The sequence below is a fragment of the Arvicola amphibius genome, chromosome 9 (assembly GCF_903992535.2).
Source record: "Arvicola amphibius chromosome 9, mArvAmp1.2, whole genome shotgun sequence".
In the NCBI taxonomy this organism is placed as follows: domain Eukaryota; kingdom Metazoa; phylum Chordata; class Mammalia; order Rodentia; family Cricetidae; genus Arvicola; species Arvicola amphibius.
This window is the reverse complement of record NC_052055.2, coordinates 32,332,866-32,454,447: the sequence shown is the minus strand read 5'-3', so window position 1 is coordinate 32,454,447 and position 121,582 is coordinate 32,332,866. Positions and strand designations below refer to the sequence as shown.

Genomic DNA, 121,582 nt, shown 5'->3' with positions numbered 1-121,582 from the left:
AAGCCTGGCAACCTGAGTTCAGTTCCTGGAGCCCATGCAAAGGTAGAGGGAGACAATAGCTCCAAAGTTCTCCTCCTGACTTGCACACTTTGTACCATAGAACATGCATGTTGCATGCACATAAAAGACTTAGGTCTTTAGTTATTAGGGGTATTACTTATTTTATATCCAGAATTTAGCAAATTATTGACAGAATATGGACAATTCTGTAAAATCCATGCCAGCAAATATTTAGGGATTGATCATTATGCAAACATTCCTGTTCCCATTCTCTTTATTTCAGGTTTGAAGAAGAGTGACTACATGCTCGAAATAGCTGATCAAGTTAGACCAAGAAATAGCTTTGAAGTTGGGTTGTCTGGAAATTAGGTAGGTGGTAACACTACATTGATTCTGCATTTGTTTTACTTTTTAGGTACTTTCCTCTTTATTTAATTACCAATAGAATCATAATTAAATGAGAGAGGATTCCATATTACTTAACTTTATTTGGATCTGTCTTTCTCAATTGTTTATTATCAATAACCTAAATATTCCTTATATACACATGTCAGCTTATGTGTTCCCTGATTTCAGGCGATCTACTGGAGAAGATGCGGGGGCAACGCCTAGAGAAGAGAGAAGTCTAACTATGAAGTGTCTAGAGTAAGTACTGCACTCCTGAGCGTCCATTCAGACTTTGAATGCACCCCTCCTAGCTCATCTCGATTTAGAAATTGCCTGAAATGATGGCTTCTCCGTCTTTATTTGAATGAGGAAAAGGCTTTTAAGAAAAAAAATTCTGATGTGACCTTAGTTTTATTCACAAACAACTAACTGTATTGATAACTGTCATAAGACTAAAATGTATATCCCCTTGCATACATACATGTATTTTTTTTAAAGGTTCTTACAATAATTTCCACTGAAAGTAAAAAATTGCCCATGAAGCCTGGCGAAGTGGTGGCACATGCCTTTCTTCCCAATACTTGGGAGGCAGAGGCAGGCAGATGGACTGTGTGCTCAAGGCTAGCCTAGTCTACAAGTGAATTCCAGAGCAGCCAGAGTTGTTACACAGAGAAACCCTGTCTCGAACCTCCTCCCCCACCCCCCAAAAAGAATTGCCAACTAACTTGGTTATTAATTATTCACTTTCTCCTGCAGTCAATTAAGATTCTTTTTTAACAGATAGAGAAGTGTTAGTTATTTGTTACTCATGTATTTTAAAATGTAGAATATAAAAAATATAAGTATAAAATAAATTTTATATAAATTTTTGTTATAAAATAAAAAATTTGGGGGATGTTATTGTATGTTTGTATATTATATTTGGTTGTTTTAAATATATGTCAGAGATACTGAAGTTTGAGTCTTGATAGAAATTATTTATACTATCTTATGATAATTAATTCAGCAAGACAGTTGATATTTATTGTATCTGAGTGAAGCTGCATTTTACTATCATTTATCACTATTGTTTCTATCTGTATTTGACTGAAGTTTTTTTGTGGTATTTTGTGAGATGTGTAAAATTACACCAAAGGTCATCGAGAGCTCCGCTGTTGTAATGATTTTAAATTTTATTTATACTTTCTAGGTCAGAACAGTACTTTCATAGCGTTAGAATTTAATTCCCCCATCTTGAAAACAGCGCTTACAATGCAGATTTGACCACAGAAAAAGAAAAGTAGAAGTATTTTGCAAAGCAGTCACAGTTAATAGTAGATAGAACAGGGTAGTTTGGGCTATTGGTAAGCCTTCTCAGGTTCAAGCTGTCTGTCATGTTTTCAAAGTGCCCAAAGCTCATGCCATGTACCCTTCCACTTTCTGAGCTTAAGATATCTTTGATTAGGTTCATGATAGTGTATGCATAGCAGACAGTAAATGAGTTTATGTCTTACGCATTGCATTCTCTAACTGAGGAGTACCAAGGAAGTCATTTTCATTTTACTGTCCTTCATTGGATAGTTTGGGCTAGTGTTCTCCGTAATATACAGGGTGGTCATGCTGGTTGTCTCCCTGTTGGTATCAGCAAGGAAATTGAATGTCATGATCCCAGCACTGAGTGTTAGTTGACTGTCACCACTCTGTGCAGAGGAGAGGTGATCAGCAGCTAAAACCAAACTGTGTAGAGCTCTTTCAAATAGCAACTAGCAAAATGAGTAAACAGAGTGTAGGGCTCATCAGTTGAGTTAATTTTGGAGCACAAGAAAAATTTAAATACATTGTCACATGGTTGAAAAAAAACCAAATCCTTTATATCCAGGACTTTTCATAACACCTCTCAGTCTTTATAGAGAGACTTAATTCTTTCAAATTAGTATTGCATTGCCTGTTTCTAATGTAATGAAATGAGGTTAGATGTGAACCCTGCCATTCATACCAACTTTATGCTGAAAGTGTCTTCTTAAACTTGTTCCTCTCTTCCTCCTTTTCTCGCTTTATCACCCCTCTTCTTGACCAATCCCTTAATTAACCTTATCACTAATTATATAAAAATTACGACCCTTTATAGACTCTGTGTTGCCAAGTGGAGATGTGTTAGTCAGGACTCGTCAGGCTGATACGTGTTTTCCATTCTGGTCACACTCTAGTTCTGATCAGTAACATATAATGCCTACCAAGGTATTTGGCTATTCATTATTTTCTGTAGGACAGCAAACATCTGCAACAATAGCTTGTTTTATATACATTACTTTGATTGCTGGCGAAATTAAATACTTCTCATTTGTATCCATTTTATATTCCTCTTGCATGGTGAACATGTCTTTTGCTTTCTTTTTGGGTGATCTGGGTCTTGTTTGTAGTTTGGACTGACCTTCAATACTCTATCCTTTTGCCTGGCCTCTCAAGTGCTGGCATTTCTAATACATCGGTGTTTTTCTTTATTAATCTTGACATCTCTGCCACTTTAGCTTCATGTCTGTGGTGTCATTTGTGCATGTCCCCTGTCACCTTTGTGTATGTGACACTCATCATACAGATGCTTGCCTTTTTTTTTTAATAGTTTTTTGAGACAGGGTTGCTTTGTAGCCCTGACTGTCCTGAATCTTACTAAACCAGTTGGCTTTTCCTGCTTGTGCCTCCATTGCTGTGCTTGTGTTTCTTAATCTAGTAGTCTGTTGTTTTGTATAGTTTTTTCCCCCTTCTCATCTTGGGACCTCTCTCCTGTTGTGGTTTTTGTGGCAAGGGATGGAAAAGAGGTAGACTTGCTTGCTTGTTGGTTTTTTAAGAGGTTTAATGACATAAGAATGTTCAATGTGGAGGCTAGAAAGATGGCTCAGCTGTTAAATTTTTGCTCTTCTAGAGGACTCAAGTTGGGTTTCCAGTATCCATGTGGTAGAAGGCCTCACAACTACTTAATAACTCCAGTGTATCTGACACCCTCTGGCTTCCATGAATACAAACTTACATGTGGCACACACTCAGATACCCACACAGATATACATACATACATACATACATACATACATACATACATACACACACACTTAAATAAAAAAATATAAATCTTTAAAGAAAATATTGTTAAATGTTTGTTTTAAAACCTTTGTAAATTGGTACTGAAGAGTTGGCATGGTGGTTAAAAGACACCTTCTGGGCTTCAAGGGTATCAGGCACACACGTGATGCATAGAAATACATGCACGCAAAACACCTATACACGTAAAATTTTAAAAAACATTCTTAAAGAAAAATTAAATTAGCATATTGAGTTCTGTTCTTACCTTTTCAATGTTTGTGTTTGCTTACTTTGTATTTATGTTTAGTTTTTTGAATAAAGTTCTTACTATATAGCCCAGACTGGCTCATGTTCCTCTTGCCTTGGTCTCATGAGTTACAGGTTACAGACATATGCACCAGGTTTGTCTTTTTTTTTTTTAAATTAATTTATTTTTTAAAGGTTCCTTGTTATCCTAGTGGTATATGGTCTGAGAAGTGCCCTTTATGTGGTGAATGTGTCTTAGTAGATGAGTTAAGACCACTCCTACCACCATATTTTCTTATCTAAATGCATGAAATACATGACAGAGTGGAGAGAATTGTACAGTGATTGCTTGCAGCCTCAGGCCCACTCTCTCCCTGTCCCCTCTCTCAGAGAGGCAGTCTCTTCCCTGCTCCTCTCTCTCTCCCCCTTTTCCCCTTTTCCTTCCCCTCCATAACACCAAATAAATGTCCAATTCCATTCTGTATGGTGTACCTATCTCTGTGTCTCCCACCCACGGTCTATTCGTTTGTCATCGCCAGGGACCAGCCACCTTCCCTGCTGCGTGGTCTCTGGGACTGGCTGCTTTCAGGTCCCCAGCAGTCCCGGAGATTCGCAGCATCTGCTTCCCACCTGCCGCCTGCCCATACTGCTCGCTGGGGACCAGCCAGCACCACATGGCCAGCCACCTTCATTTGTGGACCTGCCGTGTAGTCTCAACCCTGCAGCAAGCAACCTGCAGGGGACCCGCAGCAAATCCATTCCAATGTGTCTCCACCCAGTCTCCACTTAACATGTTATAGTTGCTTCTTGTCATCAGCTTTTATTAGTTTTTAAATCTGGATTTAAAAGTTTGTTTTTGACCGGGGATCTATTTCAGAGCCCAATAATCTCCAAGGCACAGTACTTACTGCACACCTGTACATGTGTATGTTTGTTTTCTATTCAGCCTTCCTTCCTTCCTTCCTTCTTTCTTTCTTTTTCTTTCGGTGATTCTGTTAGTGTCGTGCTTTCTTTCGTTTCTTGGTTCTGTTTCTTTCCCTCCCCTTCATTCCACTCCCTCCCTCCCTCCCTCCTCCCTCCACTCACCTCACCCTCCTCCCTTCCTCCTACCCTTTCTTTCTTTCTTTCTTTCTTTCTTTCTTTCTTTCTTTCTTTCTTTCTTTCTTTCTTTTGTTTTTGTTGTTGTTGTTTGTTTGTTTGTTTTGTTTTTTCAAGATACGGACCTGTGCTGGAACTAGAACTAGCAGACCAGGCTCTCCTTGAACTCAGAGATCTGCCTCTGCTGGGATTAAAGGTGTGTGCTTCCACCACCCAGCTTGTTTTTTTGTTTTTTGAGACAGGGTTTTTCTGTAGCTTTGGAGCCTATACTGGTACTAGCTCCTGTAGACCATACTGGCCTCGAACTCACAGAGATCTGCCTGCCTCTACCTCCCGAGTGCTGGGATTAAAGATGTGCGCCACCATTGCCTGGCTTCTACTCAGCCTTCTTACTTGCATGTACTATGTATTGTATCTTTACAGAACATTAAAAGAAGCACAGTAAAACACAATTGTCATAATGGCCTTGTTGGTTTATTGTCATGGGTCTGAATGTTTGCTTTCTGTTTGAAGTCTCTGTGTTGAGTCATATAGACATAATGTGTAAATCTTCTTGTTAAATTCTATTTAGTAATCTCTCTAATACTTTAGTTTTGATTTTTGTCTTGATCTATTTTATCCTCTTTTTAGATTTTAAAGGAAATTTATGTGCATGAATGCTTTCCCTTTATGGATGTGTGTATACCATATGCATACTTGGTGCCTGAGGAAATCAAAAGAAGGTGTCAGATCCTTTGAAGCGGCAGTTACAGATGGTTGTGAGCCTTCCCACTGCAAGTCCAGGCTCTGTGGTGCTAGCTATTCCTTTATTCTCAGTAACCTCTATGTCCATATGTGCGTGTTCAGTTTTATTTCCTCACACCCACCCCCTTTTTTCTGGCATAGCTATCTTAGGTTTTAATGTTAGTGTGATCTTACAATGCTGGGGTTGTTTAAGTCTTCTGCTAACTCTTCACTTCCACTTAGGCCCCCCAATAATCCTAGACGGTGAGGTTTGACTGCAGGGCTTTATTTCTGAAAACTACAGACTGTGTTGGTGACTTCTGAGGAGGGCCAGGGATGGCACCACTTCTGCCTCCCTTAGTTCCCAGCTCAGTGTCCAAATATCAGGCTTATTCATCTCAATACACATAGTTACAACTATGACTCTCAGGAAACGTTCCCATGGGGCTTTATATAATATAGTCAGGATATCCTGCAGATGTGCACTTTGTATCAGTTCTACAACCATACCATCTTTACAGTATCTCAATCTGTAGATATTATTCATTACTTGTGTGTGTATCCCCATGTGTGTGTTGTGTTCATGCGTGCATGTGCACACATACCTGCCTGTTTGTATGTTTAAGTCAGGGTTTCACTTATAGATCAGACAGACCTTGAACTTGGGATCTTCCTGCTTCAGCTTTGAAGAAGCCATGGGAGATTATAGACATGTTCTACCATTCCTGTTTATTTTAATTTGTTTATTTGTTAATTTTGGCTTTTTGAGCTAGTTCTAAGCTGATTTTGGTGTGTGTAGCCTAGAATGATCTTGTTCCCCTACATCTCCCTGGTTCTGGTTTTACAAGATCCTTGTGCCCTTCCTTAGAAGTTATATGTAGTTTTTGGCGGCAAAATTATTTCTGTCATCTTGGAATCCCCCCCATTTCTTGAAAGTTAGATTTATTGTTAATATTTCTATATTAATAGTTAATTTTCTCAGTGTTTCACAAATATTTACAGGCACCACATTTAGTTATTATCTTCTGTTGTATATATGTGTTACAAAGACTGGTCTGTGCCCTAGGAATGGTGTTGGCTAAGGGGATACTTGTGACTTCTATTTGCCCTGCCTGGCTTTGCACAGTACCCAGAAATCGACTTCCCTTTAAGTATCCAGGGCAGGCTCATCATTGCTTTCTCTTACTTTTTTTGCTGGTTGGTACCTTAGAACGATTTACAATTTATATACTTTTTCCCCCACAAAAAAAGACCTGCAGATTTGGAATATTACCTGTTTATTACCAGCTTCAAGATCCTCACTTTCTTTTTTCCATAAGAAAAGTCATTAAAATGTCCATATACTTTATCAGATACTACTGGAAGAAAATTTAAAGATAAGTGTTATAATTTACAGCCGTATATAGACTACCCCTCAGTTTTTCCACATTTCAAAAGAATGGTTTTGATTATGTTTAAAATAATAAAATGATCCTCTTATTATAGGAACACACCATTTGGATACTTCTGATTTTTGCCTTCCACAAGCAAACTAAAGATTCCACTGCTTCCTCTTTGTCATCTAAACATGACAGAATGGGGTGCCTTTTCTTTTGGCAGTGGACAGTAACTGTGGCAGTGAGGGTCTAGCCCTCACTGCTTGCTCCTTCACATTCCTGGGAGCAGACTTGATAGAAGTTAGATGAGATTTCTATGTACATCTGAAAATGAGAGCCTAGAAGTAGAAGGTGGCTGCTGCAGGAGGTCCCAGGCGTAGAGGAAAGAGTCAAACACTGCAAGTGAAGATGCACTGATAAATTACAGGCTTCTAAGGTGGTATTACTGAGGGTGGACTCCTATCAGCTGAAAACCTTTAACTTCTCACTTTTCTGTTTTTGATGAGAGGAGAATTTAACTAGTCGGGGATATTACAAGCACCTGGGTAAGGAGTTACTATAGAAAGAACAGGGGCAACTTCCCAGTGACTGCACCACTGAGGAAAATGTCTCTTCCCTCAGCCAAACATTTTACTTCTTCCTTTTAAACCATTTTAATCATCTTTGCGAATGTCTTTTTTGCTTTGTTGTATTTGTTGATTGACTTCTTCCCTAGGAGAATATGAACAGCATCAAATAGGGATCTGCCTGGATTCCCTTATACTTGAAAGAGCATCTCGACTCTTAAAGATATTCTGTATCCCTTGAATAGTTTGTGACTTAAAGTTAGCTGAGGTAAGGGTTTGGAGGATGGGGTACTCAATACTTCACAAGTATTGAGGTCACCAGACCAGGTTAGATTTCTCAGAAACACTGCCTGAAAGAGGAGTGGGTTTTACTTACACACTAGCTCCTCTTTAATATGTAAGTAGTGCTTAGTCTAATCTGAGGTTACCAAAGGTTCTGTGCTCTGTGGTTTGTGAACATGAGCACATATGTGTAGAATGAGAACTCAGGCTTCAAATAGCTTGCATTAGTTTGGAGCAACTGTGAGCCGTGTGACTGGAGAGGAGTCCTCCTGCATTTACTACTTCCTGTCTGTTTTATCTGAATGCCAGTGTATTATCAGTGAGGAAGGCAAGGCATGAGTTGATGAGTATGGATTACAACTTTCCAAGCTTAAGCACACTTGCTGAATAGCCAGGCAATTAGTGCAGAGGTGAAAGGGGGTTCCAAGGTTAACAGCAGCAGGGAGAGCAGAATCATTTAGTCTATCTGAATAGACAGTGAGACATTAAGAGAATTGTGAAGGAAGCCTCACTGGATGTGGATCCCAAATGCTAAATAGTTTGATTTGGAGCAATACTAGTAAGCTTAGGACTTTTCATGCTATAGCAGGCTAGTTTATCTTAGTGACACTAGCCTTTGCTACATAACAAGTCTATCTTTAAAAAAAAGAAAGAGAAAGAAAAGCCAAGAAATCCTTTAAAAAGACCAACATCCAAAATGAGGGCATCTGTCAGGAGAAACCAGATGTGTACAGGTTCCCTGTATCTTAGGTGAAAATAATGTGAATGTAGAACTCATGACATAGGAACCCTTTTTTGCTGCTGGGGTCAAACACTTATGAGTGCTTCCCAGAAAAGACTCTGGACTGAGAACAGTTCTGTGGACTCTCTGTCTTGATGCTGTTTTAGCATTGAGGGCCCGATCACCACATCCCTTTATACTTGTCCCCCTGTTTGAGGAACCCTGACACTTATGTGGTTGTTCCTGTGGTAACTGTCTCCATTCCCAGTATTATTTTTACTCATCTCTACCCTTACTGAAAAGCCCTTAGGTTTACGGGGCAGGAAGGGTGCTGCAAATTCTTTAGTCACCACTTTGACAGCCATGCGAGGCACTCTGTGCTGAGGGTAGTGGAAACATTCTGTCCAGTCAGTAGGTATTATCTACATGTGGGCCTCTAGAACCAGGAACAGAACTTTCAGTTTAGCTAATTTACATGTAGCTTTTTGCTGCAGTATTGAGCAGCTCTACTCTAACCTGATATTTTTGGCCTGTCATCTGTGTGTGCCCTCCATAGTCACACTGAAGCCAAGAAGGATCTGTTTAGCACTGTCCTAGTGCTTATCCTAGTGCTTGGCCTCGAGAATTGGAGTTCGGCAGTATCTTCAAATTGTTGTTTTAGTTAGGTTGTTTTTTTGTTTTTGCTATGGTTTTGTTTTTACTCCAATAGGTTTAGATGCCTTCAGGATATACTTTTTGGTAGCTACTAATATAGTTGACTCATAGTAAAAACCAGTGCACTGTTCTCTTTATGTTGTATATATTTATATTTATGTTGTATATATTTATATTTATGTTGTATATATGTATATAGGGTTTGGGCATAAGACATGAAGTGAAGCTGTTGCAGAGCAGTTTGTTACTTCTAAGCCAGGGTCAAACACAGCTCAGAGAGAGCAAGTTTTTTATTGAAGTTGGATGATATACACATCCCTGCCTGGTTTGCGAGAGAGAGTTAAATTTAGAAAACTGTGATAGTGTCTCTTTGCCTTTGGTGCTTCTCAGACTGGGAGTTGCAGACCAGAGGCTGGCACCTGAAGTATGCTGCAGCTAGTGCTCTTGAGGCTTTCCCACAACTTTTTAGGCTCATTTTCATTTATTTATTTATTTATTGACAGGATTTCCCTGTATAGCCCTGGATGTTTTGGAACTAGCACTGTTGACCAGGCTGGCCTTGAACACACAGAGATCCACCTGCTTCTTGTTCCTGAGTGCTGGGGTTAAAGGCATGAGCCACCACTGCACAGCTTGTTTTTCATTTTATTGCCAAATATTTAAGCGACTTCTAACATACAAATAAGTGTTACAAATTCATTATTACTCAAAACTAGTTGGACAAAAAAACTGCATACCGCCTAAGCATTGTTTTTATACTTCAAAATTTAAAGAGGGTGATGGTGGTGAGTGGCTCACGGGGTGAAGGGCCTTGCCACCAGGCCTAGGCTTAAGGTCACTCACTGATACTCACCTGGTGGAAGGCAAGAACTGCAAGTTTATACACATGCTTGGGAGCGCTTATGTGCATACACATGCACATACACAGTGTCCTTAAAAAGGGATATTTAAACAAATAATGAAGTTGTCTTTATGATGGGCATAAACAGTAACTCATTAACAGTGATTTTATTTTTACACAAAAAAATGCTCTCAACGTTTTTCTTGAAACATATATACCTTTTTATTCTCTTTAACTCTTCCTATTTTGGTGAGTTCTTAATGAATGTAATTGGATGGAGGGTCTACCATACAAACTGACATGATTACTGGAGTTTTGATTATAAAGTGATTGTGAAACATATTCATATTCAGTTAGCCCCCCCTCATGTGACTCTGAAAAAGATACCTGTACATTACTTGAACTTCATTTTTTTTCTCCCTGATCCCTTTCTTTTTTTCCATGAACTCCTGACTCCTTGTCTTCAGAGGTACATTTCATCTTCCCGGAACACAGTGCCATCTAGTGGACAAACTGCTAGTTAGTACTTAAAGTAGGTGATTTCAAAAAGCAAGTCCCACTGTTCTTTTCTAGTTTTTTCTTAACCAAATGTTCTGAGGTTTTTAATAATAATGGCAGGCCTTAGTTTATAGCCCAACTTAGCAAATTGTTGGAATCTATGACATTTCTTCACACTTAGCTTTTGAACCAGGACAAATCACTTGATCCTCCTGCCCCCAACCTTTCCTCCCATTTTGTGAAATAGAGAAGATGAAATGTGGCTAGGGAATGACTTCCTAAGTTTAAAAAAGTCAAGGAAAAGAAGTAATCATTATTTCGGGTTAAATTTGAAGGGTCTGTTGTTCACTGCTCTAGATGTGTGGATGTAGGGGAGTGAAGCCAAAAAATGAGGTAGACTAAAGTCTCCACCTTTATTTAGAGCATCAGACAGTTTATGCCCTGAGGGTTAAGAGTCACATGAGTAAAGTGTCCAACACAAGGATAAGCTCTCTGTGGTGGGTAAGGTATATGTGGCAAAACATGTTTGTTGTTTTTTTCAACCATAGGAGAATGAGAAAAAAAAATTTTATAGATGCATAGAAACAAGTAAAATAGTCATTTGTCATGAGTAATCTAAAGTAAACTTACTACTGTCTGCTCCACCTGGGAGGGGCACAAAAGCACTTTTCAAGAACAGTTGCCTATTTTGGTTTTTTGTTTTTTTAAATAAACTGAAGTCCCAACACTTGTCTTATTTGCTTGGAGTTTTCTCAAAAGCACTCAGAATTCCCCTTGTACAATTCCACTCTTGGACTGTGTTCTGAGAGTTTGTCTTAATTAGGCCAGTTGGTATCTCTAAAATATAGTTACCCAGGAGGAATTAATGTGTCTAAGGATAACTTCTGTGCCATACCTGAGAGAGAACTGTTTTATTACATGCAGACATTTGCAATGTGGCAGTGTTTTAGAGGGACTTCAGTAATAAAAGAGAAAGAGATTTTCATTGAAATGGATTGTAAGCATATTTTTATTCATAGTTACAAAATAGTTTATCCTCTCCAGTTAATATGCTGGTCAGTTGGAGCTTGATTATAGTTGGTTCTTTCCTGAACAAACAGAAGAATAAATAAACTACTTTGTGTTCTTTCAATTATGTTATGATTGATGGTTGTTGTTAATATGCTTCTTTTTATATTTCAGAAAGATGTTGGTTTTTTAAAGCGATTTTTTTCCTAAGAGTTACTGGGATTCTGTCAATGGTAATTAGAGTCTCCTTTATCATAATCAAATATGAAACTGCCTGTATCCCCTTTCTACAGAAACTTTCCTTCAAGAAAGTTAAAACGGGCATTTCCCTTACATGCCTAAACCCACCATGGCCAAAGATGGCTGTTGTGAGTAATGTTAATGTTAGGCAAGTAAATTTTCCCAGGTTCAGCCTTTCTGCATAGAACCACAGCTTTACTTGATGATGTGAGTAATAACTGTACGTAAGTGCAAAACTAGAACTGTTCATGCTGCAGCCCCTACAGCAAGGTTATTAAACCTGGAATATTTTGATACATGGAAGAAAAGGAGTACTGCCTTAAAGGATTATGGTGAATTATAAACACTGTGTACGTGCATTTACACTGCTGGGTACCCGATTTATCACTGCTTCCAGTGTCTGTGTGTGGATACAAACATCACAGGGGTGGTGGTGTGTGTGGGTGTGTGTGTGTGTTCACATGCTGGGTCTGGTCTGTGTATATATTACCGCATTGTCTATGTCACTGTCTCCTGTGTGCACAGATTATATCACTGAACTCTGCTTGTATACATCTAATGGTCAGTCTCTTTTTCTATTATGATTTTCCTGATGGCAACTTTGGAAGTAGCTTCCTTGAAGTCCAACTTTAGCAGGACTATCATTGGAGACAGAGAGGACCTATGAGTCCTATTTCCTGTACAACACAGAGCATACCTCCAAACATCCAGTTACATGGGAAAACACAGTTTGGTCAAGAGGGGTCCCATTTTCCAGCCTCATAGTGTGAAGCATGACCGCTACTGCCACCGTGAAGGGTGTGTGTAGATAGGGATGGCACTAACATGTAATAGATCAATACCAGTATATATCAACACAATACCTGTCTATAAACAACATTATTGCTGTTATTTTATTATTACAAAAATATTTTTTACATCCTCTTACCTGAGGCCCACACAGTACTAAGGCATGCATATGAAACAATGTCATATTCTGGTTCAGAAAATTGACCCCCACAGCCAAACTGCCACATAAGAGCCCTGGCTTCAGTGTACATCACCCATAACTTTGGATAAGTGAACTGAATCTTTCTGTTTTCACATCTGTAATATCAAATCACTTTCTAACACATAATGTCTATGTGAAGAGCCAGTTAGTCAATGTGTGCATTCTCAGAAGGTGATCTGTATAGATGTGTCTAGCATGAGAGGACTGGTAGCACCCTGCTTCCAAGCATGGTGAAAGAACAGTGCCTTCATCTGTTAGTGCATGGCTGGACTTACTGGCACAAGCTTTTTGTCAGTAGAGCTGGACTCTTTGAATGTGGTCAGTTACTGTGTTGGTGCTGTTTGTTAAGTGCAGTCTGTGACAAAGCCCTATGGCTGGTCTATACCTGGGTGCTGCCCAATTTCAGGCCCATCACTGGTGCCTTGAGGTCTGTCCACCTCCCCCTTTCTGGGGGTTGATAACATGTTTCATTCTACACACAGCTTCTGTGTGATATCACAGGGAAAATAAATCCAGAGGGTTCTACAAAGTAGCAGGTCTTAATGAGAGCCTTAACAAAATGTATTCTTTGTAGTGTTTTGGGCTCTGTTTTGGGATGCTACTGTACTTTTGAACTCTCCATTGAGTTTTTGCTCTGTTAGTGAAGCACTAGAACAAATTGTTGGGCATCCAACTCTGTTACAGAACCAATTCCTGTAAGTATGGCAGAGATTGGGAGTACAGTATAGAAGATGCAGTTTTCTCTAAAAGTTGGAGTAGATTTGGCAGATAGAGGAAAGAACTTTAAATCAGGGTTGGTAACTTTATGTATGGGAACTGGAGAATGGCAATTGTGTTCCTTGGGAGTGTTGGCAGTCTCTTGGATTAGGAAGAACCTCGGTTTATCTGGATTGTCAAATGTGAAGACCATAAAGGCATGGGACAGAGGTTCCCTCTACTCCAGTCAGAGATAGCCCAGCAATAGGACTGGAGACATTGAAACAGGGTAAGCCTTAGCACCTACAAATTGACATTGCTATTGATTGGAAGATATTCTAGCCAGCATTCACTTATGGCTGTGTTTCATGTGTCAGTGATTCTCAAATGATGAGGCCTTTGGTGGCCTCTGAAAAATGCTGTCTCTGCAGATTTTTATGTGTAAAAAACATCATGAGTGTCATTGTTGTCTTTAGGAGTTTGGGACACTGTTTCAGATTTACAGACAGTCATTATACTCAAAACAGGAACTTGGGTACAGACCATGGGTGAGTACCTCTGTTAGGCAGATGCTGATACAAGCTCAGTGGAGGATTCTCCTGCTCTGGCCTCCCTCTTCACCATGTCCTTGCAAAGATGGAAAACATTTCTTCTATCTTAGACCCTACTCAGCCTCTAACGGGCTTGTTTTTTTTCTTCTGAATTTGTAATTTTGCAGTTACTGACTAGTTTGCATTTGTCTTCATATACTATATTTTCACACAATGATTTTGACTTGCAACAGGTACATAGCTTATTTGATAGATCTTATTTAGATGAAAGAATGAAAAATAAACAATAATCTGAAAAACAAAAAAAGTGGAGAAGAATCCAGAGAGAGGGACATGTGACAAGAGCATGAACACATGAGAAGATAACAGGATTGCGTGCCACCCCAATAATAACTGCTGTCTGCTGCCACACTCTGCAGGCCTTTCCCGGCCTCACCTGTCTTGGCCTCTCTTGTCGTGGTGTACTCCATAATACTTTTCTCTGGGATCTTGAGCTGCATCTGGTAGTATGATCTGGCTCAGCCCTGTTTACAGTTTGAGTTAAGTCAATGTAAGGCCACTATGGGGAGTGCTCTCTGTGGGCTTAAGTAAGTGCTGAGGTAAGAGACCTTCAGCTTTTACAGTGGGGAATAAGAAAGACCAGACAGCACTCTTAAGACATATTGAAAGCCAAGAAACAGAAGCAGAAATAGTGATCAAGGGCTGTTTGAGGGGTAGTGATCATGTTTAGATGGCTAAAAGACTTAAGAAAGGTATAGGAGGCTGAGTCAGAGCAGTTGTGGTTTTCTGCTGCTGGATATTTGGATGTAAGGAGAGGTAATTTTTAGCTATTGTTAGCCTAAAGATGCTCCAGACTCACGTATGAAAAAGGTTTTGAGAACCATTTTCTTAATATGTTCGCTTCAAAAATTCTTTTACATTTATTAGTGTTTGAATGTGCATACATAATTTGTATATATGTGCATCCACACACACATGCTTATGTATACTTGGGCATGCCACAGAATACACATGGAAATAACCATACAGCTTGTGGGATTGGCTTTCTCCTTTTACCATCGGAGACCTGGGCATCAAACTCAAGTTGTCAAGTTGTAAGACTTGTTGATGTCTTAGAGTTATTGTTGTAATTAAACACCACAACCAAAAGCAACTTGGAAAGGAAAGGGTTTATTTTGCTTACTGATCCTGACAGAATCCTCTGAGAGAAGCCAAGGCAGCAACTCAAATTGGGAAGGAACCTGGAAACAGAAGCTAATACTGAGGCTATGGAGGGGTGCTGCTTTACTTCCTTATTTCTCATGGTTTGCTTAGCCTGCTTTCTTATAGAGTCCAGTGCAGGCTGGCAATACCCAAATGGGCTGGGTCTTCTACACCAATCACTGATTAAGAAGATGTTTTATAGCCTTGCCTATGCCTGAAAAATGGACACAATTTTTTCAGTTGAAATTCCCTCCTCTCAGATGACTTAGCTTGTGTCAGGTTGACGTAAAACTAGCCAGCACAGTACATGCCTTTACCAACTGAAACATCTCACATGCCCTTTTATTGAAAAGGAAATATCTTAATTTTTAAATTTAAATATTATTTGATTTTTTTCAATAGCTTAATCAGGAGAGATTTTAGCCTTAGGCCAAGATCTTTCCCCATGCTACATAAATTCCCTTGAGAGCTCCAGCAGACTTACCTAGACTGGTACTGCTATAAAGCCCCTTTTCACACATAGTAGCTGTAGCCAGTCCCACCTTCAGAAACAACCCCAAAAGAAATACAACCTGAGCTCCTGTTTGTTCTGGAGTTGGCCATATTGAGTGTCTGGGTTTATTAATGTTAGTTTTTCCATTAATAAGGTATGTAATTTTTTTTCTCAAAGTTGCTCTTTTTATTGACCTTAGATTTGAATTTCTAGAAGATTGTTTGTAGATAACATTCTCATTGAATGCTTAAGAGATTATCAAATCATGAGAACTTGACTGAGCTGTGATGGTGCTAAGAACAGAGAACAAACTGCACATGCCTTGAATGCTGAGAATAACAGGCAAGGTCCCTTACATTTCAGATACTTGATTAAAATCACTACTCCAGTAACACCAATAAAGCTCGGGGTACTATACCATTCTCATCATTCCTTCTCAAAGGTATCAAGGTCATTAGTGATGAATAGGCCAACAGGTTTTCAGTTAAGGAGACTAGCAATGTGAATGTCTATACAGTCTGGATAGAAGGGGGCAGGTAATGGATACTGGTGAATTCTGTGTCAAGTCAGGTTGAGTGAATTGTGTCACAGTGATATTTATTTCTTGACTGTACAAGGGGCAGAACTGAGGAAATTCTGCCTACCAACTTAACAGCTCTATGGTAGACCTAGGTGTAAATAACAGGTTAAAACAGTCAAACCTTAATATACGTACTTATTAGTCACATCAGAAATCAGTTTAAATCTACAAATGTTGAGAGGTCTTAAGGATCTGTTCAGTTCCTAAGTGTTATAATAAGATGGCTTCCTAGAACATCATTAAGAGACATGAGTTAGCATCAGGCATAGTGGTTCACACCAATGTCCCGGGTACCTGGGAGGTTGAGGAAGGAAGATCTCAAGTTCAAAGCCAGACAAGGCACATATATTAAGACTATCTCAAAACCATGCAAACAAGCAAATAATAAGTGAAAGCTGACCTGTGCTTGAGGCATTTGCCCTTGAATCCAGGCTCTGTAGAGTGAAGCGGCACTGTGTACACTACTGATGTGTCTGTACTGAGCCAGGGGGCTGCTATGTGATTCTTTGATATGTCTTCAACCTTTCATTGTTTTACAGCAATTTTTCTTTAGCCTAACATACACATTTATATGAGAAATTCTAGTCATCCATGCGGCTAACAGCTTCTGATAATCATCAGGTTGACTAATGAGAAATGATTTATTAGATTAATAAGGCTGAAGAGTATCAGTTCTTGGTGGTATAACTTAATGATTCATACATATTCATAGTCATTCTCTCTTCATGTGAACTAGTTTCATAATGAAGTGTTCTTAGGTAAATGACTTTCTAAGTCTGACAAGAATTGACCTTTGTCAGTATCTTAGTCAAGGCCAGTTTTTGGTGAGAATTCCCAGAACGACTTTTCTCTTAAAAGCACCGTAGGGGGGCTGGTGAGATGGCTCAGTGGTTAAGAGCACTGACTGCTCCTCCAGAGGACCCTGGTTCAATTCCCAGCATCCACATGGCAGCTTGCAGCTGTCTGTAGCTCCAATTCAAGAGAATCTGACATCATTATACCAATGCGCATGAAATAAAGTTAAATAAAGTTTAAAAAAAAAAGAAAAAGAAAAAAAAAAAGCACCGTAGGTTTGGAGTACAGTTCATTTTAAGTTGGGTCTTACTGACATTGCATACATTTAATTCTCTTTAGTAAAGGCCTGATCTAAAGCGAGAACTAATTCTGCTCAGATGAGCTGGAATTTTCTTGTTTCCCTTCTGCTTCACTTCCATCAGAATTCAAGTGTTATTAAACTAGCTAGCTGTCGACTCCTGGCTGTCTTCTCTTTGCTTCCTGTCCACCTAACTAGCAAATGTTGTGTCTGTAACCACCTGAGTCGTCCTACTCCTCTCCTTTAACCATTGCCATTCATAGTGTCATCCTTCTCACCATTCTGTTGGTTGCCTGCTTGGCCTGCTGTGGTGTGACCAGATGTAGTTTTTCTGCTGCTTCTTGTCCCACTCACCACCCCTTATGCACAAAAGCAGAGTGGGCATCTAAAACAAGTCACATGTGGTCTTTGACCTTCTAACAGCCTGTTCTCTCATCTATGGTCAGTTTTCTTCCTGGTATCTTCTTTGCTCTCCTCAGCCTCTGGTTTTCATTTCAATAACTGCACCCTTCATCATGTAACCACATCTCCTGTTGTCCTAGCTCATTGTCTGAAACACTTTCTCTGACTCCAGATCTTTGCAGTCACTTCAAAAGGCTTTACCTTTGTAACACTACTAGAGAAGGCTATGTCCTCCTGGTTTCCTTTACCTGCCTTAGCAGCCTCAGCTCTCTCTGGGCCTCAGCTGTTCGACTTCCTCTTCACTGTCAATATTCAGCAGATCACTTAGCCTACCTCTCTGACCTTGGTCCATCAGAATTCTGGGTTTCATTTCCTCTGTGGGCTGTGCTGGCCACTGCATGCTTACTTCCAGTTCCAACAGCTTGTATGATGGATCTACTTGGACTCCTGATAGCCCCTGATATTCTTCCAACCTTTGCCTGCCAAATTGTTCCTCCTATTTTTGCCTTGTCAGTTCAATATCAGTTCCTGCCTGTAGCATCTTACATTCCAAGATAAAATCAGAGTCTGACTGCCTCTGATTTCTTTTCTGCTCTCTTCCTATATAAACTGTTTCTTCTTGCCTGAGTTAGTAGGAAACCTCTAACTTAGTTTTCCCCCCCCTGCTGTTGGCATTCCTATCAAAAACTTACTTCAAAAAACATCACTTCTTCACTCAAGGTTACCCAAGGAAGTAGAATCAGTGTTAGCAGTATAGAAACTAAATTCATGCCTACATTTGTTCTCTCTCCTCAAACCTCAGTGTGGGGGTTACTGTTTCCTTGCCTTCTTTTTGTTTCTCATACTGAAGATCAGGAGCATACTACCCGGGAAGCTCCATTCCCAGGTACTCAAGTGTGAGGCCACATTGCTCAAATGAGTAAAAGAAACAGAACCCAGTGGTTGTCTTTGCAAGGTAAAGCGCTATAGATATTAGTTTTTCTCCCTTCCACACACATGCATATGAAGCATGTAAATGAGCTCTCTGAAAGTGTCTGTTTTGCACATACGGTTTGTTTTCTTTGTCATGTAACAGTAAGATAGGATTTCAACCTCTATAAAGCCGGGCGGTGGTGGCGCACGCCTTTAATCCCAGCACTCGGGAGGCAGAGGCAGGCGGATCTCTGTGAGTTCAAGACCAGCCTGGTCTACAAGAGCTAGTTCCAGGACAGGCTCCAAAGCCACAGAGAAACCCTGTCTCGAAAAAAAAAAAAAAAACCAAAAAAAAACCAAAACTAGTTCCATAAAATGTTTTATAGTCTGCATAGAATATTAGTATCAAAAGTACATACCACAGTTTGTAAAATTATTCCGTATTTTGAATTAATGGTTTTGAAGATCCTCCTTATTGCTAAATCTTACAAAGAATAGTGTTCTGAAATTTCACTTTTTAGATCCAAGAACAAGGGCCTTTTCAAGTTAAATATATGTGCACATTCAAAAATGGTATTGGAACATGTGAGTGCCTATGTGAATGTTTTCCCTTTCTACTCTGGGCCATGGTCCCCTGTGGTGCATGGTCTAATGACTCTGCCTCATGTTTGCTATGCACACTGTTGCCTTAAGCTTCTGTTGAAAGAATGGAGTCCTGTGTTCAACTATACCTTTCAAATTGGACGAAGATTGTTAATGTGGATTTTACAATAGTTACTAATTATTTGGCAAGTGAGTTTTTGTAGTAATGTAAATGGTATGACTATGATTGAAATTTTTTTCTTGGTTGATTTGAAACATATTTTTCTATAACTTCATCATTCAGGCCAAAACACTAAGAAAACTGATTCAGCAAACATTTAGGCAGTTTGCCAACCTTAATAGAGAAGAAAGCATCTTGAAATTCTTTGAGATTCTCTCTCCGGTGTACAGATTTGACAAAGAATGCTTCAAGTGTGCTCTTGGGGTAAGTGTGTGGGACCTTGGAAGATGGGGACTTAATTGATTTCTTCTGCTTTTTCTTATCCACGTGTATCTACACTTATGATTGAAGGGAAACTAATTTGTCATAGTTCTTGACAAACAAAAATACTGTTTTGACACAAAATCATAGGGAAAAACAGGAAGAAAATATATTAATTAGATAATAAAATCATCTTTTGAATAATGTGTCTGTATTCATAAGTATGTGTTTTTATTCTGGCCTTCAATTTGGTTAGCTGTTCTCCAAGGACTAGTTTGCCTGTTGAGATAATCTTCCCAGAGAAAACAATTGCTTTCCAGATTCAAAAGTGACCACAATTAGTCTTGTCCAAACTCAGTAGATCTTAGGTCAATGACATTATAAATATTTATCTTATTTGGTTAGATAGATTAACAGCAAACAATGTCCTCTCCCAGCCTAAGTCTTTTTGATATATTCATGACTCCAGATCTAAAATCATTTTTTCCTTCTGTCACCCCTGTTCCCACCTGTTTGATCTTCCAAAGTCAAGTTGGATTATTTCTGTGGAACTGGCGATCGGCCCAGAAGAAGGGATCAGTTACCTGACAGACAAGGGCTGCAATGTAAGTCTGCTCCTGGAAGGACTCGTGGGTTTGGTTGTGGGCTCAAAGGAGTGAAGTTAAGGACTGGACAGGGCACTCCCATGAAAGACTTCATTCTGCACAGAAACCTATTCATTCTTTACATGGTCTTCTTGCTGGGGGCGGGGTGTTGGAGACACTTAAGTTTATTGTTTTTGGAATTCCTTAGCTTTGAGTGGAAATGAATAAGACAAATAGGGGGTGAATGAAAACTGATGGGGCTATTCCAGATTACCTTGTGAGGTCTTTAACTTCTGGATGTGATTTTTGTTTTAAATAACCCTTCATGAGTTAGTTCTAGAAAAATACATAACTTTAAATTCTGAATTCATTGTTTCCCTTGCTACCTCACTGAGGTAAAAAACTGGAGAGAGAGAAATCCTCAGTTTGTCTCAGTGCTGTGTTTCCTGTTTTGTGCTTCAGCAAATGCTGCTGAGCACCTGCTTATGCCATGTTCTGGCCGGGCTTGCAAAGAAGACCAAACAGACTGCAGTTCTTTTTTTGGCTTCATAGTCAGGAATGCATGGAGTGTATGCATGTAGTCTGTGCCATATGATGTGTGCAAGTGGCAATGCCTAGTGTTGAGGGTGTGAGCCTGTTTGGACAGCTGGTCAGAATTTGGTTTTGAGCTCTTCCTTGTAGGCTCACACTAGCAGGTGTGCTTTTTCACTGGTATGGGTTTCTGATCATAAATTTGTATGTGTATTTGGTATGACTTTGTGCCTGTACTCCTTGCTGTTCGTGCCCACTCTGCTGTGCTTCTGCCCTACCGTCCTTTCTCTGTAGAAGTTTCGGTCCCCACTGTGCCCACATATAAATGACAGTAATTGTTCTGAGCTTTTCTCCTCACTCTTTTCTATTGGATGGAAATGGATCTTAGCAAGTACATATCCTGCCTGTTGTACATCTTGCTTGTGAACCTGCCTTCCAGTCTACCTGGCACTGATGGCCGCCTGGGATTGTTTCAATCACTTAACTTTCAGATTTCTGCCCCAAGACCATGTTGAAATAAGTATTCTTTATTTGCTTGCTCATTTGTTCATTCATTTTTTTTACGTCAGTAGGTAGGTACATGTGTCCATGTGTGTGCACGCAGAGGCCATCTTCCTCTATCATTTTTCTCCTTAGTCCTCTAGACAGGGTCTTTTACTGAACCTGAAGTTCATTGCCTAGGTTGACTGGCCTGTGTTCTCCTGGGATCATCCTGCCTTGTTCACTCCTCCTCCTTTGCAGCCCTGAGGTTGCAAGCATGCCTGGCCTTTCCCCATGGGTGGTAGGACTTTGAGGTCAGGTATTCATACTTACACAACAGTCTTAGTCACTGCACAGCCGCCTCAGAGCCCAGAAGTAAGTGTTCTTTTACATGTATTTTTAGAAACTACTGCTCTCTCTTTTGTGGAAGAGATTCCGAGTGAATCTTTTTTAACTTGAAAAGAACTTGACGGGTTACTTCTAAGAAAGGCTGGAAAACTTCTCTCACTGATAGTGTGGGCATGGAATTTTCCTACTTCTAGATTCCACCATTTTTATAGTTCTTGTCATTTTCCCCATTTCATTTGTTTTATTTTGTTTTTGTTTTGGCGCTATTGTTGCCGTTTTAAGACAGGGTCACACTTTGTATCCCTGGCTGGCTTTGACTGTGTGACCTTTGCCATTCACACTCAGTGGAAATCTTCTGCCTCTGACCACTCACATGCTGAAATTATAGGTGTGAGATACCGCATCTGGCTTAATTTTTACATTTGAGTTAGTTGGAAGCACTTTTTGTTCTTCTGTTAATCTGATGTAAAGCAAAACAAAACAAAAAAATCTCAGTGTGGAAGTTGTAGTGTAGTCCAGTGAGTTGCACAGTATATTCTTTAGACCATACATTGTTACTTGTAAGTATTCCTTGCTGTGAGTCATTGGTCTAGTTTGAGTCCTCTGGTTTCTGCTATACCCTTGATAATGGGTCCTCACTGGGACTCTTCTTGGATATCCTGTTGTTGCCTTGTGTCATGGAGATCCTGTAATTTTGAATCTTCAGATACAGCCCCTTAACATGCTTTAGCAGTTCATAGGTGGGTGTTGGTGTTGGCTACCTTTGGGCATGGGTGGTCAGCCTGCCAGCTTTTCCTCATCATCACCACCTAGGTGAGCTCTCTAGCACTGCCCCAGCTAGCTCACCCACTGTAGCAGACAGCAGGAAGCTGGGCCAGTTCTCCTGCTCTCACATCCTCTTGTCTCTTTAAATTGTTCAAAGTGTAACTTAATGCCATCACCCGAAAAGTATTTAAGGATGACAGTATATGTGGAATGCATAAACTTAAGGCCTACATAAGTTAATAAATTTTCCTGCTTAAGGGTGGTTTCCCCTTGGGTATTATCCAGAACCAGATATATACTATTATTAAAGAACTTTTCCTGAGTTCATATTATTTCCTGAGGCATATTATTTCTATAATAGTAGCACTTGGGAAATGAAGGCAGGTATGAAGACTGGTAGGTCGAGGCCAGGTTGGGCACTTAGAGGGAGTTCTAGGCCACCTTGACCTAGATGATGATTCCTTGTCTACAAACAAACAAAAAACCTTTGTTCTTCTGATTAGATTTTATTGTGAGTAGCTCCTGTTCTTCCATCCTCTGCTTATAGGTTCTATTATAGAGTATGTGAATGCATTCTTTATAGTACTTCATTGTTTTGAAAATGCAGTACTATATTTTTAACTTGTATAATTTTTTCAACTATTCCAATATCTGCTTCCATCGAGAATTAAAACGATGTTTTTGAAGTGGGCATGTAGTTTATTGCAATGGTTCATTCTGTTTTCTTCATTCCTTTCTCTGGAATGAGCTTTCTCTTTCTTATGCCTACATCATGAGCCCGCCAGAAATCACCATGAGTCCAAGTTTAATGCAAAAAGCAAAGAGCCTTTATTGTGAGCTCAGGCTTGGACTCTCCATCCTCTCTGACACAGCAGTTGAATCAGGAAGAACACTGAGCTCAGCTATGGCAGGGTTTTTAAGGGATAAAGGATGGGGGTAGGGTAGGGGAATTTGGATTCAGATGGGGATTGAACTCCTAATTGGGCAGGAGTGGGCCAACAGAAGTCTTGTCAAACGGATTAGTACCGGTGTTGCTGTAAAGAAATTGGCAACCTATGTACAAGTTAGGTAAGCTATTCCTAATGTTTTGGAGCATCTAGTACTTGTTTGTCTCAATTCTGATTGATCCCCCCAGGGTACAGTTTGTATCTTCTTCTGGTTATTATAAAGATGAGGCCTTGTCCCCATGTTGTTAGTCTGTGCCCTGTTATGGCTATACTAATATTAAGTTAGGCAACTTAATTCTTACCCCCTCATTTATCTGGGTCTCCTTAAGATGTTACCAGTCAGGCATGCCTAAACCTGGAAGGAAGACTGTTGCATGACTGTTGACCAGAGGAAAGAATCCCTGACTGGGAAGGCTGTCTTGAGGAGAATAGGTTTGTGGTTAGGTCCAGAAAGAATCACATAAGAACTGACTGACCCCAGGCACTGAGGTTTTTTCTGTGACCTAAGTGTTTTCCTTTTCCTTCCCAAAGCCCACACACCTAGCGGACTTCAACCAAGTGCAAACCATTCAGTATTCAAATAGTGAAGACAAAGACAGGAAAGGAATGCTGCAACTCAAAATTGCTGGTGCTCCTGAGGTAAGGGGTCCTTGCTCTTAAGAATCTGACCCAGAAGAGAAGTTGGATGGGCAGAAGTAAAGAGGGTCTGGGAGGGGTTGGAGAAGGGGGAAAATCATGACCAAAAATTATTTTCTTAATTTAAAAATAAAACAATTGATCCATGGGGTAGTATAGAAATGACTTCTCTGGGGTAAAGATAAAGTGTTCATGAGTAATCAGATTCACAATTTCTTCATGTATAAAGATTTTAAAAAGTGGTTAAATTTCTCCAAGATAGGAGAGGAGTAGATTTTAAAAATCAAGAATATTGGTATGAGTATAATCAGAGACCACTGTGAAGTGACAAGGAAGTCAATTAGAACTGTGTGCACTGTGAGTGTTGCTGTTCCTGGACAGTGTTGGAAGATTCTCTAGACAGTCATTGTGATAAAAGCATTTGCAGCAGTGTGGTAAAAATGGGTAGGCAGGATACAGTGGATCACTGCTATAATCCCAGCTCTCTGGTTCCAGGCCAGGTCTCAGCATGGACCACATAGCAAGACCCCACCTCAAAACACCAATAAAGAAAAAAAAAAAAGAAAAGAAAACAAAATAGGAACTAAGTTAATAAATGGTAGAAGAAAGAACTGTTCAGCTTGAGCTACACAAGACTGGGCTCCAGGCAGAGCATATTGAAAAGCAATTAGAGCTGTTGTGCACGCAGCTTTGCCTGTGCCTCAATTCTCCTCACTAAGCTACTTCCCCAGTGTTCTGCCCTTTGATCCCAAGTCACTGACATCTAAAGTTGACATCAAGAAATTGTTTATCAGATAAGCAGGTCCTAGCATAGAATATAGAAAACTTGTTGCAAGTCAGTTTCCTGCAGAGACTCAGTGTACTACTCTTGCTGCTCTCCAAAGCAGCCCATTTATTTAGAATGAGTGTAAGTGAACAACCATGTGAACCAGGACATACTTGGTTGTGAAAATAAAAACAGCTTTTGTTGTCTTCAGATAACACTTAGAAATTGTCCTTAGACAATTTATCCAATACAGCCTGCCTCATGTGAAAATGAGTTTTAAGCCTCTGGCCAAACATGTTACGAATTAGGAAAACTGAAATTTTACCAATTTCCTCTAATGATAGAGAATTAAAATATGGTTGATAAAGTTTTATTATATATAAGTCTCTAGAATAAGTTGTGCTTTAACTTGTTACCTGAATTCTTCTCATAGAGTATGCCCAAGAAGTCAGACATTCTAAAGAAAAATAATTTTTTCTGCCCCCCCCTTTTTTTTTTGTAAAAGTGATCCTCAGTTTCAGTACTTTTTTATCTTACATTTTCAGTGTGTCTTCCATTACACATCCCAGGAATAATGTCCTTTAATACCAAATTTTCTTTTTTCACTTAAATCTGGCAAATGTTTCATTCCTATTCCTCTGTATTCAAGTGTATTCAGACTTGTGATGTCATAGTGCAGCTGTCCCTTTGATTACTGGGAAGAACAATAATGTCTCTTTCTTGTTCTTTCTCGTTAGCCTCTGACAGTGACGGCACCATCCCTAACCATTGCGGAGAACATGGCTGACCTGATAGATGGATACTGCCGACTGGTAAACGGAGCCACACAGTCATTCATCATCAGACCACAGAAAGGTGAGGTTCTGTTTTCATTCCTGCTGCACTGGTAGACAAGTACACCCCAGCAGCCAGGTTTTCACTGCAAACGTGAAGGTCAGATGAGTTGTTGTAACCTAGATGCTTGTTTTTCTAGGGACAGTGGTCCAGCTCATAGCCGCAGACTTGAAGCTGAGCTGGAGTGCACTGTGACAGTGTAGGGCTCTGAGTAACCCTTAGAGTAACTCATGAGTTACCATTGGTTGTTTCAGTTCTGGAGATTGTCTTCCCAGTTCTTTTTCAAATGTCCCTTGTAATTCATGTTGAAGTTTCTATCCTGGTTTTGTTGTTTTTGTTTTGTTTTGTTTTTGTACATCTGAAAAACTTAGAGTAGGTGAAGAACAAAATAAATTCTATGTCAAGATGTGAAATCAAAGATGTCCTAGAAATGACACTCTATCACCTCAGAATGAAGGAGAGTTTTGTAAGTATAATGCAAAGAATGAGGGTGTCCTGTGGATGTGGATTTCTCTAAAGCAGTCTTTGAAAACAGTTCAGGTAGATGAGTGAAGTTTAACTAGAGCCTGTGTGTCCTGCCATGAGCTGTGTTTATTCTGTAGAATCCAGGTTAGTTGCCATACAACTCTCTGAGAGCTACCTCAGGGCCAGGTACCCTGGAGGTGATCAGGGAAGGGAGAACAGTCTGTGACAGTGTGCTCTGGGGGGTTCAGAAACATAAGGGAGCCAAATAGGGTGCAGGGTTCCCAGGAAGGTTCCTGTAAGGGATGAAGCTTGAACTGGATTATAAGGGAAAAGAGTTTCCGCTGTAGGCAGACCATCATTTAAGAGGACCATGGCACTCATGGGAGCTAGGCATCCAGTAGGGATAGATGGGAGAGTCTCAGCTGGCCATGTGGATGTGCTACTTCTGGTATCCTATAGTATAGGGTAATGGTTCTCCACCTGTGGATTTCAACTATTGGACAACATACATTTCCGATGGTCTTAGGAACTAAGACAATGCTCAGTTGTAAAATTATAGTTATGAAGTAGCAATGAAAATAAATTAATGGTTAGAGGTTCCTAAGACCATTGGAAATGTGTGTTTTCTGCTGCTGTAGGGCTTCCCTTCTCATCTCTGAATTCTTCTGCAGCTATCCACATTGTACTTCCTTCATAGATTCAAAGTGTTTGTAGTAAATCATTTTATGTAAGCAGAACGTTTGGACTTTTGGCAAGGCACCTAGTCTTTGATTTTAAGAGTTTCTTAATCCCTTAGTCATTTGAGAAAACTGTTTTATCAACTTGCCATATCTTTTTATTAGGACTGAATATATCATTAAACAATGTGACCCCAACACTTAGTTATGTTTGTTGTAAGTTTTGGGTGGAAATCCCTAAAGACCTAAAATAGAATCAGTGAAGTGGATTGACTGTAAAGGATTGTCACTAAACCCAGGATAAAGCTTCTTCCTAGACCTACCTGCATACTCACCTCTAAAGGATTTACTCATGTCTCTTTCCTTTTTCTTCCCAGAAGGTGAACGGGCATTGCCATCGATACCAAAGTAAGTGCTCATTTGCGTATTTCTTTACTTGGATTTGTGTGAAACGTTAAGAAAATCATTAGGCTTTAATATCTGGTTTCTGAAAAATTTAAATTTCTACATATATACAAGAACCCAGAAAACATATTTCCAAATGTGAGTAAGTTGTAAGTTATATGTATATAGAATGTAGATTTAATCAAGACATTTCAAGATTAGTTTAACCCTTATTTCAAGTTTAATAAGGGATCTAAAGATGGTTATGATAGGTAGGCTTAGGCACTCACTCCATGGTGTCATCACCTTTTAAAGCATGAAAATAGACAGCATCCTCTTTTACAGTTAGGAAAATTAAATAATTGATTTGCTGTTCATTACAAATTTCATAAGGTATGTTGATCTATACTATAATTAAAGAAATCAAATAGCAGTGCAAAAAAATTACATGGTTACTTCTGAATTCTTAGCATGCTAGGAACTGTTGCCAAGGTATGAAGGCAAAATAAAAATCTAGCTATTTAGACAAGTGACTTGAACAGTAGAAGCTGTTAATTCTCAGATTCTAAAGAAACAGTGGAGATGTAGAAGCCTGGGACAAGAAGGGTTAAACCTGGACTTGTCTTTGTTCTGTCCTGTGTTCTGTCCTGTGCCTTCTCTTTAACAGCATTCTCTGCCTCTCCTTGCTAAATGAATCTGATAATGTGCTCTACCTGATAGGTTGGCATTACCTATCAAGGCTATCCCTGTAGGTATTGGGGAACCCCAAGCCCACTCAAGCCCAGAGTTGTATTGGAGTCAGAAAAGCATGAGTTACTACTGATAAAAGGAAAGGGTCTAGGCAAATTCCAAGGAAGCCAAGGAAAATTTCCTAGAGTTCCACAAGACACACTGAGATCCTAAGCACTAAGTGGTGACAGCACGTGTGAAGGCTTGTGCATGAGGACTTGGTGCTAGGGTATTTAGGGGACTGGTCAAAGCTATACCTCTGGTCAGCTCTGGTCTATACACTCTGGCCCTCCCGTCTACTTCAGCATCTCACCAGATTGTCTTAAATAAAAACTCCTTTTCTGACATGCGGCCTTCCAGAGCCTACCTGACTTGTTGATACCTCTAGTCTTAGTTTTGCTGTTACTCACATTCTCATCTGCTAAATTGTACTTACCCAGTTCTTCTGCCAGCTGTTCCCCCAACTCCCTTTCAGCCTTTCTCAACATTCCTTCTGCATGACAACCTTATTCCCCGCCACAGCCCCACTCATCTTCTACCCTCTTCTACAGCACTTTTGGAAACATAGGCCTCTGAGCCAGGAGGGCATGCCATTGCATTTCCCTATAACATCTGGTCAGCTGTAGCCACACTTTAGAAAATAGCCTCTTGCCTTGTCCCCATCCTCCTGACAGTCAGCTCTCTGATAGATGCATCCTGTGGAGTCATAATTGTGAGGGTGAGCAGGAACAGGAGAAGCAGTTTTCTCTCAGCATGGGGCAGTGAGCTTCGGAGTCTGCTCAGTGTCTCTCTTAGGGGCAGCAGCTTGTGCTTTCTTAGAATGTCTACAGCTGGAAAAAACCTAAGGAATCATTTTGACCTGGACATATAGGAATGAATTATGAACATGAGTATAAATGTGAACAAAGGTGGCATGAGTTAAAAGTTATTAACACACAACACACAAACTGAATCAGTTCATCAGACATTAAGAGGATGGGGTTTCCACAGACCTGATAGCAGCCAGACTGTTACATGGTATTCAGCACAGTAATGACAGAAGGCAAGCAGGTGAGAGCTGATATGCAGGAAGGAAGCAGTGTAGTTTACTCAGCAACACTATTCCCTGCTTGCTGGTGAATGGAGTTGACACACAGTGTGGTAGCTGTGTAGCTGCAGTGGAAGAGAAACTTCTGGTTTGGTTTAGTAGCTTCATTTTTTATAATAAAGGTAGATTTTAAGTATTTGCAGAACTTAGTAAAAGATAATAAATTAGATGACTTTGATTATAGAAGTTATGTGATTTCATATAGAAATTTTATGGTTGCAAAAAAGATATGCTATGTCAAGTTCTGATATTTTTCTGGTATAAATCCTGCATTCTAAGAAAATTTTCCAGTGGTCTTTCCTTTGTGTAGTAAATGCTTAAGAGGAAGAAGAGACTTTTCTTATGAACAAAAATCAAGGAAATAGCTGACAAATGTAGAACTCCTATTTTTAAAAGATATATTATTATTTGTGTATGAGAGTATGTGCTCACATGATGTGTGTCTTAGCAAATGTTACACAACACCTGTGTGGAGAACAGAGAACTTTGTGAAGTCGGTTCTCTCTCCTTTTGCTTTACTTAGGTTCCAGGAACCAAACAAAACTGCCAGTCTTGCAACGCTAGCACCTTTACCTGCTGAGCCATTTCCCCAGCACGTGGGAGCCCTTTTATTCCTGTGTTTGTTGCTTTCTAAAACTTCTAAAATATGTTTATATTTTTTTAAATGTCATTAAAATTTTTATTTCAATTTTATTTAAATCTGTTAATAATAACAATGTATACATGTACTTCTTAACTTTATTATATGCTGTAAATTTCAAAAGGTTCAAATGCTACCATGTTTTAAAGTAGTATTTTTTTTACATTTGTGTGTGTGTGTGTACATACATACCTGTGAGCAAATGCATACCCCAGTGCACTTGTGTCGATCAGAGAACAACTTGTAAGAATCCATTCTGGCCTTCTACCGTGGGGCTCCTAGGGAGCAAATTCAGAGTGGCAAGAGCCTTTACCTGCTGAACTATCTTCCTGGCCCTCAATTTAGGTTTTAAAGAGCAAAATTCAGTACTTTTGCATGGTTCTTTATAACTTTTGGGCAGTTCTTCACAATCTAGCATTTAAGCAGAAAACTTACATAGCCTTTACGTTACATATTACATAGTATTATAGAGCTCTATGTCGCCTTTGTGAGCAGCTTTCTTGAAGCACTTCTGTGGTCTTCCTTCCTTTCTTTTTCTTTAATTTTTTGGATTAATTAATTAATTTACTTTTTTGCGATGTTGAAGATAGGCTCCAATTAACAAAACAAGCCAGGCGGTGGTGGCACACACCTTTAATCCCAGCACTTGGGAGGCAGAGGCAGGTGGATTTCTGTGAATTTGAGGCCAACCTGGTCTACAAGAGCTAGTTCAATGACAGATTTTAAAACTACAGAGAAACCCTGTCTCAAAACCAAACAACAACAAAAAAACCCAAACCATTTCTCTAGAACTTAATCTCTCAGGAATGGTGCTGGCCCTTCCTAATCTGAGGCAGATGCTGATGCTTGTTTGACAAGGACAGGTGTTTTGGTCCTGGGAAGAACAGCGCTTATACTTTGCTCTTTTGCAGATTGGCCAACAGTGAAAAACAAGGCATGCGGACACATGCGGTCTCTGTGTCAGGTAAGGATCTGCAGATAGAGACTTTGAAGACCAAGCTGCAGGGAGGATGGTGCAGATGACACTCTGTGTTCAGTTCATCTGCTTTGAGCATAAAGCACCTGTGTGGTTTTAGTATCATGAAGTAGCTGTTCATATAGACTTCATTGTAGATGCTGCATGGGACCCTACCATGTTACTCACCAGGGTATTTAGGGCTTCAGATTATTTCAGTGCCATGCTCTGTTTATAGTGAAAACCTTAACTTCTGAAATTGTCATTATAATTTATCTTTACAGTTCAGCAGGGTTAACAGAATATACTTTGTGTTGTATGTTTAAAGTTCAAAATTTGTGATTTTTAAATGGTTTTCATCTTTCACAGTTAACATAATGGTTATTTAATACAGTCAAGGTACTATATAAGGGTTATCTTAACTATTTGTTGTTGTGATGACCATTTTGTTAGTTTTCAAAGAGTTTTGCCCCTTTTCCCTCATCTAAAAAATGTGAACAGTAGAAGAATTTCAGGGAGGGGAAGAAAAGGACGCCTTTCAAGGGCCCTAACTGTGTATCTTAACATATATACACACATACATACACACATATACACACCGTACTGTCATACATGCATATAATGTTCACATGTGTATGTTACTACATATCATCTGTTCTCAGCTATGCCTGTGAACATAAAGGGAAGGGTATAGTTCTAAGATAATACTTCCTGGTATATTCAGTATATGCAAGATATGAAACTCAATTTTTGTTTGTTTTGGTTCAGTTTTTCTTGAAGTTTAGTTTTGTATTTTTACCCAGTTGTTTCTGAATCCTCTTTTGGTGCACAATGTATGAATGTATCTGTTTATTTTCTTCCTTGTCCATAAACATCCCACAAACCCTTACTCCACAGGTGTTTGCATTTATGATACAGTCCAGGCAGAGTTACTCTGTTAGTGCACAGCAATGTCATGCTTTGATGGCCTAGAGCCAACAGCTACTTCCTAGCAGAGTACAGAGAAGCTCTTGGTTCTGAATGTGGTCTCACTGGACAGTGTCGGGGCTACTGCATGTTCTCCGGGACATGTCAGTCATTTGAGAGTGTAAACTATGACGTGGGGAGAAACCCAGACTTATAGAAGGGTTACTGGATGTCATCAGACCGTTTTTCCAGTTCTTGTTCAGCTTGTGATGGACTTCTCAGGGCCTCATAGTTTTTAATGTGGTGGAATGGGAAAGCTTTCCATTCTGTAGTAAGGAGTCCAGAGGAAAGAAGCAACCCCTAAGCCTCTGAGACTGAGTCTTGAGTGTGGGCTGTAGGATAGGTGTATGAGATTTGAGTACCACTTAATTACTTAGGCACTGAAATGTGTATGAAATGTGTATGGCAAGGCAGCTACATGTGAAGCTCAGGTACTGATGACTATGTTTGCCACAATCCCCACAGTTGCCTAGACACAGGAGTGAGTTCAGACTTCCACTTGGGCTAGAGAACATCTGCTGTTTACCTTTGGGTGTGATATAGGTCCTAGGTCCTACTGCTCTTATGTCCTCATTCTTTGGGTTAGAGCCTCAGTTTCCTTCAACAGCTGGTCAGCATCGTAAGTCTGCATTTTATGTTCCAGCTAGCCCCTCTTTTTTTTGACAACCCCCCCCAACTGAAAAAGTTGGCCAATTTTTTTGTTGGTTTTTTTTTTTTTTTTTTTTTTTAAACCAAATCTCACTTTGTAACCCAGGCTGTCCTGAAGTTCTTGATGTTTCTACTGAGTCCCCTAAATGCTAGGATTATTGGTGTGTGTTGCCATCCTTGAGTGGCTGGGTTTTAATGAGCGCTATTGTGTTCTCCTTTTCTTTCTATTCTGTTTTTTTCTGTGAGTTAACTCATGAACAGACTGCTGAGATCATCTCCCTTAGTGCAGAGATGAGGGGACTTAAAGCCCAAGGGGTTACAAATTGTGCTGAAGTTGTACAATGAGCAAAAATAGAGTCACTATGCAAACTTGGGTATCTGCCTTAATCTTTATTGTAATTTCTAGGATTCTGCCTTTGTTTTATTCTCCTGGGGTGTCTAAGGAGAAGTTGTGTTCCCTTCTGGGAGTTCTTTCAGAAAAAAATTATCAGTAAAAGTTTTGTGCCTACCAGATGACACTCAGACCCTATCAGACTCTGTCTAGCTCAGCTATTCATGCCATCCTTTGGTCTCAGCCTGCTTTTCTACTCCCCACTTTTTCCCCAGCCATGTTGCTTCTTAGTCACATTATGCTACTAGGAATTGTGGTCACTCTTCTGTCAGTTTGCTAGAACTGTCCCATTATCTTGTCCTGTCCTTCCTTACCCAACAATCTTTCCATCTCTGGAAGCTGACAGGCAGTACTTTGGTGACCATCCCTACATAGTTCCCAGACAAAGACAGTGACCAGAGACAGAGCTGGTATTTTTAACCCTGTTGATCACACCATCTACTGCTTGCTCCTAGCAAATTCAGGTTCGTAAATCCTGTGTCATAGACTGTAAAGCTGTACCCACCTAGCCTGGAACCTGTACACAGACTCCCTGGGAATGTTTTTGTTAATGTGATTCCTAGCTGACAGTGCTGTGGTATAACCTGATCCCAAGGTCATTTCTTGACTTTTCTGTTTGTTTTCCATTCTACACTAAAATCCTATTGTTACCAGGCCTTTAACCTTCCATATCTGCTGGCACAGTGACCTTGCTTTGTGTAGGCCAATGGAGTGGGTTGTGGTCTGTGTGTTCACTTTTCTTTTACACCTTGCCTACTTGACCCATGATACGCCCTACTAAGGGCTGAATGCATTTAACAAGTGCTTGCTGTGTGAGGTGCCCTAGGTTGAGTGTTCTCCAGGATACATAAAAATGAGACTGACAGAGTTTTACAAAAATTCTTACTAGAAGAATAGTTTTCTCTAGGCATCTTATTTTTAGAAGAAGTAAACAGTTTTAAAAAAGACTAATCATTTGTTTGTATTCCTTTTGTAAGCTCTCAGGTAGAACATCAGCCCTGTCTATAAGATCAGTATCCCAGGCTATTCTCAGGGATTTATGAGTGTGCCCTGAGTGTATGTGACCCTTGGACCTGGGTTGCTGCTAGAACCATGCTAGTGTGAGGACATTTCCCAGATCACAGAGTAAAGCTAATTTCAAGTGTTTTGAAGACTTAACTGTGTTTGATGGGTTGTTGTTTTGTTTTTTTGAATATTCCAAGAATAAGTAGGCCCTTGATTGAGCCTCCAAACTCGAGTGTGAGTAGAATCCATGATGATTGCCATTCTGTTACTTTGTGGCCCTTGCTTGATATTTGGATCATGCAAAATCAGATCACAGATTATAATTTTTCTCTTACATATCTCTATGGAAGTCACTGCAGTGGTCTTTTTTATCTGGCAGAGGTATTTTTTTAATTTCTTTTAATTGAGCCTTCTTTACTACTTTATGATGACTTAAGTATTATTGCACATGTAAAATCGTAATAGATTATTATTTCATTATACATAATTGTATTTATATAGGATTACTTTTAGGCATATTGAGTTAGCAACTGAAACTTGTTCTAACTACCAAGAAAACATTTAGCAAAATAAATGTTTGTATAAGCCTGCTTCATTTCAAATCCTAGAACATCTCAAATGTTTCTGATCTATATAGATCTGAGAAGTGCCAGACTGGGAATCTATAATCATCCCTGCATCTCTCACACTATTGACTCTTATATATTGGGTCTATTATTCATTGCTTGCTGTGCTGCTGCTGAGCAAATACAAGTATGTATTTACATGCTAGGGGAATTTAAGCGACTTAGTCAGGTTCATGTAGTAATGAGTAATGGAGTCTGTTGGAAGCCCAAGAACTCATTCTCTTTTCATTAGATACCATTGATCATTGGAGAATCTTTATGAGTGCAGGGGAATAATATTTTAGCATGTGACTCTATTGTAGAAAATTTCCCCATTTAGCAGGAATAATAAAGTACTGACTTTTCAAATTCAAAAGTCTGCCCTTTGTTCAGTTTGAAAGATCTACTTATGCCTAACTTTACCGCGTAGTTTTTATTGTGACAATGCCATGCTTTCCAAAGTTGTCCATTCTGCTGCCAAATGATGTTCCCCCTGCACTTTGAGATGGGATCTCATTCAGAAGCCTAAGCTGGATAGAATTTACCATATAGCCCAGCCTGACTTGAAACTCACTGTTAAGCTTCCCAAAGGTTGGAATTACAGGCATGCACCACCATGGCTCTGATTCTTAATTTAAACCCTATCCAGAATTTAAAGGGGTAGGATGGAGAGCCCTCCCTAACTTTAGAGTATTGCTAATTAGTACATAAATTCATTTGGGCCGGGCCTCGTGGTGTACACCCTTTAATCCCAGTACTTTGGGGGCAAGGGAAGGTGGATCTCTGAGTTTGAGGCAAACCTCAAACAGAAATAAGTTCCAGGATAGCCAGGGCTACACAGAAAAACTCCATCTTGAAAAAAATGGAAGCAAGCAAGCAAACAAACAAAAAACGACAAGAAGAAAAAGTTTATTTGGGAGTCAGATGTGTGGCACACATCTACAGTCCCGGTTTCTCAGGGGGTTGAGGCAGAAGGATTACAAGTTTGAGGCCAGCCTCCAAGAAGCTTAAATGAGGCTGTATGTTTGCTTGTTTGTTTGGGCTGGATGTGTCACTTAGTAGAACACTTACCTGTCGTGTGCAAGGCCTTGGGTTTAATATCTGGTGTTGCCGGAGAAAAGTTCATTGTTGTAAATTTTGTGCTTTATTATGCATTATTGGTGATACGTGCAGAGTGATAAGCATTCACTATTATTACAGGTATACTCTGAGAACCTGGAAAACTAGGAATTATTCTATTCACAGTGTTCACAATAAAGTGTTCTGACCTGGCAGATTAATTTAGGAGGAACTCCATAATCTGTTGAGAAGCTTCTGTGTCTCTGTCATCGAGAACTGCTTTGGCTGGTGATAAGGGCAGGACTGATTAGAGTAGCCGACTCATGTTGCTTCTTGTTCATTCCACCATCTTGATGTCATTAGAGTTGGCTTGCTTCTAATGAAGTCTGAGGGTGGCTCTTAATCACATTGCTTTTCTCTGTGGTTCCTGAAGGGTCTCAAGCATTCAGAGGTCATAGAAGCAAAGAAATACCAACATCTTAGAAATAGTGTCCTGGGTGAGGGGCAGAGATGAGGACTCCTCATGCTTCACCTGGCATTGAACTCCATGATTTCGTATGTGGGAGGTGGTACAGAAGGACTGGTAGGCATGCATTGGATGGCTTGAGCCACTCTCCCTTTCAAAGCGCTAAGCAATGAGGACTTCAGTTTTTACAAGTGGTCCTTGCGGATCTGCCTCTTCAGCCTTGTGAAGTTTGTTTCTTGTCTTCCCCAACAGCTTTCATACCAGGAGAAATATGAATTACTATACCAGAGTATTTTAAACAAAAGTGCATTTCTGTCTCTACAGAAGTGTGTGTTTTAGAGTAGGCAGTGCTTACATGTTCTTGATTCACAAACCTTAACCTCCTGACTAAACCATTGAGAACAGTGATTAACAAACTTTAATATAGATTGCAAGTATCATCTCACTATCACACAAATACTGCTAACGTGGAAGAATAGGAGAAACCTCAAAGGAATCTTACCTGAGAGCTTCTCAGTTGATAGTGCAGTTAGTAACTGCATAGAATTATGGGTTAAATTCAGACTTTGTGTTTCAAGATAAGCCATAGCGGTAGATAGATACTATCAAATTCCAGTAGTGTGTTTTGCCTTTAAACAATTTCTTTAAATATTTTATCATGTTTCAAGTATATACAAAGAGAGAGGACAGAATTGTGAAATGATTTCCTACATACTCATCACTCACATTCAACAGCCAAAAGCTTGTCAGTGTTATTTCACCTGTGCCTCCATCTCTTACATATGCCTGTAATCCTGTTATTATTCCAAAGCAAATGGTTTTCAAGCTCATTCCCCTCTTAATATAAAAACATTATCAGGACCCAGTGTGTGTAAACCCCTTATCACCCATCTTTCTGCTTGGTTTTTATCCAGTCAAAAATGAAACAAAACATTCTTGTTCAGTTTTCTTTCCTGACTCTTCTGTCAGTCAGCCAGGCCCTCCTGTTGTTTGTTTGTAATGTTCTAGTTTTAATTCTATTATTGTAATAAAACACTGACTAAAAGCAGTTTAGGGAAAGAAAGGGTTTATGTGGCTTATACTTCTACGTTATAGCCCATCTCTGAGGGAAGTTAGGGCAGAAACCATGTAGGATGCTATCTGCTGGCTTGGTCATGTTCATGTTCACCTTACTACATAGCAAGTTATAGGTCAGCTGGTGCTACATATGCAGCCCTGTCACCAAAAATAAATAAATAAATGGAAACTGACCAGTGGATTGGGGCCTAGCCAGTCTCAAACATGTCCTTTGTAATGTTCTCTGTGCATGGCTCACCTGATATTGGAAGCTGTTGGCATGCATACCTTGGCCACAAAGGGACAGCATGTAAATTTTATTGCCACTCCTTCCTTTATTTGGTTGGAATACTTTACAAACTTAGTGAGTTTTCCTACTTGAGAGACAGGAAAACAGCTTTTAATACATGTGCAGTTTGACTTGTTTGTTTTTAGAGGCAGGTCTCACTTTGTAGTTCTGGCTGTCCTGTTGCTCACTAAGTAAAGTAGGCCGACCTTGAACTCACAAATACCCTCCTGACTTTGTCTCCAGAGTGCTGGAAGCACTCACCCTGGCTGTGATGGATGGTTTTGTCAACTTGGTATAATGTAGAATCACCTGGAAAGAAAGTCTTAAAGAAGCATTATCTGTGTCATGTTGGCCTGTGGCATTCCTGTGGAAAACTATCTGAATTATGTTCATTGAAGTAGGAAGGCATGTCTTTTGTAGGCAGCAACATTTCCTAAATTTGACTCTTGAATTGGATAGAAATAGAGAAAAGGAACTAAGCAGTATGAACATGTACAGATTCGTTGTATCTTTGCTCTTGACTGTGGATATGAGTATTGCTTCAAGTAGTTCCTGCCTTGACTTCCTACAGTGATGAACTGTAACCTGGCATTGTGAGATAAAATAACCTTTTCCCCTAAATTGCCTTTTATAGGGATATTTTATTTCATGTTTATGTTATTTATTTGAAAAACAGAAATGAAACTAGGACAGTATGATATCCCATTCAAACTCCTCCTTTCCTGAACCCCAGCAGGATTCTCCTCTGAACACCCAGTACGTCTTCACTGCTAGATGCCTTACTCACTAGCCACTCTTCATGGCAAGGGCCCAATGCTGAGTCTTTGGGCTACTTGCTGTTTGTCAGTCTTTGTACCTTTATTGTGAGATCTGTATCCTTTTATGGCTTAATTAAGCTTGTGCCTTTCTTTTCTCTTTTTCCCCCTTTCTCCTTCACCCCTCTATTGTTTTTGGGGGGTGTTTGTTTGTTTGTTTGTTTGTTTTTTGAGACAGGGTTTCTCTGTGTGACAGCCCTGGATGTCCTGGAACTTGCTCTATAGACCAGGCTGGCCTCTAACTCTCAGAGATCCACTGCCTCTGCCTTCTCGAAAGTGCTGGGATTAAAGGTGTGTGCCACCACCACTACTGGGCCTTTGCTGTTCTCTTAAGCCCAAATTCAGTATGTGGCCTGCCTGCTTGCCTACCAGCTAGTCTTAGGAGTTCAATGAGCTCTTCATGCCTAGCACATTGGAGTTGAATCCTGGTGCCCGTGCAGAGCTGTGCTTGGGCCTCCATAGTTACTTAGTGGCTTACCGCTCTCTGTTGGCCCTCTCCCTCTACTTCTAGTTCAGTGCATTGAAGATCCTGATTGTCTGTACTTTGCATACTTCCCCTGTTTACCGCCTCATTCTCCTTGATCCCTGCTCTCTTTGTCTGCTCCCAGGAAGCCTATAAAGTGAGATAGCTATGGCATAGTCTTTACCTCCATTCCTTACTTCCTTTATGTCACTCAAAGTAAAAGATGGAGCCTGAGCATTAACTATCAGATCTATACTCTCTAGTACTCACTGCCATCTCCCACATCCTCAAAAAAATTTTTAAATATTTATTTATTTATTATTATACAATATTCTGTCTGTGTGTATGCCTGAAAGCCAGAAGAGGGCACCAGACCTCATTACAGATGGTTGTGTCCCACCATGTGGTTGCCGGGAATTGAACTCAGGACCTTTGGAAGAGTAGGCAATGCTCTTAACAGCTAAGCCATCTCTCTAGCCCCCACACATCCTCAAAATTTGTCAACTTGTTCTGTCTGATTCTTTGCTCCTTGCCAGTGACCTCTTGGCCTCTGTAGAGATGTGGTCTGAATGTCTGCTCTGTACCCTGTCTGTGCCTGCTGCTATGGGCTTGCCCACTTCCTATTCTCTTAGATGTCTTTGCAAAATGATTGCTCTATTGAAAGTTTCAGATCTACACAAACACACCCCATATTTCTTCTGCTGTGTTTACCCTCATAGTGCTTGCATGTGTATTGATAGTTTACTTATCTTTCTCCTTTATAAAGACTGAAATCCATGCCTCTATTTTGCTTAACACTCTTATATTCTACACAGTATGTCTAATTCATGGTAGATGTTCAAAGCTGGTAACAAAAATTATTATCATTTGTAAGTTAAGAAACCTTACAACCCTGTGTTTTTATGAAGCAGGTTAATCTCAGTATTACTCAAGAAACACATTTTAAAAACTGCTTGTTTTAAGTCAAGGTAAAGAATATTAACTTTTTTAGAAATAAAGTAAGAGAGAACTGGAAATAATTAGACATGGGTAGTGGTCACATGGCCACCGCCTCTTCCCTCAGCTGGAGGGAACTTTGGCTCTTCTTTAAGATGTAGAAATTGTCAGTGTGAGAGCAGTGGAGCTGGTGTCTGAATGCAGGCTGCCAGGCTTCTTAGGTTTTTATTTTTCTTACCATATATTCTAGGAATTGTGAGTTGTAAACGTAGGTATTATTTATTCAAATCTAGTTTATTTCATGTTAGCTTTGTTTGTATTTTTTTATTTTTTTTGTTTTGATTTTTACTATAGCATCCTATATAGTCCTGATCCTTTTGCCTCCAGTACCTCCACCTCCAAAGCTGTGGGATTATAAACATGCACCACCATATCTGGCTTCAGACATTATCTTATGTAGTCAGAAAAGAATTCTTAAAACCAGGAAGTTAATACTAACAAATGTGTCGCCCACAGTCCATACTATTTCATTGCAGTAATATCCTGCAAAACTTTTTGTTTCTGACCCTCCCTGTCCCACCTCAGTCCATAAACCATGCAGCATCAAATGGTGCATTTTGTTGTCTAACCAGAGCCATCATGTAGGAAGTCTAGAAACTGAGAATGGCTTTTCAGACCATGTAATAAGATGAAGTAGTCGGTAACTGTCGCTGTAATCAAGTCATGACACTTGAAAATTACTGCTAGCTTGTGTATTTCAGTTGATGACCAAACTGTCTTTACCTTCATTCTCCATGGTCCCACACTTCAAATCAAGGCTGTTACTGATGGCACCCTGTGCCTCTGTACACTGTCTTAAAGGCTCGATTCTGATATGTGTGCTCTACTGCTGTTGCTATATTGTAGCTACTCTGTGTCTTCACTGTTTTACATAGAGGGTGAGTCCCTCCAGTAAGTTTTGAGCACTTGGATGGGTAAACGAGCAGATATATGGCGGTAGCTTTGCAGGTTCTGTAGTTGAGTATCCTCATTACCTGTTTATGTTAAAATACTTCAGATCATGAGTACTGACTGTATCTGCTCATAAAGCTGTTACAGTTTTCTAAGATAGATGTTAAATGTTAACAAACATATAGTTTGTTCTTTATCCTTAAATTATTAGTCTTTATTTTTTGTTATTGTTTTTTCCCCCTTTTTACTTTGCTTTATCTATGTTATTTGTTACTTGACTAGCCTGGAAGAGCTCCTAGCTGTTCATCATTTGTTCTTTCTGTAGCTAGTGTTAATCTTTAGTAAAAACAGAATTTTTTTAATCTACAAATCAATGATAGTAAGAAGTAAGGTATGCCAATGGTCTAATAAAAGCAATTTAATTTTGTATTTGTTCTTATAGATATAGCTTTAAAATTAACTGGTTGTTTTTTGTATTGAAATAATTTGTTTCTATTTTTCTCTTTCTTCTCTTGCCTCTTTGTAAAGGAGTCAATCACTGCCAACATAAAGTTAAGAAAGCTAGGCGCTTTCTCCCTTTGGTCTTCTGTTCCCTTGAACCTCCTCCAACCGGTACTGCACTGCACTGCACTGCACAGGCTTTCCTGTCAACCAAGGCACCGCACAAAACTAACTTTAGCTAGATGCTTTTAGATTGTCCCAAGCAGTTTATAGCCATACTGAATATCTGTGTATGTACTGTTCACTGTCCGGAAGTGATAACTTAGGGGACAGGTTTTATGTCCCATAATTGACACAATTTGGGCCACTGTCTTAACAAGATGGCCTTATATTGTCCCTTTGCTGGCTTTTATTTAAATGCATGACAGGGCAAGAAGTAGCTTCCTGGTGGTGTTTCTCTTGTCTTGGTTTCCTACAGGGGTTGTCAAGACCTGTTTCTGGCCTTGTGAATTTCCTAATGCAGCATGTGGGACATGGTCCATATGAGCCCTGGGTGTCTGCATTCTGTGTTCTGGGAGGCAGATGTTCAGGAATGCAGCATAGATGAGGCACTGCCTGTGCCATTTGGAGGGTTTCTAGTAAAGCAGTGGTTTTGTTGTTGTAATTATTAAAACAATATGTTTTTCAAAATGTCTGAAAAATTTGTAGTTTTGTATGAATTAAAATAGGAGGCTGAATTGTCATATAGCCTTGAGAACTACAGTTGCCCTTCATAGTAGTGTGGGCATGGCCTGCATCTATCACGGAAACTTAAATCCACTACCTTACCTTCTGGTGGCCCTTTTACTTACATGGTAATAATGAGTTTCATGTCACTTGTATCTAAAAGATACAAATGGTCCTTAAGGAAAGTAGAAGCCTATTTCGCATTTAACAATGAAAGGCAATCAAATTACTTTTGCCTAATATGGTAGAAAGTAATTGCTATTCTCCTGTGTAACTGTGTACAATATGTTGGCAGCTTAAAATTTGGCTTAATGGTCTTCAGCTTCAGTAAATACACTAGTACAATTTTTCTTATCTTGTGAATGAACCTTGGGGTGATTTTGTTATTTTCTTAAGCTTTGATTTACTTGTCATTTTAATAGTGTGTTTCCTTCTCTTCTCTCCTACCTTCCTGTCTCTCCTACCCTCTCTTCCCTACTTCTCCTTTCTTTGCATGCCACCTGGATCTGCAGATGAAATTAGTGGGGACGGTAATATTTATTTTCACATTCGTGTTAACTGCTGTGAGATAATCATGTGGTGCATGTATAACAACTTCATTATGAGTGAGGTGTTAAAAAGGAAAGCCAGTGATCTTTAACAATTGCTCAACAGAGATAATTAGGGAAGTACTAGCAATAGTAATGATTGCTGTTTTTCTCCACATTTGATGATATTTTAAAATTACATTTAGTGTCAGGGTTCTTATCTGCTTTGTGTTGTTCCTGAACAAAATGAGGTATATTCATTCCAGAAAATTAAGTTATATAAACTAAAATCGAGGGAAATTTGTACTTTTCGTTTTGGTTGAGTGACAAAATACCTTCAGTGGAAATTTTTACTCCTGTGTGTTTAGAGATGGAGATACAAACCTACAGAGAGTGAGCAAACATTCTGAAGATTCTGCAGAGTTTGTAATTAACATAATTCCAGAAAAGGTTGTGTTCCTTGTGGAATTTGAAGATATTGTGGAACTTCACTTTTGGGGTACTCTGTGATAGTCAGGTATCAGCTCCTGTTGCTCTGAGTGTTTCCTGTGGTTCTGGACCACCTGCCAGCCCTCCTGTACCTCGTCAACCCACATAGTTCACAGATGGAGACATTAACCAGCAGAGAGAGACCAGAGGTGGGCCTTGGGCTCTAAGCTAGGCTTTCTCCACTTTTCCATTCTGCTTCCTCTGCCTCCCCAAAAGAAAAGGCCCCTGTAGTCATTGGGAGGATTACTGCTAGGCACAGATGCAGATGACTATAGCCTAGCAGTGATTACCACAGATGGGTACATGGCAAGCATTTACATGAGCTTTCATCACACTTCAATTTCATGGTACTGTGTTAGCCAGAGCAAGGCTATGCCCCATCTTGCAGGGAGTAGCCGAGTTGTAGTCTTGGCTGGGGTCTATAAAACACTAAGGCCCACCTGTTCTAGTACTGCCACTTGAGGTAACAATGTTTTTATGCTTTTAATCGTTGAGGGGAAATTTTCAAAAGAAAATTAGCACTTACAGTATCAGAATTTTATGAAACTCAAACTAGAGTGTCCATAATTAAAGTTCTTATAGAACACAGCCTCTCCTTTTTTTTGGCATGGTACCTGTCTGCCCAAGGTATGATTTGAACAGCAAAAAACTGTACTTCTTACCACAGAAGTACAGTACTAAAACATTTCTTCTTCCTTGGCTTCTTACAGACAAAGTATTCCAATTCTTAGTGTAGTCACATAGTTGGTTAAGATTTTGAATAAAATGGCCTTGTTATGGCTCCTAGAAAAAGACCACTTTGTACTGTTACATGGTTTCTTCAGAGTTTGACATGTCTGTTAACTTGGCAAGATAAGACCCTAAGGTTGATTAGTCTTCCCAAATTTCCTAATTGAGCCAGCCTGTGGTGGTATTAGTACATGGGATTAATGGCTCAGCGTAGACACACACAGGCACATACACACATGCACAAGCCACCTCCCAAGGCCCAGGGGCATCAGGAAAGCCAGTCAAGAGAACAGTTCTTAGAGTTCTGGGTACCTGCCTGCTACAGCAGTCATTCCTGCTGGGGGTTAGAAAGAGATAGGACCAGAGCTATATGTCCTGCCACTCACCAGGAATCAGTTTTAGTTCTCCAGACCCAAGGACAGTATTCATGCTGCACCACTGCATCCCTTGTAAACACCAGGCAAGCCCAGTCATGGAGCTCCAGGGGTGTGTGTGCCAGGGTATGAGCCTATGATGCCACTGATGAATATTGTCAGTTTCAGTAGTGGCTTTGTCTCCTTTTATTGGGCTGTCACATGAGAACTTGTCTCTCATTTTCTGAACTGTGATCTTCTTATTTATATTTTGACACTGAAACATACGAATTATAATAATATTCCCAAATTTAGAAGTTCCTGTTTTTATAATACTTATTTTTATTTATTTTTCAAATTTATCTTATTTTATCTTATTTTTTAGGTAGGATTTTGTCCAGCCCATGCTGGTGTCCAACTTGCTCTGTAACCAAGGATAACATTAGCATTGAACATCTAATCCTTATGCCTTCATCTTCTAAATGCTAGAGTTACACATGTGTGCCACCCTGCCCAGTTTCATATGGTAATGGAGACTAAACTTGGGGCCTTATGTATGCTTGGTATACCAACTGAGCTCCGTCCCCAGCCCTCTTTTTATTTATTTATTTATTTGAGTCTTGCTGTGTTGCTCATGTTGGCCTTGAACTACTGGATTCAAATTATCCTCCCACCTCAGCCTCATGCATAGCTGGGATGACAAGTGTATATACCTGACTTTTGAACCTTGAACTTACAGCCTGATGATCCCAAAATTGTCTGCCAGTTCACGGGTCTGATGAACTTGAGTGTCCCTGGAGCAGAATTGTGCCCCAAAATATGTATTTTAATAGCCTTAAAGCACAGGATTGTCTGATCTCACAAGTATAAGTCCAAATACTTTTTTGTTGTTTTTGTGTTTTTGAAATAAGGTCTCTGTTTTATGCAGCTCTGGCTATCTTCGAACTTACTTTGTAGACCAAGCTGGCCTTAAATTCACAGAGGATCCACCTGCCTCTTCTTCCCAAATGCTGGAATTAGAGGTGTGTGTCACCATACCTGATTCCAAACCCTTTGAAAGATCAACATCTTAGAGCCAAAGCTTTGTGTCGCAGAGCCATGTTGAGACCCACCCACCTCCTGAGTTTGTGTGAGAACAAGGATTCTGATGAGAGCTCACAGCATTCAGCACTTGTCAGCCTTTCCCAATCAACTTGCATGGAAAATATGGATCCAGCTTCCTTTTTTTCCTCCTTTTCTTTACTTATTTTGGTGCTCAGATCTCCAAACCTTTCTTTTTGGTCTTTACTCCGTTATTCCTGTAATGCCGTTTTTGAGGGGCATTTTCTGGCTGGCCTCCACAGCTGCCCAGGGATCTTGAACATGTAAATCACCTGCATTACCAGTTACACTGTCCCACAGTCCCTAAAGATACAGACTTTCCCTGATTTCTACTTCTTCCACAGTATTCTCTGTATGAATCAATCCATAAAGCAACACACAACTCTCATAAGTCCTCAGATTTTGTGTAGAACTCAAATAACATTTTAGGAAATACACAAATCCTTTCTATTTTGATGGTTTTGAGATGAGGTCTCACTCAAACTCTTGAATGATCCTACTGCCTTTACCTTCCAAGTGAGCCACTACACCAGGCATATACAGGCTCTTGTGATTTTGTTGCTTAACTGAAATGTAGGCAATGCTATTTTCCCAAATCCATATTGATACTAGCCTGCTTTTTAAAAGCCATTTCAATTTCTTGCCTTCTGAATTGTTTCAAGGTTGGTATCTCCTGGGGGTTTATGAGCTTGTCTTGGAAGCACTTGAGTTGAATGAGGACTGACTGAAAGGGTTTTCGGGCAAGAACTCTTTACTTTGAGGTTCTTAGGTAGCCCTTGCGAACAGCAGCATCAGAAGTGCCTGCCTTTTCTCAATGCCTGTTACCATCGTCTCCTCCTGTCATCATAACCCCATAGGTGCATGCTGCTGTCTTGAACACATGAAGGCATGGCTGTGGCATAGGCAGGTAAACTGATAGGTACAGAATGCTCTGCTGCATGCTGTCTGTGCTTCCCTGAATAAGTTTCTCAGGTCCTGAGTGTGTACTGTCTCACTGTGTTGCCACCATGCAGTCATCCTTATTGCTTAGCACATAGCTCCTGAGCACCTGCTTTGTGCCAGGCACTGTGCTAGATGCTGAGGCACCGAGGAGAAAAGAACACGTGTCTAATAAGGCCCTGCTCTAGATAGGCGGGCAGATAAGTGTTGAGGAAGCGAACTAATGAGGTAGTTAAAGGATGACATTAGGGAATTAAAAACAAGGAATAGAAATAATTAATTTGAGGAAAATTTTGAAGCAAGAAACCAAAACTGACTGTGAGCCTATGTGAGCTTTAGGACATAGTAATACTCAGGTGAGGTCATTGCTGTTGGTGTCATTTTGTGTTTCACATCTTTCATTCAGACAGTAGACTCGAGTTACCTGAGAGGATTGGCTTTGGAATGAGCGTGCTGTGATCTTCTGCTACCTGAGAAGTTGTGCTGCAGTGACCTTGGTGCATTCAGTTTATAGGGTAGTGTGGTGATTAAGTCTGCTATATTTTGAGAAAAAAAAAATTGACAGAGACCCATCTGAGTGGAGTGTTATTTCTATAATCTCAGCTATTGCAGTAGAATCCTTTCCACCATGGTTATTAGAGATGCATGAGCAGCTCTCTCCACCCTCTTTTATAGACTGTCATACACAAATGCAAAGTGGAAAGCCTACAGGGGCAAATCTCTGAGAATTCAGTAAAGGAGACAAGAGGAGAAGGTAGAAGGTGACTTCAGATTCATTAAAACTTTGTATTAGGGACTGTAGACCCTGACTGCTCTTCGAGGACAGTTTCAGTTCCCAGCACTTACATGTATTTGGTACACAGACATACATGCAGGCAAAATATCCACATACATAACAGTTTCAAAAATTAAATTAAGCTGAGCGGTAGTGGCACATGTCTTTAATCCTAGTCTTCAGGAGGCAGAGGCATGTGTATTGTTAAAAACTCGAGGCCAACCTGATCTACAGAGCGAGTTCCAAGACAGCCAGGGCTATACAGAGAAACCCTGTCTGAAAAAAGCAAAAAAGAAAAAAGAAGTTTTTTTTAAAAAAAGCTGGGTGTGGTGGCACACACCTTTACTCCCAGCAGAGGCAGGTAGATCTACGTGAGTTTGAGGCCAGCCTGGTCTACTGCTTATAAACAAGTGAAAATAGTATTTTCATCTGTCATCTAGGACTTAGGAGAATGGATTTATTGATAGTGGGTTTTTTTTTAATCCCTAGTCAGACTTTTTTCTTTTAATTTTAACTTTTAATCCCTTTTAGTACTGACTACACATTCAGAACTGCATTCTTCCCTTTAGAGCAGTGGTTCTCAACCTTCCTAATACTGCAACCCTTTAATACAGTTACTCATGCTGTGGTGATCCCTCAACCATAAAATTATTTCATTGCTACTTCATAATTAATTTTGTTACTGTTATGACTTGTAATATAAATACCTGAACTATTACCCCTGTGGAGGTGGTGACCCACAGGTTGACAACCACTGCTTTAGAGGTTTGATGGCTGTGATTATTTTGTTTGCTGTAGTGCATGCAATGGCTAACATCCTCACCACCACTGGAAAGAACATGCTTTCTGACATTCCCTTGACTGGTGTGCTTTTGACCTCGGTGCATGAGAGTGGTGCACTTGCAGCCCCTGGGTTCAGTGCAGGTGTCAAGCCAGCACTGGGAGAGCCTTGTCAGCAGCTTGGCAGGTCTGTTTAGCTGCCTTCACAGCACTGGTGTTGCTCAGCAGTGGCAATTTTCTCTACATGAATGTTCTTTTAACTTTCCCAGTATGGTCATGGTACGTTAAGTTGCTGCATTTACCCAATGGAATTAGTGTAAGCATGCGCTTAATCACCTTATCTCAAAAATAACTCACTTTAATATGCTGTTTGTTTATTCTTATTCTTTTTATCAGATCTTTTGCCTGGGTAAAAAAGCACCAAAAGATAAATTGCTGGAATGTAGTTTCTTTAACCTAGAATAAATGCAATAAATCAGCCCAGTATAGTCTCCTCAGAAATTGGGTCACTGTATGTTCTCTGAGAAGAAACTGACTGTTGGCCTTGCAGGATAAATGGAGCAAAGTGGACTCTGAAGACACCTGTCTCACTTGTGAATTCACATCAGGCCACAGTGTGGTACATATGTACATTTGGTGCAGTTGAGGGAGAGCTCTAGGTTAAATAGACATCTTCTTTGAATTTTGTAGTGCTTAATTCACATATTCCTGGTCTCCACAAGGAGTATTAGCTTATTTACCTTCTGATATAAAAGTATGTTTGATGATATAAACAAATGTATGTGATGACATATTGGGCCACATTGACCCTTTTCTTTCCATAATTACATCTGAGCAAAATCTGAATCCTAGTTTTCTGAGGAGAACATTTGCACAGTGTGGGTTTGGGACACAGAATTCTGCTGCTTGAAATTATGTTAAAGGCCAAGTGGTCAAGCATTTGAGTTCGCCTAACCTGTCTGTTTTCTTCCAGAGACAGATGACTACGCTGAGATTATCGATGAGGAAGACACATACACCATGCCCTCAAGTGAGTAGGCTGCTTATCACAAAAGCTTTAGAGCACATCTGTCATCTGAGCACCTAACAGAAATGTTCTTTCAGTTTTGGGTAGAAGTCTGTATACCTCCCTTAAAGTCAGAAGCCTGAAATACAGTTGCCAGAGATAATTTCTTTCAATTGTAGAATTTTCGTGGCCTCATATTTTTGGTTCTATGATAATGTAGCCTTCACTGATTATTTTGCATCTATAGAAAATGAGTATTATTTCGAGTTCAGATGTACATATGCTCAGACTGAGTGGTGTTACTTTAAGTTCAAAAGTGTATTTGCATACATTGTGTGGCTTGCTTTTCTCCTTGAATTATCCTCATTGCCATTCACTAGTGGAAACCAGCCTTCCATCTAAGCAGCACACTAGAAGGAGCTTGCACAAAACTAGACAGCACAACACAGAACCCTTTACGGCCTATTCCAGCTTGGAAATGTCAGCATATTCTTTTGTTCCCAGTGGCTATGCACCTTGTTGGTAGAAGAAAATCTACATGCCCAGACCCTGCTTGGGGGTTGTCCTCATATCTTGAATTATATAAGTCCTTAAATTTTCACTTTGGTGTAAAAATCAATCAGTTAGTTAATTAAAGGCCACATCTAGGCCTTAAAAATTAACTTGGAGTCCAAATGACCTGATTTCATGTATTTTAAAAAAAAAACAAAACCTACTTCTTTTGAAATTATGTACTTTTCTTGTTGAATATTTTTAAAGTGTTCTCCTGTGGATTTTCTGTATGCATTAGGGAAACATTACCAAAACAAAGAGAAAACAGACAGGCCTCTGAGGCTTGTACTTCTGTGCAGGTCCACCTGTCTTTCAAGAGTCCCTTTAACTCTGTACAGGGACTGAGATGAGTATATAGGTTTGGGTTGCCAGTAGCAATGTGGAAAATCAGTTCACCTTGGGTTTGCTATTTTGACTAGCCTTTAGTCATTTCAGAGAATCCACATTTGTGTTTTATTACTTATAATAGACTAGGAAATGCAAATGCCCTTTATCCAGAATTTATGAAATACCTATTTAAATGCCTTTGAGTTAACTCGAAGATGTTTAGTTGTTATATGTGTTTCGTTCCTTTTTTATTCATCTGTGCTTAAAATAAGTAAATGCTATTAAAATGTATTCTCCAAGTTTGTTGTTGTTAACCTAATTGCTACTAGCAATTTCTAAGCAAGGTCTTCCACTTTTTTTTCCTCTCTTAATTGCAATACAGAAAGCTATGGAATAGATGAAGGTAACAGGATCCTTTGACATAACTGCATTTGCTTGCAATTGCCACCATGGAGTGATACGGTGTTTCAGTTTTAGTTAATATGTTTTCAAACTTGTCATTGGTTTACTCATACTGTTAAATTGATGGAATTATTAGCTAAATCGATTTTAAAGAGGAAGGAAAACAGCTGTCTAAATCTTGGGTGATCTATTAGATTTAGTTGTCTGACACAGGAGTCTGTTAACTCTTATCTGTCGTGTTGCTCATGCCATAGTTGGGACACGCGTAGGGTGGCGTGGGGTGATTCTCATGCTTGAAGTAACCCAAGACTGAATTGCTAATCTACCCGAGTTTGATTTTTCTGTGTTCCTAGCAGATATTTTATCTCCATGTGCCTCAGCAGTCTGCTAAATAACTCGCTGTAACTCAGGATTTTGGAACACATACTCTCAAACATTTGTGCTGGTATATTCAAGTCAAAGTCATCTAATTTTGAAATTAATTTCTAGAAACTGCCTCTTTAAACTCTTTTAGCTCCATAAATAATCTAGAGATAAGATTATAATGAAGTGGAAAACTCTTAAACTTTTAAAATGTAGTTTACTCCTAACAGTTTAATGTTGCTTCCATACTTACAAATTTCAGTTATTTAAAAAATAATTGCTTTAAATAATTTTTATAGTCTTCATATATTAATATCTAAACCAGTAGTGATTATTAATTAAGGATATAATTAAGTATTTAAAGCCATTACTTAGAAAATTATATGATACCAAATAAATCAGATTCCTAAACACATTACAGACTTAAAAAAAAAAAAAACCAACCTACATTCAGCCAAACTCATTGTTTGGTAGTTCTTCTAATACTATAACTGATTGATTGCTGATAGTCTTTAAGATAATGTTTAAGAGAGTTCCACTCTTTCAAACATTTTTTATGTTAATATGCTGCAAATGAAAATGTATTCATGAATAATAATTAGACAAATATATCATGCTATACCCACATTTGGAATTCTGTGCCTGTTTATATATGTGTGGGTCGTGTTTTTCAGCCAGGGATTATGAGATTCAGCGAGAAAGAATAGAACTTGGACGCTGTATTGGAGAAGGTCAGTTTGGAGACGTACATCAAGGCGTGTACCTGAGCCCAGTAAGTCCTTTTGACTATCAGAAATCAAGACTGATTTTTGATTGTTTAAGTGTATAAGATTAGTGTTTACAAAATTGCGCAACAACTTACCACAGTCAGTTTTAAAACTTTTTGTTCACTTCAAAAACTTGGTACCCATCAGCAGTTATAGTTCACGCTACACATCCCTCCCTAGCCTCTGGCAGCCACTTGTTCCCTTTCTGCCTCTCGGGTGCCTCTCAGTTTCCCTGTTGAGGGAACTATTCCATATAAATGGAATCATACAGTATGCCTGCTTCTTCCTCTTTGTTGCCTTATAATATTCCTTTGCATAGATGAGCCGCCTTTTAATTACCCTTTTTTAAAATAATTTATGTGTATGAGTGTTTTGCCCGCATGTATATATGTGTATCATGTACTTTACTGGTGTCTAAGGAGGTCGAAAGAGGATGTTGAATCCCCTAGAACTGGAATTACAGACAATTGTGAGCTGCCTTGTGGGAGCTGGAAATTGAAGTTGGATCCTCTGGGAAAGCAGCAAGGGTTATTAGCCAGTGAGCCATCCCTCCAGGTCTCATTTATTTATTCTCCACTTACTGAACATCTAGGTTGTTTCTGCTGTTTGGTTATTAAGTGCTGCTATGAACAATAATGTGTGGAGTTTCCTCATATAGTAATTATGTTTAACTTTTTATCTACCAGTTTTCCAAAGCACTCTTTATTTTACCTCCTAGCCAATATCTTTATATCTTCAATAGTGTCCCGCATACTTCTCTTTTTCTTTCTAGATTGATGATTTTTAAATTATGTTTCAGAATTACAATATATTCTTCTTGTAGAAACTTTTTCTTTCTTTCTTTTTGTTTTTTTTTTTTTTTGTTTGTTTGTTTGCTTTTTCAAGGCAGAATTTCACTGTGTAAGCTGTCCTAGCACTTACTTTGTAGACGAGGCTGGCCTCGAACTCACAGAGATCTGCCTGCCTCTACCTCTCAAGTGCTTGGATTAAAAATGTTTGCCACCATTGACCTGTGAAGAAACTTTTTAAAGCCAGTGTTGATAGATGCACAGAGATGGCTGTGATAATGTCATGACAACACCACAGGAAATTGATTGTTGTACCATCCTTGGTATGGAAACTTGAGAGATGCTTTTTCATAGAGCCTCCATAACTGCCCTTTTAAATATCCCTTACCCAGATATAAGGGAATGCTTCTTTCTTGTCCCATCATGTAGTTGGATGTTCTGCTTCTCATGCCTTTCCTATGTTGTTAAGTTGGATTGCATGATGCATTGTTTACAGTTTTAATTGGCAGTATAAACCTGGGAGAGCTGGGTCTTAAAATGAGGCAGACTAAAGTTTCATGCAGTGGCCCATTTTATTCAGAGCATCAAACAATTTATATTCTGAAGGTTAAGCAGAATCACACAAATAAGGTATTCAGTTCTGATGATAAGCCACATGTGACGAAAACATGTTTTTCCATAGAGGTGCATAATACCAACAGCTGACTGTGATTTGAAGAAATGAAGGTTATAAAACTTGTCTTATTTTCTTAGAGTTTTCTCACAAGCACCCAGAATTTTCACATTGCTCTATTCTTGTACTGTGTTCCATCACTTAATTAATACATTTTTTTTTCTATTTTCTTTTTTCAGTTTCAAAAAACCTATATCTGTATATATTTTCATTGTCTTAACTCTACCTTTTGAGGATAAAATACAGCAAAAGGAAGCCTGGGTCTTAATTGGGTTAAAGACCTAAGCTTAGACAAGGCTCTGCCTGACTGCGGTGATGATAGAAAATGAGATGAATTTCTGTTACCAAATCCGGTGGTCTGCCTTTTCCTTTTATAGCTGCTGATGAGTAGATTTCCAGACTTGTTACTCACCTGGCTCACACCACAGAACTGGTGAACTCCCTCCTTGTCGTCTGCCACACCCCCTCTTTTCCTTTCTGTACTGTCAGAGTTTGGATCTAGTGACTTGTACATGTTAGGGAAATGCTATATTCCTGAGCTACATCCCCAGCCATCATTTTGTTTTTAAAAATGAATCTGTCTTGGAGCTGGGCAATGGTGGCACACTCCTTTAATCCCAGCACTTTGGAAGCAGGCAGGTCTCTGTGAGTTTGAAGCCAGCCGGTCTACAGTGGAGAAAGTAAAGGCTAGTTAGTCTAAGGCCAAAAGACAGTAAACATTCTCAGTTCTCACTTCTTTGTGGAAGTCTTCAGGGTGAGGCCCACACATTAGAAAGGGCAGCCCACAACTTCAATGTTAACTCACTGGTGGAAGAGGTGTGGAGGCACACATCTGACATCCTAGCACTTAGGAAACAGGGCAGGAGGATTGTGAGATCAAGGCAGCCTATTTATATAACAAAAGGAAACTTTGTCTCTTTTTCTCTCTCTCTTTAAGCAACCAAAAAATTGAACTTACTCAAAACAACCTCACAAAAACATTCAGAAAAATATTGTCTCACATCTCATTCCCTCATGATCTATTCAAAAGGGAACATAAAATTCACCCTGACCAAGTGCTGTCTAAAGCTCTGCTTACATCATGCCACCTTATAAATAATCTTGTGCCTTCTGGTGGACTCAGAAAGTAAGTGGCTCCTCTCTCTGAGTCTAGGTTCCCAAAGAAAGTAAGGACAAAAGGTGCTACTCGAAGGTTAGCTTGTCAGTGTCATAAAGTTGTAAGGCACAAGGTAAATTAGCTAAGTGCTTGAAAATAGTGAACAGAGGGCTGAATCCTGGTATCCCTGTATACAGAGTTTTCCCGTCCAGGCAGCCTCTTCTCAACCACAAGAAAGTCTTACTTTTAATTTTAAATGCTTGGTAGATAGCTTATTACTAACTAGCTCTTACAAAATAAATTAACCCATTTCTATTAATCTATGTATTGCCACATGACTCATGGCTTTACCTGTTCTCCAACATATCTTGCTCCCTCTGTGTCTCCTGGCAACTCCTCTGACTCTCCCCTTCTTCTTCACATCCTTCTCAGTTTGACTCTTCCCTCCTAACTTGATCCTGTTCAGTTATTGGCTAGTCAGCTTCTTCATTAAACCAATCACAGTGACAGATCTTCACAGTGTATGTACAAAAGGATTATTCCACAGCATTTTCCCCCTTTTGTTTGGTTAAGAAGGAAGGTGTTAACTTTAACATAGTAAGATTATATGCAATAAAAGCAGTTATCAACTAAGAATTACAGTTACAATATCCAGTCTATTTTAATTTGGCAAAATTAGAGAAAATATTATCTTATTTTGTTGCATCTTAAGTTTTATACTTAATTTGCTGTCTATCATTACTAAGGAAAACTGTAAATTTAACTATTTAGTCTTTAACTCCATCAAAGACACCAGAAGGATAAAATGTTACCTAATGATAAGGGACATCAGGCTGCCTAGACAGTCACCCAAAGTTTCTTTGCTACATCAGGGCATCCAACTCTAGCCTATTGGCCTAGCATAGCTCACAGTCTTTCCTGTAAAGCAGGGAATTTTGAAGGACTGTCTTTCCTTATCTTTTTTTGGGGGGGGTGGGGAGTTTCTAAAATTTATTCACTTATTATGTATACAGTATTCTGTCTGCATGTATTCCTGCAGGCCAGAAGAGGGCACCAGACCTCATTACAGATGGTTGTGAGCCACCATGTGGTTGCTGGGAATTGAACTCAGGACCTTTGGAAGAGCAGGCAATGCTCTTAACCACTGAGCCATCTCTCCAGCCCCTTTTTTTTGGTTTTTTGAGATGGGTTTCTTTGTGTAGCTTTCTAGCCTGTCCTGGAGCTCAATCTGTAGACCAGGCTGGGCTGGAATTCACAGAGATCCACCTGCCCTGCCTCCTGAGTGTTGGGATTAAAGGTGTGTGCCATTAACACCTGGCATGTCCTTCCTTATCTTGGCAAATTTCAGTAGTCACTTTTCTTGCATCTTTTCTTGCATCACTTTTCTTGCTGGTCAAGAAAACTTGCTGGGCCAGTTTGAGCAGTAACTGTCAGCAATTGAGGCAAGGATAGTTTCTTTACCCATATGGCTAGCTTTTACCATAAAGGAAACAAGCTCCATACAGAGTTTCTTTTATGCACATTATCTTCTGTGAATGAGATTGGTGCTTCGAGAAGCAGGCATGTCTCACTGTCATGAAAAAGTCTTCGATTATTAAACATACTAAATGCTGTATTCAGTAATTCTTTGACGTGTTTGAAGACCATCTATCTAAATAGATCTGTGTGTAACCTTTAAAACATATCTAACGTGACTGTAATAGATGACTAGTAATCTGTATTTCTTAATTATTATATTTTTAAATGAGCTGCATAAACACAATACCTTAAACAAGAGTAGAAATGCACATACAGTATAACAAAATTAACTTTAAATTTGTATTAATAAGCCAAAATCCTAACGATTGTATAATATTTAAGAGTAATAGTTCTAAATGTGGTACATTTACACAGTGGAATACTACACAGCAGAAAAAAATAACGACATCTTGAATTTTGCAGGAAAATGGATGGAGCTAGAAAACATTATTTTCAGTGAGGTAGCCCAGACACAGAAAGACAGTTATCACATGTACTCACTCATAGGTGGTTTTTAAACATAAAGCAAAGAAAGCCAGCCTACAAATCACAATCCCAGAGAACTTAGACACAATGAGGACACTAAGAGAGACTTACATAGATCTAATCTACATGGGAAGTAAAAAGTAGAAAAAGACAAGATCTCCTGAGTAAATTGGGAGTATGGGGACATTGAGGGAGGATTGAAGGGGGGGGGGGGAGCAGAGAGAAATGTAGAGCTCAATAAATATCAATAAAATTTTTTAAAAAAGATTAATAGTTCTGTTTTGGATTAAAGTAGATTCAGTAGTCTACCCTTGTATCCTATCATTTCTATATCCCCCTTTTCTTTTGAGAAAAAGATCCTAGAATCTAACTTCCCTTATTTAGCTTTTTTCCTGACCATTACTAATAACAACTTGTAACCAACCTCCCTTACGTAATAAGCATCCATAACACATCTTTTGGGAATGTGGGTATTGTTTTCTAGGCTACTTTCTCTTATTTGGGGGCATTGGCATCTTAGCATATCCCTGAGAAAATTCAGGATAATGATTAAGTCTTGGCTAGAATAGTTTTTGAGGCTGTACCATCTCAGACAAAAGCCTTAAAGCTTTTATAAATGCACAATTCCAAGAAAACTGCAACAGAGGCATTTTCAGATGCTGGATCACCTGGCTCATCCATTTTCATTGGTGCTTGGTCCCCTTGTTCTTAAAATACATAAAAATTATGTGGTGTGCAAAAGTCAGTTAAAGATGATTTTTCTGTTTTATATTTGATTAGGTAAAATATGCTTTATGTGTCTTGTAGTTCTTGCAGGTTTTTTGTTTCTTAAGTGTCTGTAGCCAAGATTTCAGGGAGTCTTCCGCAATCAGACCTGATTTTCTTTAACCCAGAATGAATCCACAGCTTCTCATTTCCTGTGGAAATAAAAGCATAATCTTTCTTCCAAAGCAACGTATCTTTTGACTTTCATTTTGGAGTCAAAACATTTTTTAAATGTATAGGTTGATTTAGTCTAGCACTTTTCATAATCCAGTGTGTTTTAAGTTATCATTCATTTATTAGCATTCAGAAAATTCAGTGACAACACAGCAATATACAGAATCCAAACTCTATGTATTTTCCATCTTTATGACTTTATTCCTTTTTAAAGAACTTTATTATTTTTAAGCATTTTTTCTATAATTGTCTGTATCTACTCTTTTTCTTCCAAGCTTATGTATATTTTTAAACACTCTATAATCTGTTTAGAGTTTTTCTTTTTTTCATCTGAATCTCTCTTTATTGAGTATCTGTAATATTTTTTCTGACCACGTGAGCCTTTAAAATGTTAAGCGGTGTCTCTGCTTTGGCAGCTGACTTTGCCTGACAGCCTAGCTTCATGGCAGAGGTACCAGCACAAGAGCCACATTTACTGCCCCAATTCTGGGGAGCTTTTGGGTCTATGCTGCCACTGAGTAGTATTCTACCTGCTGCTTATAAATCCCGTTTAAATGTTTGATAGCAAAACCTCTTTAAAGAACCACCTAGCACTGAGTCAGGACGCAGTCTCTTAAATGAGCTGTGCCTCTGCTTGCCACTAGCAAACAGCCTACTCAAGAAAGAGCAATTACCAAGAAGCCGAGTTTGATTTTTTTTTTTTTTTATGTGTGTGTGTGTGTGTGTTTAGAATCCTTTTTTAAGCTTTGTCAGGTCTTATGTGGAAATTCCAGTCCCACATTGAAACATCATTTGTAGGAGGAAATTTCTATTCAACCAGCAGCTTCCAAATAAATACACTGAGGCTTATATTATAAATGTCTGACTGATAGCTCAGGCTTATTCCTAACAGCTCCTACAACTTAAATTAACCCATTTCTGTTAATTATATATTGTCACATGGTTTACGGCTTTACCTGTCCTTCAGCATGTCCCAAGACTGAAAAGGCATGAAGCTATCTTTTCCTCCACTCTCTTAAATCCAGTTCTTGCTGCTTGTAACTGATGCTTCTGGTGACTATGAGTTGCCCTGAATCACTTTTTAAGTAGCTGTCCTTCTACCAGCATGGCTTGGCACCTACTATGCCTTCTAGCAGCTGTTGACTCATGTTCAGCACACAGGACCTGGGTCCCAGTAGTCCATTCTCAAGAAGAAAATAGCAATAGTCCAATGGGAAACCTACAGAGATCACAGAAATACTCAGAGCTGACCAAGGAAACCAAACACAGACCACATAGCCCTGGAAGAGACCAGATAGCACAGTTCTCTTCACACCTAGCCATTTTTAGGAAGCAGGAGGTTGTAGACAGATTCAAAGAAGGATTCACAGCAGCACTATATCATGGCCTTTGTACTGAGGTGTGCCTCTGCCTGGGTTATTAATCCACATTTCATAGGATGATGACAGGAGTTAGGCAGTAGAAACAGTGAGACCGAGGTGACTTGGCATTTGTAAAGCCCTGTTTACTCCACTTTTATTTCCTCTTCTCTTTTCTGCTTTGCTTAATCACAGAAAGTGAGGCATATTACATATAGTAAGGTAAATAAATGGTTTTATCAAATACAATATCTGCCTGTGCTCCTCCATACCGTGTCCTTGGTGCGCTCAAAACAACAGACCATTTCTTCCCTTCTTTTTTCTCTTAAGCTCTTTCCTTTGAACTTATTGAAGGCAAACTTCAGGTTTTAGAACTACACATTTTCTTGGATTTTCTCCTTTTCTGTAGGTCATGCCTTCCTAGTCTCCTTTACCGTTATTTCTTCTTTCTCTGACTTTCCCATTGCTGTAGAGATGCAAAGCACAGTCTTGACCTGCTGTCTCTTCTAGCAATGTATAGTCTCAAGGACTTGGACTGTCCCTAAAGCCTTTTGTGTCTCAACAACATTTCAGTTTATCACTTTTAGAAACCATCAACTTCTGATTTTTCCTTCCACATTATTAGTTTCTCTGGTCAAAACCTGAATTCACTCTCTCCTGTCACTCCAAGGGCCACCTTTGCCCAACTTTGAGGGAAAAAAAATCCAAATGCCCAGTCCTCCTCCCACCTCCACTGCTGCCCACTGTCCATTCCACCAGTACCCTTTCACATCACTCTCCATGCCTCACCTCACCTTCTGTATCATCTCTCAGCAGCAGATGGAGCCAGAGTGCCCCTTCCAAACCCAATGATCAGAACCACAGGTTCAGTTATGCACAGTGGCTCCCGCTTACACTCTGGACACTGGAGAGGCTGCTGCAAGAGTGCTACTCATTTGAGGCTCACTCTCTTATCCCACCCCTCCATTCTAGGTCCCTGTCTGTGTTTCTGCACTTGCACACTATGCTGCTGAAGCCTTTGGTACACTGCCCCCATCCCCAATTCCCTTGAACTGCATGTTCACCATTCCTTTAATAACATGTAACTTCCCCTCCGGATGACTGGCTCCATCTTCTCAGGGTCCTTGTCTTCCTTTCATTTTGTTTAGTGAAGTGCTCCTCGTACAGCTGCCACCACTTTGTCCCCCACGTCCTGCCTGATCTATTCCTTTCTGCTAAAATGCATTTCTAACACATTGTGAAATGACTGACTTTATCTTTGGTGTTTCACACTGGAATGCCAGCTGACCCAAAGCAGGGACCCTTGCATCTGTTTTTCACTGGTACATACATAAGTGACTTGCCTGTGGCATTTCACATGCATGTCCATTTTACTCTGGGTTTTTTTTTTTTTTTCAGTTAAAAATACAGAATATTTTTCACTCTCTCATTTTACAGTTTTAGTTCTGTCTGATCATAAATCCACAGCTACAAAGCAAACAGGTGTGTGTGTGTGTGTGTGTGTGTGTGTGTGTGTTGACTAATACAGAGAACTTTTTGCATGTATGTATGATTCTGTAATTTCCCTGACACAGGAGAATCCAGCTTTGGCTGTTGCAATCAAAACATGTAAAAACTGTACTTCGGACAGCGTGAGAGAGAAGTTCCTTCAAGAAGCCTGTAAGTTCTTTGAAACTTTTGTGCAAAAACTTTTTTGCCTGAATCCAGCCGTCTTTGTAAGAAAGTTGTTTTCACTTTATAAGACATCATTACTCACCTTGCAGATTAATGTCCAGATTTGTCAAGTTTCCACAGGCAGACATGTTTGCATGTAGAGAAAGGTGGTACATGCTTTTTATTTGCTTCCTGTAGCATTTAGCATCTTGGAGCTGTAGTTGGTACTTGCGCATAAATCACTCTAGCCCAGATCTTGCCAGGCACTATGAGTACAGAGGTAACCAAGACAACACAGTTCTGTCCTGATAGAGCCCATAAGCTATAGATGAGTCAGGATCATGACTAGCTTCTTGCCCTACAGAGTCAGACCGAAACCCCAGGAGAGGCTTCCTGTGACAGCTTCCTGAGTGACTTTATAAAGAAATGATTCTCCCTACCACCCTCAGCCCTCTGGCCTAGGTGTGTTACATCCCAGTTGTAAGGCTGTCTCAGATGAGCTGTGCATTATGGGCCTTCTCTCCTGAAAGGACAGTGGTGGGAAGTAGGATTTTATGTAGCGTGTCCATATCAAGCACACTGATATTCATTCTCTTCTCTTAGGGTTTCTGCATCTTATCCTTCAAGTCCCTGCCTCCTGCCTGCTACTGTCACCCATAGGACCACATTCTGCTCCTCCTCAGAGTTCATGATTAAATATACATACAATGATTACATGTGCTTATTATCTGTCTCTCCCTCTAGACTTTAAACTCTATGGGGGAAAGGGCCATATACTCATCACTCTGCACAGGGACCATTGTAGGACTTGGCCTGGGGAAGGCAGTCAGCACAGGACAGAACTTCAGTGATGGTCAGTACACAAACATTGGATGGATCTCTTCCACTTTACATTTCATGCCGCCTGGCCATCTAGTCAGTCACCACAGAGTAATTCACACTATAATATCATCTGTTAACTGTATCTTTAGACATATTCTTCAATCCCTGATTTGAGAATAAAAAGGGACCTGGCTAGTGGCTTTTATCTCATGTACCTAAGCCAAAGAATGACAGACAGCTAGTCTTCAGACCTAGCTTCCTGCCTGCCTTACCTTGGAGTTTTATGCGTTGTCTCTTTTTCACAAGTGCATATATCTAAGCAGGTGACGTGCTGTGGTTTTGGAGAACACCCTGCAGAACTCAGTTGTATATTTCTGTAGAAATAGCCAGGTTAGATTAAGACTTTCTGTTGACAGAGTTGCTCACTACTTCCTTGGGGACTGTGACAGGTGCAGTATAGATGACTCTCCCAGGCTGTAAGTAAGATGGGCGAGATGGTTGTGAGCCAGATAGTAAAGATTTCAGCCTTGATGACAATGTAGCTTCCATCTCAACTCTTCAGCTCTGTCACTGTGCTACAGAAACACAGATACATAAAGGACTGTACAGAGAGGCAAGGTTGCAGTGAGTTTACTTGACAAGCAGGTGGCCGCCCTTGGTTCTTCATCTACTGCAAGATAGATAAATGACAGGCTAAACTTAACCTGGGATTTGTAGTGCAGTGTGACAGTTTCCGTATGACTTCAAGACCCTCCTCACCTCCTCATTCTGTGCTCTGTATCATCTGCACTAATTATTTCAAAGGAAATAAAAGTCACGAAACTATTTGTGAAGATTATGTAAAACCAGAGGTTACAGTAGATACCCTGGGTTCCTGGAGATTATCACAAGATAACAGAGTGATTAAGCAGTGACCTGAATTTAACAATACAGCACTTAATGATATATTTTGGGTTTCTATTCTCCAAACAAACAAGCAGGGGCTGGAGAAATGGCTCAGCAGTTAAGTACGTGTTCTTATAAAGGGCTTGGATTTAGTTTCCAGCACCGACATCAGGTGGTTCACAACTACCTGTAAATCCAGCTCCAGAGAATCTGACTTCCTCTTCTGGCCTTTATGGGTAGCGGCACTCACATGTGCATGCTCACTCAGAGATGGATACTTTTGATGTTACGGTATTTCCTTGCTTGACATCCTTTTGTTTTATTTTTTGTTTTGTTTTGTTTTTTTAGCGGTCTAAAGTCTTATGTTTCTATGGCCACTGAACTGATTGCCTTTAACTACTTGGACTTTGAGGTTCATATGTATGCAGTACGTTCTGGGTCTCCTTGGGCTCAGTCAGGTGGTCAAGCCCTATGACTTCTGTGGACATCACTTGGCATGGGTCCCTCCTGACAAAAGTACTGGGCCACAGTAGAACATGAAAGCCAGATACCATTAAGTGTTTCTCTTTCACACCGTTCCTCACTGCTATGTGGGAATTGTCCTCTTTAGGGACCTGAGATCATCCTTTTATACACACACACACACACACACACACACACACACACACACACACACATATACATACTCTGGCAAACAAGACCACAGTGGTAGGTGCTAGAGCTATTTAGGTTCAAGATTTAGAAGTCCCTGTGGTTGCCTTTTGGGTATAACTCTTGAACTCCCCTTTTCACCAGAATGGGTTTTATCTTGTGCTCTGATCGTGCCATGTGCCTTTTTTTCTGCCAACTTTCACTCACATACAGCCAAGATTGACCTGTGGCTTTGAGCACAAAGTTTTTAGCGATTCAGCCTTGTGTGTAAAGTGAGGTAATGTAAAGAACCTGAAAAGGCTTCAGAAGATTAACTGAAGACCACTTTTCCCCCAGTAACAATGCGTCAGTTCGACCATCCTCACATTGTGAAGCTGATTGGAGTCATTACAGAGAACCCCGTCTGGATAATCATGGAGTTGTGCACGCTTGGAGAGGTACCAAGATCCCAGACTGTCTAGCCATGGTGGCAACAGCCTTGTACCTGCTGTGTGATATCCCTCACCTGCATAACACAAATACACAGGTTATATTGTTGAGGATTATGTGTGCTTTTTATTCAGAAGCTGTGGTATAAATGTCTTCTTTATTGAACTGAGCCTGGTGGAACACATCTGTAGTCATCTCTTCTTGTGAGTTTGAAGAGTGTTGGTTCCTTTATCCTAGAAATTTGAAGCCTCTCTGGACAATATAGGCCCCATCTTTAGCATAAAATGAGATAAAATCTTCACCATTGCATTCCCAGACAGTTTCCTCCTCAGCAGTTTCTTTCCCATCTAGGTGTGTTATTGGAACAGATGACAGCAGATAACCAGGTAGTTTTCCTAAAGAACTAGCTTCATGACTTGAGGGTGAAAGAAACAGTGCTAAATCTAAACAGCTTCGTAATCCTTTTGAGAATTCACTTCAAGTCTTTCAGACTAACCTATTACTCAGTTTCTTTGACACCTGTGAGTAATAAGCAATGAGTAACAGAATCATTGGCCCTGTTTGATATTCTCCAAAAACTTGGGAACTAATCAGTCATCACCTCCACCTAGAAAAAGGTGTGATAGAAGCTTGCTAGAAAAGCAGATCCTCAGATTCTGAGCTCCACTGGGGTTGCTGAGTCTGACTCTTTTTTTGTTTTTTGTTTTGTTTTGTTTTGTTTTGTTTTGTTTTTTAATTAATTTGTTGGTTGGTTGGTTTGGTTTGGTTTTTCGGGACAAGGTTTCTTTGTGGAGCCCTGGCAGTCCTGGAACTTGTTTTGTAGACCGGGCTGGCCTTGAACTCAGTGATCTGTCTGCCTCTGCCTCCTAAACGCTGGGATTAAAGGCATGTGCCGCTGCCACCTGTCCTGAGTCAATCTCTCTCTCTCTCTCTCTCTCTCTCTCTCTCTCTCTCTCTCTCTCTCTCTCTCTCTCTCTCTCTCTCTCTCTCTCTCTCTCTCTCTCTCGATGTATTTATTTATTAAATGTTCTGCCTATATACCTAAAGAGGACACCAGATCTCATTATAGATGGTTGTGAGCTGCCATGTGGTTGCTGGGAATTGAACTCAAGGCCTCTGGAAGAGCAGCCAGTGTTCTTAACCTCTGAACCATCCGTCCAGCCTCTGAGTCAAACTCTTAACTGAACAGGGAGATAACTAGCATTCATTTTACATCATCCTCTTCCCTTCGCTCTGCCCTTTCAAATCAAATGGAGGGTAATGTATGGGTTTAGTTTTTCTTTTTTTTTCCTTTCCCTCACTTTTGCTTTTGAGGAGTTTGCTAAATGCTGTTGCTAAATGCTTCCCTTTTATTTATCAATTTTTTTTTTAGAAATTTGGGTGTTGATAAAATTTTGTATTAGTGTCTAGCTGAATGAATGGTGTAAGTGATAAGACTGGTAAGCCCAGTGGGAGAAAAATCCAGTGTGTCTTCGTTGTAGGTATCAAAACCATGGGCGAGGAAAGAAATTGGACTCCTTCTTCTCCTGTCTTACCCTAAAACACTCCCTGAAGCTCAGCAGGATGCAGTGGAGTAGATGGATGTGCTGTGCTTGCAATAGTGACTGTTCTCTGCCTATTACTGTGCAGCAGTGCTTCATAGCTCACTTTTCTTCCTTCGGGCCCATCTTTTACATGTTTCAGAAATTTGTCTGTATTCATAAAGATTCTAAATTTTAAAGGGATTTCAAATGAAAAATAACTGTTTTATTTTTATCAAAGAAGAACTAAAATATAATACAATTTAAAATCCATTTAGAAAGGTGGGCATGTTGTTACATGCCTTTACTCTGACTCAGGTGGCAGAGGCAGGAGGATCTCTGTGAGTTTAAGGCCTGCCAGGTCTACACATAGAATTCCAGGCCTGCCAGGATTACATAGCATCTTTCCCATCTAGGTGTGTTAATGAATCTGTATTTCATTTAAAAAAAAAAATCATTGGGGACCTTCACAGTGTTGTGTGTACCTTTTGTGCTCTTAATATGTATATATATATATATATATATTTCTAATTTCTTCTCTATTTCTAATTACTTCTCTTTTGTCTTGACCATTGTTTCAAAAGCTGAGGTCATTTTTGCAAGTAAGGAAATACAGCTTGGATCTGGCATCTTTGATCCTATATGCTTATCAGCTTAGTACGGCACTTGCGTATCTGGAGAGCAAAAGATTTGTTCACAGGTAAGGCATTCATGAAGCTGCTGCACCTGCACTGCCTACTGATTGGGGTGAGCAGTTCTAGAGTGTATTCACTTTTCTTATCCCTGACAGAAACAGCTTCAGGAAGGAAGGATTTATTTTGGTTCAGGCGGATCCTGGCCATTGTTGTGTGGAAGTAGAAGCCACTCTGTAGTATCAGGAACTAACCTAGAACCAGCTGACCAAGGTCTGCTGCAATGATCTGCCAGTTAGGTCCCATCTCCAAAAAGTTCCACAAACTCCCAAAGCAGTGCCCCCATCAGCTGGGAACGAGCTGCCAGGGGGCCATTTCAGTAACAAACAGTTAACAATGAGAAACAAGGAAGGAAGTTACTTTGCACCCTGTACAAGATGCTTGTGTATCATTTGAACCTAGTGTTCAGTCATTAGAAAGTCATGGTGTTGCTGGTTGGTGGTAGTGCACGCTTTTAATCCCAGGGCTTGGGAGGCAAAAGCAGACAAAAATGAATTTGAGGCCAGCCTGGTTCTAGGTCAGCCAAGGCTACACAAAGGCTACACACGATTGTCTCAAAACAAACAAACAAACAAACAAAAAAATGGAAGAAAAGAAAAAAAGTCATGATGTTGAGCCAGCTATGGTGTGGCATACCTTTAATCTGAATAACTTGGGAGGCAGAGGCAGGCAGATATCTGTGAGTTCCAGGCCAGCTTGATCTACAGAATGAAACTGTATTGGGGTTGAGTGAAGGAGTCATGGTTTATTATCCCCTTTCAGAGGGAAGGACCTTGGCTTGTTAGCAGAAAAAAGATTTTAATAGGCCAGTCATGTTGGTGCACACCATTAATTCTAGCACCTGAGAGGCTGATACATGGATTTGAGGCCAGGCTAGGCTGCAGTGAGAATGTCTCAGTGTACCCCTGCGAGTGCTCACTCTTTCTCCTTTCTTGTATGATGCTTTCAAGATATATGTTCATTCTCCAAACATAATCCACAGCCTGAACTTACAGAATAGTAAATATGTGGAAGTGGCCCCAAAGCAGACCTGAGACTGCAGAATATTTACATGTTGTGAGTGGCACTTGTCATTCTTCAGAATGTTACTTAGAATTTGCAGCTTTGGGTTGGAACACAAGTGAAAGTTTCTATAATGTGTTTCCTCAGGATCACAGTAGAGTTACTGTTTTGATGTCCAATATTATAGCAAACTGCATCATAAAAGTTATACAGAACAAGTGCTTGCGGGGAATTCTGTTTATGAAGATCTGTTATGCTGACTGTGTATCCACTGCTTGTCGGTATAATGTCATTACTGTGTGAGTTTATCAAGGCGATAAGTGTTTTCAGTGTTTGAGAAAGCATTTTGCCATTATTCGTAAGGATCATCAACTCATTCTTGTAAATATCCTCTAGAGGAATACATATGAAGTAAAATGATCTATGTATCTCTTCATCTTGTATATAAGCTGTCCTTCAAAATACCTGCCTGTATATCTGTATGTAATAATCATGAGTTGATGAGATTTTGTTGTGCTTACTGTCCCCAATTTTCCTTTATCAGGGACATTGCTGCTCGGAATGTTCTGGTATCCTCAAATGATTGTGTAAAATTAGGAGACTTTGGATTATCCCGATATATGGAAGATAGTACTTACTATAAAGGTGAGAATCCAGGGCAACAGCTGGGAAATGGGCTATGAATCTGTTATTTGAGTTTTGTTAAGGGGAGTGTTGGTTTTTTTGACAGGGTCTTTATTGTATCCTGGGCTGGTCTCAAACTCCTTGCCCTTCAGTCTACCAAATGGTAGACTAGGTATACCCAAACACATCAAGATTTTAATGCAAGGTGTGTCACAATGTGTTTTCCTGAAGTCCAAGGCCAGTTTAGTAGAAGGATGGCCTTGTCAGACAGTGGTGCTTAGACAATCTTAACCCAGACCTTACCTCAAAATAACTCAGAACAGCCTAAGGCTTAGTTATGAGGAATGTAACTATAAAATTTAGAAGAAATAACATAGTAACCCTTTAAGATCTGGAATTAAGCAGAGGTTCGTACACATGCCACCAATGATTTTGAAGTGATTTGGGGGCATGCACAGGGCAGTAAAACCTTTGTGCTTTCCCAGGCTGTACATTTCCATCCAAGGTCATTCTGAGCCAGAGGAGTTGGTCAGAAGGCAGAACATAGCTCTGGCTTCTGTTAGTAGCGGAACCCTAGTCAGTGGGTTTAAGCCCTGTTTATAAAGAATAGAACCCCTGAGCATGATACATTTTAGGATTTAAGGTTTAATCTCTACGTGATGTGTTTATGTATTTTCTGGGAGCAAGTTCTGTATCTGGGCCAGCTTAGAACATAACTTGCCAGCAGGAATGGAATGTATATTCTTTACATGGGGCATCTGTAGAGCAAGGGTCCCAACTGCAGGTGAATGTGCTCCAGTATAATATGAAGCCCTGTGTAATGTGCTGTATGTTGTTACCACCACTCACAGATTCTTACTGAAATGTAGAGGGGAAAGGCATCCAAGTTTTCTGTCCTTACCCCAAGCTAGCCACTTCTCAACTCTCAAAGCACCAAGTAAATGTGTCATTCTTCCAAAGAAATGGATGCCTATGTGTCAGAGCTGATGCTTTTTATTTTGATGCTAAAAATCTTGGCTAGTTTTGTTAGGTACTCAAGCAGCTAACAGAGATAATTCATTTTCTAAAATTAATCTTCTAGCTTCCAAAGGAAAATTGCCTATTAAATGGATGGCTCCAGAGTCAATCAATTTTCGACGTTTTACCTCAGCTAGTGACGTGTGGATGTTTGGTGAGTATTTTAAAAAAAAAAAAAAACTTTGCTATATTGTGCAAAATAAAGCTAGCATCATCTCTTCAGATGAGCATCTCTTGTTAGACACTGCTACAGTGTCCTCTGTGACCAGTGTAGTCTCTCATCACTGCTCCTGCTGTCCTCTTCCTTCCCCAGAAGGGACAGCTGCCTGTGTTCCTCTTACTGTTCTCTCATACTCTTCTACTGTCCCCAACTTGTAGGTTGTTCTGGCTCTGGGAGAGACTGCTGGCCCAGAACATCTGTACTTCTTTCTCTTGTTCTGAAACTGCCTGTCTCCAGGCTTGGGAGCTGGCACTTCATCTCCTCTGACTTGGCATTCAACATACCCCTCCCTGCTTACTCTGTGGCCTATATTGTGTTGAAAGTGTGATCTGCTTACACACTTTCTGTGATTGTAAACTGACTGACTCTTTTTACTGTCTCCAGAACTGTCTTTCCTGATGTTGGTCTTTCTGCTTGGGATGCCTGATTCTTACACTCTCTTCTCTAGCTGGACTCCATCTAATTTAAAATGTCCCCCTTTTCAGGAAACTTAACAAAGCAGGTGTCTCTCTGTGCTCTGCTTTTTCTTTTGTCATTGATACTCATCTGTGGCTCTCGTGGATAGTCTTGAGAAATTATCTCTGTAAAGTTTGAAACTGCTCCGGAGGAGAAATACAATTAAGTTTATTTAACTTCTATAAGTAAAATTAACTTCATAGATATCAAATAAACATTTGTACTTTTCCTTCTCTCTGAATGCTGTTGATTTTAATCCATTTCGTTCTTTGGCAGGGTTAGCAAGGCTCTGGGTCCATTCAGTGCAGGTGCACTGCTCACCTTCTCAGAGGACCCTGTGCTTCCTAATCTAAATGCCCATTTCTGCACATTGTAGCATTTTTGGAATATCTTGAGATTTTATAGTCAGTATTCATCAGGACAGTTTTTAATGCAGCTGTACTTTTTGTCTTCATGTGAACTTTGTCAGTTTGAGTTGTATTGTTACTTTCAGTGTATGATTGTTTTAAAAGAGTTTTTTTGGTAAGAATAAAATCTAAATAGTAAGAAAAGATTATTACATAGCTACACTGGCTGTATTTTCTCATTTCATCATATAAAATAGTAGTGTTTACTATTTGTAATAATCAGTGGCACCATAGATTGGATTTTTTTGTTGTTTTTTTGGGTTGGTTGATTAGTTTGTATTTTCAAGTTTTGTTTTCCCAGGCTCTCCTGGAACTTGCTGATAATACTGTCCTGGTTCCCAGTGAGGAACAGCTCTGTAGCACGTTATTTTTGTCAGGGACTCTTAGAACTTTAGTTCTGTGAACTAAATTTGGGATCAATTTCAGAATCCGGTTCCAATGAACACATAATGTCGCTTGCCTCCATAGAGTCCAACTTCACTCTGCCCAGTCTATACTTTCTTCCGAGGGCATCATTTGTAAATATGTGTTTAAGAATAGAAGTGAAAGAACTGTAACTTCCCTAGGTGAGACGCAGGGAAGGCTCCTTAGAACTGGCCTATCCAGAAGGTACAAGAATCAGAAGGGCTAGAATACAGACTGGCATTGGTGGTGTGCTAAGAAAAAACCTGCACATCATTCCCTGTATTGTTTCACTATCTCATGTCACCACTATAGTGTCAGTGCTGTTCAGTTTTTCATTTGTTTGGAAGATAAATTCTTTGGTGAATAAGATGATGAACAGATCCTTGATTCCCAGAATTAGAGAGTGGGTGCACCTTCTGAGGTCCAATCATAGTCTTTTGTTTTTTGGTTTTGTTTTTCCAGACAGGGTTTCTCTGTAGTGTAGCTTTGGAGCCTGTCCTGGAACTAGCTCTTGTAGACCAGGCTGACCTTGAATTCGCCAAGATCCGCCTGCCACTGCCTCACAAGTCTGGGATTAAAGGTGTGCGGCCCAGCTTAGTCTTTAGATAAGATGATGTTATCTAAACAAGATGATGATGCCCTTTCGCACCTTGGTGAGGAATCTAAGTTTTCTTGAGCTCAAGACTTTAACAAATTAACATGGTCCTAAGTTAGTAGTGGGGCAGATCTAAAAATCACTGGGGATTTGATTTTTGTTTTGCACTGGTAAAGCTGGGAACATATTACATTAGCTGGTGGACTACTTGCTAATTCAGAGTTTTCAGAAATAAGCCACTGAGAAAGTTCTGACTCTTATGTTGTTCTTCATGCCATATGAACTAGCTGTTGCTATCTTCCTGTTTTGGGGCACTGACTGAATGCCACCATCTTTTAGGCGAGTTGCCCAGATCTGCCAGCTGCCTATCTGGTCCCTGTAGCCTGGGCCTTTCTCTTTGGGTGCTGAGCTCACTGCACTGTTTTCGTTCCCACTCCGCAGGTGTGTGTATGTGGGAGATACTGATGCATGGCGTGAAGCCTTTTCAAGGAGTGAAGAATAATGATGTGATCGGTCGAATTGAAAATGGGGAACGATTACCAATGCCTCCAAATTGTCCTCCCACCCTCTACAGCCTTATGACGAAATGCTGGGCCTATGACCCCAGCAGGCGGCCCAGGTTTACTGAACTTAAAGCTCAGCTCAGGTAGGAGTGGGGCATCGAGGGCCTGGGGCGGGGGCAGGTTTACTGCTTCTCCTCCTCTGCAGTCATAGCTCTGAGATGGTTGTCAGCATATCTAAGGTGGAACTGCTTCTTCTGGACACAGATACTTTGAAATTTGATTTGTATGTCTTGTTAGAGCTATTTGTGAATTAGATCTTCAGTTCTTACTAAAGCTCTGATTATGATTCACTTCTTTCCCCTAGCTTCTGACTTAGGGCTTTCAGGCCTGTCATTATTTTGACCCAGCTTGTATCTCCAGTCTCATATAACCCCTTGCTGGCATTTTGTGCACCAACTGAACCTGACTGATAATTCTCCTGCTGTGGCTCATGACCTTTTCACATGCTGTATTTTTGATCTCCCTTTGCTAGTTGATAAGTTGTTCCTCGTGAGTCTTCAGAATCTAGCTGAGATGTTCCCTCATCCAGTAAACCTCCCTCATCAACCCCATCACCCAAAGAGAGAGCCCTTACTTTGGCACCTTCGAGAACTTCTGCTGTTGTATTTAAAACATCTATTGTTTGTTCGGGAATTTTGTGCCAGGCACTGGTAGGCACCAGGTCTCTAGGAGTTACCAGTCCCCGAGAAGCTCACACAAAAACCAGATTTGTGCTGAGACTACCTCAAAGAAGCATCTACAGACTACCTGATGGCTTGTCTGTGTCCCTAGCATGACTCACCTGATAGTTGTCACCATGTCCTACTCATTTCTGTGTCTCTGTGCTGGGGTTAGGACTGAGCACCGAGTACCTGAATAAGAAGTTTCTTGAGTCTGTTTGGACGGAGCTAGAACTTTGATAAGATTGTGGTTTTATATAATTTGCAGGCATGTGCAGCTTGATCACACAAATAGCACTTTGGCTCAGTATGTGCTTCACCTTCTCCCACGTTTAGGGAATTTCCCTAAGTTTGAGTTGTTTACTTGTATTTTTTCCAAAAACATCTCCAAGTGTAACAGGCCAGAATGTTTATCTAAACACCTTCTCTACCTTTCCTGTAGGCCCTTAGGAGTTCATTCATTGAGGGAGATTCCTTCTGGGAGTATGTCAGAGAGGTCAGGTATCATAGGATACAGTTTATACAGTGAGCAATGTTTGCTAAGCACATTTGTGTCCTCAGCCTAGAGAGCTCAGTAGTCATACTGAATAGATAGTGGCAGCTATACTCATTTAGTGCAGTGAGGCTTCATTCTACAAGACCACCTTTGTCTTGGTCCCCTCAGTGCATAGCCCTGGGTATGGTTATTCACCCTGCGATAGGTCTATATTGACTTTCTGAGTTTCCTTCCACCTAAACCCTGAGTAACTGTTTCATTGTCTTTGTTCACTATTATAGCTGCTTTGCTCAGCAGTTTGGCTGGTTGCTTTTTAACTCCTCTTCGATCTTGACAGATCCTGGCCTTGAAATCTCTCTCTTTCTGATGGTGTATCCATTGCCTTCTCTGTACCCACTTCTTTGCTGACTACCAGCCTGATGTTCCTGCCTCCTTACTACCCACTATCTCCTTTCTGTTCAGATATGATATTCCACCTCCTGTACTTAGACTGGCCAGTTCCCTGCCCCACCTCCTAAGTGCTGTCTATATTATTCCCCACTGTCTGGCCCACTCACAGACACTGCCTCCCCACCAACTATAGCTTTTGACTTGCCTTCTCACAAGTCTCAAATTTCCTCTGTAAGTTGCCTACGGGACATCATACTTTCCAAGAAGCAGAGCTGTACGTTCTCTAAGCCAGATTCTTTCATACCCTCGGCCCCTTTTTGTCTATCTTGCACTAACTGGTTTAGTATGGCTTTCTAGAAAAGTGATGCTGCTGCTCAAGCAACTTCTACTGGCTTCTTGTGACCTTTTGTGTCCAGGAAAAAGCTGGAAGGATACATTTAGGGCCTGAGAATATCTTGACCCCTTCCTCACAGTTAGGCCAAGTTCTCCATATACATGAAATGCCTTCTCTACCTGCAGAGCCCTCTGTTTTTTCTTGTCTTCTGGCCCTGGCCCTTCTGATCTTCAAGTCCTCATAGCTCTTGGATTAGCCCTGCTCCAGCCAGCTGCACCTGCACTGCTCAGATGCTGGGCATGGGGCACAGATGACGGAGCGCTTTCCTGCCCTCGAGGAGCTCACAGTCTAGTATGTCTCCTTCCTACTAGACTGAGGCTCCTTGAGGACAGGGATCGTCATACTCGCCTCCCACCAGGAGCACAGTGCACGCGTGCTTCTACTGTAGCCATGGCTATCTTGTACGCAGTGAGCACATCTGCAGTAGAGTTGGACTTCACCTTTGGAACATTTGTACTATGACTAACAAAACGTTTATAGTATGTACTTTATAATACAGTTTATTGCTTAGGTTTTTTATGAGCAATGTGTCACAATAATTAAATGAGTTCTGCTGTTGAGGTTTGTTTCATTTTTATTACAAAGCTTTACTAAAGAAGCAGGTAGCCCATTACCACACTGAGAAGTCAAATGTTTCCCAAATATAGCCCCTCGACTACTTTCAAGCAACTCTTTGAGCAGATTCATCAGTGCATTCTTCATAACTGACCTGTGCATTCCCTGTGACTGTGAGAGCTAAGAAGGGCACCTGCAGGTGCTTGTCAGCCAGTGCTTAACAAGGTTTCTGAGCCAGATTTTTTTGAGCGGGTCTCTGAGATCCAAGGAAGCTATCTTCTTTGAGTCCTTTTCCATGCTCATGGTGTGAACCCATGGGGATGCAGTATGAGATTTGCTGTTGCATTTCAATAAGGTATGAACAGTTCCTCGATGGCAGTATTTTAACATGTTCAGTAAAATTTCTCATAAAGCCCCAGCATTTTGTTGTTGTTGTTTTGTGACTGGCAGATATAATATGCATTAAACATTTGTATTGGAAAATCTTTTTGTGCCAAGGAACCATAATAAATAGCTTTTTGAGCATTTTCTAGCAATGACATCTTAGAATGAAGTGTCTGTGCCACATAATAAAGAGCATCTGTGAGTGTGCTTGGCTCACAATCAGTTCCTCAAGTCCTTTCTAGACAATGAGGGCAGTAGACAAACAAAACTATCAGACTAGCTTTGTACCATAGCTTCTATGAACACACCAGCACAGAGTTGAACAATGATCAGTTCGGTAAATTTTCACAAGTTGAATATGACTGGGAACCAGTGTCCAAAGATTCAGAGTCCAGAGCGCCACCAGAGTTTGCCCTTCCTTGCTACTCTTCTAGCAGTGACTGCTTCTGCCTGCTTTAACCTTCATTCGTGTTCAGGGTATCAATAGGCACATAAGGTTTAAGGTTTTTCACTTCAAGCTTAGTTGTGTGGTCATCTGTCCCTTCACCCCATGCCATTGTCACTGATATATAGAGTCCTGTTTTGAATGGTGAATGCACCATTTTTAATTTGACCATCTTGTTGATGGTGGAATGATGCTGTAAAAACAATCCCACACCAGTTCAGAAGAATGGATAATAAGGGCTGGAGAGATGGCTCAGTGGTTAAGAGCATTGCCTGCTCTTCCAAAGGTCCTGAGTTCAATTCCCAGCAACCACATGGTGGCTCACAACCATCTGTAATGAGGTCTGGTGCCCTCTTCTGGCCTTCAGGCATACAAGCAGACAGAATACTGTATACATAGTTAATAAATAAATAAATAAATAAATAAATATTTTTTTTAAAAAAATGGATAATAAAAGGGTCATTTATTTAAGGGGAAAACTTACAGATCACCATTCTAAACAACAATCCTGAGCACAAACAGGAACAGAGTCTATCAGCCTAAATGGGAGTCGGAAACAAGAGAGCAAGGGCAGGGTTCTGCTGTTTTTTGAACTATAAGAGACCACGCCCAAGTGGGCTGGTATCTTAAAGGCTATTGGCTGAAAGAGTAGAATGTGCTTCCACAGCACTGGAAGTTGGGGTACTTTTCAGTTTGGGGCTGAAAGACTAGTAACTCATGAATACAACAGTGTTTGAGCAGGAGGCTGTGCTGTCAGTTGTGTATGCTCTCGAGCTTGGAGCTGTGCATGTGCTCTACACAGGTTAACATTGACAGTTTTCAAAATGAACATGCCACCTGCACTGCTCCCAGCAGTGAGCAGAACTTGAGTTGTAGTGGCAGTAGTTCTTCTTTTAGGTTTGGTTCTGGAGTTTAACCTTTGGAAACTGTCACATTTCTAAGCAATCCCTGTTCACACAAAGTAAGAAGATGTAAGTGGCATGTAGAGCAATGTATCAGGAATTCTGTGTTGTAAAGAGCAAGTACCCACTAAGTAAGGAAGCATGTATTCTGAGCTGCTGTCTGTCACTGAGCTCTTCAAAAAGAGCATATGTATTGATATTAAGGGTTTGGCCTCTGCAGTGAATTTCACAGTCACGTCAAAAAGTGATGGTTATTGACCACTTTGTGTTAACCTTAGCCTTGTGCCATAAACCGTTATTGCTGCCCTTGCTGAGGGAGTAAGCATTGTCCCAGATGGTTTGTAAACCAAAAGATTAAAACTGTAATTAGTTTGGACGGTGGTGGTGCACCACTTTAATCCCTACACTCAGGAGGCAGAGACAGGCTGATCTCTGAGTTCAAGGCCAGCCTGGTCTACAAAGTGAGTTCCAGGACAGTGCCAGGACTGTACAAGAGAAACCCTATCTCAACTCCTTTTCCCCTCCAAAAAATAAACAAACAAAAAAACTGCAGTTAGGCACTTGACCTGAGCATAGGCTACAACTAGGAGGCCATCAGAGGCCATTGGTGTAAGCTATCCTACTATCTTGATATCACATGGTTAGCAGGTGCTAAAGTGCTGTCTTTTCAGACCAGAAAGCAGGAAGAACAGGACTGCAAGGCTATCCTGTGCTGTTGGAGCCTGGTTCTGGTGGCTCACACCTTTGATTCCAGCACTTGGGAAGCTTATACCTTTAATCTCAACACTAGGGCGGTAGAGACAGGAATATAAGGCAGGTAGAGACGTAATCTTAGCCCCCCCTCCCCCAATTCGGTCTGAGAATTTGTAGAGGTAAGAAGTGACTGTAGCTGCTGCTTTCCTTTTCTGATCTTTCAGCTTTCACCCTTGATACCTGACTCCAGGGTTTTTATTGGTAAGACTAATTAGGGCCAGGCGGTGGTGGTACATGCCTTTAATCCAGCACTTAGGATCCTGCCTCAGAATTCTTTAGAGTCTACTTCCTTCAGTTTTTTGAAGGTTTTTATTTGGTTCTCCAGGGTCACTGGGATAGAGAGATGGTACTTGTGGTGTGAGTGCCAGAGTTTAGAGCCCCAGATTCAATCAAATAAGTATTGGTGGGTTCAGTAGCCTACTTGTTCTCCCAGTATACAAGAGGGAGACAAGACTCCCCAGAACAAATAAGCTGACTAGCTGAACCAACGAGAGACTCTGCCATACTATAGGGTAGGGAGTCACTGAGGAAGATACTCACTATCAATCTCTGGCCTTTGCATGTGTTTGAGTACACACATACACTACATATACACCTATGTGCCCAAAAGGGGTGTGTGTGTGTGTGTGTGTGTGTGTGTGTATGTGTGTGACATTTTCATGTTTATTCTAGATTAATTACATCCTGGACATTATGACTAACAGGCTGTGGAAATTCTAGATTCAGTTACATTCCTCTAATGGATGCTTAGAATGTATTAGAAAGCATTACCATGGCTGATCTCACATTACCAACTCTCTCTGAGTGAGAGTATCACAGGTCAGTTTTCTTGCTCTTTCAGCCCCTCCTGGGCTGCTTGGAGTTCCTGTGTTTATGGCTAGCTCTAGGCTCTGTCAGAGATATTGCCAAAATGTCTACTCAGCAACCGAGCATGACTTTCCAACTTCCTTCTTTCTGAGATTCCTCCTTCATTTTCAATCAGCTGTTTGTTCCAGATTCAGCACTCTGGTTCTTCAAGCCCAGAGGGTGCAGATCCACCTTTTAACTGTCTGCCATGAAAAACTGGGTCTACCCAGCTACTAAGGTCAACCCCTTGCCACTGCTGGCTGTTCTGAGCCACAACACAGTTGTTTCTTCTATTCAGAGTGCCAGTGTAATAATCTGGGTCCAAGCAAAACTTTCAGACACACTTGAAACCAGAAAGATATTGTGCCATATAAGCTGTTGATAGAAGAGCTTTTTAAAATAATAATAATAATAATAATAATAATAATAATAATAATAATAATAATAATAAATAGGGCTAGAGAGATAGCTAGCAGCTGAGAGCACTGTCTGCTCTTTAAGAAGACCCATGTTCAATTCTCAGCATCTACACAACCATCTGTAACTCTAATTCCAATTAACCTGACATCTCCTTCTAGCCTCCACAGGCATACACATGGTAAACAGGCATACATGCAGACAACATGCCCATGCACAAAAAATAATAAAATAAAAGAATTTTAATTAGAAAAAAATTGAGGTGGTTAATACGGCAAGCAAACAGCAGACCCTGTTTCTCATTGTTTAAGTTACGTCATCTGAGAATCATCTGAGAAGAGTCAGTTACCAGGTGCCAGCACTGCTGGAGCAGTGTGTCTGCTCTCATAAGCCTAGCGCAAGCTTTAGACTTGTTTCCTGCAAGGACACCCCCGGTTTGTAGAAAGGTCAACTCCATTCCTTTGTGGTGAGGCAGTGTTTAGTAACTGTAAGAGATTATGTTCCAGAACTGCTGTTCCTGTGAACTTGCCAGAGCAAGCCCTTCTCTCTAACCTTTCCCGTTGGATTTACTGCTGCTTTTTCTCTGGGTATTTTCAGACCCACTTAAATAACTACAGACCCAGACTGGATTTGTATCCAAAGCAAATGTTGTGATCCCAAGCCTTTGTTTTGGTGATTAGAGTTCAATCCTTTTTAAAAAAAAAAAAAAAAAAGTTTTTCCCCATATTAAATAAAGCAAAGTGTTTCCTATCTTTAAAAATAATTGTTTTATAATTTCAAAGAGAAGAGTTTGTACCACAGAAATCCATAGCAATCCATCAGATAGATACTACAGAGATGAAATGGGGCCAAGGATGGCACATGTGAGGCCTTGGGTTCTATCTCCAGCATCACAAAAGAGTGAACAGGAGGTGAAAAAGTTCCTTCTTTTCTAGTGGCTTTAAGGCGGGAGGAGAATAGAACCAATTTGGATTTATTTGTATGTTTTGTCTTTCAGTCTTGTGTTTCCCCATCATGGTGGTCTTCTTGATTGATGATGGAACAGCTTGCTAGGGAGAATAGCTCCCCACTGTTGCCTTTTTCTTTGAGACAACCAAGGAATTTGTACCCCAGCCACCAAGACTGAGTGGCCTTTACCATTTGTGAAACATCCTTGGCTAGAGACTTGGCTTTTTGTCCTGGAAACAAGGGCCTAGCAGACCACTTCATTGTTCTGCGTCCATTTGATTGCTCCAGAAGGTGAAATTAAGATTGGTGTGCTTGCCTGCCAGTGGGGTTGTGAAGCCAAAGAAAGTTAGAACAATCTTATAGTCTCTGTGGCCTTGACAGGGAGTTGGCTGCTTTGGAGACTTTTCTCAAGTGAGGAAAACAAGAAATAAATTTTATATTAAATAAAATTCTCCTTTCCCCTTTCCTCTTTTCCTGTCTGTGGCCACAAATAAACAGGCATAATCATCAGATTTTCTAAGTGACAAGTCTCAGCTTTTCTTGTTCCATCCATTTGCAAATTAACAACTTGTAAACCTCTATCCAGGAGAATCATGGCTCATTGCCCATGTACATTAGGCAGCTAAAAGCTTCTCAGTGGAATGTATTACTATTCAAAATATTGTGAGTTTGGGAAAGTATGCTGCAGTTTGACCTCCATGACCCTACACGTCCTCCTTTGCTGTTTTGACTCTTAGCAGCTGCAGAGAGTAACTCTGTAGGGGCCCCATCTGTGGGCTAGCCACCCAATGTCAAACAGTTCTTTAGGGTTTATTTATATTCCTGACTTCTCTGAACAACAAGTTATGGATTCTCAGGAGCATTTGAAATGCTATTTCTGGTATGAGAGTGAATGTTAAGATGGAATAAATAGCTTCTCAGCTATCTTTGCACTCTTGGAGACAAAAGTCTGATGTGGTTGATCACACTTTGGAGCCTCACTAGTGTGAAGATACTCTTTAGTTGCTCAGAAGAATTTAACCTATGATGGATTAACACAGAAAGCTTACACTGTATGATTAAACACTGAAAGGAAGATTCAGGCAGTACATTCAAGGTGTTCAGAGAAAAGGGGCAGTAACTATAAACCAAAGAGCTGGCCTAGTGGAACCTGAGAACATCCTTATAGCAAGGCACTTCACAACACCTGTTTGAGGTCTCAGCAGGTGGGTAGACAGTAAACCAGGTAACCTATTTCATAAAGCATGTAAAATAGAAGGCCATGGGAACTTTTCATTGCTTGGAAGGAAGGTCCCACTTAGCCTTCTTGTTGTCTGCCTATATTTTAGTTTGGTTCAAGAAGTAGAAGAGCCAGACAGTGATGGTATACACCTTTAATCCCAGCACTTGGGAGGCAGAGGCCGGCCGATCTCTGTGAGTTCAAGGCCTGCCTGGTCTACAAGAGCTGGTTCCAGGACTAGCTCCAAAACAACACAGAGAAACCCTTTCTTGGGGGGGGGGGGGAAGAAGTAGAAGAAAGGACTTTAAAATTTTTTCGTTAAATTTTTTACCTTTATTTTGTTGGACTTTTTTATTTAAGCTATAATGTATCAGGATCTGTTATCTGGTGTTGGTAAAAGAGAGCAAGACTGGAGATCTTACCAGAATGTGCTCCTCTCTGGTTTCAAACTGGGCCTCCATCCCATTGATCACCTCCAAGAAAATGGTCTCTAATCGGCTGTGAGCCCAGATTTGGGCTCCCTTTCCCAGACAAGGACCTACTCTACACAGGTCTCCACTCACCCTACACACGCCCTCCCTTAGCCTTAGGGAGGCTGTGATCTGGGAAACTAAGTTGAGTTGCCTATATTCCCACTGGGGAGCTCATGAAGACCAGCGAAGCCATACTAGCTCTTGCTGAGGTCACACACGTTCTGTGTGTGGCAATGCATTTAAAGGAACATGTCAAAGGCTATGTAGCAGTCCTACATAGTTAACTGCAGGCTTAGAGATAGGAACGTGGATGAATTTGCCAAGACATGATTGCCCTTTTATACTTCAAACACTAACTCTATTTTGATCCTTGTGGACAAGGTAGCCATTGACTGCTGGGGAAATTATTTGATGAGCAGTTGTCATAGTTTTATCTGCCTTAAAAAAAGTTTCTCAGGTTTCAGAGCTCTCTAAGATAGCCTGTAAAGAGAAGGGAGTACTTAAGATTGAACATTTGTAGACAAGTGCTCTTCCACTAAGGTGCATCCTGTGCTTCTGAGAAGTTTTTAAATTTAAAGGTAACTTGGTGTGTGTGTGTTTGTTCCACTGTTCCTTCTAATTGATGCAAAAGGAAATTAGAGTCTTCTTGGAGGAAGGATGGGCCTCATGACTGAAACTTTTTTAAAGAGGCAGTGGATCTTTTCTTTGAGAGCAGTCCCATTTCCTTTGAGGAGAAAACCTTTAGCATGCAGTGATGGCTTGCTGACTCAAGGCCAGCTATGGAATGATTTTGTCTGTTCCTGATTTGGGAAGTGACTGAGAAGAGCAAGCTCCAGCCTCTAGCCAGCAGGAATGTCTTTTTAAACAGTCAGGCAGATTCCCAGATTAGAAGGAGTCTGTGCAGCTGATGTCACTATTTCCTGAGTAATTCTGGGTGGTTATTCACTGTATCTGGCTGCCAAGGGCCAGAATCTGTGAATGAGCCTTATTATTAGGACTCCAGGTTGCAGGCATGAAGGGAAGAACTGATTGTTGCCACAGTTAAGACGAAGATTTCAAAGATCTGCCGCCTACTTAGTCCCAAGGAGGCGGTGGGGAGTTAGGGGGGCTGGCCACGCTCCCTGGGCTGCATTCTGAGGCCTTTACAGGATGGCACACAGCCAGGACTGAGACACCGCCCGCATTGCCAGGAAGGCCGCAGTGCAGCCTGGTGGTGGTAAGTGGGGGCATTTCCAGCTTAGAGCAGGCAGTGCTTTAGAAGCACCTGTAAGTACTGTTGCAGTTTTCCTTGTTTTCTTGATATAAAAGTTAGTATACTATTGTACTGAACTAGTCGGGAGATCTTGGCCCCTTGCAAAGTTGATCTCCAGGTGCTGGTGAGTCGGAGCTATATGGGAGTCTGCTTTCACGCATTCTGCCAATGACATGTAGCTACTTGATACAGAGGTGCTTGGACTCTCGGGGTCCTTCTGTTCTGCACAGAATAAACCCCAGTGTGCATTCAGTTCATCTTGCTTGGCTTTTGTCTCACCAGGGTCTTTTTCTTACCAGCTCTCTTTCTTAATTTTGGCTGTTATTTAAGTGCTCTTGCCAGTTTATAGCATGGCTGTTCTAGAATCCTTTTGTGTATGGTTAGAAACCTGATTCCCTTGTGTATATAGGCTCTTTTCTCTGTGACTATCTTTTACTGAGATTAACTGATATCCCATAGATGAGTGGGGTGGGTGATTGGCTGTCAGCTCCCCTTAACACAGTGTGTTGTTTCTCCAGCACAATCCTGGAGGAAGAGAAGGTGCAGCAAGAAGAACGAATGAGGATGGAGTCCAGAAGACAGGCAACTGTATCCTGGGATTCTGGAGGGTCTGATGAAGCACCACCCAAGGTAGCTGACACTCCTGCCCCAGCTTTGAGAGTTCTCTTGAACTAAGTCCTCTTGGACTGCAGTCTGTAGGAGTAGACACTGCTGTCTGTGTGACCAGCCGCTAAGTCATGGAAGGAGTAGGCACTGTAATGTACTCACCCTCCTCTCTGTAGATTGCTCGATGTGCAGCTTACCCTGTAGAAGCTGGGGAAGGCAGGGACTATGAGAGACTTGATGTGAAACTGCCTTTCCCTCTTCTTGGTGCTTGCTAAACTTCTTGGAAGTTTAGGTGGGACTTACCTCTCTCTTGTTGGCAAGAAAACTATAGACCTCACAGATAGTCAGGGTTCAAACACAAGACTAGGGGCTGGTAGTGGTTCACACCTTTAATCCCAGCACTTGGGAGGCAGCAGCAGGCAGATCTCTGTGAGTTTGAGGCCAGCCTGATCTACAGAGCTAGTTCCAAGACAGGCTCCAAAACTACAAAGAAACCCTGTTTTAGGGGAAAACAAAACAAAACAAAAAAACAGACTAGGCCATGGGCACCAAGGGTTTGCTTTATTTCAATGAAGCACACTTCTACCCACCTGTACCGCTTTTGCTTTGGTTTTGCTGGAGCTTTATGTGCTGCTTCTGGGTTGTGGTTGCTGGCTAGGTGTTGGAGGGTATGCTGGATTTTCTCTCAAGCCTGTGTCAAGCTTGGCATGACATGGAACCTGACCTTCTCTTATCATCTCCAGGTTTTCTCTTTCCTCTAATCTGTGGAGGAAAGCCACTGCCATTTTACAGTGGCTGGGCAGCAGCTGAGGTTTGGGACCCAGATGGCCTTTATCACTTTGTACACAGGAAAAAGTTTTCACTTCCGTTTGATTTTGTATGGGGTAGACTCTTCATACACCTACTTGAATAAATAATCCAATTCAGACCTGTTCCCTGCATATGATATACTTGATTAGCTAAAAATATAGTTTGATACCACTTCATTTCTTTTGAAAAGTGGGAATCTGGTAACAGAGGAACTGTGTGAGTATTGTACCAGGTGTTTTATCATGGTATCTGAAATCATGGTAATCCCATGTTGAGCTGTGAATTAGTGAACCTGGCACTCCCTGGAAATGAGCATGGATTAAGTGTGAGCATAGGTGATGAACTCAGCTCAGTCCACAAGGAGCCTCATGGACCCAGTTCTTCACAGAGGGCAAAACCCACCACCTGAGGGGATAGTACTTTGAAACAGACATTGAAGAACCAGATATTGTTTCCAATTTAAGAGCAAAGTTTTTTCCTTACCTACAGATAGACACCAACACTTAGAACTTACGGCCCTCCATGGGCTGTTTCCCATTTGTCTATGAGTTTTTCTTTTCTTTTGTCTTGATTTGGGGATTTTTGGTTTTTGCCTCTTGCCTTAGCCTCTCAATTTCCTGCTTTAACTCTGTGTCAGCTGCAGCGTAGTCCCATAATCTCATCACTTAGTTCTCAGGCCTGGGGTCAAGCAAGTCTCTTCATCTGAGGCTTGACTAGTAACTCTCTATTGACAGGGTGCATTATTCTAAACTTCATTCTCTTAGTTTATAGGATGGAGGTGTTAGTACTCCCGCCTCTTGGAGACGTTGGAAATGCACCAGGTGGCACTTCTCTAAGCTAAAAGTAGCTCTGCCACAGAGTCCAGACTGCCAGTGCCTAGGTATCTTTAACTTTTCCTAATAATCTGTTGGGGTTTGGTTTGGTTTTTTTTTTTTCCTTTTTGTTGTTGTTGTTTTGTTTTTTTTTTTTTTTTTCCCCCAAAGACAGAGTTTCTCTGTGCAATAGCCCTGACTGCCCTGGAACTCACTCTGTAGACCAGGCTGGCCTCAAACTCAGAGATCTGCCTACCTCTGTCTCCCGAGCACCACCACTGCTCGGCTGTGTTCGTTTTTAATAGTTTCATTTTGGCAGATTTATTTTAAATTAGGCTCATGTGATAGAGATAATTTGACTTCTTTTAGATCTTAAGTAAAAAGACTAGCTCATAAATTTTTAAGTATTCTTCTTGTGTGTACTCAATTCTCTCACTGATGGTGTTTCCAAATTCACATTCTGAGGCATTCTTCATGATTCTATTTCCCCCTCCCCCCATTTATTTGTTTAAAACAGAGGTCAGTAAATGCTGCCTGATCCAGTTCATTGCACTTTTGTTGGAATACAGCTTCACGCACTCGTGGAACTATTCCATAGGCCTTTGAGACCAAAGCTGGGATCCTAGTCACACCAGGAATTATTTCCTGTTTTACTGTTTTGACAGCTGCATGAGTGCGGCCATCAGTCAGTGTCACCAAACTTCACCAGTGTATACCATATCCCACCACCACCATGCTCCAACTCTAAGAAAAGCTTACGGTTTATGGAAGAATGGCTCTGATGAAGTGGTGCAGTGTTGAGTGAAGCCTTTCTAGCATGCAGAAGAGGAGCATGTTCAGATTGGTGGATTTGGTAAACATTTTCTTAAAAAGCAAAGGAGTAAAACCCTCACTTCAGTGAAAATCATTCCTAAAACTTTAATTTTCAATCAAAAATTCTAATTTTGAGTGACTTAGCACCTTGACCATGATAATTTCCAGGTTGATAGGCTGTTTCGAAGATATCACAGCAACATTAACATGCGATTATTGTGTTAGCCGGGTGGTGGTGGCGCACGCCTTTAATCCCACAGCACCTGGGAGGCAGAGTGAGTTCGAGGCCAGCCTGGTCTATAAGAGCTAGTTTCGGGACAGGCTTCAAAGCTACAGAGAAACCCTGTCTCGAAACACCAAAAAAAAAAAAAAAAAAAAGTTATTGTGTTAACTTCCTGGAAGATACAGCCAGACATCTGTTCAGTTCAGAGAGGGCTTCGGTGTTCAAGTTCAGCTTGCAGAGCATGGGGAGGGGCTGCTTATAGAAGCATGAATGACTGCAAAACAGCCGTGTGCCAAGTCTCTCACCATCATGGAAGCTGCAGCTTGGAGTTTCCCCAACTTCAGTTAATCTTCCATGCTATATTCCCTAAGGCCATGTGCAGCTAGAGCTGAATTATGTATACGTGGGAGGAAGGTGCAGAGGGAGTGGCTGGTATCTCAGGTAAGAGTCTATGACTCTTGTCAACCCATTGTTGGAAGGTATGTCAACAAGTTGGATCTTAAAGAGCTCGTGCAAGTAGCCACAGCTGCCCTGATAAAGGTGACTGCTTAAAGGGCAGTGTTTCACAACAGAAACATGTATGTCCTGCCTTCTATAATGTATCACACTGAGATGATTTGCATACCTTAGTGAACCAGTGCTTTCTGGATGGCTTGGGAGATATGACTGAATCACACATGGACGAATAGTCCATCTAAGATAGAAGCAAAGTGAGGTGGTTCATGCCTGCCATTCCACATCCTAGGGCTAATGTAGAAGATAATCATATTTGAGGACAGTTTGGACTATATATCAAAACCCTGTCTCAAAAAACACAGGCCAGAGTTATAGATTTTAATGTAGCAGATTACTGATGAGATTTCACACTGGCCCTTAGTTTTAAGAAACATTTGGTTAGTGATTTGAGGTGTGGTGTTAGGAAAGAATATTCACAATTGTGCTCAAAATTTTGGGAGGTAGGCTTTCCTACCTGGGCATGTGTTTCTCAGTGGTAAAGCACATGCCTGACATATGTGGACCAGGTTCCATCTCCAGCACACAAAGAACCATTTCTAGTTGCTGTGTGAGGTTTGGTTTTCTTTATAACCGCCAATATTCTAGAAAGGTAATTAATGAACTGTGCAAAGTGGCAATTGTGTTAATATGCACAATAGAATTGTTTCTGTCTCACTGCCTAGAATCACCTCTTAGGTTTCCATTTCTGTGGCAGCAATTGTGGCCAACAGAACTCTTCACAGAGTCCTGCACACCCCTGAAGGAAAATACCAGCCAGTTCCATACCTCCAGCTTTGATCATCACCTTTTTGTCCCTTACCTTCCTTTACAAGATAGAATTCATCAAAAATCCCCTCACTTCTGTGTTTTTCTGTATGATAACCCAAGTTTACATTGAAAGCAGTAGTAAAGAGAGCTTGCTCATCCACAGTGCGTAGCGAGTGACACAGCTTGAGAAAATGGCTCTGTCCTGTCCTGTCTTGCCTGCCTGTCAGGAGCACAAGGCCGAAGAAGGAAACTGGTACATGTAGAGGCCTGACACAGATCTGCCCTAGCATCTTACTTGCTTTAAGAATGTGACTCATGCTGGAGAGATGGCTCAGAAGTTAAGAACACTTACTACTTTTAGAAAGGACCTGGGTTTGGTTCTCAGCACCCACATGGCAGCTCACATTCATCGATAACTCCAGCCCCAGGGGATCTGATGCCCCCTTCTTACCCACAGAGATAACAGACACGCACATGGTGTACATGCATATACACAGGCGAAACAGTCATATACATAAAATAAATCCAAAAATAATTTAAAAGAATGACTGACTTTTATGATGTCTAGTAAAGGTTTTGCCTTGTTCAGGATGATTCTTTCATGTTAGTTTTTATTTGGTGAGGTATAACTGTATTTGTTAACAGAGTAGAATTATGCCACAGAAGGTGGGGTTACTGCTTTTGTTGACTGTATGAGCCTTTTTTGCAGCACTTGACTATTCTGAGCCTATTTAAAGTAGAGGGTCAGGGTGGTGCTATAGCTTTATAGTATTGTTGTTGGCAGAATGATCCATTCAGTGTATGCAGGATACACTGCATAAGCCACAAGTGTGTGGTTTTCATGTGTTTTACATGCTACTTTCTACATTTAAGTGGATACTATCATACTACTGTTGCCTCATCTTGGCTTCAGGAGCCTGTCCCACCCAGTTAATACATCAATCTTTTAATTACTACCTTCCTGGGCTGTTTGATTCTGTTTATCCACTCATCAGTTGGCAAATATTGCTTCCCTTTTCTAGCTGTTATGAGCAGCGTTCTAAGAACATGTGTGTGTTGTTATGTGGGCTTAAGTCCTCATTTCTCTGGTGGATTTGCTGGATCTTATGGTAATTCTATGTTTTGTTTTCTCAGGGATCAGCCTAGTGCTCTGTTTATCAGCTACTCCATTTTATGTTTCTAGCGTCAGTACACTAAGCTAATTCCTCTACTGTTGTCCTTGCTTTTATTTGTGTCTTATTAGTATCCTGGAAGTCATACTACAGTCACTCATTGTGGCTTAAAATTGCTCAAAAGTGCTGGGCATCTGTTTTGGGGTCAGTCTATAGTCTTTTTGGATCTGTTCTGTGTTGCCAGCTTTGTCCACTTAAATTAGATGGCTTGTTATTTTAATACTCACCTGTGGAAACTCTGTTGCTCTGAGTTTGAGTCTTCAGCTTGACTTTTCTCCTATGTTGCTACATGTAACACAAGTTTTATTTTGATTATATAAATTTTATATTTGATTTCCCTTTTATCCATTGAGTTTTTAGTGTCTTAACTAAGACACAGTTGCCCTTCCTGCTCCCCATTAGATGGCTGAAAAGATTTATTCCTGCTGGGCAGTGGTGGTGCATGCCTTTAATCCCAGCATCAGGAGGCAGAGACGGGTGGATCTCTATGAGTTCAAGGCCAACCTGGTCTACAGAGCAAGTTCCAGGACTGGCTCTATAGCTACTGAGAAACCCTGTCTCAAAAAAGAAAGAAAAAAATATTCCTGTTCCCTTTTAATGCTGTCATAGTTTGACCGCTTAAATTTAGACTGTGAATCAAGTTAACTGTCAGGTAAGTTGTGGGAAGAGTCCGTTGTTGAAGACTCTTCCCTTGCTGAAGTGTATTGGTTTCCTTTGATTATTCTTTTCAACCGAGTTGTATTAGTAATATCTTTACTGTTAGACATTGTTTTTTCAGAATCAGGAGACTCATTATGATGCTTTGTTCATTTGTTCACAGCCCAGCAGACCTGGTTATCCTAGCCCAAGGTCCAGTGAAGGATTTTATCCCAGTCCACAGCACATGGTCCAGACCAATCACTACCAGGTATGTGAGTTGTCACAGATATATAGCATGTTACTTTGCTCATCAGCACTTATGTGGTGGGAAGAAACTTGAATTCATTTCTGTTTTTTGGTTTGTCTTCTTATTTTCATGAGTGGAAGCTAAGAAACTAGTCACCTTGGTCTTTGCCTTGACTTTAATGCTTTCCCAACCTCCCACAGGCCCACAACATTTATCAGTTACATCTTAAAACAGGCAAACCAGCACCTGTAGGTTGTACTTAGATCCATTGTCTCCAACCTGCCTCTAAGGGACAAGGCAGAGCTAATAGTGAACTGTATGTACTTTTTCCAGCAGACAAAAATAAAGTGAAGGCGGATGAGATAGACAGCCTGCTGATGAGTGTGTGGAGGAGTGCTGGGTTTGGAACAGCTACCCAGGAGCAGAAGGACACCCAGTGACATTGAACTGTAACCCCTGGATAGGCCCCATTGCTGATGAATGCCAACACCAGTGTCTATACACATAATGTGGCCCCATTCTTTAGAGGGCATCTTTGTGCCCTTCCCAGCCAGTCAGCCTAGCCCTTCTGGTCTCTGTTACCTGGCTAGCAGAGGTGTGTTTTGCTTATTATAGAATCTAATGTAAGTAAAGTGGAATGTGTGCTTGAGGGGTCAGTTTTTTGTCTGTTACAGGTTTACCAAGGATATTCCAAGGGTTTCAGAGAGCAGGTTTATGTAAAGGACTCTCAGGCCAATATGGACCAAAAAAAAAAAAAAAATGCTTAGCTGGTACTAGGGGAGGAGGTAGGTACTGCTTCTTACTAGAAAACAAAAGGCCGTAAGTCTGTGGTAGTCTAGGACAATGGGTACTGGGTAAGTTTTGGGCTCTGTATACAGCACATGACTCTATACACTGATTCTCATGTAGAGCCAAAAGAGATTCCTATCACTAGGAACCAGTTTAGGGATGATTGGTCAGGTCTGTGTATTGGGAGACACTGCTATATGAAAGCCACTCTCTGGAGTAAGGAGAATGGGTACCCAAGTTCATTCATCTATTATCTAGGCACTTAGAACATAAAAAGGAAGTCTCCCACTCCTGAAAGGATGCATAGTGGGGTATGTTCCAGCTCAGCAAAAAAGCTTAATCTGACCAGGGCAAGGATCAGAGAGCAGTGGGAAGTGTGTGGATAGGCTAAAGAAGGCAAACACACTTCTGACTGATGAGAGACCCTAGGTGCTGGCATACAGCATAGCTACCCTGGAGAAGAGCCAGGGCCTGCCTACCTGACCCTTCTGGAAGTCAGTGCTCAGCTGACCCTGAAGGGGAAATAGACAGCATCAGCACCTGCTTTCTGCGGTAGCTATCAGTTCTATGTGTCCTCGCAGGCATGCAGGAAACTGGACAAGCTTGAGGACATGTTTGTAAGTGTTTGATCCCACTATTTTGAAAGCCCCTGAGGATTATTTAGAAACTGCAATAAGTTACACAGAACCTCTTCTTCGTAAAAAATTTCTGAAAGTTCTTTTAATAATGTAGCACTTTTTATTTAAAAAAAAAAAATGCTGCTGTAGGGCCTGAAGAGCTAGCTCAGCAATTAAAAGCACTTAACTGCTCTTGCGCGGTGGACCCAGGTTTGGTTCCCAGTATCAGGTGCTCACAACTGTAATTTCAGGGAATCTAACCCCTCTTCTGGCCTCTAATACCTGCACACAAGTGATGAATATACAGACAAGATACACACACACATAAACAAACAGTGGTATAGCACTTGTATCCGATAGGATTTTTTTTAGTATTATTACTTAGATGCTATTCCTGGGGAGTTAGAGCATTTGCCAGTGCCCAGGTACCTAAATATAGACAATCCTTTGCTGAAGGACATGTTGATGTTTGAGAATGTGAATTTCATTGTGCGTTTATCTCATTTCACCAAGCAACTGGCAACTGGCCATATTATGGCATCCTGAGTTTGCTCCCTGTTATCTCAGTTGAGAGAAACCATTTCAGGACGCCTGCTTTTCTTCTCTGGGTTTTGTCACCGAGTCCCTCTGCTATAATCCCCACTCTGAAATAGAAGACATGGCCTCTCTCACCACCATCAGCCTCTTGTTCACTGAGAAAAGCATTTTGGAATTTTGTTGTAGTTTTTTTTGTTTGTTTGTTTTTTGTTGTTGTCTTTTGAGACAGGGTTTCTCTGTAGTTTCTAGAGCCTGTCCTGGAGCTAGCTCTTGTAGACCAGGCTGGCCTTGAACTCACAGAGATCCGCCTTCCTCTGCCTCCCGAGTGCTGGGATTAAAGGCGTGCGCCACTGCCCAGCTTTTGTTGTTTTTTCACTTTGGGAGTGAGTTTGGAATTTTGGGGAGTTTTGAGGTGGTCTCACTATGTAGCTGTGGCTGACCTGGCACTCATCATATACATTCCTAGAGATTTCCTGCCTGTTTCTCTCAAGTGCTAAGATCAAAGATGTGCATCACCACTCCTGGCATGTTTGGAATTTTTGAGACAGGATCTCAGTATGTAACTGTAAGCTATCCTGGGCCTCATTTTGTAAATCAAGATGGCCTCAAACTTGTGATCTCCTGCCTCTGGCTTACAAGTGCCAGGATTATATGTGCCACCATTATCCAGCTGTCCTGTTTAGTGAGGTTGTGTTTTGTTTGTTTGTTTGAGACAGGCCCTCGCCGTAAAGCCCAGGCTGTCCTCAAAGTCTTGGCCTCTTGCCTTAGCTTCCAAGTGCGAGAATTATATGCTTTCACTATGATGTCCAGCAGGTATTTCATGGTTGCTATAGCTCTTGCTGGGGCATGGTGTTGAGTTGGATAATTCTGAAGCTGAACATGAAACAACTGTATTGTGGTGCTTTTATTACCTTCATATCCAATTTCCATGATATACAAATTCCAAAATAATTTCTTCTTTTAAGAGTGTATAATGTGGAACTGAGTGGTGGTGGCACATGCCTTTAGTCCTAATACTTGGGAGGCAGAGATAGATAGGTGGACCTGGAGTTTAAGGGCAATGTGGTCTGCAGAATGAGTTCCAGGACAGCCAGAGCTACACAGAGAAATCCTGTCTTTATTTTTAAAAAAAGAATGTGGGATGTATGGGGGCGGAGGGTTCCATGCACACTTGTTATGTGTATGCAGGTTTATGTAGAGGTCAGAGGACAGCTTTGAGTATCACCTTCAGAATTGCCATCTACCTCCTTCTTTCATTGGCCCTGAGTTTACAAATTAGCATAGACTGACTAGCCACTAAACCTCAGGGATACCTATTGCTGGCATTACAACTGTATATCACCATGCTCTGCATTTTTACATGTGTTTTGGGAATCAAACTTAGGTCTTTATGCTTGTGAGGCAACCTTCAACTGAGCTAGCACTCTAGCCACAGACGTGACTAACCCCTTATCTCCTGGGATATGCTCAGATTCATTGTCTAATGCAGAAGCAGAAATTACCTTGCCTGAAAGTTTCTTTAAGAACCCGTTTCTGGACTGGAAAGATGCCTCAAAGCCTGGAGCTCTTGCAGAAGACTCTAGTTCAGTTCCCAGTATCTACATCAGTCAGCTCACAAATGTGTGTAACTCCAACTTCAAGAGGATCTGATGCCTCTGGCCTCTGTGGGCACCCATGTTCTGGTGTACACAGCTACACAGAAACACATATATATGTATGTTTTTAAACATATACGTAAGTTTTAAAATAATAGAAGTAAAAAAAATTATCTTAAAAAACAAAACTCCATGGAGCAATGGTGACACATGTCTTTAGTCCCAGCACTCAGGAAACAGAGGCAGGTAGGTCTCTAAATTCAAGGCTAGTCAGAGTACACAGAGAAATCCTATCTCAAAAAAACAAATTAAAAAAAAAAAAGCTTCATTTGTGTGCCCTGTCAGCTTCCTTCACTTCTGAGCCCCTGGTTACTTTCTTCCATGTTTATTCCAAGTTCAAAGTTGACAATGTTGGTTCTCTGATCATTTCTCAGTGTTCTGCTTTCATCCTGTACTTGAGGACCCTTGTGATTATATTGGACCCATCCAGATAATTTGAATCTCCATTTGTGTCCATGATTTAGAGGCACATCTATAAGGTACTTTTTGTCAGGTCAGATAATCAGAGCTCTGCTTTGGAGCCTGTTCTGCCTACTGTGTTTGTTCTCGATAGGAGTTGTTTGGCATTGTGCATCTAGCAGAAACTGTTCTATCAGAAGCTTACACTGCTTTCTGAATCACTCACAGGTCTCTGGCTACCCAGGTTCCCATGGAATCCCAGCAATGGCTGGCAGTATTTACCCAGGTCAGGCATCCCTTCTGGACCAGACAGAATTATGGAATCACAGACCTCAGGAGATGTCCGTGTGGCAGCCCAGTGTAGAGGTATTGGGGTGTTCTTGGCTATAGCCAGTTAACAGACAAAATGTGGTTTAAGTCACCTGTTATTTACAAATCTGAAGTTGGTTGATTGTGATTATTTAATTCTAAAACCTATATACCCCATTTAGCCACTTAAAGCAGTCCATACCAAGAATTCCCTATGACAAAGGAGGAGTGAGTTCTAGGCCAACCTGGATTACACAGCCAGGTGGCCTTATCTCAAACAAAACAAAGTCTGAAGAGATGACTCAGCAAATAAAAGCACTTTATCGGAGCAAGCCTGAAAACCTGAGTTGATCCCCAGTACACACTATGGAAGGAAATTACCAAGTCCTGAAGTCCTCTGACCCCATCTACATGTATGGATACACATACATAGTAATAATAAAAGCAAAATGTAGGGGGCTGGAGAGATGGCTCAGAAGTTAAGAGAACTAACTGGTCTTCCAAAAGACCCAGGTTTAATTCCCAGCACCCACATAGCACCTCATAATTGTCTGTAACTCCGGTTCTTGGGGACCTGGCATCCTCACATAGACATACATGCAGCAAAACACCAGTGCACATAAAAATAAATAAATCTTTTTAAAAAAAATCAGAAAGACAAACATGCCCCATCTAGTCAGTCTTTTCTAGTTTTGTGTTTCTACTAGTGCTAATACATTCTTTGGTGTGTTGGACCATTTCTTTTTTCTTTTTTTTAATTTTAATGACATTCAATTGTATACTTTACAAAAGCTCTTTGAGTTCTAAACCTTTAATTTGTCTATACATATATAGACATATATGTGCTGCACATTACAAATTGTAGATTATAACACTATTTAAATACATCAGTAGCATTTAGCAAATATAAAATGAGTACATTATATAAACACGTTTCTTGGCATGGACTATTTCTTAGAAGCAGCCAAAACACGTGAATATTAGACATAGTAAACCTCAGCCCTCAAATTGGTGGCTGGAGTTTGAAAGACCCTGTGCCCACCACTCTTTGGCTTAAGAGTTTTAAAAGACCCACATCATAAAGTGGGAATATGAGAATGAACTCAGGAAACTGAATGTTCTGTTGACAATGTCCTTTCCAGGACTCAGCAGCTTTGGACCTTCGAGGAATGGGACAGGTACTTCCCCCTCATCTGATGGAAGAGCGGCTAATCCGACAGCAGCAGGAAATGGAAGAGGACCAGCGCTGGCTGGAGAAGGAAGAGCGATTTCTGGTAACACTGTGTAGAGTACTCAGTCCCATCCAAGTGTACCTTACACACTACTGCAGAACTCGATTTCTAAACCAAAAGACTTACTTTACATCTGGTCCCAAACCCTTGCCATCATGGGCTGTTTGTTATTATTGATGATATTTTAGGAATCCACTTCCAAAATTTTGTAGTGTATTGTAGCTCAGAGATTTCTCTGAGTTTTTTTTTTTTTCCATTACCACATTGCTGAACTGAAAAGAGTCCATGTTAGTGTGAAGGTAAAACATTGCATCTTAGCCCTGTAGACGTGTGCTAACATGGCTGCAAGTCTTGTCTGCCTCCTGTCCCAGCTGCAGTGTGTCTGACAGATGCATCTGGACCTTGAGGAGAATGGTCTTTCAGGCACCTCTTGCCGACAGCCCCATTCAGAAGTTTCTAAGCGACAGAGAGCTCTTTCTGATCCTCCTGAATTGCTGTGTTCTTGCCTCAGCACTGGAGCCTGTGAGACTTGTTCCTCCTCTCCAACCTTAGGAAAAAATGTTACTAGAAAGAACCAGGGTTCCTGCTGCTTCCAAAGTCTGTCTTAGTAGTTTTACCTGGGGAACACAAACCTGGCTTCTTATGCTTTGACTGAGTCATTATTCACCAATGTCACCGGCATTGATTAGTTTTTTTGTTTGTTTGTTTTTGTTGTTGTTTTGTTTTGTTTTTTGTCAACTTGACACAGGCTAGAGTTATTTGGGAAGAGTGACTTGGTTGAGAAAACTCTCCATAAAATTTGTAGACAACTCTGTAGTACATTTTCTTAATAATGATTGATGTGAGTGGGCACAGCTCCCTTGGGGTAGTGCCATCCCTGAGCAGGTGGTCTTGAATGATTGTAAAAATGCAGGCTGAAGCCGGGCGGTAGTGCACACGCCTTTAATCCCAGCACTCGGGTGGTAGAGGCAGGCGGATCTCTGTGAGTTCGAGGCCAGCCTGGTCTACAAGAGCTAGTTCCAGGACTGGCACCAAAGCTACAGAGAAACCTTGTCTTGGAAAAAAAAAAAAAAAAGAAAAGAAAAAAATGCAGGCTGAACAATCTATGGGGAACAAGTAGCAATCCTCCATGGTCTCTGCCTCAGTTCCTGTCTCCAGGTGGAGCCTGACTTGAGAGTTGTAAGCTAAAATAAACCTTTCCTCCCCAAGTTGCTTTTGGCCATGGTGTTTTTTCTTAAATAGAAACCTAAGACACCACCTTAATGCTGTACTTTATGTTAAGAGACAAGGTACAGAGAGGGCAGAATTTAGTCCTGGTCCTAAACTCGTTGAAGTCTATGACAGGAAGCATTTAAATCAACCAGTGATGGTATTGTAAGGCAGTGGTTTCAAGCAATACTCTGAAGATTTCATTCTTTGTATATAGCTTTCTTTTTTTTGAGAGGGGGTGTTTCTGTGCTGTCTTGACAATTGAATCCAGAGCCTTATGCATGCTAGCTATTTGTTCTAACACTGATCGCAGATTAAAACATGTTCCACCAGCTTGAATGCAAAGGCTTCTCTGTTTAAACTAAAGTTAAAACAATGAAAGCTTTATTTTGAAATTTATTTATTTTATATGGATTGGTGTTTTTGCCTTCATAAATGGCAAAAACACATAAATAAAGGGTGTTGGGTCCCCTGGAACTGGAGTCACAGATGGTTGTGAACTTTCATGTGGGTGCTGGGAATCGAACCCTAGTCCTCTGGAAAAGCAGTCAGTGCTCTTAACCTTTGAGCCACCTCTCCGGCCCCAACAATGAAAGCTTTTACACTCAAGCTGTGCAGACAGCTATTGCATTGAGTATTCTCCTGGGGAAGTCTTAGGACCAACTCAGGAAACAGCCAACAGTGCACACACGGGAACCAGACCACACTGGGAAGGCTCTGTTTTTCAGTGTTTGTTCGTTTTTTTTTTTATTATTATTATTATTATTACATTTTTTTTCAAGATGGAGGGCTCAAGTGTGCTCTGGCATATCTGTGGAAGTAAGAGTACAACTTGGAGGAGTTAAGCAACCAGGGGACGGCCTCAGGGTATCAGGCTTGGAGGCGGGCACCTTTACTTGATGAGACGTCTTGCCAGCCTTCGGTGTCTTATTTCTGTTTCAACCTCAGATGTAATACATACTTCACAGTTCAAGTGTCTGCCCCTTCAGGTACATCATCTCTTAACACATGTTCTTATCAAAGTTAACAGTGACTAATAGGACAGTAAACTATAGCAATATTGCTTGTGTTCATATGGCATTTTCTATATAATGTTTCTGTATAAAGTCATTCAATTTTCACAACCATCCTATACAATTACAATGTGTTCTTAATATTTTGTCCAGCCTCTTGGGGGCCATGTGTGCCTAAGAATTTACTGTGGTTATTTTCAACCACTTAGACACTTAATATATGACGCAAGTTATTATTCTTATTCTCCATTAAAATACCAAAGTCAGCCATTAACATTTCTACACAAAATACAAATACATTACAGGGAAATAAAGATAATTTATTCCCATTTGGTCAGGTTTTACTACTAAATCAGATATCTTTAAGCTAAAGTTTAGGTTTTAGGAGTAAAGCTGAATGAACGAACTGTGTCTCCTCATTGAGATGAGGTACAGATGCAGAGCAATGGTGTGTCAGTGCTGGGGACCTACGCTCCATGCAGAGTGGCCCTCTGTATTGTTGTGTGTTCTTCTCTGTGGGACTGGAGTTTAATCATGCTGTCACGTCCCTCATCACATGGATTTATACTTTATATCCCTTTGGAGAAAAATATTCTATATTTTCAGGATCTTCAATTTGTTAAGGCAGATCTAGATTTTTAAGTCATGCCACAAAATAATAATAACAATAGTAATAGTAGTAGTGATTTAATTCTCCTAATCTGGGTAGTCATTTGGGAGTGAATCTAATAATACACCAATTGTTCCCTGACTTATGTCTTAAGCTTTTTTTTTTATTGTCCAGAAAGCCTCCCCACCATTACACGGGGGGGGGGGGGGGGGGGGGGGGTGAGGGAGAGAAAGAGCACATTTGTTGCATTTTAAAAAAAATGAAATTATTTGAATTTGATAGGCTTCAGTGCGGGTGTGGTTTATATGGCTCACTAAGCAGAAGTTTGCTGCTGATCACTATTGAATGCTGTCACCCACTTTCTCTGACAACTGAGGTCAAAAGAAAAGAGGAGCCCTGTGCCTCCTGTGGTGCTGGGGAGACAGCGGAGTCCAGATGATGTGTGAGCTAAGCCTTAAAAGAGAAACTGGAATTTGCAGAGCAAACAGGCACAGGAAATACATTCCAGGCAGTGGGAAGAGCGTGGGTAATGACGTGGGGTCATGGGACTGGCTTAGCCAAATGTGACCCTTGCTGATCTCCTGAGGGAGTTGGGGAATTCTCATCGGAAGGCTCAGGGGGCCTGCATTCTACAGGATTGTTTTTCTTTGAGATTGTGTGCATGCACAATACCTCTCGTTCTGAAGCACATGGTGAGTTCTGGTGAAAGCCCCACTTGTGCTCCGTGCAGGGTTTCTCCAGCCTCTGAGTAGTTTGTGTGTGTGCATAGTCCATCTGTAGAGCTGAGTTACATGTCCCCAGAGCCCTGGCTGTAATGTCCACCTTGATGAGTCTCCCTCCATATGCAGCAGAAAGGTCTGCTGGAGTGTCTTGACAATTCTAATTTTTCCAGTATAGGTTCTATAATCTCTGAGGAGGTACCTGCCTTTGCTACCTGAATAAAGTGCTGTCTGTCTGTGAAGAGCTTCACCTGTATCAGCTCCTCCTTAGCACTAAACTGCCTGGTTGTGCATTTTTGTATGAGACACTTTTTTTGTATTGATAGGACTTTAGCTGTTGCTGCTGCTCTTGCCAGGACTCACTAAATTGTCTAAAGTAGCCTTGAATTAATCATTGTGGTCCCAAAACTGCAGCCTTCCTCCATCAGAATAACTGAGATCACAGGCCTGAGCCAATATCCCCAGCTTGCCCTGTCTCCTAACAATCACCCTGTGGAGACTTTCTTTGACCTGTCCATTTAGGTTTTCTAGATGTACAACTGAGTTGCTTTTTCAATTTTTTTTTTTTTTAAAATTAGGTTGGGAATGTATCTCAGTGGTAAAATGCTTGGCCAGTATGTGTAAGGTGCTGGGTTCAGGCCTCACTTTAGGGAATTTAAAAAAAAAAAATCACACACCTAAAATCCTAGTACTTAGCTAATTGAGGCAATGTTGCTGTGAGTTCTTGGCTAACCAGGGCTATAATGTGGGTCCCAGTATCAAACCACCTTGTTTTTTCTTGTCTTCTTCATTTTCAGTTCTTGTTACAATATTTGGTTTTCTCTCAAAGAATTGCCTGCTTGTGCCTTGTATTTTTTGCCTGCTTTCATTTAAAGTTTTCTGTTCTCCATGAAGCTTGACTGTATGTATTAAATGTTCTACTAATTGTAAGGGGAAGCTTTGGACAGGCCTTCCAGGTCCAGTGGAAGCGTCTCATAGGCTTGACTGCCCTCTGCAGACAAATCCCTATATGTTTACAACTGCTGATTGGTGCTCATAATTGAGTGATTATTCCTGGTGAGGTGTTTTCAAAAACAGTCTCCTCCTTCTCCCCTTCATCCCTGTTATCCCCTCTCCCCTCCTCCTGGCTGTTTCATCAGAACATCAAAGTCGCCAGATCCTGAACTAACTCTTTTAGCTTTCTCTTTGGTTTTTGTATCATTTCCCTTATTCATTTACTGGAAAAGCTGAGGTGTTATCCCTTCTTTGCCTTCTGCCATATTCACTGTCACCAGATCCTATTCGTTTCGAGTCCTGCCACTCTCACATCTTCCCTAACCATACTGGGTCTCTCAGCATGCGCTGATGAACAACTTTGTGCTCAACAGTAAGACAGATGCAGTGTCCTTTGTCTGTGGTGAGGAGAAAGACACAGACTAATGGACAGTGGACAGAGAAGGAAAGAGTTAAGTGCTTTGAAAAGATCTGAAGAAGGGTACCTTTCAGCCCCAGAGAGTGAAGACATGAAAGCCCCAGGGTAAACCTGCACAGTGGAGCACAGAGTGGATGCTGTCTTATCCTAATCTGGTAAAGAAGAAAAAAAAAACAAAGTGTTTCCTGCCACTTACCATTTGCCACTTGCTGTCTTCAGAATGCTGACTGCAGTTGCATCCATTTCCATGTAGAGCCCTGGAAGGAGGAAGGGCAGAGTATACAGGGTACAAGGCGAAGGCAGGCAAACCTAAGGGCTTCCTCTTGAGCTCCAAGTGGGTGGTGGAGAGAAACTCTTAATTGAGTAGTAAGTAATCTCTCTGGCCCATTTGAATTACATGAAATGTTCTCTGAAATGCTGTCACTCTTGCTACGTGTTTTCCCTGCTAAACTGAGAGCTCCTGGAAACAGTCATTGTCCCTCCCATCACTGTTCAGGCCCTGTGCTTAGTATAGAAGGTGCCAGCACTGGAGTCAATAAGCAGTGCTTACCTCATGCCTTTTCTTGTGCTTCTGCATCTGACTGGGCAGATTGTTCCTACTCGCCATGTGTTTGGGCACAGATACACTCTGGAGGGCCACCACTGAGATTTGTGTCCATGCACCAGCCCTCAAGCAGAAATGGATCTGAAAGTGCAGTGAGGGTCATGTGTGGTGATGTATGAGCAGGAGAGAACAGAGCCTGTTTGTCTGCAGAGGACATCTCTCCCACCTGCTTTTATCTGCATGTCTGTCAGCTCCTGCACCACAGAGCCACATACCTTCTTGGAACACATTGCACCCCTGTTCAATCCCTGAGCATCTGCGACTGTTGAACCAGACATGACTGAGAGTTTGCAACCACTTTAAAGGGACCGTGCTAAAAGACAATACAGTAGCTGCCCTCTGGATCCTCAAGGCTTCAGTAGTCTACATGGAACATGTTTCTCTCAGAGTGCTATGTCTGCAGAAAATGAAGATCTTATCAAGTGTGTAGACCATTATAGATCAATACTCTCAAGAAATAAAAATCAGTTAATAGAAAAATGATATTTCTTTTTTAAAGATTTAAAGATTGGTGGCGCACACCTTTAATTCCAGCACTCGGGAGGCAGAGACAGGCAGATACTTGTGAGTTCGAGGCCAACCTGGTCTACAAGAGCTATTTCCAGGACAGGCTCCAGAGCTACAGAGAAACCCTGTCTCAAAAAAATTTTTAAAAAAAGGATTTATTTATTATGTATACAGTGTTGTTTGCATGTGTGCCTACTCGCCAGAAGATCTCCTTATAGATGGTTGTGAGCCACCATGTGGTTTCTGGGAATTGAACTCAGGACTTCTGGAAGAGCAGCCAGCAGCCATCTCTCAAGCCCCCTGAAAAATGATATTTCTAAAGAAATACAATATGCAAGCCAAACTTCCTTATTTCTTTCATGCATGCATCTGGGTGTGCGCATAAAAGCAGGCAAGTTTGTGTATGGTGTGCTTAATGTATATGTAGATTACTTTGAGAAGTTGGTTCTCTCCTTCTCCCATGGAATTCAAGGACCAAACTCAGGTTCAGATTCGTCACAGCAAACGCTTTCACCTCCTGAACCGTCTCACTGGCACAGACTGCCTTATAAACTCTGCCATCCTAAAATAATTCCTGGCTGTGGAAGTTTCAGAAGACATACACCATGTCCCCTGTGGTGAACTGGACAGTCATTGTGGGTTGTACTCCCCACTGTAAGCAGATAGACTCTGGTACTTGGAAGTTGACTAGTTCTGCCTATAATACTGTCCAAATCTTTTTTCCACTGGATCACAATAACTATTGCTTGGAAGACTTAGGTTTCCAGAACTCATGCTAAGTTTTGAGGTTGCTGCCGTTAACTGCTACTGACATCCACCCAGTCATTTACCAAGTGTTTGGGTGGGTCAGAAGTCTCTCCTCAGATCATAGTCCTGCACAGAATAATTTCGGTGACAGACGCTCCTGCCTGAGGTCATATGTTCTCTTGATTGCAGATACTTTGTTTTACTACTGTGCCTCCCTCCTCTCCCTACCCAGCTCAAGATTGTGACCTTTCTTAGATGGCCTGTGCATGAGAATCACTGCTGTAGAGCTCTGGCTAGCGGACTCCTTTGCCAGAATGCTGACAGCCAGAGTAGAGCTACAGTCTAATGAGAAACCTTGTTTTCCTTCTGAGAATTGCTTAAAATAGTGACTTGGCTTCTTGTTACTGTGCACAGTACTGTACTAAAAAGGGGGACTTTTTATAAAGTTTAAAATGTAGAAGGCCTGTCTACATAAAGCCTGTTCTGTGTTCCTCTCACACAGTGGACCCAGTCAGTCCTGATGAAAGAAAACCACAGAGGGAGCTAGGGCATAGTAACAAAGGGCTGCCTGCCAGAGAACAGACTGCTCTGACAGCCATTGGCCTCCATACAGGCTTCCTGGGAAAAAGACCTCTGTATTGAAAGCCTTAGGCATTTTCTAGCAACACAAGTATGGAGTCAGGAGCTGACCTGTTTGTTGCTGCATCCCAAGAGCCTGATTCAATGTCACACAAGTGGAACCAGCAAATGAAAACAGTACAAGACCCCAAACTGCACAGCAGATCCCCTTCTAGTCATCAAAGGGCCCCTCTGACCAGGAATATGGTTCTGGAAGAAGAAGTAATTTTTACCCCAAAAATTAAAAAGAAGGGGCACATAAATGGCTCAGTGAATAAAGGCACTTGATACTAAGCCTGAAAACCTGAGTTTGTTCCCTGAGACCCACACAGTTGAAGGTGAACATCAACTCCCTCAGGTTGTCTTTTGACCTCCACTCATGAACCATGGTATGTTTGTATGCATGTTCACCTACACACTAAATATATAATTAAGGATATTTAATATTTATGGAAGATAGAAATCATTCAAGGTGCACTGGGCTAGTCAGAAGATCGATAACAGAACACATCTAACATGTTCAAGGACCTCAGTTACATTCCCAACACCAAAAAGGAAAAGAACTGTGTGCTCATCATCACATACCCACTTGGGAACACAGATAGCACAGTGACACTGTGTCTCTCCTAGAGATGGTGTTGGTAGAAACAAGTACCTGGAAGCTGGCACTGTAGTGGGGTTGGGGTGCAGTATTTGAGAATTGGGTATAAAATGATGAACTTAAGTCTAAATATCCGACAGTAACATACACATACCAAATGAAATTATCTTGGTCTTTGTTTTCATCTCTAGAAACCTGATGTGAGGCTCTCTCGAGGCAGCATCGATAGGGAGGACGGGAGTTTTCAGGGTCCGGTAAGCATCTGCCTGTACTCTCCCCAGAGCTTGGTCTCAAATTCTGCTGTGCTCGACAACCAAGCATATTGACATTCGTGATAGGGGATAGAATGGCCTTTGTGTAAATAATGGGAAGGTTATCTAAGACCATCAATATGCCATGTACCAGATTCTTTAATTCCTGTCCTGTTACTAATACAGACATTTTTTTTTCTTTTTCCTTTTTTTTTTTTTGTTTTTGTTTTTGTTTTTGTTTTGCTTTGTTGTTTTGTTTTTCGAGACAGGACAGCTATGGAGCTCTGATACATACTTTTAGAAGTACTGTAAGGATCAGAGTAACAACTACACACAGTTGTGATTTGCTAACTTTTTATACCGTTTGGTTTTCTGATTTGGTTGGGGTTTCTAACATAGGGTCTTATGTAACCAAGACAGGCCTCAAAATTGCTAAGTAGTCGAAATTGGCCTTAAACTCTTCCCTACCTCCACTTCCTGGGATGATAGGTACACCACATCATGCTGGGCATGACTGCAAATTTTTCCAGAGTCATATAAAACTTGTTCAAGCAAGATGTCTTTTTTCTGGGTGTTAGGACAGAAACACCTGACTTTTCTTTAAACAGCTAGCCCTTAAGACAGAACCCATACAACTGCCTACCAGTTCTGTTTTATACAGGTATACCGTGTTAGATGATTCTCTAGTGCTCTGAGAACACACCCTCCTAGTTTTGTTGAACTCCCAACCTCTGAGCATTCATACTGTGTGTGAATTTTACTACTGGGCTTATGAGTACAGTACAGCCAACAAACACTAGCATTAAAGGTCTGTCCATGTTGGCCTTGTTTTCGTGACTCCTCTTTTACAGGACACTTGGATGTTCCCTCACGCACTTCTGCTTCCAAAGTGTTGCATGTCCTCACCTCAGGGCTCAGATCAGAATACATGCTCCGTGTGTTCCCTGTTTTTTTCAATTTGCTTCAGCTACATAAGGCAAGAATCTGTTTTGTACCCACAACAGTGCCAAGAACACAGCTGGGACTCAGTAACTTTCAATAAGTAGATGGCATTTGAAATAAAAAGCACTGTACAAAAGCAAGTGGTTAGAAAATCATTCTTCATACCCTCTGCCCTGAGGAATTTGCAAGTGTGGGGGTCAGGAGGTAGTCTGGGACCCTGCTTAGTGATAGAGTATGCCCTTTTAATGCAGGAGGTATCCTGGGTTGGTTCTCCTGAACCACCAAAAATAAGAGGGTTTGTCCAGGTGTGTTACATATGCTTGTAGTCTCAGAATCTTAAGATGTTGAGGCAGGGGTGGAGAGATGGCTCAGTGGGTATGAGTGGGTTGGAGTGTTTGCTGTTCTATTGTGAGGACTCAAGTTCAGATCCCAGCACTCACAAGTGCCTGTAACTACAGTCCCAAAGGATCTCTTCTGATATATTCAGCTACCTGTCACACATATGTGTATATACTCACACACATACATGCACACATACTTGAACATTTTAAAATCTTTTTTAAAAAATGATGCAGTGGCAGGAGGGAGGATCAGTTAAGCTCAGGATTCCCTGCCCTGACTAGGCAACATAATAGAATCTATCTTTAAAAACCAACCAGCTGTCAAGGTCACCAAGACTGCTAGCACCAAGAAGCAGTTCCAGAAGTTCTGATCTAGAACAAATAAAGTTAGTTTCTGTCTAAAAAAAAAAAAAAACCACCAGCTGGGCTGAAGAGATGGTTCAGAGGTTAAGAACACTGACTGTTCTTCCAGAGGTCCTAAGTTCAATTCCCGGCAACCACATGGAAGCTCACACAACCATCTATAATAAAAATCTGTTGCCCTCTTCTGGCCTGCAGACACAACACTGTAAAGAAAATAAATAAATCTTAAAAAAAAAAATGCCAACCAGCTTTTTGATGTGATAAAAACACCTTGACCAAGGCAATATATAGAGAAAGAAGAATAAGCTTATTTGGGGCATATGGTATCAGAGGGTTAGAGTCCATAATGGTAAGGACAGCAAGGCAGTAGGCATCTAAAACAGCAAGCATCAAGAAATGGTGTGCTATCTGTAAATTCTCAGAGCCTGTCTCCAGTGACACACTTTTTTTTATTATTAATTAATCAATTAATTAACTTTTTCTCAGCCCAATCACAGTTTCATTTCCCTTCCTCCTCCCTATCCCTCTCCCCCAATGTCCTCCCACCCCCAAATGCACTCCCTTTCCTTTCCCTTCAGAAAAGCTCCAGCCTCCCATGTATATCAGCTAGCCCATGGCATATCAAGTTACAGTGAGACTAGGTACCTCCTCTTCTATTAAGGCTGGATTAGGCAACCCAACAGGAGGAAGGGGTCCTAGAGCAGTCAACTGAGTCAGAGACAGCCCCCACTCCCCCTGCCAGGAATCACACAAGAGGATCAAGGCCCACAACCGTAACACATGACACACTTCTAACAAGGCCTGAACCATCCCCAAACAGTGCCACCAGCTAAGGACCATGTTATGTTTAAACATGTTATAACATACAAAGGAGATGTGAACTCAAACAGCTACACCATTATTTAAATAATTTAAATATTCAGATGATTTTTTTTTAAGTCAAAATAAATGGCATTTTAAAAACTGATTCTGGTGCAGGGTTATGAAACTGTTTTGAAGGCAGTGCAGGTATTAAACTGTACTAATCTTGGGTAGGAATGGTCTTGTGTTTCATCTTCTTTGGAGGAGCTCCTAAGACTATCCTACATTTGCCTCATACATGCTGTGTAGCAAAGGTTGACCTTAAATTTCTGATCTTTTGCTTCCACCTGCCAAGTGCTAGGATTACGTGCATGTGTCACCATGGCTGATATGGTACTAAGGAAGTACATTACCAACTGAGCTACATTCCAGTAGCTCAAACCATGAAACAGTTTTAATTGTGTGTGCTACTCTGTGGCTCTGGTGTTTTAAAGAAGTGCTTACTCCAGTTGAAAATACAGCAGTATACGTGTGTGTGTGTGTGTGTGTGTGTGTGTGTGTGTGTGTGTGTGTGGATGGATGGATGGGTGTATATATGCATGTGTGGGTGTGTATAAGATCACATCTAGATTTGAGTATAGTTTTGTTGTTCTCTAGTGGTAGGCATCCAACCCAATCACTCATACATACTAGCAGCCATACCTCTAGCAAATAAATTAATGTAGGTACAGTTTCAGGAGTTGGGTATAGTAGCACGTACCTGTTTTCCCAGTTCTTGGAAGGTAGAAGCAGGAGGGTCAAATTTAAAAACAGTCTAGATCAGTGGTGGTGCACACCTTTAATTCGCGCACTCGGGAGGCAGGGCAAGCGGATCTCTATGAGTTTAAGACCAGCCTGGCCTACAAATCGATTTCTAGGACAGGCTCCAAAGCTATACAGAGAAACCCTGTCTTGTAAAACAAAAACAAAACAAAATATCAGCCTAGACTACATAGAAGGATCCTGCCATCAGAGATTAAATAAACATACAGTTTTAGACAGTAAGCTGGAGGAGGAATTGTCTTACATAGAACTGTTTTTTTATCCATCAGTGGATAAACTAATCAGAACTGTCTGTGAATTGGATTTCCTGACTGGGCCTGGGCAATGACCTAGATAACCCTGGATTCTGACAACACAGTGCCTCAGGTTCAGTGACACTGGGTGCCTCTGGGTCATCTAGCAGCTACTATGTCCAGGTCTTCTTGTACTATAATTGTTCTCACTATAGCCTTACTATGATCTAGTTCTTCTCAGCCAGAGGAGAGGTGGGAATCCTAAGCAACCAGCAGGATGAACACATACTATGAAGGTCTGGAATTTTAAACGTTTAATGATGAAAAATGAACCGGATGGTGGTGGCGCATAGCTACTGGGAAACTCTGTCTCGAAAAACAAAACAAAACAAAAAGGATGAATAATGAGAACTTGAGGCCTCTGTGCTCAATCTGGGGTATCCCAGATACATTGGTTACTTGCTTTATCACACCCAACTGAGACCCTCAGTCATCTCAAGACTCCAGCAGAAAGTTCAAGGTGAAGGAAAACAGGGAAAGAGGAAGTGGACTGTTGTACATGGCACACAGCTGTACACTGACCAAACTTTTCTTCTCCACAGACTGGAAACCAACACATCTATCAGCCTGTGGGGAAACCAGGTAAGTGAAGAAATGTATTGTGAATGAGGAAGTATGTATGGTTTGGCAGGAGTAGGATTTAATGCTCACAATCTTCCTCTACTCACTAGTGTGGTGTTCACCACATTAGGCCTGTGCCTAGAGTACTAGAAAGCTGAGCTTCCTGACATAAATCATCAGAGGCCCCTTCTCAGACCATGAGCCTCCTGTATGCTATAGCAATGCTAGTAGTAATGGGTTTCAGAGTGCTTGGGAGCCTGATCAATAATGTGTGATGGGGACCTTTTTGCTTTTCCAGATCCTGCAGCTCCACCAAAGAAACCGCCACGCCCTGGAGCACCTGGCCACCTAAGCAACCTGGCGAGCATCAGCAGCTCTGGGGACAGCTACAATGAGGGTGTCAAGGTGGGCATCTAAGCATGTGCAGCATAGTCTGTTCCAGGTTGGTGGGGTTTACTGGGTCCTCAGCACATGACACTTACGTTGTAGTGGCCAGAGGTGTTGACAAGGAGACTGTAAGAAGACCCAGGATTTAGCATCCCTTGTTCTGAACCTCTCAAGATTCTAAAGTATCTAAAAAGTATTGCTGTTGTTCTCTAAGCATGCTAGACTTGAGGGACTTTGTACCAGAATCCTGTTACCAGATGAGAGTAAATGAGATAGATACTCCTTGTTTTAAACATGAAGCCAGAATGTCTAGAATAAGTAGGTGCTCACTGTTGCCTACACATAATTCTAAATATAGCCTTGTGGAAAGGTATTTTCTGTTTCAACTCAGAATTGTACTTATAAAAGGACTGCTGGAGCAGTAAGACATCTGCTCAGATACATCTGGAGGGACTCCTTAGCTCCCTCCCTAGGACTGTATCACCAGACATCACTGTTTGGCTCTCCTGGTTCCCCTTAATCTTCTAAGGACAAAAAGGAGGTGTCCACCCTATCACTCCCACCCCTATCTTCTAGTCCAACACTTAAAGATGGGATCTCTTCATTTTCCACTTGGTGACAGATCCCTCTTCCTGTGTTCCACTTTTCAGTCTAATACAGGGTTTTTATTTTCTTTTATTTTTTGGCATTTTAATAGCTCTAGAATAGAAGTGGAAGTGGTTAAGGTTTTTGTCTTTGTTTGTTTGTTTGCTTGCTTGCTTGCTTTGCTTTAATGAGGGACTGAGGGATGGGTTAGTTGGTAAGGTGTTTGCCACATAAGCATGAGGGCCTGAGAACAGTTCCCCAGAACCCAATATTAGGTTTGATAGCATATGCTCAAATCTCAGTAGTGGGGAGGCAGAGAGAGACAGTTTTAGTTAGGCTTCCCTGGCCATCTACCCTAGCACAATCAATGAACCTCAGATCCCGATAAGAGATACTGTCTGGGGGGAAAAAAAAAACAAGATAAACGGGTGTGGTGTTGCAAGCCCTTAATTTAAACTTCAGTACTCTGGAATTAGAGACAACAAATCTCTGTGAGTACAATGCTAGCCTAATCTAAAAGGTGAGTTCCAGAACAGCCAGCACTATAAAGTGAAACCCTGTCTCAAAATAGTAAAATAAAAGCAAAATGGTTGGCAACTGAGGAGCTGAGGTTGATTTCTTGCTACCATGCATGTACATGAAATCAAGCAAACATACAAAATGATGCATCATTCATGTGGTGGTATATTCCTATAGTCCCATCACTCAGAAAACAAACAGGAAGGTTGAGTTCAAGGCCAGCCTGGGCTACATAACGTGACTGTCTGTTGTTGTTGTTGTTGAAGAAAAAGTGCCTGTTGTGATAGATGACACCTTAGATCTGATGAGTATGGGTAGTTATTTAATGCTGCCTCTGCCATCAGTCTCACAAGGTTGGTCGTGGTCATATTTTTCATACTAGATAATCATGGTTCACAAAAGTGTAATAGTTTGTTCAGGGTCATTCAGAGCCAATGATTGGACCAGCATGCCACTGTGGGCCCTGTACTGCATACTGAAAGTGCCCTCTTCTGGGTGATCAGAGTGATGTGATGTCATCTCAAGAGTGAGAGTCAGGGGGGCACATCTTCTCCATGGTCAGGACAGGTTAGTCTGTGGCTCTGAGGGCATCATTGTCATGTCCATTCCCAAAGTGACAAGAGCATCATGGATTTACTTTGGCACACATTAGCATACTCATGCAGTTATGTTGAGTAAACACAGCTAGACTGGAGTACTCCTGCTGAGATCAGTCCTACAACACCTACAAGCTAGTCTTAGCTCCATAAACCCAGGCAACTTCCCAGCAGCTGTCAACAACACTGGGTATTCTTGGAGAAGAAACAGGTGAAGACACAAATCTTCTAATACCGTGTCATTAAATCTGAAAGGAGAAAGGAAAAGTTAGAACAATGAACTATTCTCATTTTCAAAAGCAGCCAAGAGTAAACCTTTGAACTGTCTTGTGTTATAATGAATAGCTGGCCTGGAGTTCTGACATTTTCCATCTTTCTCTATAGTTCATAATGAGAGTAACATGATGAAGTATACATGAGAATACTCTCTAATATAGGATGTTGTATAGGGAGAAATCTTGTGAGAGAAACAGACTTACTTCACCTAGATGAAGATGATGTATATATCTTTTTTTTTCATTATCTGCTTAGTACAGGTAGTTAAACCCGTCCTAAAGGAACGATATTGGGCTTTTTTAAGCAGTATTTTTTATATAAAAAAGTTTGCCTTGAACTATTTGTAACTCAAGTAATTCACCCAAATAACATTTAGCAAGAAATAGTCTCCAGCTTTCTTGGTAGGTTTTACTTTTTGTAGTTCTGTTGTTTTCTAGTACTCGTGCTGGGCAGGCAGTTTGCCACTGAGTTCATGTCCTATTTCTCTTCCTCTGGGTTTTAAGCAGAGTAGGAACTAACTATCTCTAATGGGTGGTGGGTTTTTAACTGCCAGCCCAGGAGTTTCTAAGTTATCAAAACTCTGGACAGTAAAAAAAAAAAAAAAAAATCTATAATAGAGCCAGGCAGTGGTGGCACATGCCTTAATTTTAGCACTTGGGAGGCAGAGGCAGGCGGATCTCTGAGTTTGAGGCCAGCCTGGTCTACAGAGTAAGTTCCAAGACAGGCTTCAAAGGTACACAGAGTAACCCTGTCTTGAAAAACCAACAAAATAAAAATTAAAAATCTATAATAGATGTTTCTCCAGCCAAGCTCTGACTTCTGGTATGCTACTATGATGGGTCCTAGAGGCAGGACGACAGCTCCTATGACTGCTCAATCAAAAGGTGTCATGCAGAGAAGCTTTAAGCAGCTTAAACTAAATTTCCATTGGTCTACTAAAACTGAACAGTTATTTTCTATCTTGATGGTAATGCTCTCTAGATATCCCCTCTGGGAAGCCTGTAGACCTTCCTGTACTGGTATTGTCTAAGTGTATTTCCTATGAATAGAGACAGATAAGTAACTACACTGTGATCCTCAGTGCCTTAGAAACCTCTGGGTGTTTGCACCTCTATGAAGGCTCTATGAGGCTTAAAGTGGCATGGAGGTTTTTAGACAGGTCTATAGGTGGCAGTCTGCTATATTTTCCCTGCCAGTCTGTTCACAGTAAGATAGCTAGGAGTTGAACTGAGGAGACAAAACAGCAAAACCACCCAGTTTCTAAAACAAAAATGCCAGCCTGATTTATACCAATAATCCAAGCATTTTGAGATCCTGAGGCAGGTGGGTTGAGAGTTTAAGACTAACCTAGGCTACATAATAAAGTCCTGTCTTTAAAAGATTTAAAAACATATACACACAAAACAACAACCACAAAAAAGTGTGGAAAGGAGAGTTTAAAAGAGTTAAAAGCTTCTGAAGTAATTAGACACAGCGCCTACCTATAAGTTCATCTTAGGCATCAAGAAATTGAAGGCTAAGAGACCATGTGCAGTGACTGAGGCTCATCTCCTGGAAGTCAATGGCAGATCACTGATTACATATGCCCTTCTCCTCGTTCGCAAAGAGCCTTGCTCTCTCTTGCACGACTGCCCATTGCCACTCACAGGCTTTGCATGCTGTCCTCATTTATCTCATGGGAATGAATGTTGCATGGCAGGATTCTAGTAATGTGCTATGCAAAGAGCTGATGGCAGGCACAGGCACTTCTGACAGCCAGTGAGCAGAGAGTACCTGGCAGCCTTGTAGCTAGTGCCCAGGTATTCTGCTCATGTGTTATATGGGAGTTTTCTGCTGCCTTATTAATATTGTTTTTCTTTTTTCCCTTTCTCTGATAAATCCTTTAACTTTTCCTCACCTTCTGTTCGACAATAGCCATGGAGGGTAAGCACATCATATCTGTGTGTCTGTCTGGATTGCTTTATCACACCCAGCTCTCTGCATGTGACTCTGGACTAGCACGTGGATAGCCCTGTGGGAGGGCACACTTGCTTTGTTTGTCACCTCTCATGACAGGCAGGCGCCAAAAAGAGTGTTTTTTTCCAGAGACTGGTACATGACCAACTTTGCAATGAACTCAGATGCAACTGTCTGCTCCAGTATGCCTTTCCAAGGCATCCAGGAGTCTGGAATAGCCTCAGGACCATAGCAGACCCATAATTGTATATTTAGTCTTTCTAAAATATACCCACACAGCTTGAATTTTGAAACAGTAGTCAGCCTTTCCCCTAGGAAAGAGCCCCATGTCATTCTGCCCTCAGCACATAGGATATCATGAGTAATATCTGGCATCTCTGGACCCAGGTCCTGTATCATGTTTACACTCTATGACTTAATATGCTTCTCCTCATTACTACTCGAGGAACTGAGCCCTGCTGGCCTTGGTTTACCAAACAATCACCATAGGACTGGCAGGAAGTCCCTTTTCTGCTACATGAATATGAGTAGCTCTATGAAAGTAGATGGTGTCTGCCTAAAGCAAATGCATGTATGTCCACATTTATCATCATGAAAAGAGCACTTTGCTGTTAGTGTGTGAAGACAGCAAAGCTGAGCAGAACTTAAAACCAGCCGAGATCCTTATTATTGATGCTGTTTGATCATTTAGTAATGTTTCAGTCACTTTCCCTAAAGTCCAATCAATCCTTGCTTATAAATTCTTTGGGTTATTTCCCTTGTGAATGACTTGGGGGTCTGGGACAATTAATCTCCACTTTGAATCTGGAGATTTTAGTGTATATGATTTCATCTCATTTCCTTTAACTGAGCTCAAAGTTGGAGGACATCACTGTCTCATTTGTTGTCCCTTGGATGGCTTGCTTTACTGTCATCCTCAAACTGAACTATGTCTGACAAACAAGAAAATTCATTATCTTCTGCATCTGCTTTGATCTCTTTTAAAGACTCTCTAACTTAATTGTGGTGATACCTCACTATCTTCTGGGAAGCAGGAAATGACCAGCTTCTGTGTTATCAGCTTCAGCCCCAGGAAATCAGCCCCCCTCCCACTGCCAACCTCGACCGGTCCAATGACAAGGTATATGAGAATGTGACGGGCCTAGTGAAAGCTGTCATTGAGATGTCCAGCAAAATCCAGCCAGCTCCTCCGGAGGAATACGTCCCTATGGTGAAGGTAAAATCTACTCAGTATGGTGATGATGGCCTCCTTTCCTAGGGAAGCCAGAGCTGATGCTTTGGGTGTAAAGGCCACCACCAGATGGTAACAATGGCCTTAGACATTACTATAGCAAACAGTAGGCTGAGAATATACCTTGAAGCAGCAGAATCTTCTGATTACTGTTGTTTTTAAATTTAGTGGAATGGACAAAAAAAAATCTAAAGAGCATAGGTTGTGTGGAATGTTGTGTAACGGTAATGCTAAGTGTATGACTGAAGCAGCAGTGGGAGTTACTTCCTTCTGAGGAAGAGGTGGAAAAGAACATTAGTGGAATACTCAAGTGCTTGCTCATGAAAGCCAGGGCACATCTTCAGCTGTCATTATTCAGGTGCCTCTATCTTGGTTTTTAAGTATGTTCTGAGGATTGAATTGAAGTCTGTTAACTTGAAAATCAAGTATTTACCTGATCTATCTGACCTGCTCCTGTGGTGTTTCTTTTAAGCAGAGGAGTGAACTTTTATGTGAGTGACGATAACCCTGTCCTGGTGGTCCTGTCCACTCAGAAGGTTGAGGCACAGCAACCACTTGAATCCCAAGAATTCTGTACCAGTAATATAATAAAGACCTTTTTCAAAAAAAAAAAAAAAGTAAAAAAGAATAAGGAAGACAGGCATGTTGGCACACACCTTTAATTCCCAGCTCTCTAGAGGCAGAGGCAGGTGAATCTCAGTGAGTTCCAGGACAGCTAGGGCTACTCAGAGAAACCCTGTCTTGAAAAAATTTTTTTAAAAAGTGACAATAATTGGCTGGGCAGTTGTAGTGCATACCTTTAATCTCAGATTTGGGAGAAAGAGGCAGACTGATGGATCTCTGTGAGTTTGGTCTACAGAGTAAGTTCCAGGACAGTTAGGGCTATACAGAGAAATCCCGTCTGGGGGCAAGGGGAAAATGACAATAATTTTTTGATTTTTTTTGTTTGTTTGTTGTTTTGTTTTGGATTTGATTTGGTTTGGTGTTTTTTTGGAGGGTTTTGTTGTTGTTGTTCTTTGGGGTTTTGGGGTTTGGGGTTTTTTTGTTTTGTTTTGTTTTGCTTTTGGTTTTTCAAGACAGGGTTTCTCTGTAGCTTTGGGCCTGTCTTGGAACTAGCTCTTATAGACCAGGCTGGCCTTGAACTCACAAAGATCTGCCTGCCTCGCCTTCTGAGTGCTGGGATTAAAGCCGTGTGCCACCATCACCCAGCTGAGAATGACAATAATTAATAAAGGATGGAAGATCTGGGAGATATTGGGAGAGGAGAAAATATGAGATATATATATGTATTCTATGAAAACTTTTTCAATTAAAAAAGTTTTTTTTTAAAGTTGTGATGGGGGGTTCCGTGGCTAAGAGCACTTACTGTTTTTCCAGAAGACTCAGGTTCAGTTCCCAGCAGTCACATGATGGCTTACAACTTCCTGTAACTCCAGCTTCAGGAGATACAGTGTCCTTTTCTGCTGTTTTCTGGCTTGAGTCATACACATAATACACAGACACACATAAAGGCAAAACATGCATACACACTAAAAAGCCAGCACTGTTGGCAAAAAACCCAAGCTCAGTTTACAACCAGCTGTAAATTGGGCTCAAGGGTATTCAGTGTCTTCTGTCCTCCATGGGTACACACACACACACACACAGAGAGAGAGAGAGAGAGAGAGAGAGAGAGAGAGAGAGAGAGAGAGAGAGAGAGAGAGAGAGAGAGAGAGAGTAAAAATTCAGGAGAATACCACCACACCCAGGCCCTGCTTAGTTTTAGGTGTTGTGTAAAATTCAAAATGGGCTCCCAGCCAGGCAGTGGTGGCGCACACCTTTAATCCCAGCACTCATGAGACAGAGACAAGTGAATCTTCGTGAGTTCGAGGCCAGCCTGGTCTACAGGAGCTAATTCCAGGACAGGGTCCAAACCCTGTCTTGAAAAACCTAAAACAAAACAACAACAACAACAACAAAAAATGGGCTTTCAAATAAGACGCACCTTGCCTCCAGGCATTGGGAACTTGTCTTTAACCAGATTAAATGCTCAGGAACAAAGGCATACCCTTTGTCTACTTGTCTGAACTGTGAGGGTACCACAATCTGTTTGGAAGCCAGGTGGGGAAAGAAAAGAGGTGAGTTTTCACCTGTAGGAGCTTCTGATGTATCATCTACCCTGGGCATGAGAGCAAAGGACAGTCAGACTAAAGCTTCAGGGACAGGAGCCTAGTAACATGCAACACCCATCAGGACTCACAAACTTCTGTGTTCCTTATATGACCTTTGTGTGGTGTCTCATGGTAGTGATCTCAGTATTTGGGAAGCTAAAGAGAGAAAATTACAGTGAGTTTAAGCCAGCCTTGGCCACAGAGTAATATAAGAAGAAATTTTCAGGTAGCAGAAGGAAAAATGGTAAAGTACATACTTGAGAGAAAATATCAGTGTTGTCCTGACATTGTCATGTGTCCTAATTCTTCTGCGGTTCTTGTCTTAGGAAGTCGGCCTGGCCCTGCGGACCTTACTGGCCACTGTGGATGAGACCATTCCTGTCCTCCCAGCCAGCACGCATCGAGAGGTAGGCCACAGTGCTGGGTGGGGTCATGCTAGAGGACAGTTGTGATGCTGGCTTAGTCACCAAAGTGCCCAAGATAAACAACTTAAGTTTCAGAGATTTCAACCTATGAGCGCCGGGTACCATCGTTTCTGTACTGTAGAGAGGAAGGATGGCATGAAGGAACTACATATGATTGTTGGACGAGGTCTGCTTGTTGGTTCCCATCCACCCTGCTAGCTTAGACCCGAAATAATCACACAGAAACTGCATTAATTAAATCACTGCTTGGCCCATTAGCCCTAGCTTCTTATTGGCTAACTCTTACATCTTAATTTAATCCATTTCTATTAATCTGTATATCACCATGAGGTTGTGGCCTACCAGCAAAGTTTCAGCACATCTATCTCCCGCAGCTTTATGGAGGCTCCCACCACTTTCCTTCTCCCAGCATTCAGTCCAGTTTTCCCCGCCTACCTATGTTCTGCCCTATCAACAGGCCAAGGGAGTTTCTTTATTCATTAACCAATAAAAGCAACACATAGACAGAAGCACCTCCCTCACCATTTCCCCTTTTCTGTTTAAACAAAAAGGAAGGCTTTAACTTAAATATAGTAAAATTACATATAACAAAACAGTTATCAAGCAAGAATTATAAGTTACAATATTTATATCTACTTTATCTTTTGTCATAACTAGGAAAATTATAACTATAATTCTTCAACTTTATTTAACTTTATCAAAGACTCCAGAAGGGTATAATATTACCTAAGTAAACAGGAAGTGCATTGTAAGCAACTTCCAAAATTCTAGAATTGACAGAGACATCTCGCTACCTGGACAGTCACCCAAAGTTCTTCTGTACTATTGGGGCATCAATCTTCAGCCTACAGGCCCATAGTATCTGGAAGACTTTTCCATAAAGCAGGAAATTTCAAAGACAGTTCTGCCTATATTGGCAGTTTGTCAGTCACTTTCTTTTGTGTCCTGCAGAATGTCTGGCAGACTCTTTCATGAAGCAGGAACCCTGAAGGACAGTCTCAACCTTTAAGCAAGTTCAGCAGTCATTTCTCTGTGGGTCCTGCATGTCCAGTTCAGCAGTCCAGACAAGAGCAGTTCCTTGCCCAAATGGCTAACAAACTCCATAAGGAGCCTCTTCGATGCCCATTTTCCTCTTGAAGTAGACTGGTGCTGCCAAGAGCAGATGTGTCCCATTGTTATGAAAAGTACTAAATTTTTAAACATTTTAAATGCCATATTCTGAAGGTCTCTGAAAGATTTGAAGAATCCCTAATTAACATAAATAGAGTCTCTATATATCTAAAAAACCTAACTAACATGACTACAATCTTGACTATTATGGATGATTACCTATTAACCTATATTTCTTAATTATACATTACATTTTTAAATGAACTGCACAAACACAATACCTTAATCAAGAGCAAAAATATACATATTACAAAATTGACCTATAATTTGTATCAATAAACCAAGATCCATAACAATGCAAATCTCTGTAGCATATCTCCCTTTAAATGTAAATAAACATTTATTGACAATATTTGGGTTATGGGCATAGTTTTGTCCATTCTTCCTGCTGATTGGGGGCCCTGTTAATTAGGTCTTTTATGGTGTATCCTGTGTGCTAGTCACCAGTTGGGTGATGTAAATTTTTGAGGGTGTTCATGGCAACCTTTCAGGGGGTCTTGTTCCATCAAACCTCACCAGTCTGGAAGCAATCCACAGGTTCTCATCCTCTCTGGAAACGAGAAGAATTTCTTTTCCAAAGCAACATATCCTTGGACCCAAATTTGGAAGTCATGATAACTTTATAATATACATGCTGGTTTAGCTTAGCAGCCCATAGAATAAAATGTCTCTCTGTACTTAGCTCATTCACATTCAAAAAATTCAAAGAAGACACAATAATATACATAATACAGACTCTCTGTGAATTTTCCATTTTTATGTTGCTTATTTTTCTTTACTACTTTTACTCTGTCTCTTTAAAGGCTTTACCCTTTTAATTTAAAGCATTAGCTTTATTTTATGACTCTCTATAGTCTTTTTCTTCTCTCTTCCAAGCCTACGTACATATATCCAACACCATGGCCCATCTGGATTTGTCTTTCTTGCATATCTGTAATTCTTTCCTGTTCAGGAGCACTTTTTAAAATGCTAAGTGCTTCTTAAAACTTAAGCTGCGCCATTACTGTGGTATATATGGTACTGTCTGTTTGCTTCGCTCATTCCAGCATGGCAGAGCTGCTTGAGCCTCTGAGCTGCGCATACCACCCCACTTCCAGGCACACTGCCAGTCCACGTCACCATTGAGCAAGATGCAGCAGTCTGCTCACTAACCCCATCCAAATGCTTGGTTTCCGGAAAAAGTCAGAGTTTGTGCTAGCAGCACAGCCCACGGCCAGGAAGTTGCCATTTTGAAGCCATGTGGCTGCTACCAGTAAGACCTCTCACAAAGGAGCTGCAGCATACCACCTCAAGCAAAGCCCATTTTGGGGAAAAAATGTGGCTAAACTTTGTTTTTTAGTGTCTTATAATTTCTTTTCAAGCTTTCTCAGGTTTTACATGGATTTAGTCCACCACATTGGTGTCAGTTTGATGGGAGAGGAACTGCTCGTTCGTCCCAGCCACGAAATAATCACTCAGAAAACCATATTACTTGCAACACTGCTTCACCCATTAGCTCTAGCTCCTTATTGGCTAACTCTTACATCTTAATTTAACCCATTTCTATTCATCTGTATATCACCACAAGGTCGTGGCCTACCAGCAAAGTTTCAGCACATCTATCTCCAGCAGCTCCCTGGTGGCTTCCGCTGCCTTCCTTCTCTCAGCATTCAGTCCAGTTTTCCCCACCTACCTAAGTTCTGCCCTATCAGGCCAAGGCAGTTTCTTTATTCATTAACCAATAAAAGCAACACATAGACAGAAGGACCTCCACACCATATGATAGTCTGGAAGGAGAGGGAGAGAACAAGTTTTGGGCCTTTGAGAAAGAACTCTGGGTGATCACCTTCTTTCCACCAGGTCTCACTTCTTCTTACCCATAAATCTCAGCCTTTCCAAGTGGTGTTGGTATTCCCTAAAAAGGAGATATAAAAGTCCTTTTAACCAATTGCTTTAAGGATCCAAAATTCACCTCAGATACTATCCCCTGGCAACAGTCTCATATAGCCCAGGCTGGCTACACACTGAAATTTCTTACCTCCTCTGCTGGCCAGAATGCTGGATTACAGAAAGCTGCCACCATGCCCATTCTTGGCTGCCTTTTAGTTATCTTTTGGTTTTGCTTTGTTTTTTGTGTTTTTGGTTTTGGTTTTGGTTTTGGTTTTTTTTGTTGTTGTTGTTGTTGTTTTGTTTGTTTTTGTTTTTGATTTTTTTGTTTGTTTGTTTTGGTTTTTCGAGACAGAGTTTTGCTGTAGCTTTGGAGCCTGTCCTGGAACTCCCTCTGTCGACCAAGCTGGACTCGAACTCACAGAGATCCACCTGCCTCTGCCTCCCAAGTGCTGGGATTAAAGGTGTGCGCCCCTGCTGCCTGGCGCCTTTTAGTAGTTTCATTCTACGACATCCTCCACTGCTCCCTTTCCTCCCCCACCCCTACCCCCTTGGTTTTTTGAGACGGGGTTTCACTGTGTAGCCCTAGCTATCCTGGAACTCATTCTGTAGAACAGGCTGATACTGCTTCCTCAGTGCTGAGATTAAAGGCGTGTACTACCACCACCTGGCTCCCTTTCCTGTTTCTAGTGTACCATGCACTGTTCTTCAACCTATCCTGCCTGGGATTTTTGTTTGGTTGGGTTTATTGTTGTTGTTGTTGTTGTTGTTTCTTTTTCTTTAATTAAAAAATGTTTTTATATTGTATGGTGGTTTGCCTACGTATGTGCAGTTCCGTTGGAGGCTAGAAGAGAAAGTGTTAGATCTCCTAGAAGTTAGAGATGGCTGTGAGTGCCATGTGGGTGCCCCTGGGACTCTGGAAGAGCCCTCAGTGCTATTAACTGCTGTCCCATGTCTCTAGCTTCTTGCTCTTTACTCTGAAAAGATTTTCAGACTTACAAAAACTTGGCAAATTAATAATGGAAAATTTCAAGCATCCTTTATTTGAAGTGCAAGCATCACATATCAACACTTCACCACGTTTACATTCTCTCTCCAAGGTGTCCACCTGTTTGTTCATCCTTAACCATGAACATCTGTGGGGCTTCTGATACCAGGGATGGCCTGCTGTATACCCACCCTCCAGCTGTGAGCGTTGAGCCTCTGGTTGCTGCAAGCTCCTTTCCTGCTGGGTGTGCTGAGGGCCTGTCCACCTATCTTTGTGTTACCTCTGCTCTTCTGAAAGATGTTTGGCTGCTTTCTCCTCTTACATGGCATCAAATTTTGGAGTGTAGAAAACTTTTTGTTTTGACCTCATTTTTTCTTTAATTGTTGTTATGTGTGTGTATATGTATATATACCTAAATACATAACTATAACCTGCTCAGTTTATATGTTACTTGTATGTATTTTTTAATATTTATTTATTATGTTTACAATATTCTGTCTGCATGTATGCCTGCAGGCCAGAAGAGGGCACCAGACCTCATTACAGATGGTTGTGAGCCACCATGTTGGTTTCTAGGAATTGAATTCAGGACCTTTGGAAGAGCAGGCAATGCTCTTAACCACTTAGCCATTTCTCCTCCCCTGTATGTATGTTTTCAACGCTGACTAGTTGGTATTGAATAGCCAGTTGGTCTGCCCTTTTCTGGTGAAGATTGCCAACTCTCAGCATTCCTCGGCTGCCTATAGTTCCTCGTGTGGGCATGAGCCTTTCACCATCCACAGTAACACATCTGTTGGTGTTATCCTTGTTCAGCTTCTGGTTAGGCAGCACTGAAAACCAGGGAACAGGGACTTGCTGTGAGACTGTCTCCTGGGAATGTCAGAAGTTACATTCATAGTCTCACTAGCACAGGAGAGCTTTTTGAGGCAGGTCCTCAATATATGGTCTAGATTGACTTGGAGCTTGAACTTGAAACCCTCCTCCCGAGCTTCCCCAGGGCCAAGATTACAGGTGCACTCTGCTTCACTCAGCTGGCATTAGTATTTTTTTAGTAATCTAGGCTAAAGGATTCTGTAAGCATGCATGTGTGTCCTGGTAAGTGACTGCCCCAAAGCTCCATCCTGCAGCACTGAATGTTCTGTGTTGAGTCCTGCTTGAAGTGCTCTACTGGACTGCAACTCACATTGCAAAGCTACTGACTCATCCCTACTATGTGATATTAAAAGAGCCTTTCTTTGATCCTTCTTCCCTTCTCTACTGCCTCTCCTCCCGCCAGCCAGGCAGCTATGTTGAGCCCAGTTTTCTGCAGTGACTTGCTCTAGAAGTATCAGGGGCCACTTAGATCAGAGTCTTCCTCACTCACTCCTGCCAGCCCCCTCACTGGTCCTTCTGTTGCCTTTGAGCATGGCCAACCTTGCCATCTTCTTTTTTGTTTGGTTTTTTTGAGACAGGATTTTCTCTGTGTAACAGTCCTGGCTCTGTAAACCAGGCTGACCTCGAACTCACAAAGATCCCCCTGCCTCTGCCTCCCAAGTGCTGGGATTAGAGGCACGTGCCTCCACCACCTTGCAAAAACTTTTATTTTTCTTTTGGTAGTGCTGGGGATCGAACCCAGGGCCTTGTTCATGATAGGCAGGTGCTCTACAACTGTACTGGATCTCTAACGGGCAGGGCTCTTTTAAAAGGAAATGTAGTGAATGTGCACAGGAGGTGCTCTTAGTGGCTGTAACTGAGGAGGATGTATTCTGTCAGAACCCCAATGGCAGGCCAGTACAGATGCCAGAATACTAACAATATCTCCATCCTTTCATTCAACGTTAACCCTGCTATCAAAGACAACTTTCTAGAGCAGTTGTCTTGATTATGTCATTCTCCCTCTACACATTAACTCCAGCAAGATGAAGGTCAGCGTGTCATGGTCTTTGTAGTTGAAACTGGTCTACTTGTGCAGTCTAATCCAAATCTAGCTGTTCTCTGTAAGGTCTTTCTGAGGCAAAGGACTAGCTCTCTGTTTGCGTGTGTGTGTGTGTGTGTGTGTGTGTGTGTGTGTGTGGTCTTTATCTGTTGAATTCAGGATCTCTTTGCAGGCCTCTTCCACCAAGTCTAATTCCCTCCATCCACAGCAAAAAGTGGTCATTGCCCTGGAATCATTCAAAGAGCAGATGTCCTAGTCACCATTCAATGAGTAAGCAGGAAGGGCTGGGTATGGCGGCACAAGCCTTTAATTCCAGTACTCCGAAATCAGAGGTGGGTGGATCTGTAAGTTTGAGGCCAGCCTGATCTACTTAGCTAATTCCAGGACAGCCAGGATGACATAAAGAGACCCTGTCACAAAGAATTAGCAGAAGAGTTATGAACCTTGCAAGGCAACATGTGCTCCACAGCCCAGCCTAGCCCAGCAGAGTGTGTCTTGAAGATGTCCCCTGACTCTGGCAATAGGAAGCAATAATTATAGGAAGCCTATGCTTCGACTACTAAGACCAGATACAGAAAGCAGAGAGAGATGTCTGGAGAGATGGCTCAGTGGTTTAGAGCATTTGCTGCTCTTGCAGAGGACCCTCATTTAGTTCCTAGCACCCACATACCAGCTCACAAGCAAATGTAACTCCAGCTCTGTGGCATCTCAAGTCCTCTCCTGGCCTTGCTAGTTACCTACACACACGTGGCATGCACACACATGCATACATAATATTTTTTAATATTAAAGTAAACCCCAAGAAAAAGCCTGGAAAGAGAGTCAGCATACTAAGAAAGCATGGCCTTGGTCTTTATCCTGGGTGGCTCTCATCAGGTCACTTAGTATTAAGATGTTTGTATTAGAGTGTGCATGTTTGGACTAGATTGTCTCAGGTTCTGTCACATTCTGTGACTATAAAATGAAGCAAAGTCTACCACACACTGAAGTTAGAGTCCAAACAGCAAGCTTAGTACAGGAGAGTCGGTCAGGGTGACATGGGGGCTGAAAATGGAAACACTACTAGCACATATGTGCTCTGTGCACACAAGCAGGCATATAGGCACACGAGACCACATTGCAGTCACTAAATTTCTAAAGAGGACATACAGATTTCACACCCCATTGAAATCTTCCCTTACCCTCCCTACCCCCCGCCACTGTGTAAGCCTGACTGGCCTGGAATTTGATATATAGACCAAAGTGGCCTGGAACTCATAGATCCTCCTGCCTCTGCCTTCTAAATGCTGGGATTAAAGTGTGCACCACCACGCCCAATTTATTGTTACTTTGAAAGTTTATTCAAGGAAAATAAAGTTTTATTTTGTCTTGGAGGCCCAAAGAAAGACTCAAGACAAATGCCTGGAAGCTGATCTCCTGACCCTCTCTTGTATTTCCTAGATTGAGATGGCACAGAAGCTGCTGAACTCTGACTTGGGTGAGCTCATCAGCAAGATGAAGCTGGCTCAGCAGTACGTCATGACCAGCCTGCAGCAGGAGTACAAGAAGCAGATGCTGACAGCTGCTCATGCCCTGGCTGTGGACGCCAAAAATCTACTTGATGTTATTGATCAAGCAAGACTGAAAATGCTAGGGCAGACACGACCACACTGAGCCACTGGCCATTGAACACGGCTTTCTGCCCTTGGGAGATCTTCTCTAGCATTCCACCAGCAGCGAGGAAGTAACCGTGTCCTCGGACGCCCACACTCACAACTCCAGCTGAATGACAGCTAGCTGAAAGTCTCTCTCATATAAGTTTAACCACAATATGTGTGGTTTTGATTTGTTATTTTTCTAAATAATGTTCAGAAAAGTCTGGATCCAAAATGTGGCATTTTTCTGAGAATGAAGATTGTACATTAAGAAGCTTTTAAAATATACTTGGTGTTGGAATTGGGATGTGTGCTTCTAGAAGTGGTAATTCCTACTGACTATGGCTTAAAGTTGAAAGAGGAGTGTCTTAGGGGGGAGGACTCCCTAAGAGCCCAGAGGCTGGCCATCCTTCCTGCCAGAGTTCCTGTCCAGGCTGGTTTGCTATATGCTAATCTCATTTACAGAGAAAGTGCATAAAAGCTATATTTTGAAGACTGAGTGGTTTCAGAAGAAAACTTCTGCCCTCCGTGTCTCTACCTTTTTCTTTCCCGTGGATACTGAAGCATTGAGTTGCAAACGATCTATAGAACTGACAAAAACTCTTGTCTTTCCTCACCAGAATTCTGTGCCAGTTTTTTGTAGCAATGTAATTTTTCTTGGGAGCAGAAATGCTTTGTACCAGAGCACTCCCAAATGCATCAAGAAGTTTCAGAACCATCCCTGTTCTCCATTTTTATATAATTTATAAGAATGATTAAAGCCATGTTGACTCTTACATCCACTGGAGCTAATTGATCTTCATTTCGTCTGTCTTCCCAGGGAGGACCCCACAGGACAGACAGGGATGTGGGTCTCTGATGTGCTGTTGTCACACCATGCATTCTGTTAGACAGTTTGGAAAGCATACCTTCCCTTTAGTTTGTTGGGGGATATAAATTATTCTCAGGAAGAATATAATGAATTGTACAGTTACTCTGACCTATTAAAGGTGGCGCCAGGAAAGTTTGCGTTGCTGTCGCCTTATTTTAAGGGGGGATTCATTTAAAAATGTTCAGGGGATCTGTGAGAAACTGTCACTTGGAGGAGCTTTTATGTATCGCTAATCTCTTTTTCTTGTACAAAAGTGGAGGATTCCACCATAGATGACAGCGCAGCCCAGCCTGCTGTTCCATTCTGTCAGGGTCTTAGGTAGTTTTTGTTTGGTTTGATTATTTGTTTTTTGGGGGGGGGGGGGGTGTTTTTGTTTTCTTTTCTTTCTTTGTTTTTCTGAGGTAGGTTTTCTCTGTAGCTTTGGAGCCTATCCTGGAACTCACTCTGTAGGGCTATGGTGGAATCCTCCACTTTTGTACAAGAAAAAGAGACTAGGGATACATAAAAGCTCCTCATACTCACAGAGATCCGCCTGCCTCTGTCTCCCGAGTGCTGGGATTTAAGGTGTGTGCCACCGCCGCCCGTTGCTAATTATTTTTTTAAGGGGTTAATTTTTCTGTTTGGTTTGCTTTGGTTTGGGGGGGGTAGGTTTTTGTTGTTGTTGTTGTTTGTTTTTTCCAAAACAGAGTCTCATTATGTAGCTCTGCTTGTCCTGGAATTCACTACATAGATCAGGCTGGCCTTGAACCTCGCAGAGTCTGCCTGCCTTTGCCTCCCAAGTTCTGGAATTAAAAGTATGAATCACCTGGCTTGGTTTGGTTTTTAGAACATATTTGCTACTTTATTACTCGTGTGTGTGTGCGTGCGTGTGTGTGTCTGTGTGTGTGTGTGTGTGTACACGTCTGTCTGTCTGTCTGTCTGTCTGTCTGTCTGTCTGTCATGGTGCTCATACAGAAGTTAGAATACAACTTCAAAACTCAGTTCCCTTCCTCTATCACGTCTTCCAAGGAGTGAACTCAGGCCAGACTGTGTTGCAAGTGCTTTGACCCACTGAGTTAGCTTACCAACCTCAGTTTGGGCTTTCTTTGTAGCCTAGGATACTGTAGAACTGAGGGCAGTCCTCATGCCTCAGCCTCTCCAGCATGTAAGGA

At 41.1% G+C, this 121,582-nt stretch overlaps 1 protein-coding gene across 5 annotated transcripts; it reads left to right on the top strand.

Annotated features, from left to right (window-relative positions):
• Positions 1 to 19,505: 19,505 nt before the first annotated feature.
• On the top strand, positions 19,506 to 120,563 carry Ptk2 (protein tyrosine kinase 2). Of its 5 annotated transcripts, XM_038344059.1 has the most exons (25): positions 19,506 to 19,642; positions 20,167 to 20,244; positions 23,826 to 23,933; positions 25,434 to 25,551; positions 27,050 to 27,080; positions 30,424 to 30,476; positions 47,951 to 48,007; positions 50,302 to 50,399; positions 58,827 to 58,911; positions 61,600 to 61,700; positions 63,797 to 63,912; positions 65,451 to 65,551; positions 66,612 to 66,701; positions 69,072 to 69,276; positions 79,845 to 79,956; positions 85,846 to 85,932; positions 90,137 to 90,274; positions 91,360 to 91,491; positions 99,680 to 99,742; positions 103,844 to 103,883; positions 104,161 to 104,267; positions 108,140 to 108,148; positions 109,242 to 109,397; positions 111,889 to 111,969; positions 119,367 to 120,563. In XM_038344059.1, exons 3-25 carry the CDS (start codon positions 23,901 to 23,903, stop codon positions 119,577 to 119,579), a joined length of 2,226 nt encoding a protein of 741 aa, XP_038199987.1. In that variant the 5' UTR covers positions 19,506 to 19,642; positions 20,167 to 20,244; positions 23,826 to 23,900; the 3' UTR covers positions 119,580 to 120,563. The 5 variants fall into 5 exon arrangements, with proteins under 5 accessions (XP_038199987.1, XP_038199989.1, XP_038199988.1 ...); XM_038344061.1 differs by lacking the exon at positions 99,680 to 99,742; XM_038344060.1 differs by lacking the exon at positions 108,140 to 108,148.
• Positions 120,564 to 121,582: the final 1,019 nt, after the last annotated feature.

Coding starts and splice junctions, on each gene's coding strand:
- Ptk2 (XM_038344059.1), top strand. CDS start 23,901: ATGCTGCAACTCAAAATTGCTGGTGCTCCTGAG. Junction 61,701..63,796: donor AGTTGTGCACGCTTGGAGAG/GTACCAAGATCC, acceptor TTGTTTCAAAAG/CTGAGGTCATTTTTGCAAGT. Junction 90,275..91,359: donor TGTGGCAGCCCAGTGTAGAG/GTATTGGGGTGT, acceptor TGTCCTTTCCAG/GACTCAGCAGCTTTGGACCT.